Genomic DNA, 144179 nt, shown 5'->3' on the forward strand with positions numbered 1-144179 from the left:
GTGACAGATAGGGGTATATAACAGACACTAGGATGCTGCATTTGGGTGACCCTGAGACTCATTTCAGATCTCAGATGAACTCAAACTAAAGATATGTTGATTTCTTGACCACTTGGTGCCAACAGCAATAGAGCAAGCCATTATTAGATGGGGCCTTCCCAGGTGACACTGGTGGTAAAGAATCTGCCAGACAAACTTGAGATACAGAAATATGGGTTTGATCCCAGGGTCTGGAAGACCCATGGAAAAGGGCATGGCAGCCCACTCCAGTATTCTTGCCTTGGAGAATCCCATGGACAGAGGAGCCTGGAGGGCTATGGTCCATAGAGTTGCAAAGAGTTGGATGTGACTGAAGTGACTTAGCACACAGCACACATTATTGATGGATACAATTTTCTTGGTTTGTGGATTGAGGAAAGGAGAAAACCACATGAGTTCATAAAGAATGATCTCAGAATTGAGAGCTGGGTGGTCCAAAGTAACAATATTCAGGGTGATTTGGGTTTGGATTATCAGAACCCAGAGCTCTAATCTGGATGATGGCAGTGGGAATACAGTGAGCAACATATGTTGGGGTCCAATTCAAAACTCAGGCAGGTAGCATTTGACCAATGGAGATCGCTCCACGTACACAAGTTAGAGAATAACCACACTGGAAAGCATGGGTAACAGAAAGTAGCTCAAGTGAAAATGGTTTGTTAGGATGGAGGCCATAAACTCTGGTCTGCTTGAGGAAAATCAGGAAACTGGGCAATTTGAGCTAGAAATTATGCCAAATCAGTGTCTAGCAAAAAACTTCTGGTTGCTCTTGCTTCCCTGCTATATTGATATGAGAGTCACTTTGCGTATGTAGACAGTAATAGAATGTGCATAAACATTTCACTTAAACTGCCCTTGGTTTGATCAGTTTATGAGGTTGACTTCACCCATTTTGAAGCAGGCTTTAGACAGAAGCAGTATTAATTCACTTGGTTAAGAAGTACATTGCCTTGACAGCCTTAGCATTATTTTACAGAAAAGCTTCTCTCTCTCTCTCTCTTTTTTTTTTTTTTTTTTTTTTTTTTTTGGTGCCCCTAAACCTTATTTATGAAGAGCATTTTCAGTTTCTCTTTAAGAACATCTTCAATGGACGATTTTTATGTCAGCTGGTGCCTGGCTCTTCATCAGCTTCTTTCTAAATTTAATTTCCCTGTTTCTTTTCCTTGCTCCACTGAGCCCTTCCTTAATTATCAGATTACAGTGTTCAGCATGATTCCTGGAATTGTTCGTTTTGTCAACCAGAAAGAAAACAGACCTTTGATATATGTAAGACTGTGCCTTCTGGTTTAATGATTCTTCAATTAGTGTCCCAGTCAATCTCGGGAATTGCGTCTGAGATAACTGGTGAACCAGCTTTCCTTCTTTGCTGCTTCCTAATCTCTCTTTCACTGCTAGCTTTATCCATAAATTGTAAAACTGGATTTTGGTGAAATAGTCATTTAATGTCATGTGACTGTCAGATCACTGTGGTTAGCTCTCTTACTCAGTGAGTTTCTTCTAAACTCTTTTGTGTAGAACTCAGGGTGTACATATCCCATGTTTTGCCCCTAAGCATGACGAATTTTAATTTTTTTTTAATTAGATAAGCAGGTATTTTAGGCTGCTGAGTGCACTGGAAAGTACTTTGGCCAAAAAATAAGGCAGTGTGTCCAGGCTGGCTCCATGGAGGCACAGCTTAAATAGACTTGTGATGAGAGGGCCCTGCCTTTGTTGAATGCTTCGGTGTTATTTTGAAATTCTTAACAATTATCTTTTTCAACTTGTATTTTGAAGTGCAGTTCAATAGGACAATGGAACATTTGTGTAAGCAGAAGAGATTAGCACGAAATGCAGGCTCACCTTTTGGGCCACCTCATTTGCATATAGTGTTTAGGATGCCCCAGGAGCACAATGTATGAATGCTCAGCAATCCAGAAAGTGAGTCCAAGGTAAGCGTGTGCTATCTGCAACTGAGAAAGTGGGTGAACTGACAGCCTGGGGTTCCATGTGTTCTATTTGAATCAGAATTTGCTTCAAATGTGAAAAAAAGGCAGTGGTGTTCTAAGAAATATGAATTGTGAGATAATAGAAAATAAGTTGGTCTCTGCCTCCAGCTCCTAGCACAGAGCTCCTTAAACCCTTTTAATTTCCTGAGTGATGAGTACTAACAGCATTTTTTCCCCTTGTATTTTATCTTTGATCCCAATTCATGACACGGAGCTCCTAAATTCCTTGCAATTTCTCAGGTAATTGCAATGTCTTTAGTTCTAAGGGATAATCTGGGAATGTTCAGCTCATCCTCTCACTCTCCAGGAAGAGAAGAGGAGCTGGAGACTGAGTTAGCCATCTCTCACGCCTTTGTGATGAAGCTTTCATAAAAATCCCAAGTGTAGGGTTTGGAGAGCTTCCAGGCTGGTGAACATCCATGTGCTGAAAGGGTGGCCCTCCCCTACTCCACAGAGGTGGAAGGTCCTTCCTTGGGCCCCTTGGGACCTTGCCCTTTGCATCTCTTCCATCTGGATGTTCATCTATATTCTTTATAATATCTTTGTATAATAAACCAATAAACATAAGTAAGTGTTGCCATGAGTTCTATGAGCCATTTTCAGAAACTGTCAAACCTGAAATGGGGTCATGGGAACCCAAATTGACAGCCAATCAGTCAGAAGCATAGGTGCCAATCTAAAATTTATAATTAGCTTCTAAAATGAAAGTAGGGGGCAGTCTTGCAGAACTGAGGTTTTTCAACCTGTGGGATCTCTGGACAGATGGCATTAGAATTGAGTTAAACTGTGGGACATCCAGTTGATATTGGAAAATTGTTGGTTTGGGGAACCTTCCCTATATACTGACACGGTCAGATGTGTCAGAGAGTTCTGTGTGAGTTGATGTTCAGTCACTTAATCATGTCCAACTCTTTGAGACCTCATGGGCTGCTGCACACCAGGCTTCCCAGTCCTTCACTATCTCCCAGAGTTTGCTCAGACTCATGCCCATTGAGTCAATGATGGCATCCAACCATCTTATCCCCCACCACCCCCTTCTTCTTCTGCCCTCAATCTTTCCCAGCATCAGAGTCTTTTCCAATGAATTTCCACCTCTTCACATCAGGTGGTCAAAGTGTTGGAACTTCAGCTTCAACATCAATCCTTCCAATGAATATTCAGGACTGATTTCCTTTAGGATTGACTGATTTGATCTCCTTGCAGTCTAAGGGACTCTTAAGAGTCTTCTCCAACACCACAGTTCAAAAGCATCAATTTTTCAGCACTCTGCCTTCTTTATGGTCCAACTCTCACATCCATACATGACTGCTGGAAAAACCACAGCTTTGACTATGGAGATCATTGTTGGCCAAGTGATGTCTCTGCATTTTAATATACTGTCTAGGTTTGTCATAGCTTTTTTCCAAGGACCAAGCATCTTTTAATTCCATGGCTGCAGTCTGTATGAGTAGTCCAGGAGAAACACCAAGAGGACTTTTTCTATACAATCACCAAGGAAGCCTATCATTTCCTTTCTTACTCATGTTACTTCCCTGTATTAGCCAACCACTTATGCTGAAAATGATGACATAGAAGGAAAAGGAAATGGGAAAATCATAGTTCCTTTTCCCTTCATTCCTTCTAATTTGTCAGTAAACATAGAGAATGTTGATAGAGTGTGTTCATATCAAGAAGTGAAAGAAAAACAGTTGAATTTTGTGCAGTATTTCAACTGTTCTAAGAACAACATACATATGCATGTACAAAGCTTCAAAATATGAATTGTGTAATTTTGGTGATGCTGCAATTGAGCTAAATGCTCTTTTATTTGCATTTAAAATAGGCATTGCACAATCTAAACAGGAATGGTAAAATTCATGCTAATAATTAAAAAATTTAAATTCTTCTTAGAATGACATTTGATAGCAAATTAAAAAGTTAGGAGGAAGATGAGGAAGAAAGGAAAAAAGCTTTGTTTTAGCACCTTTAATGGCACTTGGTTCCAGCTTTTTGCAGCAGAAACACCGATTTTCATTTTACTCTGGGCCCTGCAAATCTTTGGGCCACCTTGCAGAATGTCCTCAGACTCACTTTTATTTTTCCTTTCTCTACCATGAATCTCCAAAAAGTGTTTTTGGCTCTAGGAAGAGGCTGACAGAGAAACCTCCCTGTGTAAACCCCCACAATGTCAGGCTACATCACGCAGGCTGATGTCTCTGATCCATGGGAATGGCAATCTTTGTAGAAAATCTATCTACCAGAGATGGAGTCTCCATCACAGGAGAGGTCTTGCTCTGTGAGTCTTTTTGCATTCCCTCTCTTATCGTTTTCTTTATTCACAATTGATCGTGGCCCCACAGCACCTTGGTTGCTAGCCACATCTGCAGTCAACAGTGAAGAGGACGTTTTGCTTGTTTGGAATGCTGCGACAGTTCTAGGTGACCAGCAGCTAAGAACACAGAATTGGACATTTACAGTTACTGTGGTACAACACAGCTCTTAGATGTCAAGACACTGGCCCTATGGTGGCATCACTGTGTGAGTGTGTGTGTGTGAGAGAGAGAGAGAGAGAGTAAGCTAGGGGAACAGGGAAAGATGGAGAGACAGAGAGGCAAAGAAAGGGGAGGAAGACGCACTGTATGGGAGGAGAGGAGGGGAAGAAGAGGGTGAAATCTTTTTCTTCATTCCTACTTCTCTACAAATAGCCATCCCAAACTATGAGACATTTCCGAATATTATTTTCTTCATTTGAAGGCCATAGACTATATATTCTAACTTCTAAAATTCTGACTTCTTCTCATTATAAAGAATGAAGATGAAAGGGAAAAATGCCTATAATTCCATCAAACATTTAACCAGTATTAACATTTCAGTGTATTTTCATTTTGTCATCTTCTCTCTTCTTTCCTCTTATTCCCCTCTTTCTTTCCTACTTTCAGGTCCTCTCCTTCCTCTAGTCTTTGTCTTTTAAAGTATATATGAAATCCCTCCAAACAAAGTGGCTTTATACTCATTGTATAGCTTTGTCATCTTCCCTGTCCCTTAACATTATGTGAACATTTCTGATGTCATTAACTTGTCTCTGAAAATACTATTTTAAAAGTTGCATCAGAAAAGCACTTATATAAATGTGCTGTATAGTTTACAAGTCAACCTCTTATAGTTATACATGTAGGTTATTTATAAATAAGACTTCTGTGGTTGTAAATGTATGGATATCTACATCTACTTTAAAAAAAAATTAGAAAATGTTATAGAGACAATTTATGTCTATATTGGATTAAATAGTGACCAATCTGGTACTTTCTACAGGTTTAGGATTTCAATTACAGTACAGTCAATGCAGTCCGTCATGTAGTGACCAAATTTAAAGTGACCAAAAATAGGATGCTGCTGCTAAGTCGCATCAGTAGTGTCTGACTCTGTGTGACCCCATAGATGGCATCCCAACAGGCTCCTCTGTCCCTGGGATTCTCCAGGCAAGAATACTGGAGTGGGTTGCCATTTCCTTCTCCAGTGCATGAAAGTGAAAAGTGAAAGTGAAGTTGCTCAATCGTGTCTGACTCTTAGCGACCCCATGGACTGCAGCCCACCAGGCTCCTCTGTCCATGGGATTTTCCAGGCAAGAGTACTGGAGTGGGGTGCCACTGCCTTCTCCAAAAATAGGATAGATTTTGTCGATTTGATATCTGTGAATAGAATCAGCTTCAGTCATCACAAGATTAATCACTAAGGTGTTAACATAAACCAATAAAGCAGAGAGACTTCAAATTAAGAACTTTCTATCATTTCAGGTCTCACCCCATTATCCTTTCCAGGCAAGTGCCCTCAGGCTTTGGAATTAATTGTGTGTGGTTTAAGAAGATTTAAGATGAGGGCGATCCACTCAGCAGAGAGCAAAGTTGACCATGGCTATCTTACTTTAATTAATCTCTATTCCCTCTCTCTCTCAGTTCACTCAACACCCAAATCAAGAAAAAGTAAAATCGTGTTCTTCTGAGTTGAGGAAACAATTGAGTTACAAAGTAATCTGATACAGAGAGGATCAAGGACTGTAAAACTTAGAATTCCTAACAAGTGGACCTGAATTGAAAGCTCTTTTACACTGGCTTTTTCATGCTTCAGTAGCAGACTTTTCTTCAGGTTCCCTGGATCGTGCCCTTAACCCCTTGGGGTTGGTGAACATAAAGCTTTCTCCCTTTGACTTACAGCCTAGGCTAGCATTGTAAAAATGATTGGGTTCAAAAAGTTACTCCTTTTTTAACTCTGTAAGAATTTAAGGCTCTTTTAGAAACCAAATCCTCTTGAGGAGCCTGGAAAGTGTTCTCTTTTTCCATAGCAACCCTTTTATTGCATGTTGCAGACTTGGTTAGTTTATAAGTGCTTTTCCACCTGCATTCATTCATTTACCTGAAGAGGATTTATTGACTAATTGACTACCTACTATTTGTCTACTGTCTACACCCTCTTGGAGCCTATTCTTTGGGGGAGAAACAGACCTTAATCATATGACCAAAGTGGAACAACAAGTGTGAAAGATACTGAAAGGAGACATAGTTGGTGCTATTAATATAAATGTTCATAGTAGAGAATGGTCATCTGGAAAATAGGGAGTTTTAATAAGATTGAAAGTTGAGAAGGTATATGCCATAGGGAAGGGACAGGGAAAGAAAGAAAATTTCAGAAAAGGGAACCACACTGGCAAAGACTGTGAGGAGAAGCAGTACAGTAAGCACATAAGAGTGTCTGTGACCTGAGCAGATTCACATTTACAGAAGATCGCACAGGCTACAGTGAGCTAAATGGATGGGTCTCTAGGTCCTAAAGCTGTGATTTCTGGTTTGGTGGTGAAATCACTGCTATAAAGGAGCCATGGGATGGGACAGATTAATCATACAAAAATATTATTAAGCCATCCAGTAATACACTGTATTATTCACAATTCATTTTACTCAAAGATTGAAAATAAAATGTAAAAAAAAAAAATGCATGACTAAAGGCTTTATAGAGCAGACCACAGTTGACAGGGAAATAGCTTCTAAGTTCTAGTAAGAAAAAGAAAAAGCAATTTCAGAAATGTTCCATTCAATAACACAGGGTGTCAGACGAGGATGCTGGTGGTGACAGAGACTTGAGAGAGGCATTGCTCTAGATGCTAAAGGTACAGACTCACTGCCCTCAAGGAACCGAGAGGCTAGTGGTGCGGACGTGTGACCAAGCCCCTTACGGCACATTCGGACGAGTTCTAAGACAAGTGAGCACGCGGGACAGAGTGTCTGCCCTGATGGCATAAGCCATCAGCCAGGTTTAATGCAGGCTAGGGAGCTAAGTCTGAGTGCCGAGGAGGGAAAATTCTTGAGGTGAATGTGAGAAGGGAAAACAAAAACGTCAAAAAGGGACAGAATGAGCAAAGGCATTATGTTATACTAAGGAAATTTCTCAGTACTAAAGAGCACTGCATTCCTCCAGAAGCTGGTTTGGGATTTCATTGTCATGAGTCCATCACAAAATGAGAAAAATTGGGATGATGAAAAACACACACACGTTTTAAAGTCACACAGATCTCCCAGGTACCAGGAATACAACAATGAGCAAAGTCTGCCTTTATGAAGCATATGTTCTACTGGAGAGACAGCCAATAAATACATAAGTGAAAAGTGCTTTCAGATAGAAGTGCTTTGAAGAAAAGCAAAACTGTATGAAGGAAAGTGGGGGGAGTATTTTAGATACTGTGATAGGTGTTTCTGCTGAGATGACAGTTAGACAGAGAGAGGCATGAAGTGAGAGAGTGAGCCCTGCCATTATCTGGACAAATAACTGTTCTTGATAGAGAGAACAGCAAGGACAGATGCTCAGAGGCAGGAATATGCTTGGCATGTTTAAAGAAGAGTATTAAGAAGAGGAGAAGTGGAGTAAAGGGAGCAAGAAGGAGAGGAATAACATAGGAGTATGAATAGATAGGGCTTCCCGGGTGGTGCTAGTGGTAAAGTACCCACCTGCCAATGCAGGAGGTGTGAGAGATGTGGGTCCAATCCCTGGGTCAGAAGATCCCCTGGAGGAGGGGATGGAAACCCACTCCAGTATTCTTGCCTGGAGAATCCAATGGACAGAGGGACCTGGCGGGCTACAGTCCATGGGGACACAAAGACTTGGACAAGACTGAAGTGACTTAGCATGCACACACACATGAATAGATAGCTGGGGACCAGGTTATATAGGTCACATCTCTGCATCACATTTTCTTGTAGCAAATCAAGATAGGCTACTCAGATTTAATTCTATGTTGAGAGAGAATAAATCTAGTTCTGTGTTTCCCTGAGAATGTTCTATGGAATACCCTAGATAAGAAATGAAATATTTTTTAAAAATTTCCAGTATATTTTAAAGTCCAGCCTGCTGTGTCTTCCTGGGGCAGACTCGGTATGTCTCTTAGATGATTCTTCTTAAAAGAAAACCTGGGTCAAGGATGTAGCTGCTGATTGTTTTTTTAGAGAAGTGAGCCCAAGGAACTGGAATGAAGCACTGGGAAAGGTAAGAAGAAGTGTTAAGCCTAAGAAGCTATATTGAATCAATAGTCAAAAACAGTGAAAAACCCCTCAGCGGTATGACCGATGCAGCACGTTATTTCTTCAATGCTCAGCATTATGCTTTGTTAATTATTTGACTTAAAAGAACATCACTTTTGGAGTCACTTCACATTTTCAGCCTAGAGACAATTAAAACTGCCCAGTCATTGTCCCGTGGTCATGTGGCTGCTCACAAATGTGCAGCTGGAGGTGCTGAGAGAATATCCCAGGTAACTATCAGTAACTGAGTCACTTTGGGAAAGTCATTTTTGACTAGGAGCATCTCATTCCTGTTTAAACTTAAAGGGCTTGGAATAACTCTTAGATTGTTGTTACTCATTTGGAACTTAAATGTTCATATTGCCTGGAGAATCCCATGGACTGAGGAGGCTGGTGGGCTATAGTCCATTGAGTTGCAAGGAGTCAGACATGACCGAAGTGACTGAGCACTCAGCACATTTATAGGAATTATTTTTTTAATTGTGTATTTATTTTCGGCTGTGCTTGGGTCTTCGTTGCTGTGCAGGTTTTCTCTAGTTGCAGAGAATGAGGGCTACCCTTCAGAGGCATTTCTGGGGCTTCTTGTCACAGGGGCTCCTCTTGCCGTGGAGCATGGGCTGTAGGGTGCATGGGCTTCAGGAGCCGTGGCTCCCGGGCTCTGGAACAGAGGCTCGGTAGTTGCGCTGCCCAGGCTTAGCCGCGCCATGACATGTGGCATCTTCCTGCACCAGGGATCAAACCCATGTCTCCTGCATTGGCAGGTGGATTCTTTACCACTCAGCCACCTGGGAAGCCCCTATATGAGTTACTTTTCATGTGTAGCTCCTCTCCTATATTTGTACAGTATTTTTAAATATTTGAGTGAAGTACTTTTAACCTAACGAAGCTTTATGTTGTTAGAACTGGGACATTCACTGAGGGCGTTGTGGTCTTTTGGATCCTGTCTGTGGATTGTTGTCCCTCTTAGTTTCATTATATGTGTAAATCTCATCAAATGCATGAATATCTCTATATAGGATTTGATAAACACAGGGCAAGAAACTTCTTTTGTATTTTTGTCCTGGGGGAGAAATCTAAATGACAGAAAATATTACATTGAACAGACCTATGTACTATGATTGAAAAAATAATGAAATTAAAACGGGCAGACATTAATATTTAATGGAGGAAATCAATGCATCTAAATATCAAAACAAAGGAAAGCAAAATTTTAAAAAATCTCCTAATGAACAGTATAAGATGCAATAGGAGAGCAATTTATTTTTTATGAATAATAGTGGCTAACATTAAGACATAATCCAATAGTTTAAAATCTAAGAATTTCATTCAACATTTCCTAATTGATAGTAAGATTTTTTCAAGAAAGTTTACAGGAATTTATTCTCCAGAGCCTAATATCTGCCAAACAGCTCACTACTCCTCTAAATTTGGTAAAACTCCCTGTGGAGTAGTGATATGCCACTTTTGACCTCCATTTCAATGGAAGGAAGGATTTCATTAATACCCTTTCTTAACTACTCTAATTAATATGTACAAGTCAAGGAGTTGATTTACATTACCTGGATTTCATAAAGAAGAGGAACTAAGAAATCATGAAATAAAAGCTTTATCTAAATACACAGTAAGACGCTCAACAATGCATACTAAAAGTGAATTTCTCATCAGGGAGCATCCAGCCAGAACTCTAGTGCCAAGTAATTCCACTGGCAGAATGTAAAGTTGTGTTTTCTATCATCAGGAGGCTCTGCTGAAAAGGGAGTCCAACAAAATGAGAAGAGGTTGAATGAAGGCCAGGTGAAGAGAAATGCAACTTCTCTTCTATAGGGACTGTCTTCAAACACTCCAACACTATTTAAAGGTATTTCAGTCACTCTGGCTTTATTTGAGAGTCTTCTGTTTGCCTCACAAAAAGTAGGAGAAAGATTGGTTACCCTTATTTCTTTTATGCCAGTTTCTTAGGAATGGCATTTAAGATACAATCCTTTTCTTTTCCCCCTGAAAGTCAGTCCGTGACAAAATCAATCAAATAAACTTAAAAATACTAAAAATTTCCAAATCTCATCTTCATTTTGTATGAAGAATTATAGCAACATCTGCCAAAGAAAATCCTGAATATAAAGAAGATAAAGAAATATGGGCTGTGATTACTCAGTGGGAGTAGAATTGTACAGACTATTTTAGGGACAGTCCCTACAGTATTTAGTGAAGAAGCTACTATATATAATTTCCCTTCATCTATCTGCTGAGAACTAAGTTTGTAACAATTCCAAATTCCTCTTCTCTTAGTTCTGTCAACCTCATCTGGTAATCTGTGAAGGAGTCTTAAATTAGTTTTCTGTCTAAGATGATACTCTCCCATGAAATTTTCAGAAAAATTCACATTAAAAACTCATTTGACTTAATTCAAAAAGGTGTGATGCTAGTTGCTGGGGATGACTCATATGTGATGAAAACATGATTCCTCTTCTCATGGACTATACAGCTATGCCTAGTAGTTGGAAGGGGATTGTGAGGAAGGGGAGTTGAATCAGAGAATCTTCATGAAGGAAAGGACATTTGAGTGGGTCAGAAAATGTTTGGAGGGAGAAAGGCTAACTCAAATGGAAGGATTTCAGCAGAGGCAGAGAGATTGAAATGTTGACTAGTTCCACCCAATAGAGAAGAATCTAGATTGCCTGAAGTGTAGAATTTGAGAGGAAGATTTGGGAAATAAAACTGGAAAAACTGGCTGAGGTAAGACCTCAGAGTGGAATAAAGCAGTGGTGTTGTGTTGTGACTGCAGTGATATATGTGTGTGCCTGGTCACTCATTGTGTCCAATTCTTTGTGACCCCATGGACTGTAGCCCACCATAATAGTACATGCAAATATTTCCTCAGAGAAATGGCATGAGCAAAGGTATGTTTAGGAAGATCAGTCTGAAATGCACAGCAGGGTGGATTAAGAAAAAGAAAAGACTATAGCAGGGAGAATGTTTAGATATAAATACAGTGTTTTCAAGTGGCAGCGATACGAACATTAGGCTGGGGACAATGGCAATGTGAGTAATACTTTAGAAATCCACTGAAATTCCTGTAGCTCTATAGATCTGACAATTTGATTCTAGAAAGGGATTTGCGAATATTGAGAGATTCTGTTTTTAATTCTAGAGGGTAAAAAGTTTTACAGATTAAAAGTTCTCTAGTTGCCATCCTCCCTCTCCTTCAGATAATTAAAAGAAAAAAAATCTCATTTTCTTCCAATTGGCTATTTAAACAAAAAATACAGCTCAAATATGTCTTCAAGTATTCAAAATGCTAGTATTGGAGCTCTGATAAAATGTAGGCCATTTACTGTTTTCATGGACTTTTTCCACTTCAATGCAGAAAGTGTGAAGTACTCTTATGATCACATCTTGTCTTTGTAAAGAAAGTCTCCTTTTTCTCTCTCTAGGGCTGATCATAGTATTTGAGGTTTATTTTACACAGCACCACTCAGTGAAAATCATATGTTATTGGGAGTCCAAGTGCAGCAATTCAAGTGACATTGATTGATTTGATACAGGTTACTATGAAGAAAATACTTCAGCCAACTCAATTGTTCTGCTAATATTAATTTAAATGCTGATACTTATAATGTTCACAATTTAAGCCTAAGTGAAACATCCCCAAGTTTCATTATATAACCCAACCAATGAAATATAAAAGATGACTGATGCCATACTTTTCCGTTTAAATATTTGTATATGGATAATCATTGAACTAAATCTATTCCTGCTATTACAATGTGACATAATCATTCCCCAGAAGGTTCTGTTAAAAGACTGGAAGTGAACTGTTAAGCTTTGGCTCAAGGGTACAATAACCCTCACATCAACAAAAATTAATCATCAATGTAAGCTAATGGAAAATTAAATCTGATGCTCAATACATTACAATTTCTCCCTCATATATCCCATGACAATAGATTTTCTAAAATGGATGAATTTTATATGATGAAATGTCATACTTGACAGAAAAACTCTCATTTTCTTTTATAACTTTTTTATTTGGGAGTAGAAGTTATCTCATTTCTCCTCTATCTAATTGGTAAATGATTTTTTTTTTACTATGCTTGAAAATAATTCTTTAATAATTTGTTTTCATAGATATACATGAGAATTAACAATGGGAAATTGGAGAAATGGAATCAACTTGTATTTTGTAGCTTATATAATATTTCATTTACTTGTCATAACAAGTGTACTAGATTGTACAGTGTTCTTCCAAAATTGATATCAACCTAGAACCTATAAATGACACCCTATTTTGAAACAGGGATACTGCAGATGAAATCAAGTTGAGTTTAGACTAGGTTCAGGTGAGCCCTAAATCCAATATAACAAATGGCTTTATAAGAAAAGGGAAATTGTGGACTTCCATTGTGGCTCAGCTGGTAAAGAACCTGCCTACAATGTGGGAGACCTGGGTTCAATCCCTGGGTTGGGAAGATTCCCTGGAGAAGGGAAAGGCTACCCACTCCAGTATTATGGCCTGGAGAATTCCATGGGTTGTACAGTCCGTGGGGTCCCAAAGAGTCAGACATAACTGAGCGACTTCCACTTCACTTTCACTGGTGGTTGAGTGGTTGGGGATCAGCCCGCCATTTCAGGGGACGTGGGCTCGATCCCTGGTGCAGGAAGATTCCACATGCTGTGGGGAGATAAGACCAACACCACAACTGCTGAACCCATGAGCCACAACAAAAGAAGCCACCTTTACAAGAAGTCCATGCGCTGCAACCAGAGAGCAGCCCTCACTCGTCACAACTGTAGAAAGCCTTCATGCGGCGATGAAGCCCCAGGACAATGAAAAGCTAATAAGTGATTTAAAAAAGAAAAGGGAAAGTTCCATACAGAAACACACAGGGATGATGCCGTATGATGATGGAGACAGAGACTATAGCGACACATCTCCTTCCACCTCAAGAAATGCCAAACAGCAACCACCAGAAGCCAGGAAGGCAGCCAGGAGTAATTCTCCCCAGGACCTTTAGGGAAGGCATGACCCTTCCGACATCTAGATTTGGAACTTCTAGGCTTCAGAACTGTGAGAAAATAAACTTGCATTGTTTAAAGCTACTAGTTTGTGGTGATTTGTTACAGCAGACCTAAGAAACTAATACATCTGGAAAAAAAATTTTTATCCAAATTGATTCGTAAAGCATCTGTGGAGGAAATGAGTATTTCTGAATGCCTAATTTGTAAGAGAATTTTATGTAATTTATTTTGCCTCATTTTCATAATAATCTGTGAGGCAGGTATTAGGAGCTACATTTTAAAAACTAAACAGACTCTGGATAGGAAGGGAGTTTGGGGGAGAGGGGTACATGTATATGTTTGGCTGAGTCCCTTTGCTGTTCACCGGAAACTATCACAGCCTTGTTAACTGGCTATATCCCAGTACAAAATAAAAAAGTTAAAAACAAACTAACTAAAGAGGTTCCAAAAAGTTCAGAACATTTACCATCGTTACTCATATCTTTTCATTCAAGCCTTGAGCTCTTTCCCTTACCTCACGCAGTTCTGTGAAGTGGTACAAACTATTAGCAGGAGTTTCAGCTCCATCTGGGCATCTCTCTCTGTAGGAGTTAGTGTACAAAGGGTTTGTGGATTTGGTGAGATATTCAGTAAGCTAACTTCTAATTCTTTCCAATTCTGAGGTCCTAGAAGAGGTCCACCAGGTCACTCAGGATTCTAAAATACCACTGGATTGTAGAGCGCCTGCTAAAACCCAGGCCTCTCAAGCAAAACGCTCAGGCTGCCTCCATCCCCACAGAAGACAGGAAGTAGATCAGCTGCTCAGCAGAGAACTAGTCGCTAGGTCCCTTCTATCCCTGACCGCTTTGCTGTGCTCTGTGAAGGCACAGCAGGTGTTCTGGGCTGCACTGCCGGTGGAGCTAATAACTTTTAAAAGTCCTCAGTTTCCAAATGGAAATTCTTGTATAGCTAAATTCATCTTTCTTATGTATCTTACCTATATCAAAATTCTTGTATCTGTGTAATATAAAAAGTACCACTGGACTATGAGTCAGAAGGCCTAGATTCTAAGTTTGGATTTGCCATAAACTAGCAAATGCTGTAATCTCTTTACTTCCGTAGCTATCTATAAAAATGAGAGAGAGAGAGATCATGACTTATTCAGCAAGCGTTTGTTGAGCTTTAATATGGATCAGGTGCTGAGAATAGTCCCCCTAACGATAGAAAACACAGAAAGGAGAAGACAGATATGTTGATTGGTGTTAAGTGCTATCTGTATTCTTGTTAAATTTTTGTATCATTTCCTCTCCTGACATTCTGTAATGTTTTGTATATATGAGAAAAACATTTCCTAAACTATAATGTTCTACTGTTGTTTTATTTAACCAGAACCATTTCAGACAGATCTTTCTCTCCATTTATTTTCCATTCCCATAGATATTTGAATAAGAATGATAGAGCAGACCATAACTCACTGACAAATACAAAGAAAACTGTCCAACATGGCAGAGTTTCCATTTTAAGCCATCATTTGAATAAGTACCAAGTGTATTTAATTTTGTAGAATAACCCAAGTAAGAGTGATAGCAAATGACACATTCTCAGATCAAAACAAAAGAAAAAAGAATTTTTAATCACATCTATACTGCTGCTGTTTAATCAGTAAGGCATGTCTGACTCTTTGCAACCCCATAGACTGTAGCCTGCCAGGCTCCTCTCTTCATGGGATTCTCCAGGCAAAAATACTGGAGTGCATTGCCATTTCCAACTCAAGGGGATCTTCCCAACCTAGGGATCAAACTTGAGTCTCCTTCTTGGCAAGTGGATTCTTTACCACTGAGTCACCTGAGAAGCCCAGTCACATCTATTGGCTCAAGCTAATTTACAAAATGAATGGAGAACTTGTAAAAAGTTAAGTGGACATTTCAAGTCAAATTAGGCCAAACTGAAGGACTACGATAATGTTTAGAAGACATCTTTCCTAACAGTTCTAAGATTCCTGGCATATAAAGAGACTGAATTCTGGGTACCTACATGGAGCTAAGAGTAGTATGAGAACAAAAAGGAATGTGAAGGAAAAGTCATCTAGTTTAATTTCTCAGATAAAGTGTCTGAAGTCTGGAGTGGGTTAGAGACTTGCTCTGTGTTTACCTCATAAAAATCCCAGAATAGTCATGAAGGACACTGTGCATACCCATCTGTGATCAGGTTGAATATAATAATCTATTTTCTGTTCATTAGTCTTATAAGAGGAAAAACATTTTTTTTTTTCTTTTTTGGCTACTTTTTGCATATGTCTGTACTTATCTATTGAGTGTTATACATTTTGGTATAAAATTCAGAGAACTCTTTTATAACTCTTCCCAGTATAACAATACTGTTTTTTGATCCTTCAGTCCTACTATTAGGTTGAATTGTATTGAATTAGGTTGTGTTAAGATTGAGTTAGGTTGAATTAGATTAATATAAGAGATTCTTCCCTCCTCTCTCCTTCTCCCTCACTCTCTCTCTCCTTCTCTCTCCTTCCTTCCTTTCCTCTCTCCTTCTCTTTGTCTCCTTTCTTTCTGTACAAATGCAATTGTATATATTTCAGAGCTACTTGTTGGCTTCTTTCTTACTTTATATTCATTTTGGGCAGTTTACACTTTTAACTGCTTTAGATTTGATGAAATATCATAAGGAAATGCTATTAAGATTTTTCTCTTGCCTTTTGATGGAAAAAAATATCAGAAATAATACAGAAATAATCTTTTTAAGATAGTTTACCCTATTAATCAGCCCAAAGTATCCAAATGGCTCAGTAGTTGATCATGTATTTTCAGATCTAAAACAGTCAGTGAATACATCTAGGCTGGGGTCATCTTGAACTTACTTCATAAGCCAGTAGCTACATTTCACAGATAGATGAAAATCCAATTATGAAAAATAGCACTCTGTGAAAGGTATTACTTGAATGTACACAAAAATTGTATTGACTAAATGTTTGCATATGTATCCTGGTAAAATGGTATACTGCCAATAAAATGATCTGGCTGTGTTTTCAATTTGTCTGTCTTTGGAATTTCTCTAATCAGCTGACTGAAAGATTATTAAAATAGCTGGTTTTTCAGCTATGACTGAAATTTTTATTTAAATTCACATTTTAAAATAAATATAAGTAATAAAAATATATATAGATTGTCCAAACCAGATGGGAAATCATTATTAAACTAGCCTTTGAATATATGTATGTGCAATGAAGTGATATATCTTTAAAAATAGCAGATTGTAGTCTTTACATCAGTAACATCTTTGCTGTGTTAAATTTTTTCTAATTCAGAAGGAGAGTATAAAGTTAACCCTAATAACCCTGGTGATATATGGGTTAGAAAATAAAATCCAAGGCCTACTAGAAGACGTCAAAATTTTATTATAATTCACATTCAAGTTCTGTCACTTGGAGTGTCAGGCAAAAATCCTTAAATTTCAGGATGCTTCCTTTTCCTCTTCTGCAGAAAAGATTTCATAATAATTCTTACCCACCTATTACATTGTTATTACAAGACTTATTATGACACCTGACACAATGCAGGTCCTTAACAAAAGTCTGAGAAACCCTGGAGAACATGTGTATTAAGGAGCAAAGCAGTATGCAAATCATGTGTCTATCCAGCTAAATGCTTATCTGTTTTCTAAGTATCAAGCCAGACTTATACGCTGTTTCAGATCCCCTGCGGCCCTTTTGAGTACATTTTCACTTAATTTCATTTATGAATCGACAGCTGGATATCCCTGAAGAAAAACTTTAAGGGATGTGTGCCTGCATGACCGCCTACACAGATCCAGGCAACACCTGGTTTCTTTGAACTTTGACTTGGGTCCATGTGTTCAAATAGAGTTCAGTGATTTGTAGCTGAGGGTAATACGCCTATGTCCTTAAGACAGGTAATTCATCCCTTGACTTTTACAATCTCGGTATACACACATAGCCACACATTTTATCTTACTTGCTTAACAAATGAAAATAGAAGTCAAAGGCTGAGGAGAGATTTGTACCATATTTGAAAACCAAGGTAGTCTGCTTGAGTTTCATAGACGTTTTGTTGGTGCAAGACCTAAGACTTCTGGGTCAGAAACTAAGATGTTACAAGTCACAGCACAGCAGACACCATGAGTTTTTTTGCTCACATTGGTTCCCAACTCCTTGTCCCCGAGTCCGAGGGAAGTGATTCAGGGCAGGTCTAGATGGAGGCTGGGTGTGCGATAGGCTTGTGTCACAACTGAGGGGCATCAGACTTTAATAAGAGGACTTCAAGTGAATCTGGTTAACTTTCGTCCCAAAGGGAAACATTGTCTGTCTTTCAAGGCTGTTCACTATACAAACATCCTTGAAAAGATAGTGCAGGAAAAAATCCCTGTTAGTGTCCAGGCTCTCAGGATGTTTAGAAATGGAGACTCCATTGAGAAATGTATTGTGAGAGGAGGTTACAGACCTCCTTCATCTCTAAATACTTCAGTGTGCATCTCCTAAGATTGAGGACATTCTCCTTCATGGCCACATCGCCATTATCACTTCTAAGAAAATTACCATTAGTTATCAACTTTTAAAAGTTGATTAATTTCCTCTTTTGCTAGACTCTTTGGCACATGCAAATATATGTAATGGCGACTAGCTGGCGAGTATTCTATTTAGAGTTCTCTAGAGCAATCATTTTGGAGAAGGAAATGGCAACCCATTCCAGTGCTCTTGCCTGGAGAATCCCAGGGACTGGGGAGCCTGGTGGGCTGCCGTCTATGGGGTCGCACAGTCGGACACGACTGAAGTGACTTAGAAACAGCAGCAGCAGAGCAATCATTTATCAATACATTGAAGATCTCTGCTGTGCCCTATGGCATCATGAGAAAGGACTGAATAAGCAAAACTTGTTTTTGCTAGAAAAGAAATAAAATGAAATAATGAAACATGGTTCCAAATACAATAATAGCAACATCAATAATATTAGCTGGCATTTGATAAAGCTCTTATTATGCATTGGACACTGTGCCAAGACTTTACATCATTTATTTCGCTCATTTTTGTTAGCAATCCCATGAAGTTTTCACAAATAAGAAATTAAGCTAAGTTTCTCAAGGTCAATGAGTAAACGGCAGAACCAAGACCTGGGTTCAGGTCGAGTTAATTCTACAGCCCTTGTCCTCAACCATTATGCCATCATACCACTCACCCTCCATTGGTGTGATTTTGCCAGTGTGCACTTGTTTGTGCTCCATTAGCACAAATTATTTCCACAAAGCTATCCACCCTTGAACACGGGCCTATACATCTCTTGACTTTGGTAGCTTTCCACAGCATCCTAGAAGCATCACCATATTCAAGACGTTAACAAGAGAGAGGCAATGCAGTATCAGAAGAGACTATTTCAGGGTCGTCAGAGACCTGAGGCCCAGAGTGAAACTTAACCCATTCAAATCCCCACTGATCACTTACTTTGTGGGAGCTTTGCAGATTCCTACCTCTGCATGGTGACTCCTCTGTAAGACGTGGATGTTGGTGCCACTTTGGTCCTAGAACAAAGTCAAAAATAAAAACTTGTCATGGATGATTCTTCACTTAGCACCTCCCTCTGGGGAGCCCCTGACCCCAGCTTCCCTACGGGGAGAGTAAGAACAGCAGGAACAACCCAGCATCAGGCATGCAGGTTGCTCCATCTCAAGACAGATGAGTATGTATGAGGCCCTAGAGACTGAGCATCTCATTTGCTCACTTCAGGCAGTGCTGATAATAGGCAAAAACTACAGATAGGAAGCAGCATTGTTTATTGGCTGAACTGTCCTGAATCTGGGTGTCTAGGGTCACAGGTGCCCAGTGCTAAGAAACACTCCTGAGAACATCAACTCAAGTATTTCTCTTTCAAGACTTTATTCTTTTTCTGTGTTAAATACTTTTTAATGAACTCCCCAGCCTCTGATCCTATGGAGTGGATGCAGCCACAATTGACTTAGCCTCTAATTACTGCTCACTTCATTTGCCTCCATCCTGGCTCCTAATACCACAGCCTTGAGACCTGGGAGCATGGGGCAGGGAGGAGTTGGCACTCCCACTGCTATTAGCATGTGGGCCGTAGAACTCCAGCCTGAACTATCTGACTCCAACCATGTTCTGGACTTTCCTTGTCTTTGTGGTTGGTCAATTTTGTCTACTTACAAATTACTGACATTTAGAGGAAGGTAAAAATTTCCACATTATCTAGCTACTGCTAGATTCCCCCACCAATTCCTAATATTCAGGGATAGCTGCTTCTGAAGACTGTTCCCTTAGGGGTGATTTCAATCTCCTACAACTAAGGGTCCTAGGATGTGCCTCCTCAGAGAAGAGTCCCTAATAGAGTTCATTGTTTTCCATGATTGCTAAGAAAATTCACAATGATTAACGCCAAACTTGGGGTGACTCATGCCTTTTCTCAGTCATGATGGCCTCTCAACATTCCTGAAAATCAGATGAGGAAATCCTTCCCAGAGAACCACATAGGGAAATGTCATTATAAGTTCCGCAATTTTCTTCCATGAAATTTACCATACCCCCCAACACTAATTTCCCACAGCAACTTCGGTTACATATATGCTTGGCATACAGTCAATGACCTGAATTCCAGGTATGGAATTTTAAGAGAAAAGTGAAAGCAGTGCTGTAAATTTGCAAGTGAAAGTGTGACCATCTAATACTATAGTTCTAAACATTTATCAAGCCATACTTTCCTTTATTTAGATAAATTGTTATGTGGAAATTCAATAGAAAAAAAAATTGAGGAAGAAATGCTCCAGTGGAGACAGGGTGACTGTGGTTCTGATGATGGTGGAGACCCGGATGCTTGCCCTGCCAGCACTCTCTCTTTAGTGAGTTCTAAAGAGTTTCGTGGAGCAGAGTTTAGAAATTCCTGATCTAATCAGTTCCATTCACTTATAATTCACTGAATAGTTGTTGAACATCCCCTACATTACTGATACTCCACTAAGTGCTTTTGTGTGTGTTAGTCACTCAGTCATGTCCAACTGTTTGTGACCCATGGACTGTAGCCTGCCAGATCCTCCGTCCATGGAATTCTCCAGGCATGAATACTGAAGTGGGTTGCCATTTCCACTAAATCCTTAGAATACAGGAAAATAACTGTGGTCCCAACCTTCACAGGCCTTGCATTCCAGAGAGAATTTATTGCATAATTTATTGTGCTCAACATTTTGATTGACTTGTTGGAAAAGACCCTGATGCTGGGAAAAATTGAAGGCAAAAGGAGAAGGGGTCAGCAGAGGACGAGATGGTTAGACAGCAACACCAACTCAGTGGACATGAATTTGAGTGAACTCTGGGAGATAGTGAAGGGCAGGGAAACCTGGTATGCTGCAGTCCATGAGATCTTAAAGAGCTGGACATGACTTAGCAACTGAACAAAAACAAGAAAGATATTTTGATTAATGTTTGCTTTGCATTTGGGACTGCAGAGAAGTACAGTCTAGGAACTATAAGGAAGAACTTTCTGTGAAAGTTGATCTGAATGGTTAACTTGTTGGAATAAAGCCACACTGGAAACATCAATAGGACCTATAATTTAATTGAATTGTGTACAGTTTAGAATCTTGGTTTTGGAGATCAGACTGACTGGGCCTTACTCCCAGGCCACTGTTTACCAAGTTGGTCAACTTGGGCTAGAGTCACTTAACCTCAGTACTCAGCCATAAAATGGCGATCATACTTGACTCAGGGTGTTCCAGATTATGTCTGCAGAATGCTGAGTCTCATGCCCAGAGCATGGTAGCTGCTGAAAAACCTGTCTTCTACCCTTCTCCTGCCTCAAGCCTGTGATGTTGATGAGAGAAAAGCTAGTTTCTATGCATAGTGCCACTAAAGAGGAGACCGTGGTTTGTAAAAAATATTTTAAAGTATTACTGGTTCAAAATTTACCACTTCATGCCCTTTTGGGTTGAAGAATAAATGCTTCAAAGAGTACAGGCTTCTGGAATTGCTACTGACACTGCAGAAAAGCTTTTTAGCATTTAGATTCTTTTACCTACCCTCTAAGCTTGGTTGTGTGAGAAGATGCCTGATGTCATGAGTCATTTCTGCAATGTTTTCTTCTATAATTTAAGTGGCACATAAATTCAGGAGCAAAAGTGATCCACAATGAAATGAGATACTAATTACACACACACACACACACACACACACACACACACACACGCACACACATGCCATTGTTGCTTAATATGAACACATGTGCATCTTCCATTACAGTGCAGTTTAAATTCTTTATATATTTTAATCATGTCTGAAGGAGATAAAATGGTTGAATTACTATCAGCTTCTTTTTTTAAAGAATCTATTTAGAAATAGGTAACAGGTGGAAGTCTTGGGCTGTGTTTCAGACTGAAACAGTTGTTGTTTTCTTTTCAGTTATTCTAAATTTATTTCCATGACTGGAAATAAAACTCTGTGAAAGAGATTTTCCCTTATCTATGTATGCAGAAGATGAGTGATATTTCCATGTTGCTACTTTTCATGTTTCTTATGATTGACTGATGAGGATTTCATTTACTGCTATTTTTTTTCTCCAGTTCCCATCCATTTGAAATAGATATTGAAAGATGCCCCTAGGTATATCATAATTGTTTCCTGTCAACCTTTTTTTTTTTTTGCCTTCAGGTTTCTATGCATGCCTTTATTAAATAAATGTTTGTAAAAGTAATCCTACCATTCTGATTTTCCACTGCAGCTTTGCTAGATAGATTCTTCATCATTTATTATCATCTACCGAACATGCCTCAAGCCTTTTATTTGAATCCGATGATGCTTGCTCAGGGGAGAAATAAATGAACCTACTACTAACAGGAGTTTTAAAAGGATTTGGCTTTCCTTGATACATGATTTCTTCTTTGTGTTTTTCAAGAGGAAGAAACAACCTGTTCTGGAGGGATTTACCAGCTAAATTTTAATTTGCACCTCTTCCCATAGTGCCTGAAATTCACACATCCTCACCCAAGTGTTCTTAGCTATATTTTTAAAGCTTGGCTTAAAATATTCTTTACTTGCATTTTCTCTTCTGCATCTGCTGTCTGACCTAAATGACACAGAACAATATCTTAAGTGGCTGTACTCTCAGGTTCATTTCACAATGGAGTACATTTAGCATCCAGTCCAATGACATTTCAAAACTTCTTTTCATATTGATCTTCCATTTGGGATCATGCAGAAACAGTACAACTGGATTCATTCTAGCCTGTTCCAGGAAATGTGTCTCCTAAGCATAAGTGGGCAACAAAATACCTGCTTACAGTAAATGCATATTTTGTGAATAGTTTATAAACACTGTCAAAAATAGAGAGAAAAACAGTCTGATGAAAAATCTTTTTATCCCAGAGAATTCTCTTCACTCGTTTATAATTCCCACTGGGCATTGTTCTGAGAACTAGATTCATTTACTTCTTGATTTTCAGACACTTTCACACAGCAAAATTGTGAGCCAGACTAAATTTTAGGTTTCAGGGGTTCATAAGTAAGTACCTGCACTCAAAGAAGCAGTTTGTTAGCTCTTTCTCATGCAGCACACTCCACTAAGTCTTATTGTTGGTGCTGTGTTTGTTGAAAACATAGATAAAAGTCAATCAGGACATCCTTTTAAAAATATACGTAGACATTCTATTTGGCAAATCATCTACAATGAGCCTGTGTAGCCTCTTACAAACCTTGGAGGTAAGATGTTTTTCTATCATGTGGTGACATTTTTAATATTCTCATGTGTATTTTAATGTTTTCCCTTTTATCCCTATACTAATCTGTTCCCTTTTATCCCCATATAAATGTCAAAATAGCTATGACTCTCTTTAGGACTTTACACTAATATGCTATGATAATGAAAGGACACCAGTGGGAAGGAGTATACATTAACATAATTAGGTCCATTCCTTCCTGTTGCATTAAATTATGTCAGATTATGTTAAGTGCATACTATGTACTAGACTCCATATGAGATATGGAGAGACTAGGGGTGCACAAGATTTTTTTTCTCAGGGTTTTCTCAGTAAAAGGAGACCAACAAGTGAGTCAACAGTGACCAAATGGAGTGAGGGATGTTTTGTCAGAGCTATGAATCTTTGCTTCAGGATCACTGCAGGAGTAACTAACTCAACCTGGGAGTAGCATCTCAGTAGAAGGACAGCTAACACTGATCATTAGAAGATAAATACAACTTTTAGGGACCATTGTGGATAATAAGCTTTAGGTAATGTAAACTAGAATGTAGATGCAGTGAAATAAATTGGAAATATATGGAAGTTAGAGTTGTGATAGATGAGACTGTAGAAAGAAACAAGAGCCATCCATGGAAGGACACCAATTTGTTTTGAAGACTTTGTGTGTTGGTCTGAAAGCTCTAAAGAGTCACAAAGGAAAGTTTCTTCCCCCTTCTCTCTATTCCTCTTTCCCTTTCTCCCTCAATCTAGTCTGGTCTATTGCATTCTCTCCTCTTTCTTCCTGCTTCTCTTATATTATAAAAACCGCACATCATTAGAAGGTACGATCTGAAAAATTTTTTCAAGTATCTACATACTCATAAAACCATTCAATACAGTCACAATAATGGACATATTCATCACCCCCAAAATTTCCTCCTGAATGTTTGTAATGTTTCCTCACTATAGATTAGTTTGCATTTTCTAGAAGTTTATATGAAAGAAATGACACAGGTATGTATGTTTTTTAAGTCTAGATTTTCATTCAGAATAATATTTTTATCTTCATCTATATTGTATAATATTCTATTGTATGATTACACCACAATTTGTTTATCTGTTTACTTACTGATGCCAATTTGTGTTGTCTTGGTTTGTTACCATTATAAATGAATTTATAATAACTGTCTTAAAGTTCTTGCCTAAGATTTCTATCATCTGCATAATGCAGTTTTTCATTTATTGATTTTTTCTCTTCAGTTCAGTAGCTCAGTCATGACCGACTCTTTGCAATCCCATGGATAACAGCACGCCAGGCCTCCCTGTCCACCACCAACTCCCAGAGTTTACTCAAACTCATGTCCATTGAGTTGATAATGCCATCCAACCATCTCATCCTTGTCATCTCCTCCTCCTCATGCCTTCAATCTTTCCCAGCATCAGGGTCTGTTCAAATGAGTCAGCTCTTCACATCAGGTGGACAAAGTATTGGAGTTTCAGCTTCAGCATCAGTCCTTCCAATGAACACCCAGAACTGATCCCATTTAGGATGGACTGGTTGGATCTCCTTTCAGTCCAAGGGACTCAAGAGTCTTCTCCAACACCACAGTTCAAAAGCATCAATTCTTCAACACTCAGCTTTCTTTATAGCCTAACTCTCACATCCATACATGACTACTGAAAAAACCATAACCTTGACTAGACGGACCTTTGTTGGCAAAGTAATGTCTCTGCTTTTTAATATGCACTCTAGGTTGGTCATAGCTTTCCTTCCAAGGAGTAAGTGTCTTTTTATTTCATGGCTGCAGTCACCATCTGCAGTGATTTGGAGCCCCAAAAAATAAAGTCTGCTAATGTTTCCCCATCTATTTGCCATGAAGTGATGGGACCAGATGCCATGATCTTAGTTTTCTGAATGTTGAGCTTTAAGCCAACTTTTTCACTCTTCTCTTTCACTTTCATCAAGAGGCTCTTTAGTTCCTCTTCACTTTCTGCCATAAAAGTGGTGTCATCTGCATATCTGAGGTTATTGGTATTTCTCCCAGCAGTCTTGATTCCAGCTTGTGCTTCCTCCAGCCCAGAGTTTCTCATGATGTACTCTACGTATATGTTAAATAAGCAGGGTGACAATATACAGCCTTGACATACTCTTTTTCCTATTTGGAACCAGTCTGTTGTTCCATGTCCAGTTCTAACTGGTGCTTCCTGGCCTGCATACAGATTTCTCAAGAAGCAGGTCAGGTGGTCTGGTATTCCCATCTCTTTCAGAATTTTCCACAGTTTATTGTGATCCTTACAGTCAAGGCTTTGGCATAGTCAATAAAGCAGAGATAGATGTTTTTCTGGAACTCTTTTGATTTTTCGATGATCCAGCAGACATTGGCAATTTGATCTCTGGTTCCTCTGCCTTTTCTAAAATCAACTTGAACATCTGGAAGTTCACAGTTGATGTATTGCTGAAGCCTGTCTTGGAGAATTTACAGCATTACTTTACTACTGTGTGAGATGAGTGCAATTGTGTGGCAGTTTGAGCATTCTTTGGGATTGCCCTCTTTTCAGTGTGGGTTATATTTTCCTATTCACTTGTATGTCCAGTAATTTTTCTTAGATGATAGAAATTGTAATTTTACTTTATTGGTGAGAAAAAATTTGTTTCATTCTTAAAAAGTTTTCTTGAACTTTATTCTGGGTCAGAGTTAAGTTACATGGAAATCATGTAATCTTTTTGGAATTTGTTTTAAATCTTTGTTAAGCAGGACCAGATTAATGTTTACTCAAACTCTTTTTTTTTTTTTTTTTTTTGCCCACTAATGAGACAAAGGGCTTCGCTAGTGACTCAGATGGCAAAGAATCTGTCTGTAATGTGAGAGACCCAGGTTTGATCCTTGGGTTGGGAAGATCCCCTGGAGAAGAGAGTGGCTACCCATTCCAATATTCTTGCCTGGAGAATTCTGATGGTCAGAGAAGCCTGGCAGGCTACAGTACATGGGGTCACAAAGAGTTAGACATGACTGAGTGACTGTCACTTCAAGGAGGCAAACATTTTTCTTTCCTACTTTTTTGGGTAAGATTTTATAGGATTTTTCTACTAAATTCTACTTTACCTGCTACTCTGAGAATTATGGGGTGTTCTATCCTGACCCATGGGAACAGTATTATTCCCAGATCTATTTGTTCTGCAAAAAAAAAAAAAAAAAAAATCCTCTTATCTTTTCAAGCAACTCTTTCCTTAGCCTCAGATAGTGTCTTTCTATGTGTGTGCTAATCAGAACATTGATGAATACTCAAGGGGTTTCCTCTAAAGATATCCAGAATCTTCTTTCCAGCTGTCTTTTCTTTAGTACTCTATTCTATAAACTTCAGTCACAGTGACCACCCTGAACTCTCAACTCCATCTACTCCATTCTGTAAGATCTTGAGGGTTTCCTTGGGTTTCCCCATCTTGGATCACAGCCTGGAAACACTTCCCAAACAATAGAATCAGGCAATCATAGGGATTATTCTCTTTGTTTCCCTATTATGGGCATAACTGTTTTATGCGATATGATGTCCAGTGTTGTAAAATATGTTTTACATATTCTATTGAGTGTTTTAACTTTTTCAAGCAGAAGAGTTAATTAGTTACCTTCCTTATATCTTGGTTGGATACAGAGGTTTTTTAAGAATGGAAGTGAATCATTTTTTAATTTGAATGCTGACTATAGCTCAATGTGTGAGCATGCTAAGTCACTTCAGTCATGTCGGACTCTGCTTCCCCATGAACTGTAGCCTGCCAGGCTCCTTTGTCCATGGGCTCCTCCAGGTAAAAATATTGGAGTGGGTTGCCATGCATTCCTACAGGGGATCTTCCCAACCCAGGGACTGAACCCGTGTCTCTGACGTCTCCTGCATTGCAGTCAGATTCTTTACTGTTGAGCCACTGGGGAAGCCATAGCTCAATGTAGATTACAGATTTTAGAGGACATGAGTTAAAAAAAAAAAAAAAGCTTTCATAATAATGCAGAAAAAGTAAGTGAACCTGATGGCGGAGTGTGGCAGTTGGAACATTAGATAATTAAGAATTTTATAGCCATTTAAAAATAGTTTACAATGACCAAATGGCATGATTGAAAACAAGCTATGATATAGCATTAAAATTTTTAAAACAGAGTACTAAATCATTTCTATATTTACTAAGAGGAAAAAAGAAACCTTCTATAGAGGTCTATCTATATTTAGGAAAGAATAGGACTAGCAGTAAAACATAGCATTTTACCTATTATATAGTAAAATCATAAGCAATTATATTTCCTGCTGTTTTCCTATATTTTCCAAATTTTATTTTATACTTTTACTTTTATTATAAGAAAACAAACTTTTTAAAAGTTATTTTTAATTGGAGGATAATTGCTTTACAATATTGTTGGCCTCTGCCATACATCAACATGAATCAGCCGTAAGTATTCATGTGTCCCCTCCCTCCCACCTCCCACCCCACCCCATCCCTCTTGGTTGTCACAGAGCACCTGATTTGAGCTCCTTGTGTCATACGGCAGATTTTCACTGGCTGTATATTTTACATATGGTAATGTATGTGTTTCATGCTACTCTCTCAGTTTGTCTCACCCTCAACTTCCCCCACTGTGTCCACAGGTCTGTTCTCTATATCTGTCTCTCCATTGCAGCCCTGCAAATAGGTTCATCAGTACCATCTTTCTAGATTCCATGTATACACATTAATATATGATATTTATTTCTCTCTTTTGGACTTACTTCACTGTTTAACAGGCTCTAGTTTCATCCACCTCATTAGGACTTATTCAAATGCATTCATTTTTAAATCTGTTCATTTTGATGATTGAGTATTATTCCATCATATATATATATACCATGACTTCTTTATCCATTCATCTGTCAATGAACATCCAGGTTGCTTTTATGTCCTAGTTATTGTAATAGTGCTGCAATGAGCCTTGGGGTACATGAATCTTTGCATTTATGGTTTTCTCAGGGTATATGCCCAGTAATGGGATTGTGAGGTCGTATGGGAGTTCTAGTCCTGGTGTTTTAATGAATCTCCACACTGTTCTCCATAGTGGCTGTATCAATTTATATCCCCACCAGCAGTGAGGAGGGTTCCCTTTTCTCCACATCCTCTCCAGCATTTATTATTTGTAGATTTTTTTGCTAATGGCCATTCTGACCAGTGTGAGGTGATACCTTATTGTAGTTTTAATTTGTATTTCTCTAATAATAAAAACACATTTTTAAAGATTTTTAGAACCTAGAATAAATAGTATTAGATTTCAAGCCCTGGGTCGGGAAGATCCCCTGGAGAAGGAAATGGTAACCCACTCCAGTATTCTTGCCTGGAGAATCCCATGGACAGAGGAGCCTGGCGGGCTACAGTCCATAGGGTCAGACAGGACTGAGATTGAGCATGCATGCACTCTTGGAAATTAAATGTGTACAGAAAATAATGTCTACCAGGCTACTGTTTCTTGATCACTTTTTCTCTTTCTTTCTCCTTACATGCATTTTCTTTAAGCATTTCTTGTAAAGACTGAAAAATTGAAACATCTTTTTTCCAACATTTTATTTTGTGTGTTTTCAAACATGGTGAAGGTCAAAGAATTTTATTGTTACCACACATGTATCCACCATTAAATTGGTTTTTACTATCTTATCATTGTTTTATTACCTGGGTTTATCATATACCTATCTACTTATCTACCCCTCTGTTAATCCTTAGTTCATCTCATTTCTTGATACACTTAAATTGAAGATATCAGCTCAACTTCTATTAAACAGTTCAGCAGAAGTATCTTTTAACTAGAATTATAAACATGCAATAGTCTTTTTAAGATAAAATCTACATACAGTGAAAACCACATTAGTGTACACTTGCTGCTTTTGTACAATACCACTGTGTAACCCAAACTTCTAACAAAGAGTAGAATAGCGCCATCAGTCCAGAAAGTTGCCCCAGGCTCCTTTTCAGTCAAGTCCCTCTGCCACTGTTTCTGAGGCAAGTGTTCTGATTTGTTTCTACTACAGATTAGTTTTATCTGTTCTAGACCTTTCTATAAACAGGAATGCACATATTCTTTCCCTGAGGATTCTTTCCCTGAGCACATTCTGAGATTTATGTTAAATTATCAGTGTTTCATTCTTTTTTATGGCTGAATAGAATTTCCTGGTATGTGTGAATAGTTTGTTGATCCATTTTCCTATGGAAGGTGCTGTGGCTGTTTTCAGTGCCAGGCTGTTATGATTAAACTGCTCTGAATATTCCCGTGCATGTTTTTTGGTGGGCATATATTTTAATGTCTCTTCAGTAAATACCTGGAAGTGAGATTGCTGGATCACAAAGCATATGGATGTTTGGTTTTTTTTTAAATAAAACTCCAGAACCCCCTTCTCTGAAGTAGTTATTTTACATTTTAAGTATAAATGTAACTATAATTAAAAATTACTTATTTTACCACTTTCCATTCCCACTGGAAATACAGGGGAGTTCAGCTAGTCTACATCCTTCTTTGCCTTGTCAGACTTTTCCATCTTAGTGGAAGCTGTGGCTGTATCTTGTGATATTCATTTGTGCTTCCCTGATGATTAACAAAGTCCAGCACCTTTTCAGATGCTTATTGCCTATTTGTATAATCTTCTGTGGAGTGTCTGTTCATATATTTTACCCATTTCTTAGGGAACTGTTTATATTGTTTATTGAACTGTGGGAATTTAAAACTAGATAACAGATATTTGAAGGAACAACATTTTATGTGTTGTATTTCTCCCTGAAACTAGTGTAGGATGTTGTAGTGCTCAAAATATTTGCTACTTACTCGTGTTGCATGGAAAAGGAAAAAAGAGGAATGAGTCTTTCTCTTTCCCTTGACCGAGAACAAAGAAGATAAAGAAAACAGAGAGCCCACCTGAATATTCCTGGTTTTGTTTTTGTTTTTTCTTTTACTTTAACTGCTGCTAACTCTGCATGTCTGTAACTAAGCTTGCTTTTCTGCCCCTTAACTCTGTGAGAGCTACAATTCACATTTTTCCCTTTGACTCTATGCTAAATACACCCCCTATCTGGTGTTTACCTTTACAACACCCTTCCCCTTGTAGTTACATATCAGAAAAAAGCCAAAGAGCCACCAAACTGCAAGACTCAATTACCGGGTTACTGACCTGGTTTATGACTGTCTTTGAAACAATGCAAGAGGAAGAAATCAAGATCCTATCACCTTTGTTCCTCATCACTGACTGCTGACTCCTTGCCTTACATAAACCCCTAGACTCCACATGAAGCTGGGGGACAGTTATTGAGGCATGACTGTACTGCATTCCCCTCTCCGCCAACTGGGAATTAAAGCCACCTTTCTATTTCCTTCAAACTATGTCTCATTTAGCTTCAGTGGGCAGAGAAGGCCAAGGTTTTGGCTAGTAACACTTGTAATTCGAAATTGACACTCCTAAAAAGATAGGCATAACCCGGCACTTGAAACTTCGAAAAATGCTTCATATCAATATTGTACCATTTGCCATACTCTTCTCTCCACAAAACAAAGAACTTGACTGGCTTGCTCTCTCATAGTTTGACAGAATTTTTGTTTGTTTTTTCTTTTTGTTTTTACTTATCACTTTTGTTGAAGAGAGCACAAGGGAGAGAAAAGCAGCTTTTTACATCCTGGAGTAGACTGTGCCTGGGGTCATAATTTCAATGCTATTAAAACCACAGTCACAGAAAACTAACCAAACTGATCACATGGACCACAGCCTTGTCTAGCTCAATGAAACTATGAGCCATGCCGTGAAGGGCCACCCAAGATGGCTGGGTCATGGTGGAGAGTTCTGACAAAACGTGGTCCACTGGAGAAGGGAATGGCAAACCACTTCAATATTCTTGCCTTGAGAACCCCATGAACAGTATGAAAAGACAAAAAGATAGGACACTGAAAGATGAACTCCTCAGGTCAGTAGGTGCCCAGTATGCTACTGGAGATCAGTGGAGAAATAACTACAGAAAGAATGAAGAGATGGAGTCAAAGCAAAAACAACCCTCAGTTGTGGATGTGACGGGTGACGGAAGTAAAGAAGTCTGGTGCTGTAAAGAGCAATATTGCATAGAAACCTGGAATGTTAGGTCCATGAGTCAAGGCAAATTGGAAGTGGTCAAACAGGAGATGGCAAGAGTGAGCATCGACATTTTAGGAATCAGAGAATTAAAATGGACTGGAATGGGTGAATTTAACTCAGATGACCATTATATCTACTACTGTGGGTAAGAATCCCTTAGAAGAAATGGAGTAGCCATCATAGTCAACAAAACAGTCAGAAATGCAGTATTTGGATGTAATCTCAAAAATGACAGAACTATCTCTGTTCATTTCCAAGGCAAACCATTCAGTATTATAGCAATCCAAGTCTATGCCCTGACAGAAGCTGAAGTTGAACAGATCTATGAAGACCTACAAGAGCTTCTAGAGCTAACACCCCCAAAAAATGTCTTTTTCTTTATAGGAAACTGGAATGCAAAAGTAGAAAGTCAAGAAATACCTGGAGTAACAGGCAAATTTGGCCTTGGAGTACAAAACGAAGCAGGTCAAAGGCTAGTAGAGTTTTGCCAAGAGAACACACTGGTCATAGCAAACACCCTCTTCCAACAACACAAGAGAAGACTCTAAACATGAAAAATGCAAGATGGTCAATACTGAAATCAATTGATTATAATCTTGGCAGCCAAAGATGGAGAAACTAGATACAATCAGCAAAAACAAGACCAGAAGTTGACTGTGGCTCAGATCATGAACTCCTTATTGCCAAATTCAGAGTTAAGTTGAATAAAATAGGGAAAACCACTAGACCATTCAAGTATGACCTAAATCAAATCCCTTATGATTATACAGTGGAAGTGAGAAATAGATTCAAGGGATTAGATCTGATAGAAAGAGTGCCTGAACAACTATGGATGGAGTTTTGTGACATTGTACAGGAGGCAGTGATCAAGACCATCCCCAAGAAAAACAAATGCCTAAGCAAAATGCTTGTCTGAGGAGGCCTTACAAGGAGCTGAGAAAAGAATAGAAGTGAAAGGCAAAGGATATACCCATTTGAATGAGGAATTCCAAAGAATAGCAAGGAGAGATAAGAATGCCTTCCTCAGCAATCAATGCAAAGAAATAGAGGACAGCATTAGAACGGGAAAGACTAGAGATCTCTTCAAGAAAATTGGAGATACCAAGGGAACATTTCATGCAAAAATGAGAACAATAAAAGACAAAAATTGTATGGACCTAACAGAAGCAGGAGATATTCAGAAGAGTTGGCAGGAATATACAGAAGAACTATGCAAAAAAGATCTTCATAATCCAGATAACCATGATTGTGTGATCACTCACCTAGCGCCAGACATCCTGGAATGCAAAGTCAAGTGGGCCTTAGGAAGTATCACTATGAACAAAGTTAGTGGAGGTGATGGAATTCCAGTTGAGCTATTTCAAATCCTAAAAGATAATGCTGTGAAAGTGCTGCACTCAATATGCCAGCAAGTTTGGAAAACTCAGCAGTGGCCAAAGGACTGGAAAAGGTCTGTTTTCATTCCAATCCCAAGGAAAGGCAATGCCAAAGAATGCTCAAACTACCACACAATTTACTCATCTCACACGCTAGCAAAGTAATGCTCAAAATTCTCTAAGCTAGGCTTCACCAGTACATTAACCGTGAACTTCCAGATGTTCAAACTGGATTTAGAAAGGGCAGAGGAACCACCGATCAAATTGCCAACATCTACCGGCTCATTAGAGTGAAAAAGTTCCAGAAAAACATCTATTTCTGCTTTACTGACTATGCTAAAGCCTTTGACTTGGTGGATCACAACAAACTGGAAAATTCTTAGAGAGATGGGAATACCAGACCACCTGACCTGCCTTCTGAGGAATATGTGTGCAGGTCAAGAAGCAACAGTTAGAACTGAACATGTAACAACAGACTAGTTCCAAATAGGGAAAGGAGTACGTCAAGGCTGCATATTGTCTCCCTCCTGATTCAATGTATATGCAGTGTACATCATGAGAAATGCTGGGCTGGAGGAAGCACAAGCTTGAGTCAAGATTGCCAGAAGAAATATCAATAACCTTAGATACACAGATGGCACCACTTGTATGGCAGAAAGCAAAGAAAAACTAAAGAGCCTTTCGATAAAAGTTAAAGAGAAGAGTGGAAAAGTTGGCTTAAAACTCAATATTCAGAAAACTAAGATCATAGCATCCAGTCCCATCACTTCGTGGCAAAAAATGAGGAAACAACGGAAACAGTGAGAGACTTTATTTTGGGGGGCTCCAAAATCACTGTAGGTGGTGACTGCAGCCATGAAATTAAAAGATGCTTGCTCCTTGGGAGAAAAGCTATCACCATCCTAGGTAACATATTGAAAAGTAGAGACATTACTTTGCCAACAAAGATCAGTCTAGTCAAAGCTACGATTTTTCAGTAGTCATGTATGGATGTGAGAGTTGGACTATAAAGAAAGCTGAGTGCCGAAGAATTGATGCTTTTGAACTGTGGTGTTGGAGAAGACTCTTGAGAGTCCCTTGGACTGCAAGGAGATCCAACCAGTCAATCCTAAAGAAAATCAGTCCTAAATATTCATTAGAAGGACTGATGCTGAAACTGAAACTCCAATGTTTTGGCCACCTGATGCAAAGAACTGACTCATTGGAAAAGACCCTTATGCTGAGAAAGATTGAAAGCGGGAGGAGAAAGGGATGGCAGAAAATGAGATGGTTGGATGGCATCGCCGACGTGATGGACATGAGTTTGAGTACGTTCCAGGAGTTGGTGATGGACAGGGAAGCCGGGTGTGCTATGGTGCATTGGGTCGCAAAGTGTCAGACACTGCGTGACTGAACTGACTGAACTGAAAACCTTGGAAGCGAGAGATTTTTGCAGTCTGACTCCGACAGCCTTCCGAGGATTGGATGAGTTGTTAGAAATCTCGGAGAAGCCTAAGAGTTCTTTGTGATAAGTGCACAGCAAGAAGAAAGGCTTTTTTTTTTTTTAATGAAATTTGCTAATCTTGACTGGATGTGCATTTGTAGCTGTCACAAGCAGTGTTACAGGCAGGGCACACCATAGAGGAGGGGGCTGGACGATGACGAACACGTCAGGCACTGATGCTCATTCCATCGTGGCCAGTTTTCAGGAGAGGGTGGATGTGCTGGCTGGCTGTTGCCTCTCAGCAGCCTGATGAACCAAGTGCCACCTCATATGCAGTGATTCTGGTCACACTGAGCCCGGGGCAGCAGAGCTAGAAGGCTGGACTTAGATGGCTACAACATTGCGCTATCGCTTATTTGCTTGTTGGCCTTTGGGAAGTTACTGAATCTTTCTAAGACTCAATTTCTTGAGGATGGGGATGGTGATTGCACTTATATCAGAGCAACGTGTGAGACCTACTTAGATGATAAATGTAAAAAATCAGTTACATGCAGTAAAGTCAGGCAGAGAAAGACAAATATCATATAGCATTGCTTATATGTGGAATCTTTAACACATGGTACAAATAAGCCTATTTACAAAACAAAAATTAAGTCACCGATATAGAAAAGAAATTCATGGTTATCAACGGGGACGGGGGTGAGGGATAAATTAGGAGATCGGAATCGACATAAATACACTGTGTGTGTGCGCACATGTGCTGCTCATTTGTATCCAACTCTTCGCCATCCCGTGGACTGTAGCCCACCAGGCTCCTCTGTTTATGGGATTTCCCAGGTAAGAATACTGAAGTGGGTTGCCATTTCCTATTCCAGGGGATCTTCCCGACCCAGGGACCAAAGCTGCATCTCTTGTGTCTCTTGCATTGACAGACGGATCCTTTACCACTGCATCTCCTGGGAAGCCTCTCGTATACACAGCGAGCTGCGCTGCGCTCAGTCAGGCCCGACTCTGTGACCCCGCGGACTGTAGCCCGCCAGGCTCTTCTGTCCATGGGGATTCTGCAGGCAAGGATAGTTAACTGCAAAGGACCTACTATATAGCGCAGGGAACTCTACCCAGTACTCTATAATAGCCTATATTGGAAAAGAATCTAAAAAGGGTTGGGTTTCTGTATGTGTACAGCTGATCCACTTTGCTCTACAGAAGAAACTAACAGCATTGTAAGTCAAATATATTGTAGTAAAATTAATTTTAAAAAAGCTCGGTTATAGGAATCAACTCTGTAGAGAGTAACTACCATTGTTATATTTGATCCCTGGTGGCTCAGTGGTAAAGAATCTGCCTGCTAATGCAGAGATCACTTTCAGTCCCTCGATTGGAAGATCCCCTGAAGAAGGAAATGGCAGCCCACACCAGTATTCTTGCTGGGAAAATTCCAGGAACAGAGGAGCCTGGTCAGTTAATGTCCAGGGTCACGAAGAGTCAGACAGGATTTAGCGACTAAACAACAACTACAACAGGCAGAAGTAGTAGCAGGCATAACTGCAATAATAGTACGCCCATTTTAGGCAAGAGATAAACACTAAGCCTTTCCCAGCAATGAAGGGATGATGACTGAGTGTTTTTATCTTTCTCTTTAATTGGCACTGACTTAGATAGAGATATACTGGTTTCTTTTGAAGCCTTTCTCCCTCCTCAAGTATCCAAATCAGTTGCCATGGCCACGCTTTCTTCCTCACCACAATTTTAATTCTTAGATTTTCTCTGCCTTCCTTCCTTTAGAAAAATCAGCACTCGGAGAGTCAGCACCTCTGGTCATTGACGTGCATTGTCAGCACTTTCCCACCCTTGAGGATCATAAAGCCTGGGGGAAATGAAAAACTGTACCTTATCAGAAAAATGCAGAGGTTCCTGTTACAATACTTCCTTCAGCTTTGCAATTAAACCTGGCTGGAGGGGAGAGGGATGTTTCGCAGGAACCAGGGACAGGACTGTGGTTTTCTTATGCTCATTGAAAGCAGAGACAAGATAATTCAGAGCAAGTATAATACTTGAGTGACCAAGAGGCAGTGAGAAGCTACTATTCCAGAGCTTCTCAGCTTTCTGGGCCAGGGTTTTCATTTGTGACATTGTTGAGACTACTGATGAACTGACCACGTAGGTATCTTTCCTTAAATGTGAAGGAGGTAAGCTTGTTATCTGTAGCTCTTGCTTGAAGTTTGGTTCAGCATGAAATGTAGCAGCCTGGACGTCCATGTCAGAGGTCAGCATGATTCTGTCAGAGTCATGCCACCTTCAAGTGTATGTTCACAGAGGGAGAGAGGAAATAGGGGTAAATAGGCTGCTGCTAACTGGCTCTCCCAAGTGCAGGTCAGTACTGGGCTGAGCCAAGAAATTTTTCCTTCCGGATTCCTTTTGATTCAAGATGTTACTATAAAGCGACTCCTCTAAGAACCCAACTAAAAATTATCATGGCCAATAAAGGAAGAGGTTAATTGAACAGATTTCTTCCAATCAATAAAACTGCTAGTAAAATTGTGTTTTCTTTCTTGATATCTTTTTAAAATAATTAAAAGATTTTCTTTCTAGCATTTAATTATGCCCTATAGAATTAGGAGCAAGAAATCTGCTATTTCCTTCTGTGACCCAAAATTGGCTATTATAGAATAACTATGAGAAAGAAATATTAATATCAAATGACAAAGAAAAGAGTAAATTACATGTTAATTTGGCCCTGTGCTTTCATAGCTTTGCCTGAAGGATTTTCAGCTTAAGATAAAACAATAATTCAGTCATTAATCTAGTTGCCTTCTCCATCCTTTCCCCCCTTCTTGGTGGAATAAGATTTACTAAAAGTGATAAAGTTGCTAAATTAAAATATTTGATAAAGAATAATCCATCTGGAAACACAGTATCCCAGAAAATGATTTTATTCCCCCAAATAACAAGAAATTAGTGTCCTTGGAATTAACATGATCAAAATTTTACTTGGCCTCACTGAATTCTTTCTGGTCTATAGTAGGAAAGACTATCAAGGAAAGTCTTTTTGGTGATCAAAACAAATGCATTTAGATCTGAAGGAATGATCAAATTCCATGACAACATTGCATTAATGACTTTGTTTCTGAAGGGCATACTAGAGGCTGCTGGCTGCCATGTGGATGGTATGAGTCATTTATTCATTTATTCAGCACCTGGTGTTCCCAAGATAAAGAAAGCTTTGAAGACTGAAGATATAGGAGTGAGACCAGAGTGAAAAGAGACAGGAAAGTGCAGTTGTGCCCAGAGGTAGTGGGAGCTCTGTTGAGCCTCAGGTCTCTCTTCAAATGCATTCTTTTAAAGCTTAAAATACAGGTCTCAAGGATGTAGACAGAAAGGGTTATAGCCCTTTTATTTCTCTTCTTGGGGTTCTAATAAATGCTGTCATTTTTCATTCTACTTTGGTGTTCATAAAATACTAAATTTTAAATGCACATTGGCAATTGGGATTACCATTGTTCTTTATCTTGAGAATTCAGTAGAAGACTAATTCCTAAAAAAGTCAGTTTAGTCCAGTCACTCAGTCTTGTCCGACTCTGTGCGACCCCATGGACTGCAGCACACCAGGCTTCCCTGTCCATCACCAACTCCTGGAGCTTGCTCAAACTCATGTTCATCAAGTAGGTGATGCCATCTAACCATCTCATCCTCTGTTGTCCCCTTCTCCTCCTGCCTTCAATCTTCTAATGAGTCAGTTCTTCCCATCAGGTGGCCAAAGTATTGGAATTTCCTTCCAATGAATATTCAGGACTGATTTCCTTTAGGATTGACTGGTTTGATCTCCTTGCTGTCCAAGAGTCTCAAGAGTTTTCTCCAACATCAGAGTTCCAATGGTTGATACACTTGTGACATTCTATTCATTTGTTCATTTGAAAAGAGTGGATTTTCATTCTGACTTTTAAAGTTTATTGTGGAATTTATGAAAGATTCACAAATACATTAAATAAAACTAAAAAATCATAATTTTATCAGCATTAAATATCTGCTGATATTTTGGTGTATATATATATACATCAAGCCTTTTGAGTTCTTTGCACATGTAGCCATTCTATTAAGTAGCCCAAACTTAGTAAAGCATGAATGTGAAAATGTTTGTCTTTCTTCTATGACTCCCTATCTTCTAGACTACGTGACTGAACCACTTAACAAAAAGTTGCATAGATTCCAAAACTTTCTGATCATTTCCCTTTTTTCAAGCAATTAAACAACAGGAAGCAAACACAGAAATAGACCACTGTCTTCTCTGGTTGAAGACTCCCATCTCCTTTCCCAGCTAAAGCATTTTCAGCCAAGTTTGTGGGGAAGGGAGAGTGTCCCTCACTCTTTTCATCCTTCCCTCTCCCTCCTTATGGAGTGAGAGGTGTGTATATGATCTGCTCAAATAGCGCTCCTTTTCATTCCTGCACCCGGGAGTTTGTCTGGAAGTACATTTACCTCTGGGCCAGAAGGAGGGAAATGAAATGGACTAACCTCTCTTAAGGGATTAATGCTTCAAGGTATCATGGAAACTGCACTCCTGATAGCTCTTTCAACTCCAACAGTTAAGTATTTATTTTGCTCCCACTTTCTTGTTCTTCCTCTTCTCTAGATGAGGTGTCAGGACAGTTGAGGAGGGGAACTAGTAAAGTGGTTGGAGTAGTGGAGCTTACTCACCTATCTTAATAAACTGAGGGAGGTTTCTGACACCACTCATTGGTATCTGTCTTGGAAAATTTTGGTATTTGAAAACACTTCCCAGTTTTTGATCCTAGCAGGCAATCATAGGATTACAGAAAAAGTCCTACTTAACATCCTGTTACATGTAATATTTTGCTGTTTAGTCACTAAGTCATGTCTGACTCTGTGACCCAGTGGCTGTAGCCCACCAGGCTCCTCTGTCCATGGGATTTCCCAGGCAAGAATACTGGAGTGGGTTGCCATTTCCTTCTCCAGGGGATCTTCATGACCCGGGGATTGGGGCCAAGTCTCCTCCATTGGCAGATGGATTCTTGACCATTGAGCCACCAGGAAAACCATGTATATACAAGGAGTGAATGTAGTGCATTAAGACATGCTGCTGTACTTTTCTCATTTGCCTGTGTTTGTACACGCTCTTCTCTAGTCAGCTTAAGGCATCATTCTGCCCTTCTTGATGGTGAAGTGTGTATTTGGTGGGGTGAGGAAGGGGTGGGACAAAGTGTTATAGCAAGCATTCAGTGAGAAACTTCAGCTTCTAACTCCCAAGATAGAATTCTACAACAAAACCCCAAGCTTGAAAACCAGGCACTAATATAAACAGAATACTAGAAAATCATTATATTAAGAATCAAGTTATAAGGACACAGATTATGGGATGTCTGGCACAGTATAGTGATAATCCCCCTTCTGCCTGACATGGCCAAAGCATGAGAGAAAATGACATAGAGTAGGAAATCTAAGAGAAAATCTGGCCCTAGCAGAAACCAAAGTATGCATCATATAGATGAGGAGAAAAGCAGAAGGGGATGAAGTATGTGGCTCCCAATCTCTTTTCTTCACACTGTGACTTAGAAGGTCAGAAGAGTTTCAGATAAATTGGAATATGTCTGGAGTTTTTATCCCAATTCCTGTTTAGAAAAAGATTGTCACAGATGCGACCACCAGAGATAGCCTGGAAGTGACCACATCAAGTAAATTCAATAGTGCAATCCAGTTAGGCAGGAGAAAGGCAAGATTTTCCAGGATGTTCCCAGTTCTTATAGGTCAGGTTTGGGAGCCATACTTTCCCACGGTCCTCTGACTGTGGCTAAGAGTAGCTGTGCTGAGAGACGGTGGTGCTTCTTTGAAGCTGCCATAGATCGAGGCATGTTGATTTGGAGTTGCTTCTATGACACATACAGTATAGGACAGAGGAGACAGAGGGGAAGAGTAGAGAACAGAGGCCTCTACTCTTTATCCAGGGCCATGAAGATTGATATATGATCTTCATTAAGATCAATCAAATAAGCAGGGACAAAACCTTGAATTCTGCTTGCAGGATGTACAGTAGAGACCATCACTGTGGTAGATGGTAACACCAAAGGTGCTGCACATACCCAGAACTCCCTCCCCTGAGCCGCCAGGAGGAAACACAAGTCCCATAGATGCCACACAGATCGTCATGAGCCAGAAGGGGTAAAGGAAGGTGGCTTAGATTCCCGACATTCAGCTAAAGACTTGAGCTAGTTAAAAAGAGAGTTGAAATTAGAGAGTACCAGACACAAAACCTAGTATTTTTTGCTACTGCTCAGTGTGTGTGTGTATAGGGAGCTTTGAATTTTAACTTCAAATTTATTTTTAGTCCTTCTTGTAAAAATGCTATAAAAAACATCAAATTTTATTCTTCTGTTTATTCACTATCACAGAAAAAGCTATGGTTACTAATGTCCTAAATATATGTGTATGTGTACGTAAGCAAGTATGTTATAAAGATATATTTTCAGATATAGAATTTTTCAGCTAAACTTTATATGCATTTTCAATTTTGATACACCTTACCAATTCTTTATCATGAAGAAGAAAGCCTCGATTTTCACTGATCTCAATAGAGTATGAGAAGGTCTACCTTCCCATACCCTTAGTCTTTTTGGCAATATCTAGTGAAGCTGAAAATGCTCATAACCCAGAACTCATGTTTCACTTCTGAGATCTTTAAGAGAGAAATTATTCCTTATGTTAACCAGAAGTCATACTAAGATATTCACTTCAGTTTTTGAAGTGTAAAATGTTTATAATGTGAAAAATTGGATATAAATCAAATGTACCAATAGTGATGGGTAGAGTATAACACAGTCAAATGACATGTTATATAAAAGTTAAGATGAGTGCACTAGGACAACTGACATAAATCTAAATCAAAAACACATGGAAATACAAAATCATGCTTCAGAAAGCAACATACTATGTGTTATTTACAGATATATATATTACTAAATGGTTAAAAAAATTTACTGGAGATGTATTCACCCAATTAATGATAGCAGAAAAATACAGTTTAGGGTGGGAAGAGAAGGATTGGAGGGAGTGAAAACAAGGATTCTATTTTATTATGTTTTGTTTCTTTTATTATTACATGATACTGTTAGTCATTAATAACATTAACCAATTCTGTGTAACAGGTATATATTACAAATATTAATTTTTTCCTCATACATTTTTGCATTTTTTTCAAAGAAAGAAATCCAGGCCCCTTGGTTCTTAGCCTGTTAAGAGTACCTTAACTCAGCAGCACCTAGATTTCATGCCTATTTATTTTATAAATATTAAACATATAGTTGTTGTTGTTTAGTTGCTCAATTGTGTCTAACTCTTTTGAGACCACATGGACTGTAGCTCACCAGGCTCCTCTGTCCATGGGATTTCCCAGGCAAGAATAGTGGAGTGGATTGCCGTTTCCTTCTCCAGGAGATCTTTCAGACCCAGGGATTGAACCCACGTCTCCTGCATTGACAGGTTGATTCTTTACCTCTGAGCCACCTGGGAAGCCCAAATATACAGTAGTAAAGTGTGAAATTCTAAAGTTCTAAGGCTAATATTAACAACCTCGTTCTCCTAGATTGCTCTATTTTCTAGACTATTTTTATTTGCCTAAGTGAAATTCAAAAAAATATTTTGAGAATGGTTGGTCATTTTCCATTATATCATATGTTTATATTATATCTCCTTTGTACTCTGAAAATAGTAATAAAGAATTGCTTCTTCACACAGTAGGTAGTCATATTCTGACTGATTAATAGATTGAGTGAAATTTTTAAAAGAAATTTGTAGCCAATCAAACCAGTTCTGGAACTGGAAACCAAAATATGCTGGGACTTTTTAAAGTGGGTATGGACTCTGGCCTTCATGTTGCCTGTGTGAAAATTCACTTTGGAGTTACAAATAAATCACCAGTTGTCTGTCCTGTTCGATTTCATTTGACAAAACCATCTTGTTTTATGTACATTGTTGAAGCTGGTGACTGAGAACTTAATTTAACCTGAAAATGCTGAAGAGGGAGCCTGCAGCCCTGGAATGATTTTCAGCTGGTGCTCTTAGGTGGGCTCCTTACCAGCACCTTATTGAGCCCCCTGTGAGGATGGTATTAGGTTTGCGGGGTCCACAGAGAGAAATGTGTTCATTTGTTTTGTAAAGGAAAGAACATGGGTCTGTGAAGTATACATGTAGCTGTAACTAACCATCTATTCCAGCAAACCCTTATCCCCATCCTCAGCTCTGGGGGCTGCTATGCAAAACAGTGGCCCAGTTTTACACCCTTGCCCCCTGAGTATGACAGCTCCTGTTGGCTACGACTTCCATAGCATTTGACCTATTCAGACTTTTAAATTGTGGCAACCAGAGGTATTACTTTATTGTTTTATTTGCCTTTCCCTCATTACTAATGAAGTGTAGCACCTTAGAAGTTTATTGGCTGCTGGAAACTTCTTCTGTGAATTATAGCTTCATATACTTTCTCCATTGATTTGACCTTTTCTTATTGATTTGTAGTTCATTGATATTCTGAGTGAAAATATTTTAACTATATATATATATATATATATATATATATATATATATATATATATATATATATATATATAGTGGTTTATTTGCTAAGTTGTGCCCAACTCTTGCAACCCCAGGGACCTGCCAGGCTCTTCTGTTTATGGGATTTCACAGGCAAGAATACTGGAGTGGGTTACCATTTCCTTCCTCATATATATATATATATATATATATATATATGTATATATATATATAATTATGTAAATATATATATTTCCAATAAATATATATATTTCCAAATGTTCTTGCAGGCCTTTTATCCTTGTTTATGGGGTCTAATGCTGAATTTTAAAATGTTGTCATTGTCAAATTTATCAACTATTTCCTTCATTGATTATGCTATTAGAGCCCTGTTTCAGTTCTTTTCTATGTCAAGGTCACAAAGATAAACTTGTATAATTTCTTCTGGTGGTTTCAAAGGTTTTTTATTCTTTGTAGGTTTTTTGTTTTGTTTTCATTAAGGTCTCTGAAATACCTGGATCTTATTTCAAAATACAGTTTTAGACAAGGGTCCAATGTTTCCATATGAATATCCCAATTACTTATGCCATTCACTGAATAACTAACATTTTCCCATGATATTTAGTTCCATTTCTATTGTATATACTAAGTTTCTATGTCTTTGGTGGTCTATTTTGATATTTGTTATTATTTTGTTCTAAATATACATTTTTCATAACTTTTATTATCATGTATTCAACCTAGGTACTTTTTAGCAGTGTAACTTTTAGTTTCACTCATTTTAAAATAGCTCTGATATTGGCCATTTCCAATTTAACGGTTATGGAATAATGTTATTTGGGGGGATTTGCTGAGACTTTATGGACTATTGAGTGGTCAGCTTTGGAACATTTTCATATGCACTTGAAAATTGGTTGTGTAGAATTAAAAACATATCTAGTAAATACAGCATGTTAATTTGTGTTGTTAAAATCTTCTGTAGCTATAGTAGCTTTACTAGTATTTAACCTATCAGTTTCCAACAGATGATTTAAAATATTCTGCTTGAATGGTGGATTACTAAATTGCTCCCTATAATTCCATCAGTTTTTGCCTTATATGTTTTGCACAGTGATGTTAGTTGCATAGAAATTGGGATTTCCATATCTCCACTGCACATTACTATCTTCATTATTGTACATTGGGTGCTTATCTTCAGTGAATTTTTGTTGTTATTTTTTCTTTGCAGTTGTCTGGATGTGAAGTCAATCCTAGATGGTGGTTTTCCATTTCCCTCTATCTGATCCCATGGATTCCATGATTTTTTATTTGTTTTCTTATTAACTTCTTGACTTTTGTTCTTAGTTAATTACTTTAGTGTGCAATTCAAGTTTCTTATGGTTGGTTCTACTTTTCATCCACAGCCCTATGTGAATCATAAGCAGTTAGTTTATTCTTAGAATCAGTTGGTGGACTTTCTCATTTCCCACATCAAGTCCCTCTTAGTAGCCTACTGTGTTTCTCGGTATTTTGCTGCTAGACCTGCTCTAGCACTGGGAGTGACTTGGACTGCTAAAGATCCTTTTCCACAGCCTTCAACATTAGGGTTTATATGCACCTGTAATAGCTGCAAACCATTTATCTGCACCCTTTGATCACCACTCTGTGTATTTATCTTATGTTCAGTTCCCAAGTTTTCAAGGAACTCTTCTCAGTTTTAAGTTCAGCTATGCATTTTCAATCTTGAAAGGTAACTTTATTATATTTCATCTTGAAAGTCTATGTGTGTTTGTGTATGTGTGTGTGCATGCATGTGTGCATGGGGGAGAATAGATGATAATTCCAAGTGAGTTAATCTCTTAAATCAACTGCTAAGTCTCTTTAGTCCTGTCTGAATTTTTGTGACCCCATGGACTGTAGCCCACCAGGCTCCTCTGTCCATGGGATTCTCCAGGCAAGAATATTGGAGAGAGTTACCATACCCTTCTCCAGGGAATCTTTCCAACCCAGGGATCGAACATAAACACAAATACATGTGAGCATTTTTTCATCTTTAATTTTAATAAAAAACATATCATTCAACCGTTAATGATTCTTCTGATCATTGATTCAAAATACATACAATCTAAAGTATGTGTTTTAGTCACGTAGTAATACATAGTGGAGACAAAGAGTATATCTACCATTGCTCTATTACAAGTTTACTTTATTTTATTGTTATTACATACAATGATAAAGTAAAAATAACTTTACTTGGTATTCTATGTTTGTACTTTTAATCTAGAGTAGAAAACCAAAAATAGAATTTCTTGATTTAAATGCATATATTTTATTTTACTCTATTTTGATACATATGTTGTTACTACTGTTTGGTCACTCAGTCATGTCTGACTATTGTGACTGCTTGGACTGAAGCATGCCAAGCTCCCTATCCTTCAACATCTCCCAGAGTTTGCTCAAACCCATGTCCATTGAGTCGGTGATGCCATCCAACCATCTTGTCTGTTGTCCCCTTCTCCTCCTGCCTTCAATCTTTCCCAGCATCAGGGTTTTTTCTAAAGAGTCTACTCTTCACAACAGGTGACCAAAATATTGGAGCTTCAGCTTCAGCATCAGTCATTCCAATGAATATTCAGGGTTCATTTCCTTTAGGATTGACCGTTTTGATCTCCTTGGAGTTCAAGAGACTCTCAAGAGTCTTCTACAACACCACAGTTCAAAGGCATCAATTCTTTGGTGCTCAGCCTTCTTTATAGTCCAATTCTCACATTCATACATGACTACTGGAAAAACCAAACATTTGACTATACGAATTATACAGACCTTTGTTGGCAAAGTAATGTCTCTGCTTTTTAATATGCTGTCTAGGTTTATCATAGCTTTTCTTCCAAAGGGAAAGCATCTTTTAATTTCATGGCTGTAGTCACCATCTGCAGTGATTTTGGAGCCCAAGAAAATGAAGTCTGTCAGTTTTCATTGTGTCCCCATCTATTTGTCATTAAGTGATGGGAATGGATGCTATGATGTAAGTTTTTTGAATGTTGAGGTTTTCTTTTTAAATTTATTTATTTTTTAATTCAAAGATAATTGCTTTACAGAATTTTGTTGTTTTCTGTCAAATATCAACATGAATAAGCCATAGCTTTTTCGCTCTCCTCTTTCACCTTCATCAAAAAGCTCTTTCAGTTCAGTCACTCAGTCCTGCCGACTCTTCAGCCCTATGGACTGCAGCACATCAGGCCTCCCTGTCCATCACCAAGTCCCAAAGTTTACTCAAACTCATGTCCATTGAGTCAGTGATGCCATCCAACCATCTCATCCTCTGTCATCCCCTTCTCCTTCCGCCTTCAATCTTTCTCAGCATCAAGGTCTTTTCCAATGAGTCAGTTCTTCACATCAGATGGCCAAAGTATTGGAGTTTCAGCTTCAGCATCAGTCCTTCCAATGAATATTCAGGACTTATTTCTTTAGGATGGACTGGTTGGATCTCCTTGCAGTCCAAGGGACTCTCAAGAGTCTTCTCCAACACCACAGTTCAAAAGCATCAATTCTTCAGTGCTCAACTTTCTTTATAGACCAACTGTCACATCCATACATGACTACTGCAAAAACCATAGCCAAGATGGACATTTTTTGGCAAAGTAACATGTCTGCTTTTTAATATGCTCTATAGGTTGGTCGTAACTTTTCTTCCAAGGAACAAGAGTCTTTTAATTTTATGGCTGCAATCACCATCTGCAGTGATTTTGGAGCCCCCCAAAATAAAGTCTGCCACTGTTTCCCCATCTATTTGCCATGAAGTGATGGGACTGGATGCTATGATCTTAGTTTTCTGAATGTTGAGCTTTAAGCCAACTTTTTCACTCTCCTCTTTCACTTTCATCAAGAGGCTCTTTAGTTCTTCTTTGCTTTCTGCCATAAGGGTGGTGTCATCTGCATATCTGAGATTATTGATATTTCTCCCGGCAATCTTGATTCCAGCTAGTGCTTCTGCCAGCCCAGCATTTGTCATTATGTACTCTGCATATAAATTAAATAAGCAGGGAGACAATATACAACCTTGACGTACTCCTGTCCTGATTTGGAGCCAGCCTGTTGTTCCAAGTCCAGTTCTAACTCTTGCTTCCTGACCTGCATACAGATTTCTCAAGAAGCAGGGCAGGTGGTCTGGTATTCCCATCTCTTTAAGAATTTTCCACAGTTTATGGTGATACACACAGTCAGAGGCTTTGACATAGTCAATAAAGCAGAAATAGATGTTTTTCTGAAATTCTCTTGCTTTTTCAATGATCTAACAGATGTTGGCCATTTGATCTCTAGTTCCTCTGCATTTTCTAAATCCAGCTTGTACATCTGTAGTTCTCGGTTCATGCACATTTGAAGCCTAGCATGGAGGATTTTGAGCATGATCTTGCTAGCAAGTGAAGTGAGTTCAGTTGTGCAGTAGTTTGAACATTCTTTGGCATTGCCTTTCTTTGGGATTGCAAAGAAAATTGACCTTTTCTAGTCCTGTTGACACTGTTGAGTTTTCCTAATTTGCTGGCATATTGAGTATAGCACTTTAATAGCATCATATTTTAGGATTTGAAATAGATATGTACATTTTTCCAATTTTATTTTTTATGTAAAATTTACATCCCTCTCAACAATATTTGATTCTGTTAATTTCTCTGTGTCTTTTCAAATCTGGGTATTAATGCATTTATCAACTTTTGTCACTGATAAGTGGAATATAGTTTCAATTGGCATTTACCTGACTACCTTTAGGATTGGGCATCATTCCATAGAAGTCATTTGGATTTCTTTCTCTATAATTTGTCTTCCTAATAAAGGAAAATTTATCCTTTTCACCTTGATCATTTTTAAAAAATAAATCAGCCACGCTTTGTGAAATGATGCTGAGCATGTTCATGTGGACAAATGTGCACGTTTAGTAATGTCAGACTCTTTGTGACCCCACAGACTTTAGCCCGTCAGTCTCCAGGCAAGAATACTAGTGCGGGTTTCTATGCCGTGCTCCATGGAATTTTCCTGCCCCAGTAACTGAGCCTTCGTCTCCTGCGTTGGTAGGCAGGTTCTTTACCACTGAGCCACCTGGGAAACCCCATGTGGTCAAATATGTGTTTTTATTTGATTAAATCATATTTCTTATTAAAGAAATTATTTCTAACACTGGTTATTCAGATATAAGTTTATATCATTTGATTCTTCTATGTCTTTAAATATGTGTGTGTGTGTGTGTGTGTGTGTGTGTGTGTGTGTGTATGTTGTTAAGGGTCTTTTTTGGCACTTCCCTGGTAGCTCAGCTGGTAAAGAATCCACCTACAAAACAGGAGATCCCTGTTTGATTCCTGGGTCAGGAAGATCCCTGGAGAAAGATAGGGTACACACCAATATTCTTGGGCATCCATGGTGGCTTAGACATTAAAGAATCCACCTGCAATTCAGGAGCCCAGGTTTGACCCCTGGGTTGGGAGGATCCCCTAGAGAAGGGAATGACTACCCACTCCAGTATTCTGGCCTGGAGAATTCCATGGATAGAGGAGCCTGGAAGGCTATAGTCCATGGGATCGCAAAGAGTCCAACATGACTCAGTGACTTTCACTTTCTAAAATTAGGGAGCAGTATGATGTAACTCTAGAACATACATGGGTGGGAAAAAAGATGAGGGAAGGAGGAAAATGGATGAAAATTTAACTCTATTCAGGTGAAATAATAATTTACTTTGATAGCACCAAGTGTTGTAGTCAAAGTAAGCTTTCTTATTGACAAGAAATAAATAATGCTATTATAATTTACTGTCTCATCAAATTTTCAAGCCAATAAGGGTCCTCTAAGTTAGATCAACCACTTCACTAAGAGCAGTGGTTCTCAAGCTAAAATGCATCAGAATTATCCAAAATGTTTATTAAAACACAAATTACTGGGCTACATATACAATTTCTGATTTAGCAGGTTTAGCATCATTGTTTCAGGTCAAACAATTTGCATTTCTAATAAGTTCTCAGATAAAGATGCTGCTGCTATTCCAGAGACCACTCTTTGAGAACCATTGACTTAGAAAAATGACCTTTAACTTCAGAGTCACCTAGAGAGCTGTTAAAAGATTTGGATGTCTAAGTCCTCCCCTAGAGCAGTTAAATTTACCTTCTAATTTAGATAATGCTTCCTTGGCTTTATCCTAAGACCAAGTCCACTGTCAGCTCTTTTAACTTGTGAGGATGGGGAGTGGCCTGATTGCCCAAGCTTTCCGTAAGCTGACTTTCTAATTAGCTTATTCTTAACACTTCAATTTTTAAGCTCTGTTCTTCATAGTTATTCCCTCTAAATTCAGAATTTCTTACCAGCTTCATTTGGAGGAGTTGCTCACACCTTTGTCAATCTCTTGTACATACATGCATTAGAATGTGTAGTGCTTGGTTTTCAGCATGTCTGAGTCCATTTGGTATTTTAGAAATAGATTTATTTATATTTGAGACTTGGAGAAAAAATGATAAGTAAAGACAACAGAAAATAATAGCTGCAAACATGGGTGCTGTTATTATTAATTCATAAGTGAACTCAGTCTCCAAGAATGTAAATAGTATGTTCAATTATGAACCGGTATAATTATGAGTCCCAATTATATACCCAGACAGAGTAACTTCAGACAGGTATATGGAATTCTCCCAGTAAACCTGAGTTCACTGTTAGAGTAAATGAGCAGAATGATCTATTTCTCACTCTTGTGTGAATTTATTTACCAGGTAGCAGATACATAAGCTGTGGGTTCACTGAATGGGACCAGGAGAGAGGCAAATATACTCAACATGAACACAGATTTAAGAGCAGAGAAGCTCATTTATATCTTTTAGAAATTTCTCAGCATTTCTGTCCTATTGAGGATACCCTCTCTAGAATCCTAGCATAACTATAACATTATAATTCTTCTATGTTTTCCTTTACTTTGTGATTTGTTGGGAGGGGCAAAGTTAGATTTGTGTTCAGTTCACCATCCTGAAAGGAACGAGACCTGGATTTCTGACTTTAATTCTACAAAAGCAAAATAGTGCTGTGACCTCGAAATAAATAACTTTATCTTACTGTGCCTGTTTTTTTTTTCTGAAAAAAAAACATGAAATAGGAGATTTTTAAAATTATTTCTAGTTCTAACATTATAAAGTCGAGTGATATAGCTCCACCCACGTGTGACAAGTGAAGTCTTACAATGAACTGTTCCCACATCATTATTCTCAGAATATTTATGTGTCTCATTACAGAGATTTATTGTGATCGTGCAATAATTCTCAGTCCCCCAAAGAACAATTTGTTTATCTGGTTTTTATAAAAACATTAGGAGGAACAAAAATCACTCCCAAGTCAAAACTAAAATAACAGATAGAAAGTCTTTGATCTCGAGATGCTGTTAGTCAAACAAATGAGAAAAAAATAATCCCAACTCTGTATTTCCATTTTACTGGAATTTATTAATGCATATATAAAGTGTTTTGTGCTGCATAGTTAAAATTGCTACATCTGTGTCATATATTATCAGAGTTACTATTACCAGAATACATTATATTATAAACCTTTCTTCTGTTTCCAGGGAGATGAACTGACAGTTGAGTACAGATGCCTCCAGTGGCAGGCAATGCTTTTTTGTGTATGAAGTATGTTATGAAAGAACTCCCAGTCTAAGCATATTTACCTATACATAGGTACACCTTTACACACACACACACACACACACACACACATAATGCTCATTTCATTAGTGGCAGAGTATCTGAGGAACTTCAACAACAATTTCAGATGCAGCTGTCTTAACCTCCTTCCAAGATATACGCATGCTCAGGTAACTGTCATATACTTCTGACTTCTAAGGACATCTGTCTTTTTAATTCTTAATGTATGTTTTCTATAACTTGCAAAATAGGAAATCCATTTTGTATAAAGGCAAATAATTTTCTCCTGGAAGTTGATCTTTCATTTTAAAAGTCTTTTCCAGAAGGTAAATAATGAACTGAGACAGGAAGAAGTTTGGGGAGTAGATCACAATTAAAGCTTAAAATAGTAGTAGTTAACATTCATTCCCTTTGAGTATTCATTATTTTGCTTAGGTGGCTGATACTTTGGTTGTGTCTTTGGCTTCAGTATTCAATTTCATTAAATAACAGCTCTATAAATAAGGTCATGATATCTTAATTTGGGTTCCAGGAAAACAGCCTCTGAGACTGAGATCTGCATGCAGTAAGTTTATAGGGTGAGTACTCTCAGGAACAATAACTGTGAGGGAGTGAGAAAGGCAGGATTGGTAGAAGAAGGAGTTGAACCATAATACAGCTACAGCAGAGGTCACGATCAAGTGCACCGGGAGCTCTAGCGCTGGCAGAGTCCTCCAGAGTTGTGAATCAAGGCAGAGGGGCTGTGACTTCATACCGAACATGGACCAGCCATTGGTTTTGTGCTACCCCGGGGAGGGAATACAACCTTACATCAGAGAGCTCATTTCTGCAAAACCTAACTTCCAAATGAAGCGCTGGGGGTATTTTGTCTGGGACTAAAAACTAATCTTATGGGACAGGTATGGCATAGGAGGATCAGAGTTTTATAGTGTTTTCCACAAATTATGACAGACACGTGAGAAATTTTATAGAGACTATGAGTATTAATGCTAATGATGGATTTCTTCTTAGTAATTACATTGAAGTTTGAAAATGTATTTTTCATGTTTGAAAACTGAAACTTTGAAGTTTACAAATGTATAATTATTTGTATATAAAATATGCTTTTCCAAAGGAGTTCAAAGTTTAAGTCATTATATTTGTTTTATTCAAAATGTTTTTAGTAATGAGGTAACTAAGAATGAATATGCAACCTGGGTAGAGAACATAAGTATGGAGAATGTGTATGAATTTAATCTTTTTACTACATGTGTTTGCAGAGGACATGATACGTTCTCTGTACCCTATGTGTGTCTGAAAGACTTTCTGATAGTTGTTGGCTTGATCTCATATTAAGTTTGACTAAAGCAGCCTATATGCATATGTCCAGAATCCAGCCATGTCTTGCACATACACATCATCAACAGTCTGGGACAAAATCCATCACCTCTGAACTGGATTACTGCAGTAGCCTCTTTGCTACCTTTTTCTTCCCATCCTTGCTTCTAATATTGTTTGCTCTCAGCACATCAGCCTGTGTGACAATTACAATATAAGATGATGTAACTACTTTGCTTATAAGCCTCTCCTGACTTCCCGTCTCACTCAGTATAAAAGCAGAAGTCCTTACAACGGCCTCCAGGGGCCTGTATGACCTGACCCCTGATCGCTCCTCCCACTCTGCCATCACATGCTCTGCTCTGGGCACACTAGCATTTTTGCTTTTCCCTGAACAAGCCATATCTCGGGGATTTAAGACTTGTTATTCTGTGTGTCTGGAGTACTCATCTCCTGATCTTTGTTACCTCACTCCCTTTAGCCATTTACTCAGAAATCACCTTCTTAGCAATTCTTCCTGGGTATCCTGCCTAAAATTTCCATAATCCTTTCCTACTCCAACACATCTGTCTTTTTTGTCTCCTTAATACTGACCATTACTTAGCAAGGTACATATTTTGCCTATTTCTCTTGCCTGTCATCAGTCTCTCTTACTGGAATAAAAATCCATGAGAGCTAAGATTTTTGTCTTTTTCATTTATTCTTCTAGCTGTGGTATTGAAAATTAATGCGTAGCACATAATCAGCATTCAATATATCTCTAAGGAATGATAGTAGATTTGAATGAGAAATGTGAGTATATAACTACTGCTTTTAATACAGTTGGTCCCCGGTGTCAAGTTACTACGTGACACAGTTAACACTAGAAGAAGGAAAAACTTTCTATGGGATCTGCCTCTTCTGCTTTTTCCAGGGATTGAGGGTTTCCAGAACAGTAAGAGACCTTCTTTAATTAGTGTTACTTATGCTCTCGGCCTTCCCACACGAGCTGAGCAGAAAGTCTAAAGGAGAGATGGTTCTCTAGACTCATGAAGCTTGTTTGTACCCAGCGGTAAATCCATGAGACAACACTGCTATCCCATGAGAGTCAAGAAGAAGAAACTTGGGGCTGATGAGAACCATAAGACTGTTACATTGCTTATTAAGGGGTTTCTCCGATGTCTCAGTGGTAAAGTAAAGAATCTGCTTGAAAGCAGGAGACACAGGAGACACGGGTTCTATCCCTGGGTCAGGAAGATCCCCTAGAGGAGGAAATGGCAACCCACTCCAGTATTCTTGCCTGGAAAACCCCACGGACAGAGGAGCTTGGTTGGCCACAGTCCGGAGGGTTGAAAAGAGTTGGACATGGCCAACTGAAGCACACACACACACATTAATGCTTATTAAGAAACTATTTTTCTTTCCAAACTAACTATTCCCCAGTTCCTGTTTAAAACAGCACATGATACTCTAAGGTCAATTTTAAGACGATTAGCTCTAGATCATAGCCAAAGTCTTCTTTCTATGAACTTCTCTCTGAAATGTATATCTAAGTAATTTTCAGTGTCATTTGCAACATGAATGTAGCAGAAATTCTTAAGGAAGTTGTAAGAGAGATGCCTTAGACTGTCAACTTCTTGTCTTAAAGGATGCTAAAATTTGGCTCTCATCTTGCATTAAAAGTGACTTTTTTGTAACACCATTGGGTATCAGATGCAAAGCATGCTTTTTACATGTGACATCTGTCAGTTTTATAAATCCCACAGGATCTGTGCTGTCAGATGTCAGCTCTTCCCCTATCATACTTTTTGAGCTTACATAACATCAGAAAATTGATGTCTGACTACTGCTAGACCACCTCGAGGCACAGGGGAAAAGCGACTGGAAACAAAGGGATGGCTGTTGACTTTGTTAAGGTGCACGTGAGTTCCACCTTCTCCACGTGTTACCGGTGGCGATCATCGTTCCAATCACCTCAGGACTCCTAACAATGAGGAACTCTGAGACAACCGTCAAGAGCACCGTAGGCATTAACCAGTCTGTGGCCTCTTCCTTCAAGATCACTTTGGATGCTATTCTAAAGCAATCCAATATAACAGGCTCCCCCTGCCAGTCTGTGCTGACAGCAAAGCATAAGAGATGGCTTACAGTGCAGTTCTTCTCGGTCCTGAATACTAAAGATGGAGCCTGCTGTGTACCCTCTCTACTTCCAGTGAAGCCTCAGAAAAACCAGAATAGCTTATGGCCCATTAGGATGCAGGTGGGATAGGATGCTAAGCACCTCATCACTGTGGCTAAGTACCCAAGAGCAAAATCATGATTTATACATTTTCCAGTCTTCCTTGGCTGCAGAGTTTTGAAGTTTGGGGGCTTGGCAGAGATTAGGTTTAGATAAGCACAAATGCCAAGGCAGTATTTAGATGTCCCAGATGTTCAGATGTCCTCCCTATTCTCTCAGGAAGGGGACATGAGAAAGCCAATAAACAAGTTATTTTAAAGCAAAAAAGAAAAATCATCAAAAGGCTATCTGGTTTTATTAAAATGGAATTACATTAAAAAATGGGATTTCAGTGCCCAAGTGTGGCACTGGGATGGGGTGGTCCATTGTCTCCCTGCTTGTGGAGGGAGAGCCCAGCCTGGACTGTGGGCATTGCTGTGACATCATCACAGCTTATGTGGGTTGAGGGCTGTTGGTTTCTGAGAGGGGAAATGAGGCCCACTGTGTCCCACTATGGCTGCTTGAGGCCTTCTAAGTCTGAAAGCATTGCAGGTAGACATTTGCCCATCAGAAGCTGAAGGGGGATGGGGATGCTTTTTGGATTTCACTCTGCTCAGCCATTCGAGGAGTTCCCATCCCTATGTGGGATGCCAGCATGTCCCAAAGGAAAGTCAACATTTCACCCAATCTCATGAAAGTTTGTCAATATAACTCCAGAATCCTAGAGTTTGAGATGATTTGTTTGCCTTCTGCTCTCAATGTTTTTCCATCAAATGGACAAAGTCTAATGTGGCCAAATGTGTCAGGGTTCTTTCTGAATATTAAGCCAGAAGGAACAGAATGCCCTCTGCCTGTACCAGGTCATCTGTTGCTTCTCTGAAAAGTCCAGGTTATATGAGCAGAAGTCACTAAACCCTCTTCCCTCTTTCTCTGTTAAGCCTGTGTGTATCAGAATAGCACAGCTGTAGCATTCCCTCTTTTTCCTTAGTCACAATATCCTGGGTGTGGGATGATTGGGTATGTTAATGGCAAGGGGCAGTGAGCATGGAACACCAGAGACACAAACTGTTCCGAGGGTTCTACACATTCTATGTGCCTTGGACCAAAAGGGAAGAAAAACTTTGACAGAACAGGGATGCTGTGAGGATTAGAAGGGATTAAAGCAAAGCCTGGCTGGAAAGGTTTGCTAGCCATGTGACCCTCTGAAGGTGTTAAAAGTTTCTCAGATAAAAAGGTGAGACAGTCACAGTATCTCTCTAAGAACACCATTTCTCTTGTAGGCCATTTAACTAAATTTCCATATTACAGACTGCATGGAAATGATGGGAGAATCTTCCTATTGTCTGCACAAAGAAATAAGGAGTCAATTTTCCAGTATAAAAAGATGAGCTTGTTGCAGTTCAGCTTCCCATGTCCTGCATTTTATGCAACAAGCCTGAGGTCTGTCATCCTTGTATCTACGGAGAGGCTCAGCTAGAGTCTAACTTTTCTGGGGAGCATCTCACTGTAGCTGCTGATAAAATCCACAAAGGACACGGGACAATCTCATGAAAATGGAAAAAAAAATTATCCTGTGTATCATAGACCAGGTGAAAGGCAGAGGCATATATTACACTTTGTCCTGCCTTTGAATTGCTGGCCTATCAAAAGCCCAAAGCTAAAAATTGTATCTGTATTCGTGGTAACTTGGGAATGTTCCTTGCATTGAGGCATCATTTGACAAGGAGATAACAACCTGCATTAAGAAAGTGAGAGCATCTCTTGGAAGACTGGCAGGAATCGTAATGGAGCAGTGTGCCGTGCAGATGAAAATCAACACTTCAAAGGGAGACTGGTATTGAATTCTCTTTGGAGACAGGGTAAAATTCTTGGTAGATTGCTATTGCATTAGTTTTGCTTTTTGTCCAAAATCTGATAGACGGTACTAGACTATTGTGGATTCCTCTAAGGCTGGTCTTCCGTTCTTCCTGGGCACATGCCATGCTCATCCCCAGCCCCTGGCCATTGCTGGTGCTGTTTCCTTTCATAAAATTCCTACCCAGCCCATCCTTTCATGCAGCTACCATCTATCCTTCATACTATGAGCCACTGGTAGTTCCACTGTGGTAGTTCCCACCAATAAAGTAAATATGTGTATGTACATATTATTCACGTTAATCCTGATCACAGCTCTGTAAGGTAAGTACTCTTACTGTTCTCAACTGACAAATAATTAAATTGGTGCCATAGATATCCAGTAATTTGTCCAAGGCTGTTAGTGAATGGAGAAACCCAAATTTGAATCTAGGTCCTCTGACAGCACCTGCCACACTCTTAGCCACTATGCCACACTGCTCCCTAGGGTAAATCAAGTATCTTTACATGTTCATAAAGCCATAACCATCAATTCCTGTTCATAGTCATATGCTTTCTTTTCATTCCAATGGCATTGTTTGCAACATTCATTCCAGCACTTGACCTCATGTTATCTAAGGTGTTTATTAAGGGAAAAATTTTCCCCATTCGGTTACCCAGTCTTTAAGAGAATATGTACACCAGGGAAGCCTCAATATTTTTTGTATTACACCATTTTATTTTTGTATTATACTAGCCTGATAGTGCAAATGCTCAATACCTAGTAAATGAACTAAATAAGTCACTTAATATAGTTGCACTAAATTGATTAAAGGTAAAATAAATACTACAGTCATCATTCGGAGACCCATTTTACTAAGCATTACAAAATAGAGACCATGGCAACTTTCACCACATCTCTATGATGAACCCTGTAACGTGTTGGCTGACCAGAACACTAGAGAGATTCAGCTCTATTGTGTAGGCAGGGCAAGTGAGTACATTTCTGAACAACAATTCAATAGTGAATAGGTCAGAGGGCTGTCAAGTTAAGACACTAAAGCGATGTGCTATAAACAAGCCAGAAGCAATGCAGAAATCAATAAAGACATCTAAGAAATAGTTGGGGCTGACCAGACATTCTGGGCAGGTCTGCCAGCAAGATGTGCTCTAGCTTATCCATAAGCCAACCACTACTACAGAGATAAAACAGAAGAGATGTAAGTAGTGTTAGACTTTCTTTATTGAGGTTTAAGGGAGACATATCAAGATAATCGCTTATGTATAATTGATGCTTCTAAGGATGCTGGCCATCATTAGGCCTGTAAGCTAATTCTGAGCCTCCTAGGAAATACCCTTGGCATGCATCATATAAGAGGACAGTTTCCATTATAGAAGATGCTCCATAGTCAAGTGATTAAAAGGATTGTCTCTAATATGAGACTGCCTGCTTGAACATCATTTACAGATGTGAGCACATGCACAAGTTATTCAACTGCTCTGTGCCTGCATCTTCATTGCAAGTTAGCATGTAGTAAAAAGAAGGCATATTGATTAGCTGTTTTAAATAAGATGATGCCTACACTTTTCTTAGCACAGTGCCTGGCTGTGATAAGTATGAACTCAGTAATGAAGAGATGTGGGAGTGAAGGATGTATGTTACAAATGTGGGCAGAATAGGGTATAGCCATTAATTTATTCAGTGACTGTTTATTGAGAATCTACCTTGGTGGATGTTGGGTATGGAATCTACACAAAATCAGCCTGATCCCTATTTACATGGGGCTTAAAATCTACTGAAGGAAGTAGAGCATAAACAGGCAACCATGTAACTATATCATTCTCATTTATGAAGAAGTTCTCTGAAAGAAATCTAGGAGACTGAGAGAGAAAATAATGTAAGAAGATCTATTAATATTTAAAATTGGCTGGCAGAGACAATTGCATTGAGGAATAACATCTAAGGAGAAACTTTAAAGACCAAGAGAATACAATGATATCAACAGGATGGAGTAGAGAAGTCATCAGGCAGAAGGAGTCCCATCATGTGAAGCCCTAAGGAAGGAAAAATCGTGACCTGATCTCTTCGCTAGATTAGGAAAGAAGGTTACAATGATGGAGCCAAGATAAAGAGGGAGTGAACCACTTAGGGACAGGTTGAGGGCAAGAGAACTGGCAGGATAAGTTAATTCAAAGCTTTGTAGGCTACAGTGAGGAGTTTGGAGTTAATAGGAAGGGTAACAGGAGGTTGTTGAAAGGATCCATCTTAGGCTGTCTGCTCTATGGTGAATAGGTTGCTGGAACAGAATGAAAGCAGGAAAACCAATTGGGCAGCCATTCTAGTAGTTCGAGCTAGAGATAAAAATGGGTTGAGCTTGGGCATGGATGGAAACAGTGGGTAAGAAGAGAGGTAGACAGGATTGAGATGCATTTTGAGGCAGCATCTATAGGACAAACACACAAAAGCACATTTATATTTGATATAAAAAGTGATATAGATTGATGATCCCTTTCAAATCCATGTCAGTTTTAAATAGTGTAATATAAAGGTAGCTTAAAAGTCACTGTTGATCTGCAGTCAATTGTATTTAAAGGTTTTATCAATTCTAACACGTGCATTAAAAGAAAAACCTCTGAAATCAAGATTATTGTATAATTGAAGACAGATTAAACGAAATGCCATATCTGTCATCATTTTTTTAATGGCATGAGAAATTCCCAGGTAACATTTTTCCCATGTGTGACTTTAAATTTATCCAATGAAAGTTTCTTTCCAAAATTCTTCAGGCTCAAGCTGATCAGGACCCTAATGCTGTGAAATTTAGAGTTTCTGATATCAAAGCACACAACAGGGCACGAGAAGAATGGTGTTGTATACCAATTGTTTCTGCTATAAATTAATTCCCCTCAGTTGAGAAAGTGGGGCAGAGATGACCAAGAGCAAAAAAATGTAGCAGAGCCCATAAACTCGAGGCTGTAATTTATTTCCTGTTACAGAATTATTCTGAAATGAGTACATTTTCAAGGCCTTTCTGGGAATTGGGCAGCTGAATCCCCTTGTGATATTTTAAGGTTTCACCCAGAAGAGTTTACCTACATTTATAATAACACTGTTGGAGAAGGAAATGGCAACCCACTCCAGTATTCTTGCCTGGAGAATCCCATGGACAGAGGAGCCTGGTGGATTGCAGTCCAAGGGGTCACAAAGAGTTGGACATGACTGAGTGTATGTGCATAACACCGTAATTATTTTCTGACTTCAATCTGTATTTTAATTTAGCAGTATTGTATTTTATATGTTGATTAACAGTTGCCCATGCACAAGCTCACTAGTCCTGCTGATGTAAACCTTATCCCCTTGCTGCACCATTAGATGGCATAGCCTTTCCGAGTTCATGTGGGATTTTCCAGAGCTGTGGCCTGGGAGATTCCATCCATGCACCCCTGCCTAAGAACTCACTCTCCTATGCCAGCTGAGCTTTCTGTTTCTACCAAGTCCCTACAGCTGACGGACCCATCTGGCCAGTAGCCATCACAGATAGAGAGCTCATTTTGAACAAATGGACCATGTGATCCGGGTGGCAGTGAGCTGAAGAGACAACCCAGAGTCAGCCATGTACATAGACTGAGTAACCAGCTGTCTCCACTGGGATTTGAAATAACCTTGAAGAACACACTCCCCAGACTTGGCTCTCTAGCAACTTTTCTCACTCAATGCTACCATATTGGCTTACTTGACAACATTACTCACTCCTTTGAATTATGTTACTAAAGATGCCGCTAAAATGCATGTTTCTTAGAACTGTCTTTAGGTTCCTATTCCCTATACCACACAACCAGCCCCACTGAAAACCATGTTTCTGGCATCCTCAGATTGTCCATAGGCATTTTTCTGAACTCTCATCTAGGTGACTTGCTCTCTGCTTCCTCGCTTCTACTTTAATCTACAGATTTCAGTTTAGGTGTTGTGGTTGATATAAGAACATCTGTAAAGAAGCCTTCAACATCTAGAAAAAATATGAGTTACATTTTTTGTTTTAGTCTCTAAGTCATGTCTGACTATTGTGTGTGTGTGTGTGTGTGTGTGTGTGTGACCATGTGTGTGACCCCATGAACTGTAGCCTGCCAGGCTCCTCTGTTCATGGGATTTCCCAGGCAAGAACATTGGAATAGGTTGCCATTTCCTTCTCCAGGGGATTTTCCCAACCCAAGTATCAAATCTGCGTCTCCTCCATTAGCAGTCAAATTCTTTACCGCTGAGACACCTGGAAGGACCATGAGTTACTCTATCAGATATAGAGGAAGGAAAGCCACCAAAAATGAGGTACTTGGGGCCCAAGATTCAGGGAAGAGAAAGTAAAGGATGAAGGTGGTGGATTGGGACAGTTAGAGGTTTAAACGTAGGCACGTAGTGGTTGACTGAAGGAAGCATTGTTTAACAGAGAAGTAGATAGGTTAGCTTTACTTTTATCACCATTGGAGCTACAGAAATATTTATTAGAGTTCTACATATAGATAGGTAGTATCTTCTAAAATGTGTTATGTGGAACATATGAGATGCTTTATGAAAACAGGATTCCATGGATTAATAAAAGTAGGAAATGCTGCATGTTCAAGCCTCCTCTCAGAAATTCACTTGACATGTTAGCATATTGGAGGCTTTCCATTTTTTAAAAAAAAGTGATTTGACTTGTTTAACTTCTTTTTTCCCAAATAAAAGACTAGAGAAACATAGTTTGATAAGTTGTGCTTATGCAATTTAAAGAAGCAAAAAATAAACAAATAACCTTTATGAGTAGGTATTCAAATAACAAGATTCTAAACCAAGGGTTTCCAAAATTTTTGTTCTCTGCTCTAATTAACCTATTATATTTATTTAAAAGTTACATACATATAACTATGCAATAATATATTATGAACATTACAGCACACATAAAATAGAAATCTAGATGAGAAAAATGAGAACATTTTAATTGTCATATTTATTTTCTTTCTTTATTTTTTACTGTTTAAAGACATTTTGCTCTTGCCAAAGTATTAAATTAATGATACTTTTTAATGAACAAAGTAATTAAAGTTTTTGAATATATTTTTGATAATTGACCCTCTGGGTTCACATCCTGGTTTAAGAATTATGCTATAATGAGTCAAAGCAGGGTGGTAGTTTCCAAGTGGAGTATGTTTCCATATTAGATTTAAGTAAATTACAGAAATAAAGGTAACCCAATATATAAAGTAATACAAGTGTAAGATGACATTGAATTGCATTAACTAATACCTAAAAGGTGTAATATATACACGGGATTAAGAAAAGCATTAGCCATGGAAGCAACCTAGATGTCCTTCACTAGATGAATGGATAAAGAAGTTGTGGTGCATTTATATAATGAAATATTACTCAATCTTAAAAAAGAACAAGTTTGAGTCAGTTCTAGTGAGGTGGATGAACCTAGAGCCTGTTATACATACTGAAGTAAGTCAGAAAGAGAAAAACAAATATATATTAACGCATATATATGAAATCTAGAAAAATGATACTGATGAACCTAGCAGGAATAAAAATTCAGACATAAAGAAAAGCGTTATGGACACAGCGAGGGCAGGAGAACATGGAATGAATTGAGAGGAGTAGTATTGAAACATATATATAACCATGTGTAAAACGGGCTTCCCTGGTGACTCAGATGGTAAAGAATCTTCCTGCAATGAAGGACACCCAGGTTCAGTCCCTGGGTTGGGAAGATTCCCTGGAAAAGGGAGTAGCTACCCACTCCAGTACTCTTGCCTGGAAAATCCCCTGGACGGAGGAGCCTGGTAGGCTGCAGTCCATGGGGTCGCGAAGAGTCAGACACGACTGAGCAACTTCACTTTCACTTTTCACTTTCATGCATTGGAGAAGGAAATGGCAACCCACTCCAGTGTTCTTGCCTGGAGAATCCCAGGGATGGGGGAGCCTGGTGGGCTGCCGTCTATGGGGTCCCACAGAGTCGGACACGACTGAAGCGACTTAGCAGCAGCAGCAGAGCCACTAGCACAGACGTGTGTAAAATAGACGGCAGTGGAAATTTGCTGTAGGACACAGGGGCTCAAAGCAGGTGCTCTGTGACCACCTAAAGGGGTGGGTGGGGTGAGAGGGAGGTTTCAGAGAGAGGAGACGTATGTATGCCTGTGGCTGATTCATGTAGACGTATGACAGAAACCAAAACAGCATTGTAAAATGACTATCCTCCAATTAAAAATAAGTAAAAAACGTAAAGCCCTGAAACAAATAAAGGGAAAGGAAAAGTGGAAAAAAAAAAAAAAGAACAGCATTAGTAATGGTGGACATGGGGCCATATCTTAAGTAAGCGTCTAGATTATTTACATAGCTTGGGTTTCTTGTCTGATATGGTAATATCATCATACCATTTTCTATGCTATTTAGAGTGCTGTACCCAACACCTCTCTGTGGATGTGTCTTATACATGGCTCCTTAGTGGGACTCTTGTAAGGCTTCCCAGACATTTCAAAAGGATTAGTATAGATAGAATTAGACAGTATAATTATCTGTGAACTTGATGTGAAAGTAGCTCAGTCGTGTCTGACTCTTTGTGACCCCATGGACTGTAACCTACCAGGTTCCTCTGTCCATGGGATTTTCCAGGCAAGAATACTGGAGTGGGTTGCCATTTCCTTCTCCAGGAGATCTTACCCAACCTAGGGATTGAACCCGGGTCTCCTGCATTGTAGGCAGATGCTTTACCATCTGAGCCATGAGGGAACTTGATATAATAAACTGCAAATCTTCATAATATGCCAAAAGCAGGTGAAAGAGATCTCAATCATCAGTTATCCTCACCTTTCCTTCAGGGTACTCTAGATACATACATGATCTAGGATGTAGAACATGGCCAGGTAACAAAGACCAGGACCCAGCTGAATGTCAAATATTAGCAAAGCATTTTTACATTAAAATATGTATTCTAGTATTTTTCTTCTTGTTCCATCCTCCAGTGGATTGTCTTGCTTATCTTTTGGGCTACATGAGGCTCATTTTGGAGACTTGTCCATATTTTTAAGAATTTCAACTTCAATTCTAACCTATGTCAGGCCTGTTCCGCTTCTCAGGAGAGTATTGTTTTTCAGCACATGGGCAGATGAAACCACAAATCAAACTTCCTTCAGCCACCAGCACTCCTTCAGGTGTGTTTTAAAAGCCCCTAGACATCGAGTACTCTGAGTTCATTTTTCAATAGAATTTCACAGAGAAAGATTTGTGAAGGAAGTAATTTAGACCCTTGATGTGCAACCAGATAAAATGACAAGATTGTCAAAAAGGAATGATATTCCAGAAAAGGAGAGGGGCTTTCAGAGCTATTTTCTGTTACATGACAATGACTTTATGGGACATTATTACTTTAGATTAAATGTGTGTGTATATGTATGTGTGTGCACATGGACAGAGAAGCCTGGTAGGTTACAGTCCATGGGATCACAGAGACTTAGACATGACTTAGCAACTAAATCAAACAAAATACCTTTGCTAAAATTTCTATTGCTTAATAATTCTTGCAGTATAAATGAATTTTTTTCCCCAGAAAATTTAAAGCAATAAGGTTCTTCAGTAAGGCTTGTGAGGAAAGAAAACAGAGATACACAGTAAAAAATGAACCTCTGATTTATATAGTATCTACATCTTAAAGGTGGTCTGAGAGTCAATCGTGATAGGTAAAATAAAATCCCTAGTGCAGTGCCGGCCACCTGCTTTCAATAGATCATAGCTACCATGCCTGTTACATCACCACCTTGTGTTGTAGGAAGATCACAACCCCTTTACAATGATGATTAAAATTTCCTTTTAAACATACAGTAATATGAAAGTTATATTGATATATAATAACAATAATTAAAATTGCAAGCAAAAGTAATATATTCAGCAACACATATTTAAGTGAGAAGTACAGTAGGCCTTTGGGAATGAAATAGGAAATTAGAGGATAGGAATCTTTAATAAAAGAAAGATCAAGCAATCCCCAAGAATACATAGGAAGGGGCAAAAATCTCTTATTAATCAAGTAGGACATTGTGGATTGCCAGTGAATAAAATCTTAATAATTTGCATCATAATAAGTGAAGTTGAGTTATCAGTTTCTAAGTGTCTCTGAGACACTGAATGATTTACTATGTATCACATCAATGATTTTTAAGGAAAATTTCCCAGTGTTAAAATATATCACAGCTGGTTAAAAAATGTTTCCATCTGGCATCATAGTTGGAGTTTATTTTTGTGCTAAGCCATGGATACGATAAAGAAGAGTTTTCCAAATTGCTTGAAAATGATAAAGTGACAGTTAAATCAAAAGAGAGTAGCCATCAGGAAGGCAAAAATTTAAAACTCCCATCACTCCCATATAGTGCTGCTAGAAGCAAAATTCACTTAAATGCATTGGAAAAACTTTCTGGGAGTATCTGCTTAAGTTCATGGTGTGTTGATCTCATGACCCAGAACTTTCTCTCTTAGGTTTATGTCTGGCAGAGTTGCATACATATGTGCTCCAAGAGACTTATAAAAGAATATTTTTAGAGTAATTATTAACAAGAAAAAACTGGAAATGATCTAAATGTACATTAACAGTTGAATAGAAGGTAAATTGTGAAATATTTATACAAGAAAATACTATATAGCAGTGAAAATGTATGAACTATAGCTATTTGCAGCAATCTGAATGATATTATAAGCACAATCTGAAATGAATGAATGGATCTTGTAATTCCATTTATATGAACTTCCAAGACCTCAAAAGTGATCTATGGTTTGAAATCAGGATAGTTGTTGGGAGGAAAAGGGTTGTATAATGATTGCTGCTGCTGCTGCTAAGTCACTTCAGTCGTGTCCGACTCTGTGCAACCCCATAGACGGCAGCCCACCAGGCTCCCCCGTCCCTGGGATTCTCTAGGCAAGAACACTGGAGTGGGTTGCCATTTCCTTCTCCAATGCATGAAAGTGAAAAGTGAAAGTGAAGTCGTGTCTGCCTCTTCACGACCCCATGGACTGCAGCCTACCAGGCTCCTCCGTCCATGGGATTTTCCTGGCAAGAGTACTGGAGTGGGGTGCCATTGCCTTCTCCATGTATAATGATTAGGGAGACATATTTGTAAGTCATGATTTAAGTGGAGATTCTATGGGTGAACTTACCTTTTTTTGATCTATTTTATTTTTTAAATTGAAGTATAATTAATAAAAAAGTAATAAAAGTATAATTTGCATTGCAGGCAAATTCTTTACTGCCTGAGCTACTAGGGTTTCCCTGCAGGAGACCTGGGTTTGACCTCTGGGTTGAGAAGATCCCCTGGAGGAGGGCATGGCAACCCACTCCAATATTCTTGCCTGGAGAATCCCCATGGACAGAGGAGCCTGTCAGGCCCTAGTCCCTGGGGTCGCAAAGAGTCAGACACAACTGAGTGACTAAGCACAGCACAGAATAGTTAATTTACAAAATTATGTTCATTTCAGGAATACAGCGTAGTGATTCAGTATTTTTAGATTATAATTTATTAAAACATTACAAGATAATGATTATACTATGCTAACTAATATATATAGTTTATCTTGTAGCTTATCAATTTTATACATAACAGTTTGTATTTCTTAATCCCAAACCCTTAATTTTCCCCCTCCTCTCTCTCCCCTTGGCAACCACTAGTTTATTTCTATATCTGTTCATCTGTTTTTGTTTTGTATATATATTCATTTGTATTATTTTTTAGATTCCACATTTAAGTGATATTATATAATACTTATCTTCTTTACCTTTAGAATAACAGGATCAGTATGTGTATATTTTATCTTTGAAAAAAAGGAGAAAGAATACACCCAGATGCTTAGATTTTGTCTAGAGTTCTAGATTTTTAGGTTTTTAGACATCTTGTTCTAGGTTTTTAGGAAATCAGTTGTACTGGATTCTATGTCAACTCAGCATCACTGCCAGTGATTCTGGAATTCTCTTGCTCAGAATCCCTTCCCTATATAATTCTGAATAATAGTATACCAATGAGAGGCACTTGCTTTGGGAGGCATAAGAAAAGGAAAAACTAATATCTTTAATTGTAGAATCACCCACTTCGGGGCCTTATTGGTTGCTTAGGCTGTCATAACAAAATATCACAACATGAGTGACTTAAACAACCAGCACTTTTTTTTCTCTTACAATTCTAGAGGATGGCAAATCTAAGACCTGCAGCATGGGCTGACAGGTTGGAGATATGAGAGCCAGTGGTACACGTGAAGTCTGAAGGCAGTCTGAGGACAAACTTTGCTCAGAGAGGACAATCTTTAAATTCTAAACAGGCCTTCAACTGATTGAACGAGGCCCACCCACATTATGAAGGACAATCTGCACTACTCAGAGTCCAGTGATTTAAATGTTAATCACATTGAAAAATACCTTCTAAGTTAACATGTAAAATTAACCATCCTACAATTAACATAATTTATGTTTGGGCATTGATTTCTAATTCCTACTCACAGAATTGGTTCTATACTTGGACAGGTCTGACTACAAAGATGTGTTTATCTTATTCCTGTTTTTTACAACCTAGCTTTGCTTCATCTTTCTACATCTTCTATGAACAATAATAAAATTTCACTCCCCTATATGTTGTATTATACTGATCGCAAGGAATATGTCTACAGTTATGAGGTTCACACATTATTTATAGTTTTCATCAACTATTTATTTTTAAACCTCCCAGGCAATCCATGCTACAGTAATTATGGCACAGCCCTATGACAAGCTAGAGATCAAGGAAGTGCTCAAACATCTGTGATAATGCCTTCTCTGGTTCCTCATTACTGGAAGCACTAGTAAAGTGTGACTTTACTTTCTGCTTCTGTGTTGTGATTATAAGAAGCATTAACTATTTTAGTCTTATCTCACTGAAAAGAGAACAGCTTTTCTAAGATGACTTGTGATTACACAGTCACCCTTTTTTTTTTTCTTACTCTCCGAGGCACCAGGGACTTTGCTATATAGTGTGGAGAACTCAGTTGTGGTTCTAATAAGAGCAGTCATGGTAACCTGAACTCATTTCTGTTATGGGATGGATTTACTAACTTAGCAAATTAGGGACATGTACTATTGTATTTCTTGTGAAATACTTGTGAACAAGAGAAGTAAATGAGGACTGGTTGTAAGCATTGATATAAGAAATTGCAGTTGATTGAAAAACCATGATTGAATAGCATTCATTATGGAATTGATGTCATCCCAAAATGCATGCTGTATGCATGGTTTGCCATAATGTCTCTTGGTCTTCTCCAGTTCTGTGATTGCTTTGCCCATGAATGGAGGGCAATGGTTTCAGATGCTGCATCCTATTTGGATTTTAACTGGAGACACTACATACAAAAGAGAATGAGTTGATAATGTTGTGGGTACAGTGATAGAGACAAATGTGGGGGAACTATGGTGGCACTGAAGAAGGTACCTCCTCCACGTAAGCAGAGTTGAGTAGAGAGGTGAAGGCCAGTTTAGCTTGCTTTAGTATGTCATTCCCAGTTTGATCCTTAGTTTCTATATTTCAGCCACTTCTTGTAGGTACTTTTAATTGGGTGCTTCTTTTGAGAAAACAATAGGAGAGAAAATGGCAACCCACTCCAGTATTCTTACCTGGAAAATTCCATGGACAGAGGACCCTGGCTAGCTACAGTCCATAGGGTCACGAAGAGTTGGACATGACTGCACAACTAACACACACACACATCATTTATGTACTAATAAAACCAAAGCAAAACAAAAACCTTTTCCTTCTCCTCAAAAAACTCAAGGCTGATACAAACATACAAGATTAAAGACAATGGGAATATTAAACAGTAACATCTGACAACAAGAATGGGGATAGGCTTTTACTTTCTAAATTTCTAAATCATTAGCATTTTCTCTTCAGTAAGCATATATGACTTTGATAATATCAAAAAAATAATCTACTTTTCAATTTTGTAGAGAAGTAATCTCTTCTAACCACATATGGTATTAGAGAGAAATCTACTCCTCCATCAGTAAAAATTCCATAAGCTACTTGACATTTTCCATTTCCTTTGTGTCTGTGGGAGGGTGAAGGTTTGGCAACAGATAAATCTTATCAATTTATCCACTGATAATTGGGATGAATTTTCTAATTAATTTCAGAAACCACTGAAATGTGTGACCCTTTAGAAAAACTGCAGCACTAAGCTATGGACTCCTGGTGACATATTGTGAACCAAATGTTATTATTTTTAATTGATCAGATGCAATCCTTTTGCTTCTTTTTCTAAATCAGAGTGCTTTGTGTATCTTTGAAGTAAACATGATAAGCTTGGAACTTTTATTGTGTCTTAATGCTACTAATAGTAGCTTTGCTGAAAACTATTATAAAATGAAATAAATTTATTCAAAGTAATATGTCATTTTCGATAGTTTTCTGTAACATCTTGTTTACATTTCTCCTTATCCTTTTTTGCTTGGATTCACTAGATTAGCACCAAGGAAGAAAATAGATTTGACAGACATATGGGTAATAATTGATGACAATCAAATGCAATTGAATTTTTTCCTTTTGAAATCTACAGATAGCAAGGTACTATTCACCACTGTTGTGATTTACACAACTTTTTCACTTGACTTAAGAGCTCAGGTATCAGCTCCTTTTCCTTCTCCTAACTCACTTCATCTCACACATCCAGAATCTACTTATTACAATTTGTGTGGTTAAAAGCCTTTCTGAAGGAAAATTCACTTGGGCATAGTGACTTCCTCAGGTCCAGTTTGGAAGCCTGGTTCTCCACAACTTCTAGACTAGGATTTCCAATACCAAATGCATGGAATTATGTAATGAAGTAATGAACAGCCTCTGCCATATATCTCAGAGGATAAAACAGAAATCCTAAGATACTATTGTTCAGTTGCTAAGTAATGTTAGACTCTTTGTGACCTATGAACTGCAGCACTCCAGGATTCCCTGTCCTTCACTGTCTCATCATTTGCTCAAACTCATGTCTATTGAGTCAGTGATGCCGTCCAACCATCTCATCCTCTGTCACCCCCTTCTCCTCTGGCCTCAATCTTTCCCAGCATCAGGGTCTTTCCCAATGAGTTGGCTTTCACATCAAGTGGCAGAAGTATTGGAGCTTCAGCATCAGTCCTCCAATAAATATTCAGGGTTTATTTCCTTTAGAATTGACTGGTTTGATCTCCTTGTTGTCCAACGAACTCAAGAGTCTTCTCTAGCACCACAATTTGAAAGCATCAATTCTTCAGTGTTCAGGCTTCTTTATGGTCCAACTCCCACATCTGTACATGACTACTTTAACCATAGCTTTGACTAAATGGGTCTTTGTTGGCAAAGTGATATCTTTGCTTTTAAAGATGCTGTCTAGATTTGTCATAGCTTTTCTTTCAATTAGCAAGCATTTTTCAATTTTGTGGCTGCAGTCACCATCCACAGTGATTTTGGAGCTCAAGAAAAAATCTGCCACTGTTTCTACTTTTCCCCCATCAGTTTGCCATGAAATTTGGAGCCCAAGATATTAGTGGAGACTACAGATAAAAGTCATATGTTTCTATCTTTAGTGTGCCTAACAGTGTTCCCCAGGAAGATGTGTCCAAGTCCTAACACCAAATACCTCTCAGCATGATCTTATTTGCAAATAGAACCTTTATATTAAACACTGCAAGATGAGATCATCCTGGACCTTGGGCAGACCCTCAATGTCCTCATAAGAAGGGGAGAGGTCATAGACATACAGGGAAGAAGTTTTTGTGAAGATGGTGTGGAGGTGGTGGGGGGTGGAGGCATGCAGTCCCAAGCCAAAGAACCATTCAAGACACTGGAGGCTGAGGGGCAAAGTGGGGTTTACCTCTGGAGCCTTTGGAGGTAGCATGGCCCTATCGACACCTTGATTTTGAAATTCAGGCTCTAAAAACTGTGCGAGACTCCATTTCAGTTGTTTTAAGCCACTAAGTTGTGGCCATTGGTTAGAATAGTCCAAGGAAACTAATAGACACTTTGATGCCAGGAAGCAGATTGCTTTTGCAACAGATACATAAAAATATGCAAGTTGATTTGGAAGTGAACAGTTGATTTGAAATTGGACAGGTGGTCCACTCAGTTGGACCATCTGAGTGGTGGCTTCCAGTGCAGGACACCCAGGTTCAATCCCTGGGTTGAGAAGATCCCCCTGGAGAAGGGAATGGATACCCACTCCAGTATTCTTGCCTGGAGGTTTCTATGGGTAGAGAAGCCCCGCAGGTACAGTTCATGGGGTCCCAAAGAGCTGGACACAACTGAGTGACTAACACTTTCACAGGCTGGAAGAACTTTGATATGTATGATAGAAAAAGCCTGCACTGGAGATCTAATTAATGAAAATAAATACATTAAAGGCTATTTTGGTGAGGGCTCAGAGGAAATAAAAAGTACAGTAGAGAAAGTGTCTTTTATCTGAAAGGATACTATGTTGTCATAAACAGAATGGTGATAGAAATGTGAATGTTGAAGTTATTTCTGTAATGACTCAGTAGAAAATGAGGAACATGTTATTGGAGGAAAGGTGATTCTCATTATAAAGTGGCAGAGAACATGATTGAATTGCATTCTACTTTTGGATGGAAAAGAGATGAACTTGGATATTTAGCTGGGGAGATTGCCAAACAAAGTGTTGAAGATGTGGCCTGATTTTCCCTTGTTTATAGTAAAATACAAAGGGAAAGAGAAGAATTGAGGAAGGAACAGCTAAACAAAAAGGAAGCAGCACTTGATTTGGGGTGGTCTCAGGGTACCCAGGTTGCAAAGGATGCTAAAATGAGGAAATTCATTGTTGGGAAAGCAGGCTCTGAAGTGAAGCCCAAGAACATGGCTGGGAAAACTTTGGCTGAAGAGACTAGGTATGTGGCTCATGGTTCTGGTCAGCCACTTCAGCAGACACAAGTGATAGAGATGGGGTTATTCAGGAAAGATCTGTGGAACCCCTCACATCTAATGATACACAGTAGGCCTATGAGGTTTTTAAGAATGTTGAAACACTGCTAGCTTGGATTGCGGGGGACAGAGACAGGGGTAGAGAGAAGAAGGCTCTGTGAGGATGCAGGCAGAGATTGGGGTTAGGCCACCACAAACCAAGAAGTGCCAGGGGCCATGTGAAATTGGAAGAAGCCAGGGAAGATTCTCCCTTTGATCCTTGAGTGGGAGCGTGGTCCAGTTGACACCTTAATTTCAGACTTCTGCCCTCCAGAACAGTGAGAATAAATTTATGTTGTTTGAAGCCACCAAGTTTGTGGTAATTTGTTATGGCAGCTCTAGGAAAGTAATTTATTATCTATTACTCTTTTTTTTCTGATTCTGCCCATGCAAATGAAGGAATCGTTCACCTAAGCTCTGGCTCTGAGTTCCTCTAACCCAGCCCCAGTCATATTTATTCTAACCTTTGGATAGTCCAAAGGAATAGACTCCCCAACCCTCTCTGTTAACTGTTTCTGGGAACAACATACAAAGCTTTATACCTTGTACAAAGCCTCATTAGCATCTAAATCTTATCTTGGCAACAATGATTTGGAGGTCATTTTAAGTGTTTTGAAAGGCTTTAAAAAATGTATAGTCATGATGGTGAATAAAAAACTACAGCTTCTTGTATACACAATATTAGTAGGATAGAGAGAAATGAGCAGGAGAAAGGGCTGGGAATATTGGAGAAAAGTAGTAAAACTTTCCAGTAAATTTTATGGATGTTATAGTCACACTCTTTTTACATTATTATATACTTGTGCATGTATAAATAATCCTTTTAGCTATTAAGGTTTATGGAACAACAAAGTACTTAATGATATTTCACTTTCTGGATTCCATCATGTGTCTTATTCACATGGTAATTGTAGCAACAATAATGATTCCCACTCATATTTAAATTCACAGTTTGCAGAAGGTTTTTTAATAAACTATGTAGCTAGATGTCTACAAAAATGAATTCTTACAACAATTATGTGGTACACAGGGGAATTGTTCTTATCTCACCTTACAAATAAGGAAACTGAGGACGGGTTTTCCAGGTTCATAGAATAAGGATCAGAACATTGACCAGAACCCAAGCCCCCTTATTCTAGCCAGTGATCTTTTGGTTTCTTTCTGCTAACTTCTGAAAAGGTGACTGTAGTAAAGTTTTAAGTTTATATATTCTACCTATTCTTATTTTATGATTGAGAATTTTACACCTAAAAAAAAAGTGTGCAAATCTCTTTGTTTAATGGCTTGCTTTTCTGAACATATGCTTTGATACTTTTTGTCTTGATAATGAAATGAAACAAGGGATGGAGATAAGGTGCATTTAAATTTATTTGTTTCTTTGTTAAACTATGGCATTCTTCCACTAATGCGTATGGTTTAAGGAGAAAATGCTTATGCTGTGTTGGACATAGGATGGTGATTTTGTTTTTTTGTTTAAACAATCTGAGAGTATTGTAGTTTTTGATGTTATCTAGGACCTATGGGTGGAATGAGATTGACCCAGAAGGGCAATCTATTATCACTAGAAGGCCAAGGAAACTTCTAGGAAATAATTTTAAAATATTTATACACTGAGTTCCCCTAAATCTTTAAGGAAGGAAAATGATTCAATGCAATGAAAGACCAGTGTGTTTTATGCTAGTAATTTGGCATATGTACAAAGGTAACCATGAATAAGGACACATTTTGAGGGAACATTCAAAAAAAGTCCTTTATATTTAATTATTTAGTTTTTTAAAAAGAACTATTAAGGAACTAATAGTTTAGCTGAATTGATACCTGGAAAATAATCTCCATCTAATAGAAATTTGCTTCAAAGGCAGAGTGCTTCTCAGAAAATTGCTAAAAATAAAATAAATTAAGCATACCAGCGTCAAACCTATTTTCTCCTTGCTGCTGTTGATGTTGATACAATCACATATTTCCAGAATAACAGCTACTCAGGATCCTTGCAACATCAGGGAATTGAAAATACTTAAATACTTGTCTTTGGAAAATGTATACTCAGGAACCTGAAGGCAGTGGTTAGTCATGCAGTGTGATATATTTTTATGTACATAGGTAAATGCACATAAAAACAAGATGAGAACACTGGGGTCATTTGGATGCTTAAATTGACAATATAGACCTGAGAGTCCAGAAATATAAATGTTAATATTGTTGTATCAGCCTTGACACACACATGCTGTAGAGGGAGCTTTTCTGAGATGACTGTTGCTACGCACCTCTCGAGTGGGAGGAGAGAATACACACTGATCTTCTCAGGAGGGCTTACTCTGTGAGTGTCGTTGGGCCTGCAAATGTAGGAGGTATCCTAGGACTGCCTGGAGATACCAGGGATGTGGGGCAATCATCTTGCTTTTCCTTAATTCTAATCTGGGCTTTCTGTCCCTTCTGTGATGAATGACAAGCTGAACATTCTCTCATTGAATTATTATGCTCCGTGAAGTAAGTGAAAATTAAGAAATGTCAGCTTATTCAATTAAGTCCTTGAGAGTAGGAAAAAGAGAGTCAGACCATTTGTGTTCATGGGTTCAGTTGTTTTAAAAGACTGCATGTGGCCATCCAGGTTTTGGTTTTGGTAGTTATCGTGTAGTTTCGCTTTGCAAAATGATTCCTAGTTTCAAACTCAAAGCCATTAGTGACCACTAGTTGTCATTCCTATTTGAGTATGTCAGTAGAAAAGATAAAAGCTCTGGTTAAACTACCCAAACCAGAAGAATCCAACAAGATTTAGAAATTCCTTTCTCTAAATTGTCTACTCTCCCTTCACTAGCCACTGAGGCATGCAGCGCTTGTGTCATTGTTTGTTTTTCTGACTTCTGACTTCTGTTAGTCCATCTATCTTTCTTGGGGCACAAAAAAGAAGAGTCTGTTCTCTTCTTTCTGCTCTGTTTTTAGATCCAGAAACTTCTCTTGAGGGCATGGCCTTCCTTTTTCCCTTTGCCCAAGTTTGATGAGTGCATACCCATACACATAACTCTCAGGGCAGTTTTGCTCAGTGGGTGAGGGGCAAAATTGGCAGAAATGTGTTTGGTAGGGAAAAAATAGTAGCTGCACAGTCCAAATCACTCTTAAAAGATACCTAGTTGGCTGTCACAGAGCTTAAGTCCCTGATGAACAGAGAATACCAAAAGTACTCATAGAGGCCTATGAGCTCATAGGGAAGACTGACCCTCTTCCAGCCTGTCATCCTGAAGGAGCTGATGGGAAGCATCCAGAAGGTGCCCATGTGGTCCTCTTTGACCTCAGCATGTGATGCACATGAAGAAGTGACACACAGTTACCTGTACTGCTATGGAGATGATTTCCTCCAACACCACAGGCACTATCACCCTCAGAAAATGCCAGTATTACCCCCTGTGCCCTATATCTGAATTTCTGTCAGTCACACAAGATGCCCTCATTCAGTGAAGAATCTGCTTGCAATGCAGGAGACCCAGGTTTGATTACGACATTGGGAAAATCCCCTGAAGAAGGAAATGGCAACCAACTCCAGTATTCTTGCCTGGAGAATCCCATGGACAGAGGAGCCTGGTGGGCTACAGTCCATGGAGTCACAAAGAGTGAGACAGGACTTAGTGACTAAACCACCACCACACAAGAAGTCTAAGAGACTTAGCTCATCCCTTCGCATGGATGCTCATTCTCAAGCAGCTTGAACTATCCTGTAACTAGCTCACAGCTCCCACCTTCTTCAACCCCCAAACCTTTCTTCTTCACCCTCAGGGATATATCAGCCATCAGAAATGTCCCCTTCTACTTCAGCTCTTCTCAGATTATTGCCTTTACCCTCTTTTTCTAAAATCTGGCTCTTTCTAGAGGACATTTAAAGAGTTGTCTTCTCAAGTAGTGGTGGTTTTCTCCCTCATGTCTTTCATACTACTGGGTCTGGAGTTTAGATAATTTTAGTTCTTGATTCTTCTCGTCTCTTTCAGACCTCTGTTCCCTTATCCTCCAGACCCCCTGATTTCTTTCAAAATTGTTACCAAGAGATTACCCACTACCCAGTCTTGCTGTAATTATCCCACCAAGCCCCAGATCATTTTTCTTCATTTCTTAAAGATTCTATCATATGATTCACTCCATTACTACTTTGTCACAATTTTTGGTGATTCTATATTCATGCAGACAATCTGATCACTCCTGGCTTTTTAGTTCCTTATTCTCCCTTTTGGCTAGAATCATACTCCCTACTGTATCAGCTGCCCATTCTCATGGGGCTATCCTAGACTGTCATTACTAGGAACAGTTCTCCTTCCATAACCTCACTTTTAAGTATCCCACTCTCCAATCCATTCTTCATATCTTTCTAACACATTCTTGCTGTTTCCTTCCCCAGACAATTCATCAACTTATCTGAAGTCTTCAGTCTATTGGTCTTATGGCTTTTTCACTCCAGACATTTTCTCAAATCTTTAAAATTCTCATATTCCTTCATCTAAACTTACATTCTGTAGTCCATATTTATGTTTACCTCTTGTTTACATGTTCAACCATTTGGCCTTTTTCATTTCATCTTCTCATATGCCTGCAAAACCCAACTCCAGTCACATTCAACTGCATCTACTCATGTCTGGACAAAAGTACACACCACCATTCTCTTATCTTAAATAAATGCACTTTGTCCTCAAGTTGGATCTTGGTTCTGTCCTCTGACTCTTTGAATTTCCTTCATAAATTTTCTCTTACTCTCCTGGATGACTATTTCACTTCTTTGTCAAACATCTACCTTTACCATTCTCTTCTTTTGCTCTTTTTGAGCTAAAAAAAAAAAAAAAAAAAAATTGCAGTCTTTTTTCTTAATTTTTGTTTTCTAAAAATTTTTGTGTGCTATACAATAGGTCTTTGGCTATCCATTTTAAATATAGCCGTGCGTGCATGATCTGCTCAAAGTCCCTAACTATCCCTTCCCTCTGGCAACCACAAGCTCATTTTCTAAGTCTGTGAGTCTCTTTTTGGAAGAAAAAAAAAACAAACAAACTTGCATTCTATTTGACTGAGAACATAGAAACAATCAAAACATACTTACATCTCCAGATCTATCCATCTACACGTGTAGAGACAGTGGAGGAACTCTCAGTGATCCTGTCTAAGGCTCGGACCTTGGTAAAGGCACTGGATTCCACCCTTTCCACCTACCATAGTACACGGCTACAATAAGAGACCTTCTCTCCTGAAGCATCCATTTTTCCTTCTTTTCTTAAAATTTTTATTGGCATATGGTTGCTTTACAATGTTGCATTAGTTTCTGCTTAAACTAAATCAGTGCTCTCTCTATGTACACTACACACACACACACACACACACACACACACACACACAGACATCCCCTCTTATTTATATTTCCTTATGGCTCAATTAAAAAAAAAAACCCAATCAAAAAATGGGCAGAAGATCTAAATAGACATTTCTCCAAAGAAGACATACAGATGGCTAAGAGGCATGTGAAAAGATGCTCAAAATATCTTATTACTAGAGAAATGAAAATCAAAACTACAACAAGATATCGCCTTACACTGCTCAAATGGCCATCCTCTACAGTGAATGCTGGAGAGGGTGTGGAGAAAAGGGAAATCTCTTGCATTGTCTGTGGGAATGTAAATTGGTAAAACCACTGTAGAGAACAGTGTGGAGAGTTCTTATGAAACTAAAAGTAGAGCTACCATATAATCCAGCAATTCCACTCCTGGACTTATACCCAGAGAAAGCCATAATTCCAGAATGCACCCCAATGTTCACCGCAGCACTATTGGCAATAGACAGAAGCACCCGTTTTTCCTTCTCATCTTGTTCCTTCCTAATGGTAGATAAAAAAAGCTGTAGTATGTCTCACCTTTTTAAAAAAAAATCCATTTTCCTTTTTGCTGTTAATATTACCAATTACCTAGATGTTCTTGGCTCCTCTCTGTCTCTTTTGCTACGTCCAGTAAATCAGTAATACCTCTTGTGTCTATTGTTTCCTGCTGCTGCTTAGTTCAGTCCTTTATTAACATCTCACTGGACAATTTGAATAGACTCCTATTGCCATGCCCTTTCTCAGTTCTCTAGCCCAGACGAGAGAATTGGGTTAAATCAACACATAATGAATACATGCAGATTTTAAGAGTTGAATCTTTTATGAATTCTTTTTTAGGTCTAGCATCTTAGGAAACAGCTTCTATTATATCATATTTTTCAAAAGTTTCATAAGATTGCATACTGCTTATTGAAGAAAATTGGGATTTCTTACTCTTGTAATAAAAATCCACAGTGATACTTTCTGATTTATATATCTTGATGACTGCTGAATTATTGACCATTTCTTCAATATGTACTATGAACTTTCTCCATTCTCTTCCCATGTATGGAAATTCGATCAATCCTTAAAAAAAGTAAGTGAGTAAAATAATTAGTCATATAATTAGTCATATCATTAGTCAGATTGAGAAACAGTGAGTTTATCATCTTTTTTTCTTTTCATGAGGGATTTTAGTTTCCTGAGCAGGGATTGAACCTGTGTCCCCTGCAGTGGAAGTGCAGAGTCTTAATCACTGACACACCAGCGAATTTCCAATTTATCATTTTATTACAGAATTTTTATTTGTCAAAGGGAAAATAAATCACTGTGGAGAAAGTAAAAGGGTCCTTCCTTCACCACCACCGCTGATTGTGTTCTTCTATACTTTTACTTCCATAGGTTATACTCTTGTCAGTATTTGTGTGTATTCTTCACTCTACTTTTGTTTTGCATCTTTTATATATATGTATAATATATATATATTGAATGCATTCTCAGTTTTTCTCTGGAGCAGAGGAAAAGGATGAAGGAGTACTGGAACAAATTTTTTGGAGAACTTGTCTTTCATATGGGCAAAGAATTTTCTATCCATCCTTTAAGCCCCAGATTTATCTGTCCTTTAAGATCCATTATCCTTCTTGTTATGTAGAACTCCTATGCCAACATATTTGGAACTCTTTTTTATGCCTTGTATCATGTGAGTTTTATATATATATGCATAAACATGCTTCTTGATATTGGCATTACTTTTTATCATCTCTGAGACTATCTTTACATCTGCACCTGCAAATTGTGTTGCAGAATAGACACATACAGCCGCAATTAAAGCCCCATGCATGCATGTATTTGTGTATACTTATTTATATCCCTCTGTTCCCTTTTTTTTTACTTCAAATATAAAAAAGTAAAGGAATGAATGATAGAATGGTTGACTAAGGAGCATATAATGCTTCAGATTCAGTAGGTGCTCATTATCTAAGTGATGTGCCATACTGCTAATTCTTCATTCCTTTATTACACATGGCACTAGTAAAAAAGTAATAAAGGGCTCTTAGCTACTTGAAGTGTTCCCATAACCTATAGGAGCATCATTTGTCTTGGTGGCAGCTAGGAAAGGAGTGAAGAACAATTTGTCTTTTTTTGACTCATATTTCCACTTAAATGTAGAGAGATAAAAAGCAAGAGACAGCTTGTACTAATTAGGAGGAGAAAATTTAAGAGAATATTGCTCTTGGCAGTGTTCAAAATACCAAGGTCAAACACGTACATTCTGTAACTCTTTGCTTCTCAACAGAATACTGTGTTGAGGAAGAGGATTCCATGGTGGCATCTTTTTGGATTCTACAACAAGGGCCTAGCAGCATAGAGTCAAGAGGTTAAAAGTCAATTTCTTAAATGGTCACTGGGAAACCATCAGATCCTGTTTTTCATTAAACATCATTCTTAAGGACATTAATCTAAGCCTGAAAGATTAATTCATCTGGGTCTGCTGCTCCCTTGGGGTACCATTTATTTGCTCTGTCACTTAAAAATGGCTTAGACAATGAGCTTCAAGGACTCTTTCTCCTTTCACTCCCACCCCCTTATACATCATATAATTCAGCACTGTCACAACTTTTTGACTGACTTGTGGTTCATTTGTATGGAATAATCAGTTAGCTTCTTGCTTCCATAGAAAACCACACACATACACCTCCTGAAAAAATCTATCTGTTCAGTGTCCTTTTTTCATTTGTTGGCAGATTAAGAAATAAAATAGATATTTGGTAAAGACTAATATTTCCTATTTTGTTAATCTGAAAATCCAAGTATGCCCATTGAATTGCTCATCCATGCCATTAATTTCCTAGGAAAGAATTAATTAGCCAATTTTCTGAAATGTTCTACAAGATCAGTAACACAATACTACTAAAATGACCTTAACTAATTGAAACTAATTTGCATCTGTCAAAATAAACAAATAAAATATGTTTAGGAATGCAATTTCTTTAATTTCTACTGTACATATTCACTATATTTCTAATTTTGATTTCTTAGGGTCTCACTTTTCATTGTCAGGTGGAGATCATTAAATTCTAAGCAGAATTAAAACATGTTTACTTTCTATTTGCAACTGTTAATAAAATCTATTAGTCTTCTTTGTTCAGAGGAGGCTTTCATTCAATTCCCTTACTGCTTGTTTTTCTACGTGGCATTGCAAAATAATTGCATTATACTTAGGGCAATTGTACTTAGGTCCCCACGTTGGATATGGCTTTTGGGGGCTTTCCTGGTGGCTCAGATGGTAAAGATTCTGCCTGCAATGCAGGAGACCTGGATTCAATCGCTGAGTTGGGAAGATCCCCAGGAGAAGGGAATGGCTATCCATTCCAGTATTGCCTGGAGAATTCATTCCATGGACAGAGGAGCCTGGCTGGCTATAGTCCATGGGGTCACAGTGTCTAACATGACTGAACTAACACTTGCTTTTCACTACTTTAGGGCAATCACACATTGTCAGGACAAAGCCCTTTTATCTTAATATAGTTAGATAGACATCTCAACATTGAAGCACAAAGAGAGATCCCATGACAGATGTCTAGTACAATGTTTCTTAAGAATTACATTTTATTCTACAGAGTGTAAGTTCCATGAGGGTAGTAGTCCTTTTTAAGCTTATTCATAATTATATACCATTGCTTTGCCTAGTGCTTGTATAATAAACACTCAATAAATGTTAGCAAATAAGTCATGCTGCTGACCTTGCTTACTCAGACTAAATTATGCAAATTCTAACATAAATATTGTATATATCTGGCCTTCAGTGGTATATGCAAATAACAAGATCCCTGTTTTAGGTGATGTTTTATTAGTGTTTTACTTTTTTTATAATGCTAATCCAAAACAATTGACCTTAACCTTCTACATAAAACATCACTTAAAACTATGTTTTAGATTCTGTCATAATTCATCCACATATACCCCACATGTGAGAGATTGGATTTTTTAATATAAATCAGGAATAAATGAAATCATGCTAGGTGGATGCTATTCCTTCCTCTCTCTACAGTTGGAAAACTAATGTAAATCGTGTTTTGGTGGGCCAATAAGAAAAAGAGATTAGCTCGTGACTGAGAGCTATTGCTCTTCTTCACCTCTTCATTATACTTGGATTCTTCCATTTGAGATACATTGGAATTTTCCCTTTTTAAAAGGCTTTTATTCATGTCTCAAATCTCTGTATCAGGTGTGTTGTGCAACAGTCATTTGGCTTTTTCTTTAGGGAAGCAACTTTTGAGAATACCACAGACTCCAGCTTTTCATGCTATATTTAGAAGATAATTTGCTGTACCTTCTTGGATCGATTTTGCCATCTCAGTTACTTTGTGAGAGATAATTGACATTCTTTGTGCTGTGACAACTGTATGTGATGGATTAGTTCTAGTGGTTGACACTGGCTAGCTTCATATCATTTGCAGAATTTCATAAGCTACAAGATCCAAATTCTAAGCAAGACACAAGAGATTTCCAGGAATATAGCAGAACTTTAGTAAAAGAGCAAACATGTTCTCTCTTTAAAGAAATCTTGAATCATTCGAAGTCATGAAAAAGATGAAAACTAAGTAGACTATTAGTAAAACAGTATTTAATGGTCAGCATATATTATAATTGAAAATTTTCAAAATATAACTGTAACTAAATATTGTGGTACTTTTATATCAAAGCATTAGAGCCTTAAAAGAAGTAGCTAAATGCCTTTTTAAGAAATTAATTGCTTTACAAATTAGCCTACCAAAGTTAAAAATTCTTTCAAAAGGATTCACAACTTAGTTATGTTTAAAGGAGTACATGATGGGGATATATTCTGGAGACAATTTCCTCTTATAATCTTGAATATTAATGAAATACTGATAGAAATAGTAGTGTCTATTAAAACATTGAATGGCAGAAGATGTATCCATAGAGTTATACCTTTTGAGGGATCTTAAGACTTTGAGCTGTATTTTCTTTTTAATGACTTATCTAGTTGTTTACCTCCTTACATTTTATACTCTCAAAGCTTATTTCCTCTTATAATCTTGAATATTAATGAAATACTGATAGAAATAGTGTGTCTATTAAAACATTGAGTGGCAGAAGATGTATCCATAGAGTTATACCTTTTGAGGGATCTTAAGACTTTGAGCTGTATTTTCTTTTTAATGACTTATCTAGTTGTTTACCTCCTTACATTTTATACTCTCAAAGCTTATTTTCCTTTAAGTATTCCAAGTTTAGATATAATTTAAAGATGTAGTCTCTATTTAGTTCAACATAAATGTTATTCATTCTCCTTCACTTAAGTGATTTAATTTCTTGTAGCTCCTCTACATTGATCTCATATTTAACCTCACAGTGTTCTTTTCACTGATAAGTGAAGGAGGCTTAGTAATGTAATCTACATATTAATGACTGGGAAGGGATGACTTGAGCCTGAACTAATGTAAACACAAAGCCAAAATACCCAATTACAAAGTATAATTTGCGTGTCTAAAATGTTCAAACAATATAGAAATTAGTTTACTAATACACAGACTTATTATTTAAAATGAGTCAATGCCACTTAATTCATTGGTCAAGTTCTATCTGTGTGTGTTTCTGTTTCACTTCCATGTTGGCCAGAAGATCCATCTTCACAAAACTTAGAGCCATCTCTCTATACTTTCTGCAAAACTATTTATACTCAGACTTGATGGGTCTTGATTCCTCTGAGTGTCTTTGGGCACCAACCATGTTGCTCTTTATTGAATCTTGTCCATCTAACTGAACCAAATCACCATAAAAGATTTTCCTTTCAAATATTTTCTTATAGTAGTTTTCAACTTAACTTTCCTGTTTCTTTTTATGTATATCTTCTTTACTCCCTCCCTTCTCTCTCCCATGATTATTTTTCCCTCCCCCCCCTATTTTGTTTCTTCTTTCTTTGCTTTCCTCCTTTTCTGTGCCTTTCTTCCTCACCTATCTTTCACTTCCTCCTTACCTCCTTTTCTTCATTAGCTCTTCCTTATTCAGTTCATTTATCCTTAGGTCGGGGCCTTTTTGTACCAAGATGTTTTTCCCAAAACTAAATTCTCAGTTGCAGCATTCCCAGAGCTATATACATGGAGTATCTTTTCTGTGTTCCAGGAAACTAGAGATACCAACGTAATTTTCTCAAAATTACAAACTGTGAAATTTAACCCATGGTAGCTAAATGATGCTAAACACTGATAGGGTTTATTTGCTGAAAATTCCTTCCTTGGTAAATATTGATTTGCTTAATTTTATAGAACAGTCACTATGGTGAATTTCCCCATTTTTAGGGGCACATCTACTTTAGTCATCTCAGTTTTTTTTTATTAATAGAGGAGCTATTGCTATAGGAGTCTATTAAATGTGTGTTATGTAAAGTTGTTTTATAAGGTAACAATTACCTAGGGAAGATTTTGGTAAGAGAGCACAGAATTCAGATATAACATGAATATGTTTTGCAGATCTAATGTACAACATGGTGACTGTAGTTAATGCTGTTGTATGCTTAATTTAAAAGAGTAGATCTTAAGTGTTTCCCCCCCCCCATATACGCACACAGACACACAAAACTATGTCAAGTGATGGATGTGCTAATTAGCTTGACTGTATAAACATTTCACAATGTAAAGATATACCAAATCATCATGTTTTACATCTTAAGTATATATAATTTTTATTTGTCAGTTATACCTTAATAAAGCTGGGGAAAAAATTACTAAACAGCAAAGAAGCAGGTTGTGGATGTATGCAAAGAAATGTGCTCAGAGAAGTAACTCTGTGTGTTAACTTGCTTCATTGTGTCTGACTCTTTGTGACTCTATGGACTGTAGCCCACCAGGTTCTTCTGTCCATGGGATTCTCCAGACAAGAACACTGAAGTGCATTGCCATGCCCTCCTCCAGGAGATCTTCCCAACCCAGGGATCCAACCCATGTCTTTTATGTCTCCTGCACTGGCAGGCTAGTTCTTTACCACTAGTGCTAACTAGGTTAAAAAAAAAAAAAAAAACAACTCTAGAATACAGAGGGATAAATCTTAATGACGAGACCATTTTTTGAGGGTTGGTGTCCTTTATTCATCAGTAAGAACTGGAGAAAATATTTAAGTATTTTGACCTGAAGGACCTAGAGAGAAAGAATACTATAAAGAGCACAGATAGCTACACATACACACACCATCTTACACTTGTGTACACGCATTCTGTGTGTACATCAGGAAAGCACAGGGGAGAAATGGTGAGTTGTCAGATGCTGAGGATAGTTTCAGCCTCAGTCTAAACTAAACAGTCAGAATAGACTGGGCTTCCTTAAGAATTAGAAATTCATATGAACAGAATTAGCTTAGGTGACCTAGCTGTTGTCACTGTGATGAGAATTTAGACTGTTCTCTGTAACTTCCTGCCCTCAGATTCCTCACTTGGAAAAGCAGGGAAATTTCTACAAGCTAAATATGAGGTGAAACCAACAGTTGACTCTAGAAGTCAGCAAAATTCAGACTTCTTAGTTTGTCTTACCTGCTCCAAGATTTCTTACCTAGAAAATAAAGCAGTTCACTATATGCTAAATATAAACTGGATTTGGGGTGAAATGAGCAAATTCAAAGGAAAGGAGAAAGTGCTGGGGTTCTAAGGCTTTAGTGATGACAGTGATTACATATATATATATATATATATATGTGTGTGTGTGTGTATATATATATATATATATATATATATAATCTTTAATTACTGGGGCAATGATAGGAGGGAAATTCTCTGGTGGGCCTGGATGGAAGGTTTAGGTTAGACATGCTTGTAAAGGTTCATTATAGAAACAGAATAGGCAGGTAACACAAAGCCATTTATGCACTATTTTTGTTGAATACCTAGATTTTCTGGATTTGTTAAATAACCTCAGTTTCAGTTTTGGACTATACTCTAGATTATTTCTTAACATTATTTCAAGGTCAATTTACACATAAAGATTAAACATGTATAGAAGTGTATTCATTTAACTCCAGAATTTTTCTTTCACTTGTGTATTTTTATTTGTAAAAATAAAAAAAAAATTAGCACAAGAAATCATTTTAGTCTTACATGGGATGAGCAAAATTTGTTTTTATTAGGACTTTTGAATTGTTACCTTACTATAAGTAAAAAGACTTTAATTTTCTTGAAATTTGCATGTTCTTTCATTTGCATATGCAGCAAATTTGCATACGCTGCTGTGCCTAATCACTCAGCGTGCCATGCTCCTCTGTCCATGGGGATTCTCCAGGCAGGAATACTGGAGTGGATTGCCATGTCCTCCTCCAGGGGATCTTCCCAATCCAGGGATGGAACCAGGTCTCCCACACTGCAGGCGGGTTCTTTACTGACTGAGCCACCAGGAAGCCCCATGCTTTCATTTAGTGCTAGCAAAAGTAGCCAGATAGAGTACTATGGTTTAAATCCTAAGTCAAACAGCAAAAGATATTTGAGAATATTAAAAAAGCCAGGAATATATATATATATGCTCAATTATGGAGATCTTATATATACTAATATTTCTATTTCTTTTTCTGTTATTTGTTCTTCCTGGAAATGAACTTATAATACTTGTGTGTGTAAAAATGGTGAAGCACTAAGTGAGTTTTACTGGGTATTCTTTGCTTCCTCAGTGTTTATGTTGGATTTGGAACTTCCAAGCCCAGCAGTCTTGCCTGTGCCATCAAGTATCCAGAGAGACTTGGTGACTTTTGTTGTTATTTGCTCTTTCTGTTTTATGCAGACATCGTTCTTTCAGACATTCATCACTGCAATATAAATAAGCATCTTTTAAAAGCTAAAGCTCCAATACTTTTATTTGATCAGAAATCCCTTGGTTTAGTTGCTAAGTTGTGTCCGACTCACAATAGCGAAAAATTCTCTGGCTGTCAGTGGTTAAGACTCCACGCTTGCAATGTAGGATGTATAGGTTCAATCCCTGATCAGGGAACTAACGATTCCACATGTCCAGCAGCCAGAAAAAAAAAAAAAAAAAGAATAAATCCCTTAGTGACAACTTAAGCTGGATTGCAGAAGTTGACTCAGCATGAAAACCTGTTTCCACACTTCAGCACTTGTGACCTATGTCCTAGAAGGAGTACTCAGTTACTAGTACCCTTCTATTTTCTAACTTGGCCACTGTGGGTCCTTCAACATGGAGAAAGTTCAGTGTTCCAAAGAGGAAATAATGAGTCTGAAATGTATCAAATCAAGAGTATTGTAAGCTGCCTGACCAGCTACAGGTATAGAAAAGGACAACTCCCTGCCGTGCACTCTTGTCTGAGAAAAGAGTTGCTGACATCTTTTAGTCTTTTCTCCATGAGAGCTTATTTCCTTTTTCTCCATCCATAGTGAATCTAAAATCCACATCCAAAGAGAAAGAAAAGGAGAAGAAAAAAGACAAGTGTGAAATGCACTCGTAAGTCACATCTTGAAATCTATATTTTACTAGCAAGAGCCTAATAAAGCAGAGGTTCTATGGCCTCCTATCAAGGTTCACTTTCAAAAGGTGACCGGATATGCCTTAGACTTTTGCTACAACCACGATGATCCGACTCATCAATTTTCAGCATCAAAACTACAGCCCTTTCTCTGATCTCTATAAGAAATGACTGGGAGGCAGCTTATAAAATATAACTGACAACTTGAGCTGAGAATGGATACAGTAGTTTGCAAACCTTTGTAACCCTGAAGTTTATGTCTGGTTGCCTACCTGTGCTGGGGAGCAAGAGGACACGGGTCATGGTTAAATGCCCTGAACAGAACAAGTGAACCTCACACCTTTATTTTAAACATTACTCTTCCTCCAGTTTCACTCATCGCAGTGAATGGAGGCCCCATAGTAACCTGGAAACCAGTGGTAACTCTTCCCTCTGCCCTGTTTTCTCACATCCAAATTCCAAATCTTATTATAATTAACTCACCATTTATTTCTCTACAAACTCATGCCTCTAACGTACCTTGCCTGGATTCCTAAAACGGTCCTCAGAATAGGCTTCAGTTATGGTCCCTTGTGGTGTATACTTCACTGAAAATCAGAATAATCTTTCTGAAAGGCAGAATCCTTATAATTCTCAAGGTCCCTATTGTCCTCAAAAGCCCAGAATCCTAAACATCTTTATCTTTCACCAGTCCCCCTTTCTCTGTACTGAATTAAATAGCCCCTGATTCTCCTATTCTCTCCTCTTATGTTTTGACATATGATCCTGTTTTCCCTGTAATATTTTCTTGCCTTACTGGCTTGCTCCCATGTATCTTTTAAGCCTCAGTCTTCCTTGATTAGGTTCTTCTACTCCTGCCCCTTTAGTTCCTTCTTGTAATCCTCATTTCACAGCCCTGTGATAACTGTAGGTTTATCTTCATCATGAGAATGGACATTCCATGATAACTGTAGGGGCAGAAAAGGTACCTCAGCTTTTACTCAGCTTTTATTTATTCTCATATGCCCATGACTCCATAATGTTTGCTGAATGAAAGGATGAATTAACTTTTCCACACTCTCTGAGATCTAGGGCCATGAACAGCCAGCTGAGTAGTAGATTCTCTTTTCCTAGCCTAGGTGGAAATTGAGAGAGTGGTTGACAAGATGAAGCACAGATTTATCCCCCTAAAAAGGGGAAATATGGGCTTCCATGGTGGCTCAGAGGTAAAGAATCTGTCTGCCAGTGCAGGAGATGCAGGAGATAAGGGTTCAATCCCTGAGTCAGGATGATCCCCCAGAGTGGGAAATGGCAGCCCATTCCAATATTCTTGTCTGGAAAATCCCATGACTAGAGGAGCCCAGTGGGCTACAGTCCATGGGGTCACAAAGAGTTGGACATAGTTGAGCACACACGCACAAAAAGAAGAAATAGATGGAAATTGCATGTTCACAGAGAAGACTGGGCTATTTTGGGGTAACATTATCCTTTTCCTGGCTTTAGTCTGAAAGCTTCAAATTGGGGAAAGAAATGAACATGGGATAGAAACTTTAATTACAACCTGATGTTTGTAGAAAACTATGTAGAATTAAGATGTAGAAGTAGTTTAAAAAAAAGTACTTGGGCAAAGAAAAAAATGTCCTAAGCTTTCAGGAAGCCTGAGTAAATACAGGGTTGGCAGAACTGAAAACATAGAATCATCTTTTACATTTCTTCTCCCATGTTCAGTCTTTCAAAATCCCTAATTCTGACCGGCTGACTGGCTTTCCTTCCTTCCTTCCTTCCTTCCTTCCTTCCTTCCTTCCTTCCTTCCTTCCTTCCTTCCTTCCTTTCCCCACTGGCCACACAGTTACTGTGAGCCTATAACATGCCAGCTACACTTCTAGGTGGGGAGGATACAGTGGTATCCACCATTGTAAAAGCAAAACCACCAACTTCATGGAGCTCATATTTTAGTAGAGACAATAATAAGTAAATAAATGAGTAGTATTAATATAATGTCAGGTAGTGATAAGTGCTCTGAAGAAAAACAAAGCAGACTGAGTCATAAATAGTGACTAGATTTAGGCATGGGGAGGACAGAGGGAATAGGCTATTCAAGACATAGGGGTCAGAACAGATTCTCTGAGAAGATGTCAAAGGAAGATTGCACTGGGCAGAATTAAAAAGACAGGAGATTTTATTCAAGACTACTATAAGGAGGTCAATAGAAAAAACAAATTGATTCTGGTGACACTGAAGGCAGGGGAATTTTTAATTACTGAGTTGAGCTAGTGGAAAAGCACTAGAGGATATTAGGGGGTAGGCAGGCAAGTGATTTAGCCATCCGTGTTTGCTAATTTTCCCTTAGAGAATTTAGGCTCCTTTCCTCCTATGGAGACTGGAAGACAGTGGCGCCATCTTCCATGATGATTCCATATCAAAGGGATGGTTCCCAGGTCCTTGAGAAACACATTCCTTGGTTGTAAGACTGGCAAGAGGTAAGAAGATACACTCCTCCAATGGGACTGAGAATTGAACACTGCCAGTTTTCTAAAGTAAATGCTGAAAGAAAAGGGAGGCCAGGGGTCTATAGTCAGGAAGAAACTCATGTAAAGCTTAGTCAAGCTAAGGGGAACATTAAAACCATGTTGGTCACAGGTAGCTTTTGGGCAGAGAACTAACCAGAGGAAGTGAGAGGGAGAGTCCCAAACAGATCTGAGCAAACACTGGAGGCCGAGGCAAGAGGAAACACAAAGGCCACCTCAGAACATCAAACTTGAGGTTGGAGAAACAGTCAAAACAGGCTAACAGGGCTGTATTAGCCCTATTAGTGGAGTGAGAAAGGAGGGAGCTGGGCCGTGGATGAAGCCAGACAGCTGTGCCCAGACCAGACCAGGGAAGTTTTTCAGGGAAGAAGTTTGGAATTTACTGTGAGGACCCTGGCAAGGCGTTGATGAGTTTAAAGAAGAGAGTTTCATAATCGACACATAAAAGGACCTCCAAAGCTGTGTATGAGAAGTGAATTCAGGGGTTGGTGGGCAGGAGCAGGGAGACTAGTTAGCAGGCTGCTATAGTAAGTAATGTGAGCATGAATCTTGGACTAGGGTGGTAATAGCGGCCTTAGGGAAGTCTGACATACATGAAGATGTATATTACTTGCTGAAGAAATGGATAGAGGTAAAAAATAGGATGAAGGGAAGCTCAAAATTTCTGACCTGAGTGACTAGGTGAATATTGTTGCTGCCATGGGATGGAGAAGCCTGGATAGAGAGCAGGTTTGGAGGCTAGGTGACAGATATAAAATGAAGATCTCAGTGTTGGATATGTTATATATGAAGAGCCAAGAAAGTATGTCATTGAGACCATTGCATTTATCACCCTGTAGCTCAAGGGAGAAGTCAGAGATGGAGGAAATTATTTGGGAATCATTGTAGTGTAGGTAGTACTTACAGCTAGGCCAAATCTCCTTCAGGGTACGACAGTGTGGAGAAAGTACATTTATTTTTCAAATTTACTTTTATCTGGCAAGGTTCTGTTTACTGACTCATCCCAGCTTTTTTTTTTTTTTTTAATCCATTTGGATTAATAGCTACTCACTCTTTCTTTCAGTAAACATTTCTTCTGATGAATCCAGGCTTTCAGGCAAAAGCAAAGCAAGTGTTTTAGTCTGCTCAGGCTGCTATAACAAGGTGCCATAGAGTGGGTGGCTTAAAAACAATAAAAATTTATTTTAGAATTCTGGAGGCTAGAAGTCTGAGATACTGGAAAGCAAGCTCTCTTGTGACTCATATAAGGACCATAATCCCTTTCATGAGGTCTCCAACTTCATGATCTGTTCCAATCCTAGTTACTTCCCCACCTCCTAATACCTCAGAGGGTAGGATTCCTACATATGAATTTTGGGAGGACACAGTCTTTCCATAACAGCAGGGTGCTGAATATGCTTTAAAGAATACATCTGATGTTTGTTTCAAAAGTTTATATGAAATAGGAATAATTGGAAAAAGCAGAATTGTGTTTGACCTTTATAACCTTTGACTTGGCTAGTGGCTCAGATGGTAAAGAATCTGCGGCAACGCAGGAGAACCAGGTTCAATTTCTGGGTTGGAAAAATCCCCTGGAGAAGGGAATGGCTACCCACTCCAGTATTCTTGCCTGGAGAATTCCCAGGACAGAAGAGCCTGGCGGACTACAGTCCAAGGGGCCACAAAGAGTGATACACGACTTAGCAACCAACAGTTTCACTTTTACTTTTATAACTTCATTTTAAAATTTAGTATTTTTTAGAATACACATACACTTTGAGAGAGAAGACACAATAATTTTCAGTCTTAATACTGCCATGGCCAGGCTCTGAACTTAGTATCAGCCTCTATAAGAAACAAATGTCAGCTCATTTTTTTCAAATCTGTTTTTGAATCCTCTTAGCATTAAATAAAACAAAAATGACTCTGCATAAATTATTAATAACACTGTACTAACTGGTGATGCCTTTACTTCTTTATTAACTTTAATCAGTAGTAGATGAAACAATGGATTTTAAAAATCAAATAAACCTAGATGAGGTTTTCTCTTCACAAAGAGAAAATCTTTAGACAATACTCTACTATTGTGTCCTAAACTATTTATTTTATTTTCACTTTTTTTTCTACACAGTTATTGTTGTTCATTGTTCAGTTCCTAAGTCATGTCCAACTTCTTGTGACCCCATGAACCACAGCATGCAAGGCTTAGGTGTCCTTCACTGTCTCCCAGAGTTTGCTCAAATTCATACCCACTGAGTTGATGATACCATCCAACCATCTCATCCTCTGTCGCCCCATTCTCCTCCTGCCCTCAGTCTATGAGGTTGAAAAGAGTTAGACACAACCTAGAGACTAGATAATAACAATTGCAATAATACAGGTAAAGTGATGATTAACAATGACAATGGACCATGGGATTAGCAGTGGAGGTAGTGAGACTTGACTAAAACATTTTGAAAGTTCAACTGGTAGAATTTGAAGAACTGTATGTGGATTGAGAGAGAAAAGAGTTGAGAATGACCTCAAACTTTTTGGCCTGTACAATTGGAAGAATTGGTGTTACCATTTCCTGAATGGCTGTTGAAGGAACAGGTTTGAGGATGAAGATAGAAAATTTGTTTTAGAACATTTTTTTCTTTGAGTTATTTTACTAATACATATTTTAAGAGTAAATTAAGAATGTAATTTCCCCCTTGTCATTTTAAAAATATTTTATTGAAGTATAGTTACTTTGCAATGTTGTACTTCTAATGTGCAGCAAAGTGAATCAGCCATGCATGTACATATATCCCCTCATTTTTGGATTTCCTTCCCATTTAGGTCACCAAAGAGAACTGAGTGAAGTTCCTGTGTACAGTAGGTTCTCATTACTTATTTTAATATATAATATTAACTGTATATATCGACAGAGGATGAGATGGTTGGATGGCATCACTGACTCGATGGATGTGAGTTTGAGCAAGCTCCAGGAGTTGGTGATGGACAGGGAAGCCTGGCGTGCTGCAGGCCATGGGGTTGCCAAGTATCAGACACAACTGAGCAACTGAACTGAACTATGTATTTATATGTCAATCCCAACCTCCCTATTTATCCCACCCCTACCTCTCCCTCTTGGTATTTATACATTTGTTCACAACATCTGTTACATCTTTGTCTCTGTCTATGCTTTGTAAATATGATCATCAGAGAAAAACAAATATCATATATTAATACACATTTGTTTCAGGGCATTTTAAGTTTGATATACCTACTATAACTCCAAGTGGGGTTATCAAGAAGGCAGTTAAATTCATGAGTCTGGAGTTCAGGGTTGAGGTCTAGGACTATCTGTTTGGAATCCATCTACCTCTACCTGGTGTTTAAATGAATGAATGAGCACCAAAAGATTGATGTTTTCTAACTGTGGTGCTAGAGAAGACCCTTGAGAGTCCCTTGAACAGCAAGGAGAATAAAACAGTCAAACCTAAAGGAAATCAACCCTGAATATTCATTGGAAGGACTGATGCAGAAGCTCCAATACTTTGGCCACTTGATGCACAGAGCTGACTCACTGGAAAAGACCCTAATCTTGGGGAAAATGGAGGGCAGGAGGAGAAGGGGCTGACAGCAGATAAGACAGTGGGATGGCATCACTGACTCAAAGCACATGAGTTTGAGCAAAGGACAAGGAGGCCTGGCGTGCTCCAGCCCATGGGCTCGCGAAGAGTTGGACATGACTTAGCTATTGAATAACAACAAAGTAGACAGTGTCTAAGGACCAAGGGCAAGGATGCTGCCTCCATGTCTATAATTGGAAAGATGAAGATGAACCAGTCAAGGAGAATGAAAAGCATGTTATAAAGAAGAAATTAAGTAGAGTGGTTTTCTGGAAACCAAGAAAAAGAAACATTTGAACGAGTAATTGACTGTGTCTGATGATGCTGATAGGACTAGAAATAAGGACTGATCATACAGCATTGCATTTAGCAACATAGAGCCATTGGTGACCTTGGCCAAGCAGTTTCAGAGCAATGGTGGAGCAGAGGCCTAGGTTTAAGACAGAACTGGAGAAGAGAATGTGTTAGCATCGGTGAATATAGAGAATTCCTTTGAAGAATTTATTATAAAGGAGAGCAAATGAAAGAGGTCTTGACTAGAAGAACTGAAGTCAATAGAGTTTTGTCACTTTTTTTAGATTAGAGAAATGCATGTAATGGCTGCAAACTGGTGGTCAAAAACAGAAATCTTGATACTACAGGAGAGAGAGGGGAGAAGGGAGAATTGCTAGAGCCATGTCTTTGAGTAGTGAAGAAGGCCTGGCATTATCCTCAGAGATGATGCCCTTAGCTACAACATGAGACCAAGGGTCTCTCTCTCTCCCCTCATCTGCTCTTTCTTCCTCTGCTCTCATCCCTGTCTCTCTTTCCCTCCCTCCTTCTCTATATTCTATGTCCATGTCTCCCCCCAACACACACTTTTTGTTAAAAAATAATTTAAGATGTCTTACTGGCAGTTTTAATTAATTGATTAAAATATGAAAAGATGGGGGGAAATCTATCAAGAGCTTGACTTCTTCAGCAATAAGTAAAAGTGTTGAATTTATTATCTAAGATCCCTAAAATTATTAAAATCTCAACTTGCAATATATTAATTTCATAACTTTAATTAATTAGTTAACTACTGATTCAAAGATGACCCATTTTTTAAATTTGACTCAAGTATGTGATGCTTAATCCATTTATTTTTTATGTAGAACATACTATTCATTTTCAAAATGTTTAGGGTAAATACTTTTGATATTCCATCATAGTATGGCTTATATATGATTTTTAAGAATGTTTAATAGGGAATAGATTTGCATGGATTTAAAACTTTTTCTTATCAACTCTATTTTTTCTAAATAAAATGAAGTATACAAAATAGTGGTAAATACTAAACTGAACTATACATAAAAAGAAACTACACTTGGAATTTTAAATAATCTCTTAAACATTTTTATTCCATTATCTTCTTTAACCCTCTAGGAAAATGAAACTAACATGCATGATATTGAAATTGAGGTTCCTCTGCAAATGAGAGTGAATGTATGAATTGTTCATTATATGCTAAAATATAAAATAGATGAATTTTTATCATCCTTATCATCCTTTAAGTGTTCTAAATGGTCCCTCTGGAGATCTCTCTCTCATTCTTTCTTTGGTCCATAATGAGCTGTGAATCCTATTATGTCTCTTAAAAATTTTCACTTTCTATGAATTTTCTTACAAACTTAACACTTCCTTAATTTACTGCAATCACAAGAAAAAAATTCAATTTCAGATTTTATTTGTAAAAATTCCACATTGCCCCACAGATTTTCAAACACACCTGGTGTATGTGTGACCCCAATGGGTTCGCTACAGAATGGCTGGACAGTCAGCAAGTCTTTGATTCTGTACTCACAACACCAAGTGGAGAGGGGCATATTGAGGCATATTGCCTCCTTCAAGCATAAAAATTGAAATACTTCAGACTATTTTTGTCAACCCAGCATATAAATGCCAAATAAGCATGTGTCATCATTTCAAGACTGGACTAAACATTGGGATTGGTTCTTAAAATGTGTTGTGTCACTTAATGATGTTTAGTGATCTCATTAAACTCAAATCAAACCAAATCAAAAATCCTCCATCAAAGTTATGTTTGAGTCTAGCTGTCACTCTGTTTTTCCCCTTCAAAGCCAGACCTTCTCCTGGCACCCTGCTCAGACTGCTTTCCCCACTTTTGAGCTCTGAATTCCAAACTCAGGGAGGACTTTTTGATCCTTTTCTCTCTTTCACCCTGGCCATTTCAATTTTTTGTCCAAACACCTCTAACTGAACTCTTCTCCCTTTTGCTCTCATGACATTATTCTCTCAGTTTTATTCCTGTGTTTACAGCTCCTTTCTTTTCAGGGTCCCCTAATAGTACCTTTCCTTTAATAGTGATATTTCTCAGAATTTTTCCTGACCTGGCAAAAGAGTGACCTTAAAAGCGCTGACTGCAGGTTAAAGACATGAGAGCTATAACTTTAATTGATTGACATTTTAATGTATTTAGAACTTTGGTTTTAATAGGACAAATATAAAAATAATTGAGAAGGTAGGATACCAATAACGATCAGAGAAAGCTGAGCATGTGATATGGACAGAGTATAGGTCACAGGCCCTAAAATGATGTGAAGATAATAAAATGCTTGACAGTCAGTGGCTTGGACCATTGGATCCTCATCCCCTTAAATTTTGGAATTCATGATATAACAAGCATTAAATACTGCCCTCAGCTTGGTTAGTTAAGATGATAAATGTCTCCCTATTAGTGAGTCTTTTTCAACCCCAGAAACATATACAATTAAGAATAGGAATGTTTAGGTCATAGCAGTGTGTAATTGTTTTTATGATAGACAATCTGTGATATTTATTATTATATATAACATATTACTTTTAAAGTTTGTCATAGACAAATTTAGGCCAGTTTTACAGTTGGTATTGACAATGGATAAATAATTACTTTTAACTTGTAATTTTTTTAATTAAAAAAAGTTTTCTTTTTTTGCTTTGTTTTTTATTTTGAAATTTTGTTTACATTTCTTTTTTTAAACATTTTTATTTTCTTTTAACTTTTATTTCTTATTTATCTCTTCTTTCTTCTTTTCAAACCCTGTGTCGAGGGCTGACTTTCAATAGACTGCAGCAAGGGAGCTGCTCTGCGACGTAGGAAACCCCAACCTAGAAGCAGGTCGTCTACGAATTTGACTTGTAATTTTAAGTTGAAATCTCTGGCACAAATTGGGTTTGGATCATTTACTACTCATTCTGAATTTGTTCTAGAGTATAAAAACTAGAGGGCTAAAAGTTACATTTTTTCACACTCCCTTGCAGCCGCATTTCTATGTCTCGATTGAATGCACTTGAATAAGACTTGGATTCAGAATTGAATAGCCTGAGGTTAAGGGAACCCACCATGGGAAGTCAGATTATTGCAGAATCATCATGGTTCTAGAGCCAATAGTTGTAGAGGTAGCTTCCTGATTCACCAGGCAGTAGCTTCCTAATTTGACATCTTCCTAGTGGTGTGGCTTCCTTTAAGAGTCAACACCAGACCATACCTTCCTGATTCTTCACCAACCACCTGCCGCAAAAGGAATGGCAGCCTATGTTTTTCATTCTCCTGTATTTTTGAGCGTGCTGCCTTCTGCATTTAGGAGGCCTTTTCTTTCTCTGCCTGAATCATATAAACTTGGTTTTTCAGACTCAGGCACTGCATCAGTTTATTGTGGAAGATTTTCCTAATACCCCTACCCTCACACCCTGCTGCCCTGGCTGTTAGGTCACCCGTACATATGCTCTCTTTTATACTTTGTTTATCTCCAACTTACTGAATGACACACTCCACTACACTCCTGATTTACTTGCTAGTTTTTCATCAGGTAGTAATAATCTTGTGGACCGAAACTCTCTTTTTTCTTTTGTTTCAACCATTAAACCTGAACCCTGCATGTGATATCTGACACCTAGTAGGCACTCAGTACATGAATAAATGAAATAATGAATAAATGGATGACTTATTTTTAATGACTTATTATTAATGAATAAATGGTGCCAGTCAGGGGCTTCAAATTACAATTTGGCCTTTTCATTAAAATAACTATTTCTAAACACATATGTGAAAATATTCCCAAAAGGAAGAATCTAATTATTCTGTGATTCAAATGAAGTAGCAATCTAATCCACTTTCACACAGTTTTCATGATTATCAGGCCCATAAAACACCATTGAATTCCCTAATTCTTCCTTTTTTGATAAGAGCCCATTAACTTAACTGAAAAGAGGGCTCAGTGTCAGGTTTTGTTTTGGGGTGAGGTAAACACATAAAGTGTTCACCAAATGTTTGGAAAAAGCATCAATTCAGATAAGTCGCTCAGTCGTGTCCGACTCTTTGCCACCCCATCAAACGCAGAACGCCAGGCCTCCCTGTCCATCACCAATTCCCGGAGTTTACTCAAACTCTTGTCCATTGAGTGAGTGATGCCATCCAGCCATCTCATCCTCTGTCGTCCCCTTCTCCTCCTGCCCCCAGTCCCTCCCAGCATCAGGGTCTCTTCCAATGAGTCAACTCTTCGCATGAGGTGGCCAAAGTACTGGAGTTTCAGCTTCAGCATCAGTCCTTCCAGTGAACACCCAGGATGGATCTTCTTTAGGATGGACTGGTTGGATCTCCTTGCAGTCCAAGGGAGAGTCTTCTCCAACACCACAGTTCAAAAACATCAATCTTTCGGCGCGCAGCTTTCTTCACCATCCAACTCTCACATCCATACATGACCACTGGAAAAATCATAGCCTTGACTAGACGAACCTTTGTTGGCAAAGTAATGTCTCTGCTTTTTAAGGTAAAATGATTTGTTTAAAGATTTGTTTCTTTAGTAACTTTTGGTTTTGGTGCTCAGCGACTAAATTCTGTCCTACTCTTTGTGATCCCATGGACTGCAGCATGCCAGGGTTCCTGGTCTTTCACTGTCTCTCAGAGTTTGCTCAGATTCATGTCCATTGAGTCAGTGATGAGTGTAGGATTTAAAAATGCTGTCTTGTTTGTTCAGTTATGACCAAAGGAGAAACAGAAAATGGGCTCAGGTGGTTGGAAGAATTTCTCAAACTGTTAGATTCAGAATATAGAAATTTTAGAATTGTGGCATACTAAAAAATAGGATTTTTCATTCACTGAACTTCTATGTGTGATTTAGGTAATGATTATTAGGTTTTTATACCAACAATATTGCTGCAGGGGAAGCAGAAAAATGTAATACAAAAGAAAATTTTGGTACTTGTATCTGCTGATGACAATACATGATAAATTGAATACAGTGAGATTTTAATATCTGAATTGATTAAAATTGTTTATGTCTTCCAAACATTTAACTAAACAGGTATAAAGATAACTGATAATCTTCTATTTTTTTCTGATGAAATAGCCAGAATGTTTGTACGTGGCAGATTACAGAGTAGTCAGGAAAAAGGCACATAAGAGTTCAGATAGTTTCATACTGCTAACCTATCTATAAAGCCAGGTCAAGGAAACCTTTAACCTTTTAACCTCGTACAGTTCCTGCGGTACAGTGAAAATCTTGTTTGCAATAACAAAAAAAATAAAAAATAAAACTTTTCACTTTCTGTCTCTCAACTGGCTGTTATTGGATATAATGGTTTTCATCAACAAAATAAGGGACCACAGTTTCTCCTTCAGCATCTTCTAGCTACAGCCATGAATCCACTAACACATGCTCTCATTTTTACTGGTGTACACTGCTCCTAACATTGCTTTGGGCACCATTCATTCATTCAAGAAATACATTTTCTGTGCCTGTTCTCTACCTGGCACTGTTGCAGGAAGTGAGGAGCCAGTGGTAGAAAACCAGAGACATAACACTGGCTTTTTTGATTTATACTTGTCACCTGGAAAAGAGAGACATACAAATAATGTTAAACAAAGTAAAGATAGTAAGTACTGTGACAGAAACTAACAGAATGATGTAGGGAAGATTAATAGTAGACATGGTCTTCATGGGCTCCCAGGTCACCACGTCCTTGCACGTTGCTGGGCCCCCCCCAGGCTGCCCCACAGTTTCCCTGTGATGTTGACGATCTCCCCTCACCTCATGCTGAACAGAATTTTCTGGGAAGATGCGCTCCAAGCTGTCTTATACTCTGCTTTCTAGCACCTGATGTCCTCCAAGCGCCTTTCCCTCTTAAGAGGCCCTTCTATTTATTGAAGCAATACTTAATACCCTAGACTGAAGTATTTGCATTTGCTTTCGCATGACTTGAAGCGCCTGGACGTTCCTGAGAACACATGTGAATATTTACCCAACTGTTTTGAGACTGAAAGAGTCACTGTGGTGGTCACAAATAGAGACACCAGCTCTTCCCCAAACAGTGAATATGCTACTTATTTTATGTGCTCAAAAATAAAGAAATAGGCAGATAATTTAGATTTGGAATTTTTACAGACCCCCATTAGCACCATTATATGGCCATTTAACTAAGTAACAGAAGCATGGCGGTATTCTAGGTTTATCTCAGCAAAATGAGTTCAAGTCTAGTTACTGGTATTTACCATACTTCCTATAAGACACTGTGCATATTATGTTTCTGACAGGTAGGTTTACCCCCAATCAACCCAAACAGAAACAAATGCTTTATCTTACTCCCCGTAGACCTTGAGGTTAAAATGGAAGTGTGCTGTAGAATTATACATTGATACTGTTTTTCCTTAAATTTAGAATAAACTAATTTTTTATGAGGACAAACTGTATGTCAGGAATTACCCAATGTAGACAAAACTGTCTTCATGTTGCCAATGGACAATGAACAGAAGGCAAAAAAAAAAAATTTATCCCCAGTCACATTGGAAATAAGTATTACTGGAGTGAAAAAATGAAGTCATTTGATAGAATGCCCTATTCTCTTTCTCTTAAATCGGGCAGAAAAATTTACTATGTGACTTGTGCTATATATTTTTTGAAGATTGATATTCAAATACCTAGAGTCAGTGTTCTTTAAGAAGTAGAGATCTGAATAATTTGGTTCCTGCTCTTATCCCCAGGTGGATCTATTCTCACTTGATGTACACACTGTCCTCTTAAAATCTATTTTAAAGCAAGAGTTCTTAGATTAACATGAAAGAGTGGATGAATGCCCCTCATTTAAAGAGTCATAAATTGGCAAAATTTTTCGCAAGCTAGCCAATGTTTTGCTCTTAGAAAGAAGGCTGTGCAGACTCCTGTGATAATTTTCCAAAACATTTGAAAAATATTCAAACAAAGGCTTAGGAATGTTAGTTGTTTTATTCCATATTGTCTCCAAGGAAACTACTCTCTCTCTCTCTTTTTTTTTTTTTTTTTTTTTTGTAGCCTGAGAATGACTGTGTAGGAGGGATCCTGTGAAAGGACCTGTTAAATTATGATAAATATTCATTTGCTCATTTTAGCATCTGGATAAAGACTTTTTTACGCTTTGAAAGATACGTTCCAAAGAAACTTTAATTGACTTAGTGAACTATCTTTCTACCAACAAGAAAGATAAGTAAACTGGGGCCATATATTTTTTCATATTGCAAAAACATAAAAAATACCATAAAGGGAAATCAAAGTAGTAACCAACCGGTAGAACTGCTGAGATAGTTGTAATATTTTTTCAAACACTTTAGCAGAGCAATATTGATTTTCTATACATATGTATGCAGAAATATACAGGTGTTTACAGTCTTGGTATAGTTTGTAATGAATTTTAAAGGTGTTGCAAACAATAGCAGCAAACCGTGAGTGATTAGCATTTCAAATCCAAAATGGATAGAAGGTGTGATGAAATAGCAAATTATACTTTTTAATAAGTGTATTGTTCTGCTGAAAGAGATTATTATATTCACAGACAGCCAATTTTGTAGTGATGAATTATTGTTTAAAAGCCTTTTCCCTATTATATTTTTGGTAAGCAGTTAACAAATAACTGCTTAGCTAATTTTTATGTATGCATTTATAAATCTTTGCTATTGTTAAATTTCACACCAAGTAATCCAATATGTTTTTGATTGTATATGTACCTTCCCCATTTTTTCTCTCATATGAAATTTCCAAAACAGTGTAATTTTTCCAACCATGAAAGTCAAGCATAATATGAAAAAGATGGCAAGGTTGAGGGCATAATCTTAGGGTTATACCTGATGTCCTTTTTAACCAGAAGCACTAATCAACATGTAGAATACCATTATCACTTTGTCTTCAGATACTGAAACATTTGCCATTGTTCCCTCAAACTGTGAGTAATTGCAGGGAAATTTTTCTCTTATCTGCACCTCTTTCAATCTTCAGGTCTCTAAAAGTCAAGGAAAATTATTCTACTTACTATAGATTTTTCCCCCAAAGAAGATTAAGCATAAGAGAAAACTAGCCTGTTTATTTTCAAATTGGAATTAATTAATAGGTTTACATAGTATTGAAGTTTTATGTTTTAAAGTTTAATATTCTCATTTTAATTGTTATAATCATCTCAGAGTTCTGGAGTCTATTATCAGTAATCATTATGATTTTCTGATTAATTAATAGTTTTAATGTCAATCACTCCTATAAGCTGCTTATTTAAGTGATAGATGACGGCAGGGATGATCTAGTTATGGAAATTTAAGGTATGATGCAGGAAGGGTGGCCATCAAATAAAACAGTCTCTGTCAAACACCTGAAAGATAAACTTTGGATATTTTCTTTGAAAGGTTAGATAGAAATTAAAATGTTTTACCTTAAAATGTTGCCTCCAGCTGCACTAAAATTTTAAATATAATGCCATGTTCTTGGATGAATCATGCCATCCTCTCACTCACATCAAGTTGTTTCAGCTTAATTTTTCAAAATACTTCACTTGTAATGAACTTCCATTTTTCACCTTTGGATGATTTCTACCTTAAGTTAATAACAGGACAATGGTAACTGTGTTTTAGTAAGATCTTTTTCTCCACATAGTTTTAAACAATAATGGCTAACATAAGGCATAGATACTTGGAATAGTTTACAACTTTCTGTCCTCCTGTGTCTTACCAATATTTTACATTCATATTTATTCACAACTTCCCTGTACCTGCAGAGGCAGTTTCTGGAACAAGAGCTATTTTGTCCCGTAGCTTTAGTAAATCCATACCCTACTGAGGAATAAGAAAAAATAAAAGGCAGAATAGTCTTTTGTTATATGAACACCCTGTCCAATTTTCTCTCAATGTGCTTTTATCTGTTTTACTCATTAAATGTCAGCAAATTATCACCCCCACAGAAAGCAATGAGTAAGTGCAATACAAAAAGGTTTTTTCTTTGAAACCCAGTTCTGTATAATTATTCTTACCTTTGAAGATTCAGGTCTTCTATGAAGATTATTTATTTCTTTGGTAGTAAGGCTTTTTTTTTAGTCCTGCATGGGGTAGTTCGGACCCCTTCTGTGGATTGTTGTTCATCTGGAAATATGTTGGACTAAAGTGGAAAAGAGTCTGAAATGCAATACTTGGATGCAGTCTCAAAAATGACAGAATGATCTCTGTTCATTTCCAAGGCAAACCATTCAATATCACAGCAATCCAAGTCTATGCCCCGACCAGTAATGCTGAAGAAGCTGAAGTTCAACAGCTCTATGAAGACCTACAAGACCTTTTAGAATTAAAAACCAAAAAAGATGTCCTTGTCATTATAGGGGACCGGAATGCAAAAGTAGGAAGCCAAGAGATACCTGGAGTAACAGGCAAATTTGGCATTGCAGTACAGAATGAAGCAGGACAAAGGCTAATAGAATTCTGCCAAGAGAATGCACTGGTCATAACAAACACTCTTTTCCAACAACACAAGAGAAGACTCTACACATGGACATCACCAGATGGTCAACACCAAAATCAGATTGATTATATTCTTTGCAGCCAAAGATGGAGAAGCTCTATACAGTCAGCAAAAACAAGACCAGGAGCTGACTGTGGTTCAGATCATGAACCTTATTGCCAAATTCAGACTTAAATTGAAGCAAGTAGGGAAAACCACTGGATCATTCAGGTATGAACTAAATCAAATCCCTTATGACTATACACTGGAAGTGAGAAATAGATTTAACGGACTAGATCTGATAGACAGAGGGCCTGATGAACAATGGACAGAGGTTTGTGACATTGTACAGGAGACAGGGATCAAGACCATCCCCATGGAAAAGAAATGCAAAAAAGCAAAATGGTTGTCTGAGGAGGCCTTACAAATAGCTGTGAAAAGAAGAGAAGCAAAGGAGAAAAGGAAAGATATACCAATTTGAATGCAGAGTTTCAAAGAATAGCAAGGAGAGATAAGAAAGCCTTCTTCAGTGATCAGTGCAAAGAAATAGAGGGAAACAATAGATGGGAAAGACTAGAGATCTCTTCAAGAAAACTAGAGATTCCAAGGGAATATTTTATGCAAAGATGAGCACAATAAAGGACAGAAATGCTATGGACCTAACAGAAGGAGAAGATATTAAGAAGCGGTGGCAAGAATACACAAAAGAACTGTACAAAAAAGATCTTCATGACCCAGATAATGAAACAGTAGAAACAGTGTCAGACTTTATTTTGGGGGTCTCTAAAACAACTGCAGATGGTGACTGCAGTCATGAAATTAAAAGGCGCTTACTCCTTGGAAGGAAAGTTATGACCAACCTAGACAGCTTATTAAAAGGCAGAGACATTACTTTGCCAGCAAAGGTCCATCTGGTCAAGGCTATGGTTTTTCCAGTGGTCATGTATGGATGTGAGAGTTGGACTATAAAGAAAGCTGAACACCAAAGAATTGATGCTTTTGAAATGTAGTGCTGGAGAAGACTTTTGAAAGTCCCTTGGATGGCAAGGAGATCCAACCAGTCCATCCTAATGGAGATCAGTCCTGAATGTTCATTGGAAGGGCTGATGCTGAAGCTGAAACTCCAATACTTTGGCCACCTGATGCAAAGAGTTTACTCATTTGAAAATACCCTGATGTTAGAACATTGAAGGCAGGAGGAGAAAGGGACAACAGAGGATGAGATGGTTTGATGGCATCACTGACTCAATGGACATGAGTTTGGGTAAACTCTGGGAGTTTATGGTTATGGACAAGGAGGCCTGGCATGCTGCAGTTCATGGGGTCGCAAAGAGTCAGACACGACTGAGAGACTGAACTGAACTGAAATAAAATGAAAGAAAATATTCAGGCCTTTTTGGTCAATGGCAGACATAGTCTCTACTTATTCTGCTCCAGCCATGAAGTCTCATTAATTCTCAAATAACCAGTTTAAAAATCTGTATTATTTTGGCCTAAGTTTGAACTGATGTGCATCTCTATGGTCTGTCTATAAAATATTCCAAACAAGTGAATATTTGAAGCCAAATGTTTCAGACTATTTTAAAATTTATTGAAAAAATTTTGAAGTACATTTTGTTCTTAAATTATACCCAATTTCATATCACTATTGTTTAAAAAAGTATAACTCTTTTCTAGTTATTAAAACACATCCCCTAACATCTCTACTAGATTTTTTTTACCACCTTCATTCATCAAAGAACTAGTGATTTCTAAGAGTAATTCTATAATCTCTATTTTTATCTATAAATTAAAGATATAATATGAGCCTGTGATCATAATACAGCTATAACATATCATATTTATTCAGATATTTTAAACAAAATGTTAAGTATTTATAATTTGAAGAAGAGATCAAGTGAGCAACTAGTCTATGAGAATGTTTAAGTTTGTGTCTGGATAGAGGACGGAATAAGTATTGTTATTTTAACTCATATTAGTATTCTATTAGAAACTTTGTCATTATTCATCAATGCTTAGGACAAATACTACCCATCAATGACTAAGTTTAGTGTCACTCTTTGAGTGAAAAGAAGGTTTAGTACATTTAACCTTCCCCTCATACTCCCTCTTAGTCCTTGGAAGCAGCTCCTGTATGATACTCTACCTAGCATTCTATATAGTAGCGTTTTCAGTACCTTGTTATAAAGAAAAGTTATGTGCATATTTTATTCGATCAGAGTGAAATTTAGGTCCCTGTAGTCTCTTTTTCCCTAGTTATTTAAATATAGCTTATTGCTCCTAGAGTTATTTATATCTATAGTTGACCCTTGAACAACATAAGGGTTAGAAATACCAATCCTCTGTGTAGTTGAAAATCCTCATAAAACTTACAGCGACCACATAGTATCTGCGGTTCCTCCATGTCCATAGTTCTACATCTGCAGATTCAACCAAATTAGGATTATGTCATATTGGAGTATTTTTTTGACTTTTCATTTTATATTGGAGTATAGCCATTAAACTACTTGTAATAGTTACTATTGGAAAACATTTATGATTGAAACCCTGCAGTTCAAATCCATGCTTTTCAAGGGTTAACTTTATTTTTGTCCGTTGTTTTTTAGTGTGGTAAAATGTGTATAAAAGTTACCATCTTAACCATTTTTAAGTGGACACTTCAGTGACGTTAAACATTAATAATGCTGTGCTACCATAACCGCTATAAGTGAAGTCGCTCAGTCATGTCTGACTCATTGCGACCCCATGGACAGTAGCCTACTACTTCATCCATGGGATTTTCCAGGCAAGAATACTGGAGTGGGTTGCCATTACATGTGTGGAACTCTTTTTATCCTGAAAATCTGAAATTCTATGCCTATAAAATAAGTTCCCATTCCCCTCTCCTTTCAGCCCTTGGAAACCATCATTCCTCTCTCTCTGATTTTGATTGCTCTAAGCTTCTCATATAAGTGGAATAAAAAATTACTTATATTTTTGTGGCTGGCTTACTTCACTTGGCAAAATGTTCTCAAGATTCATCCATGCTGTACAATATGCCCTAATTTTCTTCATTCTTGAGGTTGAATAATATTTCATTGCATACACACACACACACACACACACACACATACACACATTTCACTATCCATTCATCTGTAGGTGAGTACTTGGTTTGCGTCCACATTTTGGCTATTATGAATGATGCTGCTATGAACATGGGTATACAAATATCTCTTTGAGACCTAGATTTTAGACCTTTGGTGCATATACTCAGAAGTGGGATTCCTGAAATACTGTAATTCTATTTTTAATTATTGAGGGACAATCATGTTATTTTTCCCACAGTGTCTCTACTGGTTTACATTCCCACCAATAGTGCACAGACTTTTGCCACATCCTTGCCAACATTTGTTATTTTCTGTTCATATAGTATCTTGTTGTTATTAAGTCACTAAATCATGTTGAACTCTTTGTGACCCCAAGGACTGCAGCACACCGGTCTTCCCTGTCCTTCACTATCTCCTGGAATTTGTTCAAACTCGTGTCCATTGAGTCACTGATGCCATCTAGCTATCTCATCCTCTGTCACCATCTTCTCTTGCCCTCAGTCTTTCCCAGCATCAGAGTCTTTTCCAATGAGTCAGTTCTTTACAACAGGTGACCAAAGTATTGGAGTGTCAACTTCAGCCTCAATTCTTCCAGTGAATATTCAGGGTTGATTTCCTTTAGGATTGATTGATTTGATCATCTTGCTGTCCAAGGGACTCTGAAGAGTCTTCGATAGCAGCATGGTTTGAAAGCATCAAATCTTTGGCACTCAGCCTTCTTTATAGTCCAACTGTCACATCCATATATGACTACTGGAAAAACCATAGCTTTGACTATATGGACCTTGTTGGAAAAGTGATGTTTCTGCTTTTTAATATGCTGTCTAGTTTTGTCATAGCTATTTTTCCAAGGAGCAAATGTCTTTTAATTTCATGTCTGCAGGCACCATCTTCTGTGATTTTGGAGCCCAAGAAAATAAATTCCATCATTGTTCCCATTTTTTCCCCATCTATATGCAGTGAAGTGATAGGACTGGATGCTATGATCTTAGTTTTTGAATATTAAGTCAGGTTTTTCACTCTCCTCTTTCAATTTCATCATTAGTTTCCCTTCACTTTCTGCCATTAGAGTGGTGTCATCTGCATATCTGAGGTTATTGATATTTCTCCTGGCAATCTTGATTCCATCTTGAGCTTCATCGAGCCCAGCATTTTGCATGATGTACTCTGCATATAAATTAAATAAGCAAGGTGACAATATACAGCCTTGATGTATGCCTTTCCCAATTTGGAAAAACAGTCCATTGTTTCATGTTCAGTTCTAACTATTAGTTCTTGACCTGCATACAAGTTTCTTAGGAGGTAGGTAAGGTGGTCAGGTAATCCCATTTCTTTAAGAATTTTCCACAGTTTGCTGTGATCCACACAGTCAAAGGCTTTAGCGTAGTCAAGGAAGCAAAGTAGATGTTCTGTAATTCCCTTGTTTTTCCTATGATCCAATGGATGTTGACAGTTTGATCTCTGGTTCCTCTGCCTTTTCTAAATGCAGCTTGCACATCTGTAAGTTCTCAATTTACTTACTGTTGAAGCCTAGCTTGAAGGATTTTGAGCATTACCTTGCTAGCATGAGTGAAATGAGTGAAATTGTGGGGTAGTTTGAGCATTCTTTGACATTGCCTTTTTGGGATTGGAATGAAAACTGACCATTTCCAATCCTGTGGCCACTGCTGAGTTTCCCAAATTTGCTGACATAATGAGTGCAGCACTTAAACACCATCATCTTCTGGATTTACAATAGCTCAGGTAGAATTCCATCACCTCCACTAGCTTTTTTTGTAATAATGCTTCCTAAGGCCCACTTGATTTCACAATCCAGGATGTCTAGCTCTAGGTGAGAGACTACACCATCGTGGTTGTCAGGGCCATTAAGACCTGTTTTTTATTGTTCTATGTATTCTTACCACTCTTCTTAATATCTTCTGCTTCTGTTAGATTCATACTGTTTCTGTCCTTTATTGTGTCCATCTTTGCATGAAATGTTCCCTTGGTATCTCTTATTTTCTTAAAGAGATTTCAGGTCTTTCCCATTCTATTGTTTTTCTCCATTTCTTTGCACTGTTCACTTAAGAAGGCATTTTTATCTCTCCCTGCTATTCTTTGGAGCTCTGCATTCAAATGACTATATCTTTCCTTTTCTCCTTTGCCTTTCACTTCTCTTCTTTTCTCAGCTCCTTGTAAGACCTCCTTAGACAACCATTTTACCTTTTTGTGTTTCTTTTTCTTGGGGATGATTTTGATCAGAGCCTCCTGTACAATGTTACAAACCTTTGTACATAGTTCTTTAGGCACTCTATCTCCAACCTAATACCTTGAATATATTTGTTACTTCTACTGTATAATAATAAGGGATTTAATTTAGGCCATACCTGAAGGCCTAACAGTTTTCCCTACCTTCTTCAATTTAAGTCTGGATTTTGCAATAAGGAGCGCATGATCTGCGCCACAGTCAGCTCCCAGTCTTGCTTTTGCTGACTGTATAGAGATTCTCCATATTTGGCTACAAAGAATATAATCAATATGATTTTGGTATTGACCATCTGGTGATGTCCATGCATAGAGTCATCTTTTGTGTTGTTGGAAGAGGGTATTTGCAATGATCAGTGCATTCTCTTAGCAAAACTCTGTTAGCCTTTGCCCTGCTTCATTCTGTACTCCAAAGGCCAGACTTGCCTATTACTCTAGTTATCTCTTGATGTCCTACTTGCATTCCAGTCCCCTATGATGAAAAAGACATCTTGTTTTGATGTTAGTTCTAGAAGGTCTTGTACATCTTTATAGAATTGTTCAAGTTCAGCTTCTTCAGCATGATTGGTTGGGTTAAATACTTGGATTACCGTGATATTGAATGATTTGCCTTGGAAATTAACCAAGATCATTCTGTCATTTTTGAGGTTGCACCCAACTATTATATTTCAGACTCTTGTATTGACTATGAAGGCTATTCCATTTCTTCTAAGGGATTCTTGCTTACAGTAGTAGATATAATGGCTGTCTAAATTTGCCCATTCCTATCCATTTTAGTTCACTGATTCCTAAAGTGTCAATGTTGCCATCACTCTTGCCATCTCCTGTTTGACTGCTTCCAGTTTACATTGATTCATGGAACTGACATACCACATTCCTATGCAGTATTGTTCTATATAGCATCAGACTTTATTTTCACCACCACACACACCCACAACTGCAACTGGCATCGTTTCCACTTTGGTTCAGCCTCTCCATTCCTTCTGAAGCTATTTATCTGCTCTTCTTATAGGCATTAGGTTAATATTTTATAAAATTAAAAATGTATAAACATATAAAATATTTTTAAATGTATATATATTTCTTTGCTTTCAAAATGACTCAATGTGGAACAGTATTTTTATTTCCAGTGTATGGTTAAGGGAACTAAGATAGAGAGACTGTTGCCCAAGGTCACAAAGCTTGTGAGTGGCAGAACCAGTTTTGAAATCCAGGCAATCACTCTCCAGATCAATATACTTAGCCACTGTGTCAAACAAATAAGTACAACAGTAAATCAATATTGCAATATTTGATAAATGCTACAGAGGAGAAAAGAAAAACAGAATGGTTTAAGAGTGGAAAATGTTATGAATCTCCTTGAGAATCAGTAGTCACAGAAAGCCACTCTGAATGAGAATGTACATTTTAGTTGATGCCTAAAGCTTAAATATCAGTGGGATCACAAAAGTGACTAAATAACATGTAAACTTAGTGACTAAACAACAACAGCAAAGCTTGAATAGGAGCCATTAGTTGAATTTCTGGGGCCCCAGCAGTCCTTTGTAGAAGCTAATCAATATAGTTAAACCCTTCCAGCCACCCCACATTTATCTTGCTCATTTCTGCTTTCATGCCATTGCCAGGGCCCTACTGTTCTTTCCTGTGTTGTAATTTTTTTCCACCTAAAAATATTTTTTTGACTGAATGTAACACTTACCTTCTTATTTCTCTAAACTCTTTTGACATATAACAAGTCATGGGCAAGTTACCTGATATTTCCTTGTCTTATTTTATTTGTAGTTATGTTTATATTCAATATGCCATGCAAACCATTGGCTAGTGACATGGCCCCTCCCTTATTCTGAGGAGATCATTACCTTTATAAGTAAGAACATGTGATACATGATACACACCATGTGAACCTTGACATAAACTTTACCCTGAGGCTACAGACTGAACCAGGCCTGGACCGCTGAGCTGAGAGTCATCAGTCTTGAGGCTGGCCTATGTAGTAGTAACATGAGGAATATCCCTCATTTGGTCATGCTTTTCTGATTGCTCATTATTTGAACCAACATGGTTCTTTCTTTGAGAGTTTAAATAGATAACAGAAATTAAAGGAGATCATAAATATTAGCATAAACCCTCTAAGCAACAGCAGGAGGAATCTTTCTGAAAACACTTCTGTTCATCAAAATTAGGAGACACAGCTCAGTATAAGACCAGCCCTGAGAGAAGAGATAAAGACTTTCTGTTTGATGTAACTGATCATTTATCCTATGTGACTGTCATTTATCCTGTCAGGGAAGTGTGTGATTTCCTCGGTTCTGTCTCGTCACAACAAAAAATTGAAGGGATGGACATTAAAGTCTTCAGTATGTCACAGCTCTCGGACAGATCAGTGTTACAGCTCCATGCTACAGCTCAGTTTTATTTAGAAAATAAAGAAAACTACATCCTCGAGGCATGAGAGCATGCCGACCCAAGCATGCTGACCCAAAAGATGTGAAGAGAAGAAAGAGAGAGAGAGAGGACGTGGGAGAGAGAGAGCAGGAGAGTGGGAGAGAGAGAGCAGGGGAATAGGAGAGAGAGAGAGAGAGAGGGAAGGGAAAGCGGGAGAGAGGCCCCTGGCCCGTTGGCTCCTCTTTCTATATGTTTTTTCTCCTCCCCCTGGCCTGCCCTATGTAAATTGGGCTAGCCAGGAGTGCTGTTTGTTCTACCTGAGGTCCTCACTCCAGTCCTTAGACCTTCCTTTGTTCTATTTTCACGGGCTTTTCCCTTTCTTGTCTTTTAGCCACCACCATTCTGGACTCCTTTTTCCTATTCTAATTACCTGACATTCGCCCCTCAAGAGATGGGAGGCCCAATTCTTTGGGAATAGGGTGTCAAGGTCTTTCTGGCTACTTCCTGCTGATCTGGGATGGCGAGAGTTTTGGGCCTCCCTTTATTGCTAGTCTCAGGCCCTCAGAGTCCTTATAGCGGTGTCCATCTAAGGGTGAGTGATGTTTTCCATGGTCGGCTATAGTTTCATACATTCTTGTTGAACTGGCACTGAATGTTGTAGCTTGTTGACATGGGCAGAGACAAAGGGGGTTAAATAAATGATAATACATGGAGCAATCACACGCAGCATCAATATGGCATAACAAGGACTAGTAGGGGCATTAGTCAACTCCAAATTCCCATCACCAGGATGGCTCAAGTCCCTCCTTGTGAGGAATCAGAAGATCTATCTCCTCTCTGTTTTGGAGTACAACCCCTGCCAAGCTGTGTTGGCTCTTTAGAGATGTCCTGAGAGATCTTATCCCAAGCTGTGTTGGCTCTTTAGAGATGTCCTGAGAGATCTTATCCCCAGAAACTAGATTTTGGGGGTGTTCGTTAGAATGACACTCATTTGTAGTTCTAAATAGATATCTGAGATCTCCCAGGGGCTGCAGGTGTATTGAGCATCCTCTTCTGTTTTCTTCCATGGTTTGATTTGTGAGTAGTGAATCCAGTAGTCATGTCCTGCTACCTTGACTGCTGTGGGGGTAGAAAGTATTACAGGCTAGGGATCCTTCCATGTGGACTGGAGTTGAGCCTTTGGGGACCCACCTTCCATACTTTAATTAGGACTTGAGTCCCTGGAGCATATAGCAGTGGCTCCTTAGCATCTTTTGGGTCCTGGTTCACACCCCACAAGCGTAAATCCTGTTGGAATTGACCAATGTCCATGACATAAGACTGGAAGGTCTGAGCCTCTGGATCTAAAAAAAGGTTATTGACATAAACTGAAGGTCTCCCATCTAGCATCTCATAAGGACTAAGACCAACCTGTTCCTTAGGGGCAATATGGGTGTGGAGGAGAACTATTGCTAAAGCTTCCTTCCATCCCAGGGAGGTCTCCTGGGTTATCTTTTTTATCGCTTATTTTAAGAATTGGTTGCCTCTTTCTACTTTTCCTGAAGACTGAGGCCTCCAGGCACAATGGAGATAGTAAGTAATTCCCAATGCTTTAGAGATCCCTTGGGTGACCTTAGAAGTAAATGATGTCCCACTGTTACTTTGTAATGACCTGGGCAGACCAAATGGGAATATCTTTCCTTTTCTCCTTTGCTTTTCACTTCTCTTCTTTTCACAGCTATTTGTAAGGCCTCCTCAGACAACCGTTTTGCCTTTTTGCATTTCTTTTCCATGGGGATGGTCTTGATCCCTGTCTCCTGTACAATGTCACGAACCTCCATCCATAGTTCATCAGGCTCTCTCTCTATCAGATATAGTCCCTTAAATCTATTTCTCACTTCCACTGTATAATCATAAGGGATTTCACTTAGGTCATACCTGAATGGTCTAGTGGTTTTCCCTACTTTCTTCAGTTAAATCTGAATTTGGCAATAAGGAGTTCATGATCTGAGCCACAGTCAGCTCCCAGTCTTGTTTTTGCTGACGGTATAGAGCTTCTCCATCTTTGGCTGCAAAGAATATAATCAATCTGGTTTCAGTGTTGACCATCTGGTGTTGTCCATGTGTAGAGTCTTCTCTTGTGTTGTTGGAAGAGGGTGTTTGCTATGACCAGTGCATTCTCTTGGCAAAACTCTGTTATCCTTTGCCCTGCTTCATTCTGTACTCCAAGGCCAAATTTGCCTGTTACTCCAGGTGTTTCTTGACTTCCTTCTTTTGCATTCTAGTCCCCTATACTGAAAAGGATATTTTTGGGGGTGTTAATTCTAAAAGGTCTTGTAGGTCTTCATAGAACTGTTCAACTTCAGCTTCTTCAGCATTACTGGTTGGGGCAAAGGCTTGGATTACTGTGATATTGAATGGTTTGCCTTGGAAATGAACAGAGATCATTCTGTCGTTTTTGAGATTGCATCCAAGTACTGCATTTCAGACTCTTTTGTTGACCTTGATGGCTACTCCATTTCTTTTAAGGGATTCCTGCCCACAGTAGTAGATATAATGGTCTTGTGAATTAAATTCACCCATTCCAGTCCATTTTAGTTCACTGATTCCTAGAACGTTGACATTCACTCTTGCCATCTCCTGTTTGACCACTTCCAATTTGCCTTGATTCATGGACCTAACATTCCAGGTTCCTATTCGATATTGCTGTTTACAACATCGGACATTGCTTCTATCACCAGTCACATCCACAACTGGGTATTGTTTTTGCTTTGGCTCTGAACCTTCATTCTGTCTGGAGTTATTTCTCCACTGATCTCCAGTAGCATATTGGGCACCTACCGAGCTGGGGAGTTCCTCTTTCAGTATCCTATCATTTTGCATTTTTATACTGTTCATGGGGTTCTCAAGGCAAGAATACTGAAGTGGTTTGCCATTCCCTTCTCCAGTGGACCACATTCTGTCATACCTCTCCACCTCGGCATGGCTTAGTTTCACTTAGTTAGACAAAACTGTGGTCTGTGTGATCAGATTAGCTAGTTTTCTGTGATTATGGTTTCATTGTGTCTGCCCTTTGATGCCCTCTTGCAACACCTATCGTCTTACTTGGGTTTCTCTTACCTTGGACGTGGGGTATCTCTTCATGGCTGCTCCAGCAAAGCACAGCCGATGCTCCTTACCTTGGTGGAGTTGCTCCTCTCGGCCGCCGCCCCTAACTTCTGGTGTAGGGTAGCTCATCTCAGCCATTCCTGCACCGTGGCAGCCTGGTGCTTTCGGTCATCACCCCTGACTTTGGACGAGGGGTAGCTCCTTAGAGCCATGCTTCTGCGAGGTCCGTCACAGCTGGCGCGCTTCTGGTAATACTCAGAATTCTCCAAGCCAGACTTCGTCAATAGTGAACTGTGAACTTCCAGATGTTAAAGCTGGTTTTAGAAAAGGCAGAGGAACCAGAGATCAAATTGCCAACACCCGCTGGATCATCAAAAAGGCAAGAGAGTCCCAGAAAAACATCTATTTCTGCTTTATTGACTATGCCAAAGCCTTTGACTGTGTGGATCTCAATAAACTGTGGAAAATTCTGAAAGAGATGGACATACCACACCACCTGACCTGCCTCTTGAGAAACCTGTATGCAGGTCAGGAATCAACGGTTAGAACTGGACATGGACCAACAGGCTGGTTCCAAATAGGAAAAGGAGTATGTCAAGGCTGTATATTGTCACCCTGCTCATTTAACTTATATGCAGAGTACATCATGAGAAATGCTGGGCTGGAAGAAGCAGAAGCTGGAATCAAGATTCCTGGGAGAAATATCAATAACCTCAGATGTGCAGATGATACCACCCTTATGGCAGAAAGTGAAGAGGAACTAAAAAGCCTCTTGATGAAAGTGAAAGAGAAGAGTGAAAAAGTTGGCTTAAAACTTAACATTCAGAAAACTAAGATCATGGCATCTGGTCCCATCACTTCATGGGAAATAGATGGGGAAACAGTGGAAATAGTGTCAGACTTTATGTTTTTGGGCTCCAAAATCACCTCAGATGGTGATTGCAGCCATGAAATTAAAAGATGCTTACTGCTTAGAAGGAAAGTTATGACCAACCTAGATAGCATATTAAACAGCAGAGACATTACTTTGCCAACAAAGGTCCATCTAGTCAAGGCTATGGTTTTTCCAGTGGTCATGTATGGATGTGAGAGTTGAACTGTGAAGAAAGTTGAGCACCGAAAAATTGATGCTTTTTAACTGTGGTGTTGGAGAAGACTCTTGAGAGTCCCTTGGACTGCAAGGAGATCCAACCAGTCCATCCTGAAGGAGACAAATCCTGGGTGTTCATTGGAAGGACTGATGCTGAAGCTGAAACTCCAGCACTTTGGCCACTTGATTTGAAGAGTTGACTCATTGGAAAAGACCCTGATGCTGGGAGGGATTGGGGGCAGGAGGAGAAAGGATTGACAGAGGATGAGATGGCTGGATGGCATCACCGACTCGATGGACATGAATTTGAGTAAACTCCGGGAGTTGGTGATGGACACGGAGGCCTGGCATGCTGCAATTCATGGGGTCGCAAAGAGTTGGACACCACTGAGCTACTGAACTGAACTGAACTGGGCAGACCAAATCTCAGAATGATTTCATGGAGCAGTTTGTTTTTTTTGTTTGTTTTTTTTTTTTAACAACCTCCTCAGCCTCAGTCCAGGTGAGAAAGCCTTCAATCCATCCTGTGAATGGATCTATCATGAGTAACAGGTATTAACACCCTTGAGAAATTGGCATCTGGGTGAAGTCCATCTAGCAGTCCTCTCCTGGATAGGTTCCACATCATTGGACAGCTTGAGCCAACTGCAGTCTTCGAGCTCCTTGGGGGGTGTTTAATTAGCAAGTGGGACAAGTGGAGACCATTTGCCTTATAGTTGTTTGGAGGCCTGTTCTTCTGAAGGGCCTTTTTAGTAATCTTTGGAGGGCTCTTCTCCTAAATTAGTGGTGGCATGTAAGGAGTTAACCAACTTCCTTTGGAGGTTCCCAGGCAGAAAAAGGAGCCCCTCCTTTTGGAACCACCGCATATGATTTTCTTGAAAGTCCTTACTCTTAGCTTTAAGAGCCTCACCTTCAGTATATGAAGGAGTTTCTGGCAAATTAGTCTGCAGAACTAGGGTGGCAACCCCTACTAGGTCACGGTTCTGTAACGCTGCTCTCTTAGCTGCCTGATCGGCTGCTTGGTTCCCTCGTGCCACTTCCGTGCTCCCTTTTTGGTGTCCTTTACAGCGGGAGGCAGATGGACTGCCTCCAAGAATCTAAGGATTTGATCACCATATTTGATTGGGGACCCTCGAGTGATCAAGCGGTCTCTTTCTTTCCCAATAGCAGCATGTGCATGTAGCACTAGAAAGGCATACTTGTAGTCAGTGTAAATGGCTTCTCTTTTTCCTTTTCCCAGCTCTAAAGCTCGAGTCAGGGCTATGAACTCAGTTAATTGATCTGAAGTACCTGGTGGCAAAGGTTTAGCCTCTATGGTCTCAAAATTGGAGACTACTGCATATCCGGCTCTTCTTTTTTCATCCAAGACAAAGCTGCTTCCATCAGTGTACCAGATTTCCTCAGGATTGTTCAGAGGACCTTCTGACAATTCCTCTCAGGTTTTTTTTCCAGTGGTCCAAGGTTTCTAGGCAAGAGTGAAAGAAGAGAGAGGGTGACTGGGTTAAGAACCTCACAAGGGGATATAGTGAGGCCTGGATTTTCCATCAACACTACTTGATATCTGAGGATTTTTTGATCAGACATCTATAAATGCCCTCTCCCATTTAGGAGTTGTTTCACTTGGTGGCTGGTAAAAATAGTTAGTTTGCCCCCAAAAGAGAGTTTTAAAGCATCTTCTATCAGGATTGCAATAGCTGCAAGATTTCGAAGGCAGGGAGGCCAGTCTCGGGTGGTTGGGTCAAGCCTCTTGGATAAGTAAGCTACAGGCTTGGGCTCAGATCCCAACCTTTGAGTTAATACACCCAAGGCTATTTCTTCTCTTTCGTGGACATAAAATTGGATTTTTTTTTTCTGGGTATGGCAACCTCAAGGCAGATGCTTGAGTTAAGGCTTGTTTTAGTGTAACCTCTGCCTTCTTTTGTGGAGTTTCTCACATCAGTGGGATTGAATCATCCTATCCCCTTAAACTTTCATATAAGGGCTGGGCAATTAGACCATAGTTGGGTATCCAGATTCTACAATACCCTGTTAGCCCCAGGAAAGCTCACAACTGTTTTCAAGTCATGGGGGAGGGAAACTGGGAGGATTCCTTGTACCCAATTAGGGGACAGCCTCCTGGACCCGTGTGTGATCTAAACTCCCAGGTAAGTGACCTTTGTCTTGAATCTGTGCCTTAGCATGGAAGACTTTATATCCCCTCCCTGACAAAAGTTTAGAACCTGAATTACTTGTTGTTGGGCATTTTTCTGACCTGGAGAGCAGATTAGTAGGTCATCTACATATTGTAATATTTTCCCATTAGGCCCCAGGTCCAGGTCTAGGAGATCCCAGCTAAAGGCCTGTCCAAACTGGTGGGGGCTATCTCTGAACTCCTGAGGTAATACTATCCAAGTCATCTATTGGTGTTTTTCTCCTGGAGCCTCCCACTTGAAGGCAAAAAGGTATTGGGATTCTTTAGCCAGTGGTATGCAAAAAAAAATGCATCTTTGAGATCCAAGACTGTAAACCATTTGGCACTGGGTGGGATTTCTCCCAAGACTACATAGGGATTGAGTACTGTGGGATGGAAGGGGACTACAGCTTCATTTATGATCAGGAGATCTTGAACCATTTGCCAGTTTCCGTCCTTTTTCTTCACTGAGAGGATCAGGGTGTTACACGGCGAATTGGTGGGGACCAATAGCCCACAAGCAAGGAATTTATTTATTAGAGACTATAGTCCCTCCTGAGCCTCTCTTCTGAGGGGATATTGTTTCTGGTTAGGAAACTGAGTGGGACCCTAACCTAATGATGACTGGTTCAGTTTGGTGGGCTCATCCAGGAGTCCCCTGGTCCCATACCCCATACCTGGGACCTCCCATAGTTTTTGGTCCCTCTCTATTGGAGAGGGTGTAATGGGTTCTTCAGTAGTAACCAGAAGCTGTAGGGCTCTAGGGGCTGAAAAGCTTCCCATCACAAGGGTGGTCCCCAGTTTAGTGAGTATATCTCTTCCCAGTAAGGGAGCAGGGCACTCAGAACCACCAGAAACTGGTGGGAAAATATTTGTCCATCCCAGCAAAAAAAGAAGTGTTTGGGTGAATCTTTTAGTAGTTGCTTTTCCTGTAGCATCCAAAATGGTACAGGTTTGGGAGGAGAAGGCTCTGGAGTAGGTGCTCAGGACAGGGTAAGTAGCCCCCGTGTCAACCAAGAAATTCTCGGGCCTACCTGCACCCTTGGCTCTAGCCCTGTGATGGTTATCTGTGATAGGTGGGCTGGCTGGAGTGGGCCACTTCAGTTCTGTTGAACCATCGTGAGGGAAGGCTTGGCGCTTGACCTTGAGACTCTTGGGTCCCAAGGCCAGAGTGCTGCCCAATGTCCCAATTGAGAGCATTCATAGCAAGCCATTTTAGGAGATTTGTCATAATTTGGACAGTTTTTGGCCCAGCGCCCCGCCTGTCTACAGATTAGGTACTGTCCTTTAAGGACTCTGGGTTTTCCATAGGGCTTCCCTGGAGGGTGGCCAGCATCTGGGCATGCCTTGTTTCTTTCCTTTTCTCCCTCTCCTGGGCCTTGGCCTCCTTCTCCTGTTCTCTGTTATAAAAGGTACTGGTGGCTGTTTGGACCTTCTCATCTAAAGAAGCAGCAGAGTCCTGCTGCTGTAGCGTTATAACTTTATTCTGATGTCTGATGCACATTGGGACAGGAATTTGTCCTTTAAAATCACCTGTCCCTTGTAAGAGTCTAAGTCCAGATTGGTAAGCTTTTGGAGGGCCTCTTTTAGCCTTTCAAGAAAGGCAATGGGGTTCTCATTGGGCTTCTGAGTTATTGCTGAGATTGGGCACAGTCCCACAAGTAATAGGCTTCCTTCTATTTCCATGGGTGGACTTCCTTGGGGTGAGTCTTTGAAGCTTATCCTACCTGCTGCTGCTGCCGCTGTTAATGAAAACTAGTTATCTTTAGAGGGCCTGATATTTAATGTGCTACATGTTCAAAGGAATTTCACTAAAGACTACCGCTGCTGCTGCTAAGTCACTTCAGTTGTGTCTGACTCTGCGTGATTCCATAGACAGCAGCCCACCAGGCTCCCCTGTCCCTGGGATTCTCCAGGCAAGAATACTCTGAAGTGGGTTGCCATTTCCTCCTCCAATGCATGAAAGTGAAAAGTGAACGTGAAGTGGCTCAGTCGTGTCTGACTAGTAGCAACCCCATGGACCACCCTTGTGATGGGAAGCTTTTCAGCCCCTATGGCCCTAGAGCCCATCAGGCTCCTCCGTCCATGGGATTTTCCAGGCAAGAGTACTGGAGTAGGGTGCCATTGCCTTCTCCTTATCCGACCTAGTACTGTTGTAACCTGAGAGTCAGGCATCCCTGGGTCAGGGTGCAGATCCCCAGTCAGGCTGAGGCGTGACAGCCTCATGGAGATCGAATCCCCAGGCAGGTCGAGAAAGGTCATCCTCCCAAGAATTGGGTCCCTGGGCAGGTTGAGGCATGACAACCTCCTGAGACCCCTGGACTGGCGGATCCCCAAGCAGGTTGAGGTGTGACAACCTTTGGAGGACAAGATCCCTAGGCAGGTCAAGGCAGGTTGACCTCCTGGGACCCTGGACTGGAGTTAGGCATCCCCAAGGTCTCCAGCATGACCATTGCTGGGTAGGATTAGAGGTTGTAATTTTAACTCATTGCCAGCTTTTTCACCACAGATGGGAATAGATACCATGATGTAAAGCAATCCAAGCCTGTGCCCTGAGACTGGGAACCTGGTGAAACAGTCATAAGCCTTGTCCTCTTACTGCTCTAAGGGATTATAAGTTACTTATTTCCTCCCCTAGTCCTCCATAAGAGGAGGTTAGGGTGCCTCCAATGGTAAACAATTCATTGTTATAGACCCACTTTAGGTAATAACAGAAGTAATGACAAAGGAGTGGGTTATCTGGCCCTGTTAGGGGCATTAAAGTATTTTAATAATAGGCTGGGTGGAGCAATGTTGCCTACAACGGGGCAGGGTTCTGGTTGTAGGAGTTGGTAATTGGCTTAACAACAAATTGGTAAGAGACAACAGACCAGATGTTCCATAAAAGTGGAGTGGAGATTTGATCTGGGGGTATGCTTGTAACTTTAGGAGAGGGGTGGTAAGGGTTTGGGCCCAGACAGCCTGCAGGGCTAAATCCCAAAGTGGCAAACATTATCCCTGGAAGCCCAATTGCCTTTGAAGGGATTCCACCAACTGATGGACTTCCAGCAGGCATTGTGTGCCTGTTGCCCACCCTAGCGGGCTCACTGAGAGATGCTGATGTTGCTCATGTTGTAGGAAGCATGGAAGATGAAGGCCTGAATATCTAGGGGGACTGGATATTATACAGAACTTCCCTCCCAAGGGTCAGCTATTTTCTGGTTGTCCCTCCAGAAGATTGTAGAGGCAACATTGTGGGCCCGGATGGGGCTCAGCAAAAGAGCATGAAACAGGAGGGAAGGGGACAGGACACAACTTTTGAAAGAATGACATAGCACAAGGGCATAACATAAACCAATTAAAATCAGTTGGGTCCAAGATGACAAGTCAAATTCAAGTAAACCTTAATCCCCAATCTGTAAGCTAAATGACACACCCAGAGATGGCAGGACAGCTCCAAGGCACTGTCAAAAGAGGGAGGAGTGGGTGGTTCCCCTGGCTGAGTAGGATGAGCCTCCCACTTATTAGCATATGAATTCACCCAGCTCAGAAAAAGCTAGCCAGATGGAATTCCATGGTCAAAGCCCTTGCCCCCTGCAATGACTCACAGCCTGCTGAGTGTTTCTCTCTGAATCCTAACAGATCCGCCTCTTACCTATGTCTCTCTTACCTATTTCAGTGTGTCTCTCTCACTGAAATTTTGCAATGAAATACCAGAGCCTGAGCTTCATTAGGTCCTGAAGCCAGGAATCATGGGTTTTGGCCGGGCTCAAGTCCCAGGAGAGATGAGCTGAAGGATGGGAGGAAAAAGCAGTGGGGGAGATGTGCCAAAGAATCCCCTTCATAGCCTGCTGGAAAATCTGCTAAATACCTGACCTGTGCTCACAATTTTCATTGGCCTGATCCTTGGCACAAAGAAGATTAAGGACAGAAGAACCCCTGCTGACTTGGGTAACAGCTACTAGGGCTCAGCAAAGAGTGAAGCCTTTGGGACATATTGAGGAGTAGCCTCTCCAGAGTCCCTCAGTTGTGCCCACTGCTACTGGCCTGTTCACGGGGGGTTCAAGGAAACGAGAAAGGAGAATTATAAAGGAATTAAGATTTTGTTAGGCCTGTGTCCTTCCAGCCATAGGAGTGATGACCTCCTACCTTAAACAGAGGTCTTCTGGAATCTGAGACTGAGCCACATGAGCTTCTGCTAAGTTCGTTATTCGCTGTCCCATTTTCTAGCACGCTGGGCTTCTTGTCACTTCCCCGCACTAGGTTTTCTTTGTGTTTGGCTTCTTGGCTTCTACTGCGAGCTTTCACCAAGTTGGGCTCCTGCTGAACTTGGCCTCCTCCTTGCAGGGACTGCTGAGGTGGTTTCAGCCAGGTTAAATCTGAGTCACAGCACCACAGATATCAGGGGACGGTGTAATTTCCTCGGTTCTGTCTCGTCACAACAAAATTTTAAAGCAACGGACGTTAAAGGCCTCGGCATGTAGTGTTACAACTCCATGTTACAGCTCAGTTTTATTTAGAAAATAAAGGAAAATACATCCTTGAGGCATGAGGGCATGCCAATCCAAAAGACGAGAAGAGAAGAGAGAGAGCGCGCGCAGGAGAGAGGGAGAGAGATGCCGGCCCTTTGGCTCCTCTTTCTATATCTTTTTTTCTCCTCCCCCTGGCCTGCCCTATGTAAATTGAACTAGCCAGGAGTGCTGTTTGTTCTACCTGCGGTCCTCACTCAGGTCCTTGGACCTTCCTTTGTTCTATTTTCATGGGCTTTTCCCTTTCTTGTCTTTTAGCCACCACCATTTTGGACTCCTTTTTCCTATTCTAACAACGTAACAATCCTAAGAAAGGAGCAAGTCATGGAAAGAACTAAGATGACAGAAAGAAGAGTCCCTGTGCCCCAAATAATCACAACATTATGGCTAGGAACCTGAGAAAGGTGGAGAACCTAGTGAAAGTGAAAGTTGCTCTGTCATGTACGACTCTTTGTGACCCATGGACTATACAGTCCATGGAATTCTCCAGGCCAGAATACTGGAGTGGGTAGCCTTTCCCTTCTCCAGGGGATCTTCCCAACCCAGGTCTCCCACATTGCAAGCGGATTTTTTACCAGCTGAGCCACAAGGGAAGCCCAAGAATACTGGAGTGGGCAGCCTATCCCTTCTTCAATGGATTTTCCCCACCCAGGAATCAAACCAGGGTCTCCTGGATTGCAGGCAGATTCTTTACTAACTGAACTATGAGGGAAGCCCTTAAGAGAACCTAAGGAAAAAGAAATGTGGTTTCTTGCTGAAATGGCACTTGAACTGAGATTTTGGAACTAGAGAATGGAAGGAAAGATGTTTGCTTGTACATATAATTGCTTTGAAGGAAACATTAAATATCTAAGAAAGAATATAAGAAACTTGTTATCTGGTCTGTATAAATCTAAAATGACATTAAGGTTGTTGAGAGATGAGTTTAGGCTTTCATCACCAAGCCAGAACAAGCTCTCTCCATCAGATTCAACAAACATCTTTCTAACTTAGATGCCTAGAGAACATTTCCTTTCAAGCTTAATCTCTATAACTTAAACATTTTTGTCTCTCATTATTTTTATGAGCAAGATCTGGGTTCTTGGAGTCATCTTCATAGAGTTTGAATGTTGCACTTTAAAAAAAAAAAACCTACAAAAATTGTCAATCAAGAGACCCAAGAGAGAACCAATTTTCCTTCCACTGGATATCTTCAAGCAGAATCTGTTGCTTTTGAAGAGATACTATAGAGATGATTCATTAAGCTTTAGGCAGAAGTTGGATTAATTGACCTCTTAAATTCTTCCTAGTGTGTAACTATGTTTCCTTGAAACAAGAATTAAAACAGAAAAGGAAGTAAATCATTTTATTATCTTTTAGAACTCTAGCATATTAAAGATGAGTAGATTAAGACCCACTCTTGTCCTGATACTTTATTTACAAAGGATTAGAGATAATATAACTGTACATTTTGTTCTACTTTATTTCTGAAAATTAGTGAATTTTATTCCCTTGGAAAATTTTCCAAGTTGATTACATCAAATAAATTTGTAAAGCAAGAACTTTGGGGCTTACTAAAAACCTTGGTTTTGTTAAAAAAGTGTTAATTTACAACCTCCATAGGAGCTTCCCAGGTCTGATCTGAAACTGGCCCCTGGACACAGAGGAAAGGTAGGGACCAAAGAAGGAAGCAGATACTCTAGGTTAGTGGCTGGCAGGTTTAATATGCAAGAGAACTTATGAGATTTGTCTTGGGTGGTTGCAAGGCAAGTAGATCTGCATGCCAGCCTACCACAATCTTGAAAGTTTATGTTAAGGCCTAAACTGGATTCAGTCATGTACCCAGTCAGATAGTTTCATCACCACATCACTATCTCAGAGCTGTATCTAGGAGCATCTTCTGACAGTAGGAAAGGCAAACAGAATACAAAATCCAAAAACAGAAGAATGGGTTAGGAGCCTTCAGTTGCCTGGGCCCAGCAGATGGGTCAAACCAGCAGTCACATCCTTTCAGGGACTTCCAGTAGGAAGTCAAACATAATTTAAGAATTATTTGCTAGATTAAATGTGCCATTAGATTGCAGAAAATAAAATGTATAATTTACAAAGCTCATTTTTTTTTTTTACTCTAATGTTTGTGTTTTAATGTTTTCATAAGAGCATCTGCACAGAATAGTTACCTTCTTTCATAAGAGGAAGCATGATACTGACAGCTATTCTATAATTAAGTCATACTTTTAGGAAGTTTGTGAATATATTTCATCTCTTTCATCTCTGTATTCTCAGTAGGTGAAAAAAATCATTGGTAAAACATAATTAAAATATTCAAGCAGCATACCTCTTAGAAAAAAAAGCTAAAAACCATTGATGAAATACAAAAATACTAAGCATAACACGTTGATATATTAGAACTTCCACTGAATAAAAATGACTAGTATTATTAGGGGTAACATTTAGAGATAATTATTTTTGTTTGGAGTAAAAAAAGGGATTTATACTGAAACTAGAAAGATACTCATCATGTATAACTATAATGCAAAGCTATTGAACATTATATGGGTTAGAATTAAATAAGATATTGGATATAGATTTTAGAAATTGCTTTTTCTACTCTTATTTGTTCTTAGTCTCAGTCTCTCTCTCATCATATTACATACATGCATATAAAGCACGCACCACAAGCATACATAGATACATGTACTTTGTGTGTGCGCACACACACACACACACACACAAAACAAGAACAGAAATGTTTTTCTGTATGTGTATGATAGTTAGCTACACACTTTAGGCATTTTCCTGATTTTAGCAAGAGAGATTGAAGTGGCAATCTAGAAACTAGATTTAACTAGCTCTTAAGTGCAAATCTAGAAAACCAGATGATTTGGAAATGGGTAAAGCTTAACATTCAGAAAACAAAGATCATGGCATCTGGTCCCATCACTTCATGGGAAATAGATGGGGAGACTGTGGAAACAGTGTCAGACTTTAATTTTAGGGGCTCCAAAATCACTGTAGATGGTGACTGAAGCCATGAAATTAAAAGACGCTTACTCCTTGGAAGGAATCAACCTAGATAGCATATTAAAAACCAGAGACATTACTTTGCCAACAAAGGTCCATCTGGTCAAAGCTATGGTTTTTCCAGTAGTCAGGTATGGATGTGAGAGTTGGACTGTGAAGAAAGCTGAGCACCAAAAAATTGATGCTTTTGAACTGTGGTGTTGGAGAAGACTCTTGAGAGTCCCCTGGACTGCAAGGAGATCCGACCAGTCCATCCTAAAGGAGATCAGTCCTGGGTGTTCATTGGAAGGACTGATGCTGAAGCTGAAACTCCAATACTTTGGCCACTTCATGCCAAGAGTTGACTTATTGGAAAAGACCCTGATGCTGGGAGGGATTGGGGGCAGGAGAAGGGGATGACAGAGGATGAGATGGTTGGATGGCATCACCGCCTCGATGGACATGAGTTTGAGTAAACTCTGGGAGTTGGTGATGGACCGGGAGGCCTGGCGTGCTGTGATTCATGGGGTCGCAGAGTCGAACACGACTGAGCAACTGAACTGAACTGAACTAAAGGAGCATTTGTGGGCTTCCCCGGTGACTGCAGGGGTAAAGTGCATTGCACTTGCAATGCAGGAGTGACAGGAAATGCAGGTTCTATCCCTGGGTTGGGAAGATCCCCTGGAGGAGGGCATGGTAATCCACTCCAGTATTCTTGCCTGGAGAATCCCATGGGCAGAGGAGCCTGACAGACTACAATTCATAGCGTCACAAAGAGGCGGACAGGACTGAAGCAAATGCAAGGGGCGTTTATAGCGCAGGTAAACGTACTAGATTTCTCAGGGCCCAATCTTTGAAGTCACACTCAAGAGGAGAAATTGTGGGTTGATGTGAAAGAGACAAGCTATATGATAGAGAAGCTGCAAACCGAATTTGGGGTTCTAGCAGGAATAGACAGATCTCTGTCCTGTGATTCTAGATCAGTTAAAATAATATCTTTCCTGCTATTTTAACAGGATAACCAAGTTTAGTTCCTTGAAGGAAAGACTTCTCTTCATCCATAAAGATGCAAAACTATTTTATCAGCAGTAAAGTCTGTAAATGTGACATATATCTATGATATATTCAATGTTATGACAGAAGTATCCTTGAATCTACCTATATAAGATTGGTTTTAAAATATCTGAAATGATTAACAAAAGTCCATAATTGTTGTTTTGTTTGTTTGTTTTCATAGAGCTGAATTTATTAAACAAATCAAATTTGTAAGGCAGACTAGCTGAAACAACTCCCACTTCTCTAAAGGCAGAAATAGAATTGAAAACCAAAAGAGGTTCTGAAATTTCTCTATCTAGAAATCTCTTAGGAAATCACATTGCCAGTCCCTTTAGAGAAAGTCTTAACAATAAAGAAGAAGGAGAGAAATTCACATCAGGGATTGATATTCATCCTTATAAAGCCCTGGCTAAGAGGAATTACTTTTCTCTCCCCTTCCTACTCACAGCTTTAGTGAGGTGTAACTGACAAATAAAAATTAAAATTGTATATTTGATTTTTACATTTTGATGCTTTTATTTACATGTACTTTGTGAAATAATAACTGCAACTAAACTAATGAACATTATCAATTACCCAACATAGTTACCAATTCTTTCCTTCCTTTCTTTCTTTCCTTCTTTTTATGTGGTGAAAAGAATACTTGAGATCTACCCTCTTAACAAATTTCAATGACACAGTATTGTATTGCTAACTATAGGCAGATTAATGTATATTAGATCTTCAGACTTTTTAATCTTGCATAACTGAAATTTTGTCAAAAGGCCAAGCTTAGAGTGCCTAAAAGGAGTAGTATTTCAGCTAACTGATTTAATGAGACTTGAGGTAATACAGTCTCACTTGCATAGTGCCCTCCCAATCCACGTGGGCACTGGCATGAGATTGTCCTACTTAATGAGGATTAGATCAGAAGGTGCAAGCGAAGCTCTTAAGTGCAACAAATGTTGGGCGCAGAGTATATTTCATAAAAAATGTTTGCTGTGGACAGGTGGTGACACTGATGATAAAGATAATGGTGTTACACACAAAGGGAGTTTTTACCAACCAAGGGACTAAGGGGCTAATAAATTGCATCCTTGTCCTCTGCTTCATCGGAACAGAATTCCCATGTGGATCAAACTACTCACCTGTATGTGAGTACCTTATTGCAAGAGCAGGATCAGATGTGTTTGGCAGAAATGGATGAGGTTTTCTGTTGGGTAATGATTCTTCTAAGTTTGCCAACTTTACCTTTCCACACTTTAAGCTTTATGCCCCATTATAAGAGCTTGTATCTCTCATTTTAGGATAGTCCTTTAAACACCTAATCAACTACCATTTTCTTAGTTTCTGGGTTACTTTCTTTATTCTCTTCACAGAATCCCTGAGAATTGCTGGACAACCTACACGGTCAAACAGTATTTCCAAGATTTGCAGTCGCTCATGAGGTAACCCCTTGGAAATCTATGCAAGATAAATAACTTTCTTCCCTCTGATGTTTCTGTACAGATTCTCATTTTGTGGGAAAAAAAAATATTTTGATCAATTTTTGTGGTTTTACTCTTGTTTTCTAAATACTTTTCTTAAAAATGGTCTTCCCATTATAAGATGTCTTTTATCTATAGCATCCAACACAGTGCCATGCAGGTAGTGAAGCTCCATAAATGACAGTTGAAGGAAGGTAGGCAGAAAAGAAAAATGAAAGGAGGAAGAAAGATGGCAGTAGGGCATAAGGGTTTGCTTGTTTTGTGTGACATAGGATTTGGAGAAGGAGCTCTTTTAAAATATATCTCTAAAATATCTGAAATTTCATCATGAATATTTGTTTTTGAGTATTGTACACTGTTCTTTTCACATACACCTAGAATGATCCTTACCAACTTAGAATTATTTCAGAGGGGCATTTTGTTTTTCCTTTTATAGAAACAACTATAATAATGCTAGAATATCTGCTTGTAAATTGACTATGATCTTGATGTCACATAAATATGAGAATTATGTCAACATAAAGGTGAAGTTAGGTTGGTTCATATGTGACCAATTCTAGGCAAAAAGCTGGTGTAGCAATAATTAGAAATTTCTGCAGGAAAAGAAAAATCCATTAGGTTGGATGTTATACAGATAGGAGTCCTTTTCATTATATTTTAAGATAATGGAAAATGAGCTCTTAACTGGGGATTCCTCTCCAGAAAGCCAAGCCTCTACTTTAACCAGCTTTCCCCTTCAGGCAATTTGTTCATCCTCCTGTCCACTTTCATCTGCATTGTCTCTGCACCTGTAAGCCAACATTTCTACTGGCTTTATGTGAATCTTAAATGTCCTTGAAGTGGCCTCCAGTCACGCTCAGTGCCTGCCTAGCTGTCCAGGTGATCTCTGGAGGTACCAATTATGGCTTTGCTCAGTCTCTGGTTACCAAATAGCTTAGATTTGAATGATCTTCCAACCCTATTTTCCTACCAGCCCTGTTTCTTAGGTAGGATTTCAAAGAACATGAATTTTAGGGGAAATACATATTTTGGACTATAGTAGAAACTAAACATTACCAAGGTGTTAGTAAGGGGCTCTGGAATGGTGTTTAGAGGAGAATAAAGGGAAAGCAGAGGTGCTGAATTTAGAGACACACAAAGCTGGACTTCTCAAATTTTAAATGCATTGGAATCAGCACAGGGTCCTGTTAAAAAGGTAGATTCTGATTCAGTAGGTCTGAGTAGGAGCTTAGATCTTGCTTTCTAACAATCTCCAAGTGATTCTTGCTGCTAATCTGGGGGTGATACTTGAAGTAGCAGAAGCCTGAAGGACAGGTAGCAATTTGAACAGGCACCATCTAGCACTGGGCCACTATGAAGCTTTTTTTTTTTTTTTCAAGTTGTGATGTGTTTTCCAGTCTCCCAAACAAACCAGGATCATTACTAAAAGCTTCAGTTTGAAACTAATCAAGAGTTTAAAAAACAAAAAAACAAAAGTTTGACGAACACCCATATTCCTTTTATTTTTCTCAAACATGCGCTTAGAAAGCTAGGTTTATCAACTGGTTGTTAAAATATTAATTCTCAGAAAGAGGTTCTTTCTTTTACCTTGTGTTAGAAGAAGCTTAAGTTATAACCTCCAACTGTCTCCTGGGCTAATGAAAGAGGCAGGAAAGATAACCAGGTCCAATCACTTTTATTGACTAAACAAAGTGAGTTGTCTGCATTACTCTTTTTTCTTGACATTTCACTTTTACTTGTCTGGATTCACAATAACTATGATGTGATTTCAGTGACCTTCAGTGCTGCTAAGGGATGCCAGGGTATATTGTAAGTTTGGGCTAGCAATTCAGAAGTAAATAGGGCCTTATAGAAGTTTAAAAATTAATTTCTTCTGTAAATTAACAATTTTGAAACCATATAAAATGTAGATAGGTGATACATAGATACATGATTGCACCGAATAAGATCTACTCTTGACAAAAGACAAAATAACTATTTTTAAGAAGGGTTTTAGCTATCATTTGTTGTGTTGCTTTACATATTTTATCTTGTCCAACTCATGAAAAGTTTATCAGATGTCATTAACCTCATTTCACAGAGGAAGGGACCAAGGCTAGGAGAAGAGAACTAACTCAATGTCACACAGCTAGTGAGTGACATGCCAAGATCTAAACCTAGATTTGCTTAGGTCCAAAATTCATGTTCTTAATCACTAAGCTCTCAATCCATTTGGAGCCACTAAAATTTATATAGAAATTATGTGTGATTTATATGTTATGACAAACAAGAAGAGCATGAAATTCTCTTTGGCATGTGTCCCTTCCTCTCTGGCAGTTACCTAAAGTCATTTTTGGAAGTAAGTGGTGTGTAAATTTTTAAATAAATAAAAATTTAAAATGCCCTCTACTCACCTCAAAGACTTTCTAAGTACAGTCTGTTTTTTGGAGGAATAAGTCAGTGCCATTAGCCCATGAACCCCTGATGTACTATGTGTCCTTAGGGAGGGTCTCTGTCCTGTGGCTGTTGAAAAGTACCTGAATAAATAATATTCCCAGGGTTTGTATTAGCTGGTACTATCATCTGTTCTTCATTCTTGCTTTGATTTGAACCACCTCATGAACTGTTGGTAAATTAAAAGATAGTGTGAGTGTGACATAGAGGTTATGTTGGTTCATGCACAATTATGTCCAGCTTGTTAATGTTTTGAAGCAATTAGGGGTAAGCTTCTCAAAATTAAAAAGACCATCTTTACAATATATGAACAGCTTAAAAAAAAAAAAAGCCAAAATATCTCAAAAATGCCCTCTTTTAGAGCAAAAAGTGGCTATTTGCTTCAAGAGTCGCTAGGCTTTCCTCTATGTTCAGCTATCTGGGATGCACACATGTGGAGACATTTCACCTTGAATTAAAATAATGTAGTAAAAAAAAATTCTGATGAAAAGTCTTTTATCAAAAGTGTATGGCTTCTAGGATCTATATATGGAAGGAGGAAGCACAGGGAAAACACTGCAAAAAACTTTCCGAGAGTGATGCTATTAGATTTAACTTTACTAGGATCCTTTATTAGAGGTATTGTTTTTGTGAGTGTTCTGGTCACAAAGTTCTAAGCTAGCGCCGATTCTCTTTTTCCATGAATCTTGTTACTTTCGGTGCTCAATTTTGCAAAATGTAATACTGTTTAAGACAAGTTCATATTATATGAAGCTAGGTTAAAGCAAAGAATGAATAGTTCTCAGAAGTGCATCATTTTTCTTTCTCTAGGAGGTACCTGAAATGTGTTGTATGCTTGACTTACAACCACTTTTCTATGTAGCAATCAATAGCTGAAGCATTTGTTTGAACATCTTGTGGGTGAAGCCTAGGAAAAACACTTTAAAGGATGACTGTAATATAGGGCATATGGAATTAATAAACTAACCTTTCATAAAGAACTTCTTGACACCATTACTTTTGACATCAAATTAAAATATTTACATTTAATATTGGATTACTCCAGAAGCCATTGCGCTGTGCTTAGTCGCTCAGTCATGTCAGACTCTTTGCTACCCCATGGACTGTAGCCCACCAGGTTCCTCTCCTCTGTCCATAGACATTCTCCAGGCAAAAACACTGGAGGAGGTTGCCATGCCCTCCTCCAGGTGATCTTCCCAACCCAAGGATCAAACCCAGGTCTTCCGCATTGCAGGTGGATTCTTTACTTTCTGAGCCATCAGGGAAGCCCTCAGAATCCATTAAAAAGACTAATGCTATATATGTTACAGATATACATATGTGTATACATGTGTGTGTGTGTGTGTGTGTGTGTGTGTGTGTGTGTGTAGATAGATAGTAAAAAGGGATCTGCAAAAGAAAAAATTTTTTTAAATTAGAGTTGTTCATGAATGGATTGGCTAGCTTTGTAAGCTAGTATGTGTGCTGTGCTAACTTGCTTCAGTAGTGTCCGACTCTGTGCGACCCTATGGACTGTAGCCTGCCAGGCTCCTCTGTCCATGGGGTTCTCCAGGCAAGAATACTGGAGTGGACTGCATTTCCTTCTCCATTGGATCTTCCCAGTGCAGGGATCAAACCTGGGTATCCTGCATTACAGGCAGATTCTTTACCATCTGAGCATCTAGGGTTAGCCCCTGTTAGTAGAAAAGTTCTAATGGAAATAAGGACTATCACAGCAGTGACACCTATACTGTGTGGGATACAGGATGAGATAAATAAAGAGCTCTTTTCCAAAGTAATAATAGGTATGATTTCTTGAAATTAACTAGACGTTAGGACCTGCACTAAATTTTTGCATTCACTTTCTACCCAAGGGATAGACATTTTTATCTCCCATAAATAGATAAGGAAAATGAAGCCTAAAGAGGTGAAGGAACTAATCCAAAGTGATGAGTACCAGAACCAGCATTTGAATTCATGTCAGTAGAACTTCAGTTATGCCGTGACACTTTTCAACTTTAAAAATATGATTCTATGTGCTCCACGTAATTAAGGTCAGCTTTGAGGTGAGATATGAGCATTCTATATTTTTTCATCTTTTATAAGAAATTTTAAATAGTTGACACAGTATGGTTGATATTAACTTGCTTTATTTCAAAAGGTGCAAAGATAAGAAAGAAATTCAATAACTAAGGACTATATAAGGGAGACCAGAAACTAGACAGTGGCTTTAAAATTTCTCAGAGCACAACTGAGAATATTGTTGAGTGAATGAATGAATTTGATAGTTTGTGCTAGCTCTTTTAAAAGTATTCCCAAGTAGTTCTTAAGATTTCATATTCCAAATAAATTCAAACTGACCTATAATTTTTGCTCAGATCTCCATGCCTTGTTATGCCACTGACTTGTCCTTCACTTTGGTTTCTGACCTTGACATAGATTAGGAAGACTTTTGAAGTGAAATGAAGTCGCTCAGTCATGTCCGACTCTTTGCAACCCCATGGACTATAGCCCCCCAGGCTCCTTGGTCCATGGGATTTTCCAGGCATGAATACTGGAGTGGGTTGCCATTTCTTTCTCCAGAGAATCTTCCCGACCCAGGGATTGAACCCGGGTCTCCCGCATTGTAGGCAGACGCTTTACTGTCTAAGCCACCAGGGAAGCCCCCGGGAAGGCTTTTAGATTCCTACGTTTTTATATATAATAATTGACCATCTTTCATTCTTAGACTCTGCTTTTGTCCCTGTATGTTATTTACAGTTACCTATTCCTCTCTGGTACTGTGTTCTGGACACTTTGTGATACATAAGGCCTCTGTTAACCTCAGGTAAAAGTATTGAGCTTTGAATGAAAGTAATCATCAATGTCGTTTATTGCCTAAGGACTGTTAACAATTTTATAACAGTTTGTTCAAAGAGTGTGAAGTGCATAAACGAGCCAGGAACTTCTTAGGATATGTAAATATTGTGTCACATATATATCAATTTTGATGATGAACATCAATATTCATGATAAAAAAAAGCAACTAACTGGAATTGGAATTTTTCCTAGAATATCTGAATTGAGCAGATAGGTTAATCAAATCTACTGAATTATTTGGTATAAAGTCACTACATTACTTTTTCATATTAACAAAAATGGAAAAAAGATAAATTTGTAATAGATACACTTAAATGATTAACCTTTACATTCAGGATTCTGAGGTTTTCACCCATAATCATTCAAAAAAATCTGTGATCAGTCTAGGATATTGAAACCATGTGAATATAGCAGTGTTGAAAGTGTTAGTCACTCAGTCATGTCTGACTCCTTGCCATCCCAAGGACTGTAGCCCACCAGGCTCCTCCATCCATGGGATTTTCCAGGCAAGAATACTGGAGTGGGTTTCCATTTCCTTCCCTCACTAGGCGATCTTCCTGATTTAGGGATTGAACCTCGGTCTCCCACATTGCAGGCAGATGCTTTACTGTCTGAGCCCCCAGGGAAGCCATGTGAATATAGTGATGCTCATCAAATATCTCACCTGTATTTCCCAGCCTCCTTGAAATTAAATGAGGCCAAGTACATAAGGTTTTGGTCAGTGGTTTTGGAAGGGAAGTGATTGTGTCACTTCTGGACTGAGGTTTTGCATCTCTCTTTCACTGACATAGGGTTCCAAGCATGTCTTCTGGTTCCAGTCTTCTCAAACTTTAATGTGCAGACAGATCACTTGGGGATCTTGTTAAAATGCAGATTCTCACTTGGGTCCAAGGTAGGGACTAATACTCTGCATTTCTAATAAAATTCCTAATGATATCAGTGATGCTGGTTTGCAGATCACACATGGAGCAGCAAGACTCTAAATAAAATACCTTCAATATAATAGAAACTTCCCCAGCCAGGATCCCTGAATGACGGTGTGGAGTCAAGCCTTACATTCGGCATGTAGTGTGAGTGTGATATAAACGTGGTATGTGCCACATAGAATATCAAAGACAGTGTTCTTTCCCGTAGAAATGGACTTTTGTGAGTCAGTATAGATACAGAAGCTAAGTATAGATATGGAAATGAAAAAATAAGTAATTTGAGTTCACAAGTTGATAAATTATAGGAAATGAACCACACTAATGCAAGATGTTAATAATAGGAGAAACTGTTTGGCAAGGTGAGGGGCAATATGGAAAATCTTTGTATTTTCCACTCAATTTTTCTGTAACCCTAAAACTGCTCTAAATATTAGCCCAATTATTAAAAAATTTTAATTAAAATCTCCTTATCCCTCTTTTCCACACTCCAAAAAATAAATTAATGAATAAATAAAAGCCAAATGCTACTCTGATAATGGAAATAAAAAGGAAGAGACAAGTTCAAAGAACATGGTTTTCATAGGAAGGAAATAAATTCAGACAGTTTAAAGAACAATATTCAAATTTTGCTGTAGATTAATCCTATTATTCTTAGCCAAATATCTACTTCATATATAAAACAAGAAGAGATTTGTGCAACTATCCTTTTATAAGAATATATTCCCTCAAAATATTATGAAAATTAAGACAAAGAGATAAAAAGTCAGTTAAAGTTGAAAAGAAATTAACTTTGTTGTGTAAAAGCCTATGTAGGGAAGATGGCGGAGGAATAGGACGGGGAGACCACTTTCTCCCCCACAAATTCATCAGAAGATCATCTGAATGCTGAGCAACTTCCACAAAACAACTTCTGAACGCTGGCGGAGGACACCAGGCGCCCAGAAAGACAGCCCATTCCCTTCGAAAGGAGGTAGGACAAAATATAGAAGACAAAAGAGTTATGGGTGAAGACCCATTCTGAGGAGGGAGTTGTGAAGAAGTTTCCAAGCAGTAGGAAACCCTCTCACAGACAGGTTTGTGGAGAGTTTTGGAATCTCAGAGGGCAACATAACCAGGAGGAAAAATAAATAAATACATAACCCACAGAATATGCTCCTAACCGCAGCTGCCAGCAAAGAAGTAACCCAGAGGCTCACGTCCACCACCAGCGAGCAGGGGCTGGACAGGGAGGCGCCGGCTGCATCATCGGTCCTTAGGGTAAGGCCCAGGCCTGAATGCCCTGAGAACTATCTGAGGGAGCTAACTTGAGACAGCAACCCAAACTGTGGGATTGTCAGAGAGAAAAAGAGAGAGAACTTTCCTGCGAAAGGCTCTAAAGAGCGAAAGGCTCTGTGAGCCCGCCCTGCTCACAGAACAAAGGATGGAGCGAATACCAAAGGCGAGCTAGCCGGCTGTGTACAGGCCCTCCCCCTGCTGGAGGCAGAGAGGCGGGCACGCAAGGCAAGGGGCCGCTGCAGTCTCAGCCCCAGAGACTGGCATCCTGCACCAAATTGTGTGCGAGCAGGCTCCCAGTTGCTAACCACATCTTCCTGGGATCCTGGACAGTTGACATCCGCCAGGAAGGTCGCAGCCTGAGATCAGCTCCTCAGAGCAGACACAGGGCACGCCTGAGATGGTGCTTTTACGCGCACCCGGGGAACGGAGTGGCAGGACCGGGAAGGGAGACGCATAGTTCACCTGGGACAGCGCGCTCACAGACACCTGGTCACCTGAGCTGCCCAGACCTGAGAAGGGCACAAAATGCACACCCAACTGAGTCGTGCGCTTGCGGAGTACCTGGAAACCTGAGCAGCTTGGACCTGGGAAGTGCCCGAAACGCAGGACAGTGCGCAGGACACTTTGGACAGTGCCCGTGCAGAGCACCCTGGGGCCTGAGCAGTGTGGACCCAGGAAGCACAGCCGCCTTGAGCTGGGGCAAACCCAGAGCGGCCCATTCAGTGCAAGCACTCCCCACGCGCCAGCAATATTTGTTTGCAGTAGCCTTCCCTCCACACAACACAGCTGAACAAGTGAGCCTAAAGAAGTGACCGCCTTTTGCCCCCTTGTGTCAGGGTGGAAATTAGACAATGAAGAGGCTTGCAAACAAAGGAAGCCAAAATAAACCACATGGAACTGCTCTGGAAGTGACAGGTACAACTGATTAAAAGCCTGTAGTGAACATTGTCCAAGTGTTGGAGGGGGTCTATAGACCTTGAGAACAAGTACAGGCTGGAACAAGGAACTATCTGAAACTGAACTGACCCCACACTGCCCACAAAAGCTCCAGAGAAATTCCTAGATATATTTTTACTATTATCACTTTTTAATTTTTTTAATTTAAGTTCTTTATTACTCCTTTAATTTTCATTTTTATAACCTACTATTACCTTACCAAAAAAAGACGCTATTTTTAAAGCAAATTTCATATATATATATATATATATATATATATATATATATATATATAATTTTGTGATTGATTTTGTTTTGTATTTTTAATGTTGCTTTTTTGAGAATATAACCTCTACTCTAGATTTTTAATCTTTGCTTCTTGGTATTTGTTATCAATTTTGTACCTTTAAGAATCCACTCTTCAGTATCCATTTTCACTTAGGGGTGTGATTACTGACTTCATTGCTCTTTCCCCTTTTGACTCTCCCTTTTCTCCCCCAGGTCACTTCTATCTCCTCCCTCCCCCTTTTCTTCTCTACCTAACTCTGTGAATCTCTCTGGGTGTTCCAGGCTGTGGAGAACATTAAGGGAACTGATTACTGGCTAAATCGCTCTCTCCCCTTTTGACTCCCCCTCTTCTCACCCTGGTCACCTCTCTCTCCCTCCTTCCTCTTCTCTTCTCCATGTAACTCTGTGAACCTCTCTTGGTGTCCCTCGCTGTGGGGAATAGTTTCACCATTAACTTAGATGTTTTATCATCGGTACAGTATGGATGGAGAAGTCTTGAGGCTACTATAAGAATAAGACTGAAAGCCAAAAGCAGGAGGCTTAACTCCAAAACCTGAGAACATCAGAGAACTCCTGATTCCAGGGAATGTTAATAGACAAGAGCTCATCCAAAAGCCTCCATGCCTACAATGAAACCAAGCTCCACCCAAGAGCCAACAAGTCCAGAGCAAGACTTCTCCAGCAAAGCACGAACACCGTCCTGAGCATTAAAAGACAGGCTGCCCAAAGCCATGCCAAACCCATAGACACCCCAAACTCTCTAATGGACACTTCATTGCACTCCAGACAGAAGAGATCCAGCTCCACCCACAGAACACAGACACAAGCTCCCCTAAGCAGGAAACCTTGACAAGCCACTAGTCCAACCCCACCCACAGGGAGCAGGCTCCACAATAAAGAGAAACTATGAACTTCCAGCCTACAGAAAAGGCACCCCAAACACAGCAATCTAAACAAAATGAAAAGGCAGAGAAATATTCAGCAGGTAAAGGAACATGATAAATGTGCACCAAACCATACAAAAGAGGAGATAGGGAGTCCACCTGAAAAAGAATTCAGAATAATGATAGTACAGATGATTCAAAATCTTAAAAACAAAATGGAGTTACAGATAAATAGGCTAGAGACAAGGATTGAGAAGATGCAAGAAATGTTTAACAAGGACCTAGAAGAAATAGAGAAGAGTCAATCAATAATGAACAATGCAAAATTGAGATCAAAAGCACTCTGGAGGGAACTAACTGTAGAATAAACTGAGGCAGAAGATAGGATGAGTAAGGTGGAAGATAGAATGGTGGAAATAAATGAAGCAGAGAGGGAAAAAGAAAAAAGAAATGAGGACAACCTCACACCTCTGGGACAATGTTAAATGCCCCAACATTCAAATCATAGGAATCCCAAAAAAGAAGACAAAGAGAAAGGGCATGAGAAAATACTTGAGGACATAATAGTTGAAAACTTCCCTAAAATGGGGATGGAAATAGCCACCCAAGTTCAAGAAACCACCCAGAGAGTCCCAAACAGGATAAACCCAAGGCAAGACAACCCAAGACACATATTAATCAAACTAATGAAGATCAAACACAAATATTAAAAGCAGCAAGGGAAAAGCAACAAAAATCACACAAGAGGATCCTCATTAGGATAACAGCTGATCTTTCAATAAAATCTCTTCAGGCCAGAAGGGAATGGCAGAACATACTTAAAGTGATGAAAAAGAAAAACCTACAACCCAGATTACTATACCCAGCAAGGATCTCATTCAAATATGAAGGAGAAATCAAAAGCTTTACAGACAAGCGAAAGCTGAGAGAATTCAGCACCACCAAACCAGCTTTTCAACAAATGCTAAAGAATCTTCTCTAGACAGGAAACACAGAAAATTTATAAACTCGAACCCAAAACAGCAAAGAATCAATCTCAGAAATATGCAAGCAGCTCCTGCAGTTCAGTGCCAGAAAAATAAATGACCCATTCAAAAAATGGGCCAAAGAACTAAGCAGACATTTCTCCAAAGAAGACGTACAGATGGCTAATAAACACATGAAAAGATGCTCAACATCACTCATTTTCAGAGAAATGCAAATAAAAACCACAATGAGGTACTCTTCCACACCGATCAGAATGATTGCTATCAAAAAGTCTACAAACGATAAAAGATGGAGAGGTTATAGAGAAAAAGGAATCCTCTTACACTATTGGTGGGCATGCAAACTAGTACAGCCACTATGAAGAATAGTGTGGAGATTCCTTTAAAAACTGGAAATAGAACTGCCGTATGACCCAGTAATCCCACCGCTGGGCTTACACACTGAGGAAATCAGAATTGAAAGGGACAAGTTCCCCAAAGTTCATCACAGCACTGCTTACAAGAGCAAAGACATGGAAGCAACCTAGATGTCCATTGGCAGACGAATGGATAAGAAAGCCATTACATATACACAATGGAATATTACTCCGCTATTAAAAAGAACACCTTTGAATAAGTTCTAATGAGGTGGATGAAAATGGAGCCTATTACACAGAGTGAAGTAAGTCAGAAAGAAAAACACCAATGCAGTATATTAACACATATATATGGAATTTAGAAAGATGGTAACAGCAGCTCTATATGCTAGATAGCAAAAGAGACACAGATATAAAGAACAGACTTTTGAACTCTGTGGGAGAAGGTGAGGATGGGATGATTTGAGAGAATAGCATTGAAACATATATATTACCATATGTGAAATAGGTCAACAGTCCAAATTCGATGCATGAAACAGGGCACTCAAAGCTGGTGCACTGGGACAACCCAGAGGGATGGGATGGGGAGGGAGGTGGGAGGGGGTTTCGGGATGGGGGATACAAGTATACCTGTGGGTGATTCATGTCAATGTGTGGCAAAAACCACCACAATATTGTAAAATGATTAGCCTCCAATTACAATAAATTCATTTTTTTTTTAAAAAGCTGATGTAGAAAGACTATGGGAAGTTTGAAAATACTTCCATATTTCTGAAAATACACATTCTAAAAGTTAAGAACTTCATACTTACAGCAGTAAGTATGCATTTGGGGTATTATGAATTATGAGATTAACTTAGTTTTTGAAAATTCTTATTATAGGAGTAATAGATATACTTGGAAAAAAGTTATAAAAATGTATAAAATTATACATCAAAAGCTAAAAGCCTTTTCTACCTTCACATTAACTTTAGCCCCAATTTTACTCTTGAGTTTTTGAAGATTACACTCCTGACACTAAATAATACATGTGTATCTCCATTGATTGTTAAATTAAGGTTGAGGAATTTATTATGTTTATATTACTTCTCCTTCTTCCAAAGTTTCTAGTTTCTTTATAATACTATTTTATTTCTGATTGAATATAAATTTCATATGGTTCAATCTAACCATGAGACTTGAGGGCTCATTTCTATATAAATATATAAATTCACATGCTGTATTTCTTAACTTTAAATTGAACATGGGCCATGAAATGTTTAATTTATAGTCTAAATATTAACAATGTATCTTGGTTCCCTGTGTGTAAAATTAGGAGATTCCCACCCTTATATGCTTCACCTCTCCTTTTTAATTCTACACTGCATGATATTTTTAGCCATGATAATATCTTAACATGGTTCAAATGGATAAAATTGCCAATCTATTCTATAACTATAATAGAATCTATGCTATAACTAAATATATCCTGTAGTTTAATTCTAGAACTTAAAATCAAATTAAAAGATTTTTAATAGAGAAATTCTACACTTACTCTGCAGTATTGTTATCCCCATAAAATATGTTACAGCATATTTCAGGCATCAATTTAGCTATTATCTCAATTTAAAAATGTAGAAGTTGAAATTTAGACATTTCTGGTGTTAGATAGTTAAGTGGTGGAGCATAATAAAACCAAAGTCTGTCTCCCTCTAAATTGTATGCTCTTAACTACTCTATGTGCTTAACCATTTACTTCAAGAACATGCTTTCTGATGGTTTGGTTTACTTCATTTCTGAACCAGACAGCACTAAAATGTTGGTGATCTCTGAATTCTCTTTCTGTTCCAACAGTGTGTAGCTCTGATTCACTACTTACTCGGATTAAGAAATAGCTACTGTTTCAGCATCTCTGTAGACTAAACTTGATACTATGGGACTGAATAGCCCCTTGAAAAATACAGCATCACCATGGTAGAAAGGATGGTAGGATCTCTTTTTCTTGATGAAACACATGATACACAGTCAAAATGCATCCTACTTTTCATAGACTGCATTTATTGCACAAATATAGCTACAAAATAATTTTTCTTGTTTCTGCTTAACTTCCAAATATAAAATCATTTATATTTTTCCCCAAGATAAAGGGCCAGCAATATATTATATATTAAATTTTATTAACAGGGACACATTAAATCAATGGTCAAGTTTTAGACATAGGCAATATTGGACCTTTTTGATAATTTCCTATATTTTAAAAATATTTCCCCTTAATATTTTTTCCATATCATGGAAATTTCAGTGTGTATTTCCATTTTGAGATGGAAAATGGAGTAAAATGACAGTAATAATAAACAAAATGCAGTTATACCAATAGGAGAGGGGGGCATGGCATGAGCCAGTCAGAGACTCTGTCCAATTCTTGAAAGAGCAACAGCAATTAAGACCCTGCCAAACTGACCATCTTAAAATATACAGGTGAATTCTGTGTTCTCTTTATAACACAGCTATAACCATTTTAACATAAATGTACACTTTAAAATACTTTCTATTAAATAGAATTAACAACCCAAAGGGGTTTCCTGGTGGCTCAGATTGTAAAGAATCTGCCTGCAATGCAGGAGACCTGGGTTTGATCACTGGGTCAGGAAGGTCCCCTGGAGCAGGAAACAGCAACCCACTCCAATATTCTTGCCTAGACAATTTCATTGACAGAGGAGCCTGGCATTCTACAATCCATGGGGTAGCAAAGAGTTGTACACGACTGAGCGACTAACACACACACACACATACACAACAACGCAAATGTGTCATTTTATGTTGTGCTTTTTATCCCAGAACACTTGAGGTACATTCCAGTTTGAGAACTAGAGAACCAGGGTCAAGAACAGTTTTTCACATGCTTAATCTTGATTTGCTAAATAATTTTTTATAGAGTCTGTTTCTTAAGATTGCATAGCCTGGCTTCCTTTCCCTTTCATGTTCCTCAGAGATTCTTTGACAATAGACCACTCTTTCCCCGTGAACTTTATCAATGTTGCATTTCCTAATTTAATTGCATGCCATTTCACATTCCAGGGTTTGTTTATTTTAATGTATTTGGTGGACGAATTTTTTTGTCTTACACCTGTCCCTTCTTTTTTCTGCCATAGCTAGTTTTTCCATTCTTGTCTAGTCTCTATTGCTAACTCTGAGCTTCACTGTTCTGTTGCTAATTAGCTCCTGGAACCGTAGGCTAGCCATTTATCATTTTATAGCATCATGATGCCCCTGGTAGATGCTATCTAGATTGCTCTTTGGTTTATTGCAGTATCCCCACAGTGAAAGTAACACAGAGGTATAGAGAGTGTAATAGGACATGATGAAAGTGTCAAACTTCCTGGGAGAAATTACAGTGTATTTAAAAGAGCATTCTTTATATTGGATACTAGCTATAACTTTTCATCTGGCTAAAATAAATTAAATCCATACAGGGTTCCCTCAGTAGAGTGTTTGTGTTTCTCCCTCTCCAGTTATAACTAGCTCCTTACCTGCAATACTCTATGCCAAAACAGGAAAAATATTGCAAGACAGTGGCATCATTTCTTAGATCTACTCTTTTGTTTGGTTTGATAGAAGACAGCTGGAGTCTCATATCTACTTTTGCTTTCAATTTGTTGTAAATACATCATAGGGCCTCTGGAAAACGCCACTGAACACTCATGAGAGAATAAAGACTGAAAACATCAAATGATGTATTACTATTATCGTGGAAATAGATTGGGATGAGCAGGTCCCTAAAAAGGTCTTGGAGAAACATGAACGTGTACTGTACACGATGACAGTTTGAGAACTACTGATGGAGAATGTTTAAAACAGTGCCTGTCACAGAGTGAATCTAATTATTAGAACTAGCTATTATTATTAACTTTATTTCCAAAGTTAATGAAACTACCTAGCTTATATCAGTTCACATTTTCAGTTCCCCTTGCATATATCAATTCTCCTATTTCCTTTGCTTCCCTGGTTCCTCTGTTTTAGCCTCTTTTCAAAAGTGGAGACTTTCTTATAAGCTATTCTTTATTGAACTTTGGTCACTGTTTGAGCAAAACATCTGTTATTTACTCATTCTGATAAATAAGCACCTGGCATTGCACTCCATTATCCTATCCCTGGGTACTCAAAAGAGGCTTGCCTTTCACCTGGGCTTCCAGCTAGGGTTAGAAAATCCAGATTATGAAGTAGGTCTTAATATGTCACCAGGATGAAAAACTGGGAGCACAGATAAGGAGCTACAGTGGACTCAGATGAAGACATAAACTTTGCCCAGGACTGATATACTGACTCTGTTGTCTGATACACAGGCTGAGACGGGAGCAGGTGGTTAAGAAATGGAGGAAGGAAATGGCAGAAAGGGAAAATAGGCAAGAAGAAATTGAAATGCTGACTATATAATGGAATAAGAGGAAATGAAAAATAAAATTAATTATTCATGACCTAGGATTAGGCAAAGATTTCTTAGACATGACATCAAATGCATGATCCATAAAATTAAAATAAATTGGACTTCACTAAAAGAAATGAAGATTGGTCTGCAAAAGATCCAGTTAAGAGGTTAAAAAGGCCTCAGCAACTGGGAGAAAAAAAATATCAGACAAATTGCTTGCATATGGAATATCTATTGAGTTCTACCAGCTTAGTGGTCAGAAAACAATTCAGTTAGAAAATACATAAAGTAACTGAACAGACACTGCATCAGAGAAGATGTATGGATGGTAGATAAACACATGGAAAGATGTTCAACACTGCTTGCCTTTAGGGAAATGAAAATTAGAATCTCTATAAGCTATCAGTACACACCTATCAGAATGTGTAAAATAAAGAATACTAATAGTACTAAATGCTGGTGAAGATGCAAAAAACCCTGCAACTCTCATATACTGCTGGTAAAAACAAGAAAAAGTACAGCCATTCTGGAAAAGAATAAGGCAGTTTCCTAAAAACTTACCAATGTGACCTAGCACTTTCCTCCTTCCCTTTCCTCTTCCATTTCCTTCCTCTTTTCCTTCCCCCCTTCCTCCTTTCCTTCCTCATCCTCTCTTCTTTCCTTTCCTCTACGCTCTTCTCCCTTCTCTAATGAATTCATCCATCAGTTTTCGTTTATTATATCCTGGGCAGATACTTATCAAGTAATTCTAATATATACTTTAAATAGTTATCTATTCAGCATGTATCAGAAAGAGGTTAGCTTCAAGTAACTGAATTATTTACTCATATAAATGTAAGTCTAAATGGCAGATGACTTAAAATCAGCAAAAATTCAATGGCTTTAGCTTCATTTCTTTGTAGCCTTTGGTTTTCCATTAGCTGCTTTCCTATATAACCATACCTCATGATGCTGAGAGGAGGAAGCAGAGTTGCTTAGATAAATTCTCTCAAGTGTGAAAAAAAAAAAAAAACCCTTTCTAGAGGAACCCAGGAAATTCAGCCTTGGGTCTCAATGTTCTGGAACAAGTTACATACCCATTTCTCAATAAGTGCCTGCACAGGAAACTTCCCAGTTTATACATCCTAAAACCAAACAATTTATTAAGGTACATGAGACTGTCTTAACTGCCTCAGGTTAATCAGAGTTGACCTCTGGATTGGTCAGTCCCCCAATCTATATATTTACAAATGGTGGGCACAATTGATACAGATGTAGAGAAGAAAACCACAGTGTCAGCTGCACATGTATATCCTTTCTTGTGCACATTTTTAGAGGAAGCAAAGCCATTATACCAATCATGTATTTTAGAAGATGACAAAGCCATTGAAGCTTGCCCTACAAGCTGATGTTAATTCTATGAAAATACTACGTTTGCTTATATCCAGCCAAGAAAGTCACATTAGAGAATGAATGTGAAACATTGAGCCATTTGTGACTTTTGTAGTATCTATGCTATCCACCTTAGCTCAGTTCAGTCGCTCAGTCGTGTCTGACTCTGTGATCCCATGGACTGCAGCACACCAGGCCTCCCTGTCCATCACCAACTCCTAGAGTTTACTCAAACTCATCCATTGAGTTGGTGATTCCATCCAACCATCTCATCCTCTGTCATCCCCTTCTCCTCCCACCTTCAATCTTTCCCAGCATCAGGGTCTGTTCAAATGAGTCAGTTCTTCGCATCAGGTGGCCACAGTGTTGGAGTTTCAGCTTTAACATCAGTCCTTCCAATGAATATTCAGGACTGATCTCCTTCAGGATGGACTGCTTGGATCTCCTTTGCAGTCCAAGGGACTCTCAAGAGTCTTCTCCAACATCGCAGTTCAAAAGCATTAGTTCTTTGGCACTCAGCTTTCGTTATGGTCCAACTCTCAAATCCATACATGGCTACTGGAAAAACCATAGCCTTGACTAGATGTACCTTTGTTGGCAAAGGAATGTCTCTGCTTTTTAATGTGCTGTCTAGGTTGGACATAACTTTTCTTCCAAGGGGTGAGGGTTTTTTAATTTCATGGCTGCAGTCACCATCTGCAGTGATTTTGGAGTCCAAAAAAATAAGGTCAGCCACTGTTTCCACTGTTTCCCTATCTATTTGCCATGAAGTGATGGGACCGGATGCCATGATCCACCTAGGTAGCATTTAATGTTTTTGACAATTGAGATGTCATCTTTGGTAATATGTATAATATCATTTTTTAGAGTAAGTACATCTTTCTGGCTAAGATATCCATCTGTAGTCATTATTGAATGATAATAAAAATTGCTTTGTAATAATAGGGCTAATTTCTAATTCATCAGTTTTATTTTTCTTCAAGTAATAATAAATATATTTAAAGAAAAATTTTGCCTAGATTTCAGTTCTGGTATAAAGTTTGACTAAAGACTTTTTTTCCTTCATTGACTATTCTTATTTAATGACCCAGGCCATCCTTGCTTTGTGATTCAGTGTTAAGACACAGATTTCCTATTGGGTAAGATAACAAATCAGACAAAAGTAGACTTGAGACAGTGAGCTGGGTGAACAAACCTGTCTCGACTTGCAGTACCTTCTAGAAGATTAACTATCTGCCTTATCTTTTCAGTCTATTTTCCCTTGGATTTGGGCCAATCTGATCTTTTAATATTCTCTTTGTCACCGTGTCTGGGGACTAGTGACAAAAGCTCTGCTTTCTAAAGATCCTTGCAGTAACTGTGCATACACACACAATAAATTGTGAATGAGACTTGATATAAGAATACATTTACAGCCGAAATTGTGATGGTCTTGGAGCTGCTCCAAGGGAATCATGGAAACGAAATGGGATTTTTCTCCTTGTGACTGTCAACATTTTCAGCATGGTCACTTCTCCTCCCTATAATCATCTGTTCTCACCTTACCTCCTGATTGTCTCATTTTCCACTGTGTCATTACTTCTTCAGTCTCTCAACTCTGAAAGGAAAGACCATAAATCTAAATGAATCACTTTTTATTTTTTATAAATTCCAGTATTATCTTCTATATTAGTGACTCATTCTATCAATATTTATTGAGTACTTCTATATACAAAGGCTCTGGGAGGTATTTTAGAAAACATAAAAATGAGACATAAAATTTCTTTTTTTTTTCTTTTTTTTTTTCCATTTATTTTTATTCGTTGGAGGCTAATTACTTTACAGTATTGTAGTGATTTTTGCCATACATTGACATGAATCAGCCATGAATTTACATGTGTTCCCCATCCTGAACCCCCATCCCACCTCCCTCCCCATCCCGTCCCTCTGGGTCGTCCCAGTGCACCAGCCCCGAGCACTTGTCTCATACATCCAACCTGGACTGGTGATCTGTTTCACACTTAATAATATACATGTTTCAATGCTGTTCTCTCAGATCATCCCACCCTTGCCTTCTCCCATAGAATCCAAAAGTCTGTTCTGTATATCTGTGTCTCTTTTT

The sequence above is a fragment of the Odocoileus virginianus genome, chromosome 1 (assembly GCF_023699985.2).
Source record: "Odocoileus virginianus isolate 20LAN1187 ecotype Illinois chromosome 1, Ovbor_1.2, whole genome shotgun sequence".
In the NCBI taxonomy this organism is placed as follows: domain Eukaryota; kingdom Metazoa; phylum Chordata; class Mammalia; order Artiodactyla; family Cervidae; genus Odocoileus; species Odocoileus virginianus.